At 40.5% G+C, this 111603-nt stretch overlaps 4 protein-coding genes across 7 annotated transcripts; 1 reads left to right on the top strand and 3 right to left on the bottom strand.

Annotated features, from left to right (window-relative positions):
• Positions 1-17670: 17670 nt before the first annotated feature.
• LOC113016134 (heparan-sulfate 6-O-sulfotransferase 3-B-like) lies at positions 17671-40723 on the top strand. The gene is made up of 2 exons (XM_026158709.1): positions 17671-18713; positions 39216-40723. The coding sequence occupies exons 1-2, from the start codon at positions 18172-18174 to the stop codon at positions 39982-39984; spliced, it is 1311 nt and encodes a 436-aa protein (XP_026014494.1). The 5' UTR covers positions 17671-18171; the 3' UTR covers positions 39985-40723.
• Positions 40724-42334: 1611 nt separating this feature from the next.
• On the bottom strand, positions 42335-46957 carry LOC113016135 (2-oxoglutarate receptor 1). 3 transcript variants are annotated; one of them, XM_026158711.1, is made up of 3 exons: positions 46155-46957; positions 44285-45256; positions 42335-44162 (listed from the first exon to the last, which is right to left on the bottom strand). In XM_026158711.1, exons 2-3 carry the CDS (start codon positions 45245-45247, stop codon positions 43929-43931), a joined length of 1197 nt encoding a protein of 398 aa, XP_026014496.1. In that variant the 5' UTR covers positions 45248-45256; positions 46155-46957; the 3' UTR covers positions 42335-43928. The 3 variants fall into 3 exon arrangements, with proteins under 3 accessions (XP_026014496.1, XP_026014495.1, XP_026014497.1); XM_026158710.1 differs by having other exon boundaries at positions 44285-46957; XM_026158712.1 differs by having other exon boundaries at positions 44098-46957.
• A 1354-nt stretch (positions 46958-48311) lies between these two features.
• Positions 48312-58066, bottom strand: LOC113016133 (kelch-like protein 41b). The gene is made up of 6 exons (XM_026158707.1): positions 56662-58066; positions 55601-55758; positions 55119-55226; positions 52061-52246; positions 48816-48962; positions 48312-48713 (listed from the first exon to the last, which is right to left on the bottom strand). The coding sequence occupies exons 1-6, from the start codon at positions 57772-57774 to the stop codon at positions 48602-48604; spliced, it is 1824 nt and encodes a 607-aa protein (XP_026014492.1). The 5' UTR covers positions 57775-58066; the 3' UTR covers positions 48312-48601.
• A 3163-nt stretch (positions 58067-61229) lies between these two features.
• On the bottom strand, positions 61230-103133 carry LOC113016306 (collagen alpha-1(XXVIII) chain-like). 2 transcript variants are annotated; one of them, XM_026159045.1, is made up of 36 exons: positions 102859-103133; positions 102570-102727; positions 100900-101474; positions 98613-98633; positions 98462-98521; positions 95973-96026; positions 95837-95881; positions 95619-95645; positions 95221-95265; positions 95063-95107; positions 94670-94723; positions 91581-91649; positions 91411-91479; positions 86554-86622; positions 83832-83900; positions 82973-83041; positions 75249-75317; positions 74574-74642; positions 74387-74458; positions 73538-73606; positions 73379-73450; positions 73201-73269; positions 72643-72711; positions 70539-70607; positions 69835-69903; positions 68822-68890; positions 67252-67320; positions 67046-67114; positions 66874-66954; positions 66638-66673; positions 66523-66559; positions 65801-66358; positions 64239-64525; positions 63980-64154; positions 62337-62531; positions 61230-62175 (listed from the first exon to the last, which is right to left on the bottom strand). In XM_026159045.1, the coding sequence occupies exons 2-36, from the start codon at positions 102718-102720 to the stop codon at positions 62168-62170; spliced, it is 3633 nt and encodes a 1210-aa protein (XP_026014830.1). In that variant the 5' UTR covers positions 102721-102727; positions 102859-103133; the 3' UTR covers positions 61230-62167. The 2 variants fall into 2 exon arrangements, with proteins under 2 accessions (XP_026014830.1, XP_026014831.1); XM_026159046.1 differs by having other exon boundaries at positions 64245-64525.
• Between the last annotated feature and the right edge of the window lie 8470 nt (positions 103134-111603).

Raw genomic sequence — 111603 nt, 5'->3', positions numbered from 1 at the left:
TTTAAACTTTTTAAAATTATACAAAATTGCAAAATGCTCTGCTGTGTCTGTAATAAAACCTCTGTAACTTTGCTCTGCTTCACGTCAGCAGCATCAGGTAATGTTCATATGTTCATTAATGGTTTTCTTTCGTCTTTGATCTACTGCAGAATATTTTTTATAAAATCCCAGGCCAGAAAAACCTTCATGTTTTTCTGTGTTTTATCCTCAGCTACTTTGACACAAAGGCATCTGCTGTGATGATCACACCTTTGATAAAGTCTCGCAAGTGTTAGATTTCTTTTTACAGATATAAAAATATAGAAATGTACTGATGCATGACCTGAATTATAATATTTCTGACTGTCTGAGGCAAAATTTCCCCGATTCAAATTGAATCAAATTGAATCGAATCGTGCAAGGGTGTAGATTTGGTGTTGGAATTGGTGGGGATTGATTCAACCACTGAACCCTGGCCTGTTTGCTTCTTGATTAAAAGAAAGGAGAAATATACTTGCCTACATATGCTATTCAACATGCTTTTTTAAAATTACAATTCATAGTTTTATATGTGAATTATATAATGTTAAATTACTATTAAACAAATGACTAAGTATTTTAGACTTTAGTTTACTTCACCCATATTCCATATAAAAAGTGAGACATGTCAATTCAGATTCTTTGTCAAATATACACTAATGAATCAATTTACATCAGCAGCCTAACAATTGTCATGATAATAAATACTAGTTAATCTATAGCACCAAATCATCAGTCAGTCACCTGTGACCTCACCTCTTCACCTCTGTCCGAGCTACAACATGGCAGAGCTGCCTCTGTCACCTGATGAATAACAGTGAGACATTCCAAATACATGCAGTCACACATGTGCTTCAAATACAGTCATGAACCACCAGGTCATCATCCAATTTCACCTGTGATCTTGTGTCACCATTACTCTCTGAGCTTTGTGTTGGTTCTTCTGTCACCTGACAAATAGGACATACATGACAATAAGAATAAAATGTGGAGCTGCTTCAGTGTTCCTGTCAATTTGTGCAGATCTTGACTCATCAGTAATGTTTGTAGGGTGAGTGCATTTTTAAAACAATTTGTGCAAACTGCACTACAAGGTGGAATATTTGCACAATCATGACTATTCATTACTATGACCTATGAATACATCAGTGCCATTAGGATGAAATTTCTGTGTCACCAACATTTAACATTAGACATATAATTCTAACAGCCTCTGTAAACTAATATCCTGGCTTGCTCGAGGCTGCCGTTTTCTCTGACAGTTTCAATCAAAATTAGAAATGCTACTCTGAGACTGAGAGAACTAATAGTGCTGCCTGTTGTGCAGTTAGTTTCCAAAACATGTTATTCATGGTTACATACAATTTTAGACTGATGTGGGCCAAAGCCTAGCATAGCCTGTAACGTTATTATGACGGACACATTTTATGAGTGAACTTGACTTTAAGTGACTTACAGGTTTCTTTGAGAAATACTTTCTTATATCCAGGTTCTTCCTTTTTGCTGCCATCCTCCTCTCCTCCTTGCAGGTCCTCGCAGCGCAGGCTTGCCGCTGCTAAAACTAAGCAGAGCTCCCTGAAAGGCACAGCCAATCAGTGTTGCCAACTCCTCAGTAAGGAAAATCGCTATTGGCTGTCCTAAAAGTCGCTAGAAGTCGCTAAATGACATCACCGCCTAATTTGCATAATTGGTAATGCTAATAACTTGATGGATTAAACCTGAAAAACCAACTGTAGAAGAAATATCTGAGCAGATAATTCTAGCGCAGTTTTTGAGAATGGTTAACCCAGAGCTGGAGATTTGGATACGTGAGCATGACACGAAGACGGCAAAGGAAGCAGCTAGCCTCGCAGAGGTTTTCACTTCAGCCAGAAAAGGCAGCAAGAGCACCTACTTCAGCCGGCAGACCCACTACGCCCAACCAAGTAAGTCCATTGGGGGTGAACAGGGTTCTGGTCAAGTTCAGGCTAGAAATCTTTCTAGTTCGAGGCATCTCCCTTCCCATAGACCTCACAATGTGAAGAAATCCTTTAACTCTTTAGTTCAGGATATTAAATGTTATCACTGTCATAACTTTGGCCATACACAACAATTTTGCCCTGCCTTTAAGTCAAAACCATCTCTTTTGCGTGCAGTTCCAAGACCAGCCACAGAGCCGGTAGGAAAGAAAGCTTGTACTGTCCCTGTTTTAATTAATGGGTGTAAAGAGGAAGCTTTGCTTGACTCTGGGTGCTTCCAAACTCTTGTACATTCTAGCATAATTTCAGGAGAAAAGCTAAGTGGGGTTGGGGCTACAATAAGTTGTGTGCATGGAGACGAACACAGCTACCCCACTGCTCGGGTTTAAATGACAGTGGGAGGTTAAACCTACTTGTTAGTGGTAGCTGTGGTTCCCAGTTTGCCATATTCAGTGATACTTGGTAATGACATCCCCACTCTTTTTGATCTAATACATCAGTCAGATTATGACCCTCAAGTGAGTGCTGAGAAAGACATTTAAGGCTTAGGTGATGAATCTGGAAGCTCACTTCCTCTAGATATGACAGTTGAACCATTTAAACCCTGTCATGTAGTCACAAGAGCACAAAGTGCAAAGGAAATGATGCAAGAGCTACCCTTTTTTGAGGAGTCTCTGGAAACAGTCAGGGAAGATTAGGAAGTCTAGGGCTCAGAAAAGAAGAGAAAAGTTCAAAGGCTCAGGGGGGAAAAGGTACAGCATTGTTTCCTAAGCCAAATAGCCAGCTTGAGTTTGATGTTCCCTCAAATTAAGGTGCACTCCAAAGAAGCGACCCTACTCTAAAACCCTGGTTTGAGAAGGTAACAGAGGTAGAGGGGGCTAGTCAAGGTCAGGTAAGCTGTCTTGAAGACGCTGCTTACTTGATTAAAGGAGGCATTTTGTACCAGAGAAAGGGGAAGTGCGAAGCTGGAGCACTCCCACAACAGTTCAGAAACAAAGGGCAGGTCATATGGCTTTTCACAAAATGCTGAATAGGATCAGCAGCAGTTTTGTTTGGCCAGGGATGTATGTCCAGGTTTCTGAGTTTTGCCGTTCCTGTGAAAAATATCAGTTGACCTCAGGCAAAGGAGTAGCGCGAGCCCAGTTGCAACCACTGCCAATTATTGAAACGCCGTTTGAGAGGCTAGGCATGGATATCGTGGGCCACAGGTCATCGCTACTGAGGCCTTCCCACTCAGATCAATTAAAGCCCGTCACATTGCTAATTGTCTTCTGCAGCTTTTCTCTAGGGTAGGCATATCAAGAGAAATTCTGACAGATTGTGGAACGAACTTTCTATCCAAGTTGTTGCAGCAGGTTTATAAGCTGTTAGAGATAAAGGGACTTAAGACCACCCTGTATCACCCCCAAACGGACGGGCTAGTGGAGAGATACAACCAGACTCTCAAAAGTATGCTGCGTAAGTTTGTCTCTGACACAGGCGCTGACTGGGATCAGTGGCTGCCATACCTTCTGTTTGCCTACCGGGAGGTCCTGCAGGTTTCCACTGGCTTCTCGCCTTTTGAACTTTTGTATGGTCGCCAAGTGAGAGGCCCCCTGGACCTGCTTAAGGACTGCTGGGAGGACCCCAAAGCAGAGGGTGAAAACATCGCAGCCTACGTTATAAACATGAGAGAGGGGTTGGAGAAAATGGCATCATTGGTGCAAGACAACATGAACGCTGCACAAAAACATCAGGCCAGGGATAGGGTCTTCCTTCCAGGTCAAAAAGTACTGTTATTGCTTCCCACCAGTGATAACAAGCTGCTGACAAAATGGCAGGGACCATACGAGATCGTCAGACAAGTGAGTAAAGTCACTTGTGAACTGAATATGCCAGAAAAAGTTAAAAAAAAACATCAGATATTTCACGTGAACTTGTTTTTTTTTTTTGTTTTTTTTTTGCCTGTCCCATTTGGTTCTTTAGCCATCAGAATTGTTGTCTGAAGACCAACAAGGATACCCAATGGATTTACTTTGCCAAATGGATCATCGTGGCATTGCCGTATTGGTCCATTTGGTCGATCTTTGTTTTTATTATTTATTATATTTTATTTTCAGATGTTACAGACGGGACAGACATGAGTGAGGGATAGGAAAGGGAGAAAGAAGGAGGAAGGAAAGGAAAAACAGAAGGGGAGAGGGACAGTGAGAAAGGGGGGGAGAAAAAAAAATCTCCTGGATCACCTGTTGAGAGAAGAATAGAAAACAAGCAAAAAAAAACAACAAAGCAACATACTAAACACAACACCATCGCATTAATCTACCTAAGTGTAAACAGCAGTAAATACTAAATATTCAATGTTGTTGTGCAGCACGCAGGACAGATGTGCTTCGAAGTAGCAGCCAAGAAAGGTGTAATTTGGGTCTACAAGCAGTGAACACCCGTGTGCATACCTGTGTGGATCGGCGCGCTTGTATTCCAAAGGTTTCTCCATGTAACGATCTGCTAGGGAGTCACGTGAACTTGTTGAAGGAATTCTACAGCCGACAAGAGCCAGTCTATCAGTTACTGGTGCGTTCAGTTAGGGATGAGGAGGTGACTGAGAAGTTCTTTCCAACTAACATTCTAGTTTGTGCTTCAGTTGACCTTTCTCATTTGTCTCCTACTGAGCAGGCTGATATAGAACCACTCGTGGACCCACAGCTATTTCGAGAAACACCAGGCTTCACATCACTGGTTCAACACAATATACAGGTGAAAGAAGATGCACCCGTTCGTCAAAAGGGCTACAGAATTCCAGAACGGTTGGGGCCAGTGCTGCAGAAATAAATAAAACTGATGTTACACCCTGTGTTTGTTTGACTTTGGGACCTGAAGCAGAGTTTGGCCCCCGAAATGGCTAATGGCATATATACACCTAGGACCTTCTCTTCTCTATGTACTTTTTGAAGTGTAGGAAGTCATGGATAGCTCTGATTATAAAGCTGATACTTTCTTCCATTTCCCAGAGATCCGTCCAGGTGAACAGTGTTCCAGGTTTTCCCATTTTGTCTGCTCGGCCTACTTGGATTGTGAGAATCTCTTTGTGTCTTTCTTATCTTGGCAAGAAAACCTGTCAATTATCAGCTTTCCTCTCTGGATCGACTTGTCAACTAGTCGTTGTGCCAACCAAAGTCCTTAGTTAGTCAAAGTCCTGCCCTTCCTTGCTGAATCTGCCCAACTATATCTCCATGCCAGAGAGAAGATTTTGCTTGCTGCATGGCCTGTGATGGAGTCAATTTCCTTCCTGTGGTCAATGTGGGAGCAGCATATTGCTGCATCTTGAGACTTAGTTATTGGTCATGTTTAACTTAAATTTGGTGCACTTTTCAGTGAGGCTGGAGATAGGCAGTTCTAAAGCACCCTGTTCATGCAAGCTGATACTGCTGAAGCGACACAGGAGTCCATCCCACGCATGTAGGAACTGACTGTCCGCTCCAGTTTCCTGATCTTCTGAATTGGAATCTGATAGATCAATAGAGGTCACAATAAACCCTGGCCTGAGACGTAAAGGTTTTCATTATGCCACCATCCTAAGCTCTTGATCGGCTGCTCTGATACCCACAGACCTTGCATATAGATATATATAAAAAGAACATTTACCCCCATTCTTTAGGGGGAAAAAAATCATTTTAATATCTTGTTCTTTCATTCTCCTAAATCTGACTATTTTAAAATTTACTACAGTGCAGTACTCTCTGTCCTTTGGAGTGTCTGCATTAAAGCCTTCTTTTGAATCAGCAGGTATTGCGTGAATATGAGTAACAAATCTCTTTGAATTAATCTCCCTGTGGAGCGTGAAGGTGTTTGAAATTGTATGTACTTTCCTTTAAAATGTGTCAGGGCCAATAAGTGACTGCCAACAAAAGATACACTGATTCTCTCTCCCCCCCCCCCCCCCAGGTTTCACAAGAACACCACTCTCTATCAGGTTTTAATAGACCTTACCAAACAAGGTCATTTTTAGGAAGTTTAGAAAGTTATTATGTGAAGCTTTCATTATAAGATTACTGAAGATCCTAAACCATTTTTATGTTGCTCTGATATAAAGGTTAATGATAAAGTTAAGGGGACCTGAGCTGCATGTTTGCACTTGTGAGAAGGTGGTAGACATTCTAGTACAGGCTGTAAGCCACATTTAGATCTGTGAAAACCTGCGTTTCATGAATCAAAGTCAAAAATAGGCCAATTTCATACTCTTTTGCTGAAACCACTCAACTGTGGACTGGAACAAAAGTACTTCCAGAATCTGTTTTCTATTTGTAGATACAAAAAAGTGTGATTCCCACATTTCTTTTTTCCTGCTACCAAATGACATCAGACCAGGTCTAGCTCAGACCTTTCGAAATTCTTCAGAATGTTCTCAGTAGGTCTCAGTAGGTACAATGGAACATGCGATGAAGATAGAAACTAAGTAAGATTCATGCTAAATAATTCATACTATAAATACTTTAAAATAAATTACTGTTCCAGTATTGCTCAGCTATAGATGAATGACCAATAGCTGTGCATCCTTACAGGATGCTATAATCTTTATTTAATTTTGTTTTAAAATGCAACATTTTTGCAATATTCACAGCATTCAAACTTCTGGCACTGAAGACGCATTAAACAGTTCCTACATGTTCTTCCCTGATTCTTCATGCAACTACCTCATGACTTCTATAGATCGATCCTGACTACCAGATCATGATTCAGTATCAATAACAAATTACAGGAAGCAGTTGTGTATGCCATATAACTGTAGAAGTAGTATTCAGGAAAGGTCAGCTGACCTTATTTCCATAATAGTTTGAATGTACATCAAAGAGGACGCATATGACATGTGATGAATGTGCAGAAAGTTCTGGAAAATGAAAAAATAAATCTTGAAGTGTTAGTTTACAAACATAAAGAAATTATATATATAAACTAATGCAGTAGATTAAAAAATTGGGACTTAAAGATTCATCAGAATGCAGGAAATTAAATTCAATATTCATGATTCTTTATCATCATTGTTCAGTCACATAATAAAATTCTGCATGGTAATTCTTAGCTTAACAAGACAGCATGTAGGATAGACTAATGCGCAATAATTATAAAACAACAGGGAAATATTATATATGATGGTCAAACAATTAAATAAATAAAATTACATAAAATGCATGAAATTTCCTAGAGTAGCTTTTTTAGACCCCCACATAATGTGCATCTTTTTTCCTTATAAGTGTACCAAAGGCGGACTTTCAAAGGTTAAATTGGCTATTTTAACAATACAACTACCGTGATTTTTTTCAACATACATTTACGCTTCTCTGAAGATGGTTTAGTATGCTGAAATTGGATTTGTGAAGGACTTAAAATAAAATGTTTAAAATGCTTTTGGTCTGCTGTGTTGTTTAGGTCCTAGCCCTACAACTTCAGCAGCCACGGACGCATTGTAAAAGAGACAGAGAGAGAGAAACGACAGTGAACAAATTCTCAATTTCTGAAATCTGTGGAAATATTCTACAACACTAAGCTGGTTAGAAAATATGCTCTTTAAAACCCTTATTCTAAACCCTTTCAGTCAGATTTGATTAGCGATTCTATACGTGCAGTCCTTGTGTCCAGTTTAAATTATGGTTCAAAATAAGTGGCTATCTAAATAAAAGGGAAATATTTTTATTTATAATACTCACTTTTCACACTTTCATACAATGCTTTCCAAGATCTTGTGCACAGACTTGATTAATATGATTAAGATGGCTATGTTTCCTGTTTTACCTTCCAGTTGGCGTTTTGAGGGACAACAATCATTTCTAATATTTCAGAAATCTCCCGTAGATTTTGCTATATCTCCTAGGACCTGGCGTCCACGTATGTGGACATCACATTTTGGGTTATTTAGACCAAAATACTCAATTTTGCTCTACAAGTGCCTGATATCCACTTACGAGGACATTATACTGCTACTGTTCCATCTAAACTTAAAACGAATGTCCTCATATGTGGCTCTCAGTTTTCTTAGAAACAAAAATCAGATAAAAAAAAAATCTCATAATTCTTTGTTTTTACATTCATCGGGTCCCAAGCAGCCCAAATATCAAAGAGAAATTAAAAATGCATGCCGTGGAAGAGTTCGGGTCTTAGGAGGTTAAGGAAACCCCATCTCTGACTTTCTGTCTTTCTGAGCACCCCACCCTTAATTCCCTTTTGTTTCGCTACGTCCCCCTTGACTACAACTGGTAATGAAATATTTATGGAACCTCAATAAGTTCCTCACATTCTGCCTCTATTTCTCTTCATGATATGGGCTGCTGTCTTCTTTGCCACTTCTGTTTTCCCAGACTTTCAAATTCACCTTATTTAAAATTTCAGCAGTGCCTGACCAGTGATCTATGACCTATGTTTGTTTGTTTTTAATGGTGATTTATAATTAAGACTTAGGACCAGACTTACTTAGACTTCAGGAGGTACAGCTTGTAGATGAAAGGTCTGCGGGTCAACGCTCGTCTCCTCCAACGTGTCCTTGGGCAACGTTAGTGCAACTTGTTGTATAAATAGAGCTTTTAGCCTAGAAACACACAATATAGAATTTTACAGTAATGCCTGTTTATTCTATTTTTAAAATGATTTCTCCTTATTAAAATCATATGTGTTTGTGGTGGGGTGTGGTCTGCGGTGCCGTGCAGGGAGGGCCCACGCACCTGCGCGGCATCCGCCCGGCAACCTACATAAGGGGAACTGGGCTGTTGTGTGTTAGTTTTTTGTTGTGTGATGTGCGGTTGACAGCCAAGAGCTGCAGCCAGAATAAATAAAATGGCTCTAACACTGTGGTTCCACCATGTCTCAGTCACACCACAGTGTTATTATGTTAACCTTGTTGCGAAAGTCTACTAGTGTTACCAGTGCAGTTTTAATAAGACTAGTATTTGACTAGTATTTGACTAGTATTCACCTTGAGGCGACTTTTGTTGTGATTTGGCGCAATATAAATAAAATTGAATTGAATTGAATTTTGAATGTGTCCCTTAGCCCATGCTCCCTTTGCACTGTGATCTGAAGTAAGAAATGCAAATTGGGTTTCTGTGCAGGACAACAAAAAAGTTCTTTTTTTTGGCCTGGAAATTCAAAGGGAAAAAAATTGACTCTGTATTTCTCAAGGTATCAAATTGGTACAAATGTTTGGAGCAGAAACCTGGAAAGAACAGAAACAAAGATTTAAAAATGTAAGAAACTGCACATGTAAAAATCAAAGAGTCACAAACACGGTGCTTCTTTGGAATGAAATCGCATGAAACTATCTAAATTAATCAGTGTAGCAAGAAAAGATGACCTTAATATTGGGGTATATTAAAGCTTGACGAGTGAAATTACAGCAATTTTCCCTATGGCATTCATTCAGTGACTTGAATCAACTGCTACGGGAAGTGACATGCAGGCACCGTTTGAGGAGATGATAAGCATCCATCAGTGCTGATAGTAAGGACAGGAAGGCTGATTAGACCGTGGAAGGCGACATCACCATCAACTGTCCCAAATGTCCCAAATTCAATCACATGCTAGAAAATGCAGATTTTATCACAGGCCTCTCCTATATCCTCGTCGTGCTATGGGTAGTAAACCAATCTGGGCTCTTCTCTGTCAGGCTGCCAAGGTGCACAGCATGGGCCAACAGCTACCTTTTCATGCAACACCAAGTAGAGAGAGTGTCCCTTTTGATTAAGCGCCTTGTGGTTGGAGGCTGGCACAGGTTGGCGTGGTGCTGTCGCTGCACCACAGGTCTGCAGGCCTGCTGGTGGAATCCTGCGGTGGAGAGTTGACACATCTTCGGTTGCCTACACCACATGCAGCCAAGGCAAATGGCCAGCTATAAATTTACTGAAACCAAAGATGCTGTTTGGCATCAAGTAGCATGAACAATTAAAATGTTTAATTTTACAAATAAAGATAGTAAACTCTTGGCAGCCAAGGTGCTGTGGTTTAATATGTTCAGTTATCAGATGAAAGTCAAAAAGGGATTGCAGCTCACTTGTAAACCACTTTCTGCATTTCAGATAGGAAAGAGCAAAGAAGCATGAAGGACAACTTACAGAATCTGTTTGTTCAGTGATGTCAATATCTTAATTTGTCCATTAGTTTGGCTTATGTTCAGATGACTGAAAAACTAATAATATGCCTCAGCTGCTGCTCACTGCTTCTTTCAAAGCACGTTACCATCATATTGTTAAATTGCTAGGAGTTGATTTGGAAAAGGTGCCATTTGACAAGGTTGTTTGGTACTTTTAAACTTTTAAAGCTACAATACCTCCCATTATAGCTATAATCAGCTAATTTATAACACCTTACTGTTTATAGGGCATATAGAAAAGTTTTCTTAGTTTCAGTCTCTTCTTGATATCCAAAACATTCTGTTTCAAAAAATTCTAACAAAAGAAACACTATCTAACACAATATGTGTACTAAATAGATGGCATTTTCTTGGCCTACTGTGAGGAGCCTTGGAGCCTTTAACTCACGCATTAAACAGATGTCTAGACTGCTGAATATAGTCAAAATTAGGACTTAATATCCACACTGCAATGAGAACATTGACAGAGATTAGAAAGAGAGATTGGATTTCTTCCATATTAGCTTTTTTTCTTTGGTTCCCAGTGAATGATCAAGCCCCATCATATATTAAAGATCTCACAGTACCACTTTTCTCTCAGAGTGCAGAGAGGGGGCAGAGCCTTTCACTTTCAGGCTCCACTACTGTGAAACCTACCCCTGTTTGAGTTCAGAAATGGACAAACTCTGCCCCTCCCTGAGCCTGGTTATATTACAGGTCTATTCCAGTTAAAAGAGAGTTTGTCCTCTGTTGCTAAGTGCTTGCTCATAGGGGACTGTCTAGGTTCTCTCTCTGGTATTGTATGGTTTTTTCCTTAAAACGTATAATGCTATGCAGTGGCCTCACCAACGCCGACTCTGCATTCACCAATGAGCTGAATCAGTTCTACGCCCGTTTCGAGGTTAGCCAGGCGGCTAATGCTATCTACCGCCTGACTACCGAGGACAGTGACGTCATCAGCGAGAGACCGGTGACCAGCATCGCGGAGCATGACGTCCGAGCGGCATTGAGGAGAGTGAACACAAGGAAAGCGGCGGGGCCAGACGGCATCACCGGCCATCTGCTGCGCTGCTGTGCTGACCAGCTAGCAGGTGTGTTCACTTACATCTTCAACGAGTCCCTGGCGAAGTCTGTGGTCCCCACATGCTTCAAAAGATCCACCATCATCCCTGTGCCCAAGAACAGCAAACCCTCATCCCTGAACGATTACCGACTAGTTGCACTGACCTCGGTAGTAATGAAGGTGTTTGAGAGGCTGCTGAAGAACATCATCTCCTCCTCCATCCCAGACACCACAGATCCGCTGCAGTTCGCCTACAGATCCAACAGATCCACAGAGGATGCCATCGCCCACGTCCTACACACCACTCTCAGCCACGTGGACAAGAAACAAGGTAACTATGTGCGAATGCTGTTTGTTGATTACAGTTCAGCGTTTAACACAATAGTGCCCTGCAGACTGTTCACAAAGCTGAGGGATCTGGGACTTAACAGCCGTCTGTGTGCATGGGTGTTGGACTTCCTCACTGGCAGAACTCAGGTGGTGAGGGTGGGCAGGTGCTTCTCCAACAGCATCACCATCAACACAGGAGCACCTCAGGGATGTGTCCTCTCGCCACTGCTCTACTCCCTCTACACTTCAGACTGTGTGGCCACCCATGGCTCCAACACCATTGTGAAGTTTGCTGACGACACAGTGGTGTTGGGTGCCATCTCCAACAACGATGAGACGGCCTACATGGATGAAGTGAAGAATCTGGCATCGTGGTGCCAGGACAACCACCTCCAGCTGAACGTCGGCAAGACCAAGAAGCTAGTGGTGGACTTCAGAAGGGGTCAGCACAGAGACTACAAGCCCATTATCATCAATGGAGCTCCAGTGGAGAGGGTGCAGTCCTTCAAGTATCTTGGTGTTCACATCTCCTCAGACCTGACATGGGCTGCCCACATTCAGGTCCAGACCAAAAAGGCTAGGCAGCGCCTGTATCACCTACGACAACTGAGGAAGTTCAGGGTCTCTCCAAAGATCCTCAGGATTTTCTATACAGGCGCTGTGGAGAGCATCCTCACACAGAACATGACATCGTGGTTTGGGAACAGCTGCGTGAAGGACCAAAAGGCTCTCCAGAGAGTGATCCGTACAGCAGAACGCTGCTGCAGGATTGCTCTCCCCCCGCTTCAGGACACCTACACCAGGAGATGCCGGACTAGAGCAGCGCAGATACTGAAGGACCCGTCCCATCCTGGCAACAAACTGTTCCAACTTCTGCAATCTGGTAGAAGGTTCCGCATCTTCCGGGCAAGGACAGAGAGACTCAAGAGGAGCTTCTATCCCCAAGCCATCCGTGCCCTAAACACACACACCTGCCCGCTCACATCATCTCACATCATCTATAATTGACTGAGACAGGACTCTTCCAGACACTAAACCAAGGAACAATGTACATTTCAAATTCCTTTAATTTTAAATATGTTTATATTGTCTATCCTGTAAAATAGTCAGATGTCTATTCATATTAATGTACAGAATTCACGTGCTTGCTGCTACTACTGCACATTCACCCAATGTACATACTATGTATATATATATATATATATATATATATATATATATATATATATATATATATATATATATAATGTTCTTCCTCTACAGCCCCCCCAATTTTTGCACATGTCGAGGAGCGTGTCAGGCTACATTTCACTGTGTGTTATACTTGTATAACTATGCATGTGACAAATAAAGAACCTTGAACCTTGAACCTTGAACCACATTGCTAAACTGCTTATAAATGACTTAATGAGCAGAACGAAAAGCCCAAAGTTACTGAACTGCTTGACTGAAAACTTTTAAATTGAGATGAGTTTTGGATGTTTTTTTGTTTTTTGTTTTTTTTTGTCATAAAACCTGTTTAGTGCCAGGGTTTTTTTAAAGGACAAACATTTTCAGTTGGTTTGAAATATGTTGTTACTTTTTTTCTGTGTTCTTAGCATCTGTAACAACTCATGGAAGAAGTGGGATAAGTCAGTCGATCATAGGCTTGTAATCAGCAGCTGCTTAGTGAGCAGCATCCTAACCTATGTTCTTTACAACTAAATTTTATTTTTGGTTGTGATAAGAGATTTTTTATTTTCAAAAAACAACAACAACAACAACAAACATGCAATTAGTTTGAGTAGTATGATGGTGAAAGAATTAGTTATTTCACGTAGTAAGATGTCTTTTCTTTCTTTTAACTTTTCATTTTTACCATGATTCATACTGCTTGGTGAAATGATCATGTCTTGAATTAAAATAGATAAGCCACATTAGAAACTTCTCTCTATATTTTGTATTACCATGACGGGGCGCCACCTTGTATATGAATGGCTGCCTGAAAAGGAGCAACAGCAGGAAAATAAGAAAATAAATGACAAGTATATTCTGATTGCTGAGGCATTTGTGACATGTCAGGAACAAATATAATCTGGAATAAAATAAATTCAGCCTGACATGCTATTGAAAATGGACCGGTTGTATAGGAATGTATTTTTACAGAACAGATCTGGGTATCCGGTACAGGTAACAGGTAGCTAATTAGGTGAAGATGGCATGGCAGCTGCCAGCCTGACAGAACCACCATCAGTATGTTTTTCCAGGTGACATGCTTGATGCTTTCCCCCCTATAACCACAACATGTAGATTAAAAAAAAAGGTGATATGAATAGATTTGTCACATTTTAGTTAAACTGGCCCCAGAAAGCCACATGTACACCACCTCATATTTTTAAACTAAGAAGAATATTAACCATGACTAGTTGTATGTCTTCCACCATATTGCTCAGTCTAGTGGAATTAATCTCCAGTTTTATTAGCTGTATGTTGTCATAGTGAGCTCAGTAGAACAAGTTTGTTTTATCACTGCTTAATCATTATTTTTTTCTCTGTAGTTAATACAGAAAACCTTGTATGAACTAGCAATCATCCCTCATAAGACTGCTGTAAAAGTGCAACCAACAATTATTTATGTTTTCCAAAATCTGGTAATTATTCTCCATTACAGTACTGCATAAATAATTTGAGTCACCCATATTTTATTTATATTATGAAATGGGAAATAGGTGCAACAACTGAAAAATGTTCAAACATAACGTTAACATTTCATATGACCAACTTTATTCTTCAACACTACCTGAACTCTCTTAGGGGTGCTATCTTGTCATTTCTGTAAGTAAAGCTTATTAAGGGTCATTCCAAAGCACTCGGGCTGTTGGCTGGCTTTCATCCCATTCTCTGTCAAGATGATCCCACAGTTCTTGAATAACACTTTGGTCCAGTCTCTGGGGGGGCCAGTCCACGCTGGCTAGTGTTCCATTGTGTGTGTGCTTTTACTGAGCTGGCAGTGTGTATGGAATTATCACTTCATCATCATGATCACTTTCCACATGGTTATTGGATCAAAATCTAATGCTACTTTTTTGTGTTCATGACTCCATCAGTTTTGACACTGGCTGATATGTAGATCCAAACCACGACAGAGCCTTCACAGTGTTGTACAGCTGTCTGCAGACACTGTTGTCCTTCTCTCCTGAACATCAATATGTATAAATTATCATATATATTGATGATGAACCAAAAGTTTCAAATTTGATTCCATAACTTTATAATACCTGTTGCAACTGATTTTCAGTCCAGTTCTTGCATAATGTGACATATTTTTCATCCTATTTCTCTTTGATAAGAACCATTTCTACTAAATAAATGGGAGCAATTTATGTGTTTTTTTAACAGGATGCTTGTGACAAGATAATCGAAGAAAGAATTTAAAACTGTGCCTTTCCTGAGTTGTCTGTTATGGACAGTGGTTCATCCCTTGAGTTTGGGATCTTAAACAAAAAAACAAACAAGAAAACATTCCTCTGAAATGGTCAGCTAGAAGGACTGGAAATGAGACAAAAAGCAACCAGTGTCCAAGAATGAAAAGAAAAACTTGCAGCTTGAACAACAAAGAAAAACTGTTCCTGAACCACAAAAGAGGAGATTATCATAATGTCACGTATTTGACATTTTGTTAATCGTCAGAATTTCCGATTGAATTCTCTGTCAGCTCTTTTCAGTTCAGTTGTGCTAAATTGTTCATAGATGTCTGCATGGGGGATATGATGAATTTGACATGTACGGGGCCAGTGAGAACCAAACAACAGGTGCTTGCCCCAAAGCCCAACAGAATGTTAGTGCACTCCAATTGAGTTTAGCGACATTGATTTTATATTTGCACCCAGTGTAATAGTAAATAGTTTTATGCATTTGTTAACATCCTTTTAATTCTCCTTACTTATTCTCATTTTTTCCCATTGTATAACCCTGAGAACTTGCAGTAAGAGGCAACTATGCCCTCGTGGTACAAGGCTGTTGAGTTTGGAAACATTTTTCATACTCTACACAATGAATCAGCAGCTGAACACACCTCTTTAAAACCCCACAGTGTTTTTTTCCCTTTACATTTTCTCAATCTTTCTTGTGCAGCAGTTTTACATTCCATTTGCTTTCCTTAATAGCATCTCAAGCTGCTCATTTACTACAAATGCCCCAAAAACTCTCAGCTCACCAGAGGTCCCGCTGCAAGAATATTCTCGTATATTATTCTCAGTATTCAAATCAATACTAATTCTAATAAACATAAAATGCTCACACGCATGCGGGCAAACAACAAGGCCACGCTGAAAATGAAAAAGACGAAGACAGATAAACAGAAATCCCAATCCAATCATAATTTCCAGGAAGCTTTAGTTCCATTACTGGGAGCTCCGTACTTTGCTGCAGTCAGCTGAATCAGCACTTCCCAAGGGTTATTTCTCATAAGGCTTGTGTAGTGAGCGTCAGGGACCTCGTAAATATCCCACATGCACAGGCAGAACAACACAAGTCTTGCCTCACTGCACAAAATATTAATGGAGGCCCTTTCTAATCAGGACTTTTTAATCCATTGGTAGAAAATATTTCTTTTTACAAAATGAATCCTGCTGCATCATGTGTGAAAGAGGCCTCGCTATTAAAGAGCAGGCTGACACACAACGTTACCATCACTGAGACGGAAGCAAACCTTAGGTCCAGCAGTTCACTCCTGCGTGACCTTTAGAAAATGAGATATTTCTTGTTCTGACACTTTCCATAACAGATTCCTTTCATGCCCCCTACCTTCTCCTAGGGTGAGGGATGTTGACTCTTCTCAGAGACAAAGACAGGGGAACCGGAGACTTAGCGCCCATACAGATTAAGTCAGTGCCAGAGCAAGAGGGCAGAGGGCACTCAGTGCTGAAAGAGGATTGAATAGAATATATACCAAAGTAAGCCCTGGTTAAATCCTTTGATTGATTTCATCTTGGGGAAAAATAACAAAGGCTTCTGATCAGTGCAGGCTTAACGGAAATCCATTATGGAGGGCTTGACTTAGTTAGAGCATGTAGTGTGCATACAGCGCTGTGCAACTGTAAAACCTTTATTGGAATCATGTGTTCAGCTCAGTTGATATCCAGGGAGACCTGTGTCAGACCGTGTGTTTCCCCTCAGACATGTTGCCAATTATTGACTGCTGGAATCTGTCCATGGTGCTGAAATGACTGACCTGAGGACTTTATTCTTTCCTGTTGCCTGCATGGAGCTCAGTTCATATTTTCAAAGTCACACTGCACACTGCAAAATAAAGGCCCACCTGTAACACGTGTCTTGAGGCTCAACAGAGCAAATCTCAAGCCTTTCATGAACATAATAGAATTATTAAAAATACTAAAAAACAAACCAGGTGGAATAAACATACAGTTACTATTTAATTTTGTCACCGTGTAATCTGGACGGACATTTGTCCCTTATAACAAATGGGAAAAATACAATTATTATCCTGCGTGCATACATCATTTCCGCTTCAAGACTCAATGTAATTCCATTTTTAATTTAATTCTTGTGACTTTCCGCCAGCAGCTGTTTCCAGGGCACTCAAATAGCGCGCTCGTGTGTGTGTGTGTGTGTGTGTGTGTGTGTGTGTGTGTGTGTGTGTGTGTGTGTGTGTGTGTGTGTGTGTGTGTGTGTGTGTGATTAGAGATGCGGTTGCGTCACCGACACGGCAGCCGGGACAGACGACTGGCGCAGATGTTGAAACAAGGCAGCGACAATAAAACAGGAAATTGTACTATTTGTACTTCAAGATAAAAGCATGAACTCCATGTGATTTCACTCATTGGCACTCCCTGTGTGATTTAAGTACATCAGTACCTATAACAGGCAAGGCGAAACTGGGTTATTGAAGAATAGGGATGGATGATCTGGGCTGATCAACAGCTTATAACAGGCCCAAGGTCTAAAATGCGTTAGCTAGTCTGTCTGGACTGAGTAATGAGTAATTTGTAGTTTGAGTGTAGTTTTGATGAACTGTTGCTGGGACAGTGTGAATAACCCTCAAATCAAAATGATACAGTGAAAAGTTTTATTTATTTAGAAAAGCAATATTCAGAGTTCAAACAAGCTGAAAGAAACAAAATTATACAAGAAATCATTAATAAAGAATATGCAAAATATATTGCCTTGATATTTCTTTTATTTTTTTAACTGCATATAGTCAAGCAATGTAGTTTAATTGGACCTTACCTCAATTGTTTCATGTTAGTTTAATATGGTAAAGCAATGTATTTTGAAAGTCTTGAGCGGAAGTTTATCTCTTAATTATCTGTCTCTTGCTCCTGGCTCTACTCTTGGCTAAGATACCGATCAGCAGTTGGCAGGTCCGCGAGCGTGGATGCGTGGTTCCGCTCTGAGTGCTTGGGAGCTGTTACTGCACCAGAGTTATGGCAGCACTTTGACACATTTAAGCTGAAATATGTTTAAACCTCTGAGGAAGCAGCTGGACTCAAAGTGACAGCCTTAAGTTTGAGAAGTGGTGCTGTCCTGGTGCAGGACGAGGCCGGTCAAAGCTTCCCTGCAGGAAGAGTTCTCACCTGCCGTCGGGACTTAGACTCCGGGCGATCACCCTGAGCTCAAAGTGCAGGATGAGACGGGGGGAGGAAGAGGACCCACTCGGACGTCACGCTACCGTTTGTGCCGACGGCGTGATTTAGGAGTTTTCCACCATGGAGGAGAAGTTCAATAGACTCATCTTCATCCCCATTGCGGCGGTGCTTTTCCTCATGATCGGCTATCAGTATGTGTGCCCGGCGGACAGCAACACCTGCTACTTCAGAAGTGACGAGAAGGGGCTCTTCCAGCGCTACTCTGCGGGGCTGGAGCTGGTTTATACGGAGCCGGAGGCGGACGAGGATCTCCCCTCCAAAATCACATCCAGATTCAACTTCACGGAACGGGACCTGGACCGGCGCGTCGACTTCAACATCCGCGGGGACGATGTAATGGTGTTCCTGCACATACAGAAGACCGGCGGGACCACGTTTGGGCGGCACCTGGTCAAAAACATCCAGCTGGAGCAGCCCTGCGACTGCTTGGCCGGCCAGAGGAAATGCACCTGTCACCGGCCCGGGAAAGCGGAATCGTGGCTCTTCTCGCGGTTCTCCACGGGCTGGAGCTGCGGGTTGCATGCAGACTGGACCGAGCTCACGAGCTGCGTGCCTGTAGTGATGAACAAGAGGGACAAGAAGAACACCCCAAATGGCAAAAGGTGAGGGGTGACCTGCTGGACAGGTGTGATCTCGTGTTTGTGAACGTGATTTGATTAACTTATTATTTCATCAGTGGATCCGTTTGCTCAGCTGATATGGTCACGGTTATGGTTATTTCATTCATTCATTCATTCATTCATGTTTTAACTGCTTCTTAAACAGACAAATTCACTCAACCAGCTACCTCTTACTTTTATGTCAACCCACTGTATGTGCTACACATAAGTGAGGCACACTATCACTCTTGAATCACTTATTCATTGTGTTAATAAGCCAAACAATGAAATAGAAATAAAGTCTGCTTATTCCTCTATTCAAGTTAGCCATAGTCTCTCCGACATATGTATGCAACAGGGCACTGATTGAGTGATTGATTCCTAATTTATTCAACCTCAGTTATTCAGATTGATTCACTCATTTATTCACTTTAAGCATTTGGCTCTCTTATCAGCTTAAGAATGAATAAATCAATGAAATAAATGAATTAATTTGAAAATGAAACTTAAAGACATCTCTAACCTCTCGTTCACACTCACTCACTCAATCAGTCAGTAAAAGAATGAGTGCATGCATTAAAAAGCCAATCAGTCAACTGTATTCTAATTCAATCATTCATTAAGTAGGTAAACAAAAGGGCAAACGGATAAGTGACTAATCAGGCTAAACTAATGAGTGAGTGACTCAACAAGCAAGTGTTAATAAGGTGGCTCTCACAGTTTGTTCATGTTTTAAGCAATTCATCGTCAAAACCTGACGATCCTTTATGTATTCACCTTGCATATTTTTCCTACACATTTTTTGGCACTGAACTGAGTGAACGTGTGAGCTACAGTCTTGAAATCTGTGCAACCCTCTCAAATGGAAATACATCATATTTAACCCTCTACCTAAATAATCAAGACAATGGGCTTCCTTGGAAATGGTGTGGCAGGCAGTTAGGTGCACCTCCCCAATAAAACAAATTCTGGCTTTTGAACTGAGTGCAGTGATTGCACGTAGACAATCGTTCTTTAGCTCCGGGGGCATTCATGAGATTTGAAAAGAATTTCAAATTCTGATTAGTCCACTAGACAGTTTTCCACTTTGCCTCAGTTCATCTTGAATTAGTTTTAGCCCGGGGAATTTTGCACGAGTCAGGGGTGAATTACATTGAGAGAAAATGCTTTTCAGATGTGTTCCAGAGCCCATGCAGTGATTTCCATTTCAAATCACTGTATTCTTTTGTGTGTTTTTAAATGTGTTTGTAATTTTATAGTTAATAGGCTAAGATATGCATTGGGACAAATAATTATTAGATTCCTTGTTGAATTTGTAAGTTTGCTCACTTACAAAGAAATACACTCTCTTCGTGTTTATGGAGAGAGGCAGAAATGCAGGAAAAAAAACACATAAAATTGATATCATTGCATATCATTCAATAAAATAAGTGTTTGATTCCAAAGCAAAACATGACTTAGCACTTGGTGAAGAAATCCTTGTTGCCAAGGACAGCGGTAAAATGTGTCTTATAGTTGATCACCAGGTTAGCAGACATTTCAGGAAGGATTTTGGACAACTTCAAAAAGTCTTTTAGTTTTTTGGCTGCTGTTTGGCAGCTTGAAGCTTCAGCTCAGCTGAAGGAGGAAGGTTCTTGTCAAAGATTTTACTTGGCCATGCCCATTGGTCCATCAATCTGTTGAAGTCATTCTGCACCCTTAGCAGAAAAAGAATTCAATTCAAATTGTATTTATACAGGGCCATATTACATCAACAGTTGCTTCAAGGTGCTTTATATTGTAAAGTAGACCCTACAATTATACATACAAAGAAAAGCCCAACAATCATATGACCCCCTATGAGTAAGTACTCTGGCGATAGTGGGAAGGAAAAACTCCCTTTTAACAGGAAGTGATAGTATATGGTATCACAATGAGATAGATGGTAAGGTGATATGTTAAATCACCAATCATCAATATGTTAAATCTAATCCAAACATGGCAGATCAATTTGATGCCAGAGAGCTCCGTTTTCTCTGGTGGGGAGGTTGGAATGGAAGAAATCGATTCTGTGGCAGATGTGCTTAATACACATAAGAAGCAGCCATCAGGAGTATTGATTAACTGATTGACTCTTTTTTTTTTGTTTTTGAACATGTAATGATCTGTAATTGATTGATACTAATGTAATGTGGCCTTGAGGGTCCTTAAAGGCACCTATAAATAAAATGTATTATTATTATTTTTATTTTTTGTAAGTTGCAAACTTAGAAATTCAGAAGGGGATCAAATAATTATTTTCTCCCACTGTATATCTGCTTTGCTTATCTTGAAGTGCCAAATCAACATTGTAGGTCATGACACCAATTCTCCTTATTGGCATGTAATGCAGGGTATAGGGCTGATAAAGCTGCAGTGTCAACATGAGCACCGCATTGCATGTCCACTCCAGCACACTTGCAAACAGCTGAGCAGACAAGTCGCTTCCTCATCCGCAGGTTTGTTTCAATTTGCTGTAATTACAGGAGCAGCACAGCTAAGCTTAAGGTAGTAAATCACTTAAGAAGGGCACGGTCCTCTGAGGTTTTCCGGCTGCGTGTTGAAGCCAATTTGCTCTGCAATTGGTTGAGAGAGCAAATCTCCATATGTTACTGTGAGTGTTAAAGGGGCTAGACGAGGACGAGGAGTGCCTTCAAGAATCCTCCAAATCCATTAACTGCTCTCAGTGGCAGCCATCAGACTTAATTTAAGGCTTTGGAATAGTTTTGAGGTGTCACCTCAGAGCCAAATCAGCGCTATGAGTGAATCAACAACACTTCAGTCAACACTTGTCAACTCAATATAATGGCTAGAGAATAATCAGCACTCATTAGCGTTGACATTCAGCTGGCTGGCGAGGTGACTTCATGTTTAAAGATGGAAACAAATCTGGTTTATGCAGCCCTTTCTATTTAAAATAGTCATTTTATATTGTGTTGTGAGTAAAAGAAAACAGGAAGTGGTAGATGGGAGATCATGCTTCCACTCATGGAGATAATGACTGTAAAATGAACACTTGTGGGTGTCAATTATTCTGTGGCTCATATGCACCAGACAATCGCTGATATAGGACACCAAAGTACCTCGGGGGACGAGCTCACTGGTAATGTGACATTGATCCATGCAGAGAACCACTCATTCTGCCATTCCACAGCAAGGCCAGAGGTCACTGCTGCTCCTGAGTGGCTTTTAGAAATCTGGCATCTTAATAAGGATCGAATCAGCGTCTGCTGTCTAATGGCATTCAGTGTGCTGCTGCAATTTGCTGTGTGTATGTTCTAGAAGAAGGTATCAAATCGGAGCCAAATGCACCATGAGTCACAACTCAGCTTATACCCGTGAATTTGTTGGAAGAGCTGTGAGTCATAACTCACTTAACAGCCACAAATCTGTCACCCGAAGTTTTCATTTCCCGCAGCATAATGCTTGCTTGATTTTCTGTCCGCCACCTTTAGGAAGAAATATTGGGGAACCATTACGCAGCGCAGAGCGCCGTGGAAGGAAAGGAACAATTAAGGGAAGGCTTTCTGTCGTTTTAGATTAAAGCTGCTGAATCGCAGAGTCATCTGTATTGCCACCAGGTTTCATGCAGCTTTATCAGAACTGAAAGACTCTTGTCTTGTCACTTCAGGCGATGCAGACCATTCACGATGGACTGTGACGCACACAGCGAAGGGAGCAGGAGAAATAGAACTGAGTCCGTGTGTGTTTGCGTTTTTATAGAGACGTGTTACGACTCATCTTAATACGATATGTAATGCTACTCTGATCCGTTCTGTAAGATCATCCTGCCTCGCTAGATTTATTTGTATTTCAGCCTTGATCCCTGTGTTCTAAAGAGAGGTTAAATAGTGTTAGAGCTGTTTTCCCAAATATCTATAATCCTCGCTGCTTTATACTATACCAAAGTTAGGGCATAATCATAAGTAGCAAAGCACTCAAAACGTTTTCCCTCGTCTGACTGCAAAAGAAAATCCAACTTAGTCAAAGCATGTTGATATTAAAGTCACAGATAGCGACGAGAGTGCAGACAGTCAGTGATCAAACCTGGGAATAGATGAAGCCTACTTTTATCTCAAGGCTACATTAAGCAGGATGTGATGTAGTTTGCAGACAGAGACAGACAAAAACACAGAACATGGGTAAAAAGTTTATATTTTATCATTTTCTGCTACTTTATATGTTTCAGAGACCTTTATTAGCTTGATTTTTTTCATCAAGGTTAAGCTTGTGCTTTTGTACCTTTTTGGTTTGTGCACCTGCCGTGTATAGTTGGAGGGTCCGTGCATAAGTATCATTTATCTGGAGCTGATCTCATCATATCCCAGATGAGCGGGCATATCCTGCTTCCATTGTTTAAGTCCTGCTATTGCAAATGTAGATTAACCCACATCAGCTTGTTCTTCAATACCGATGCCGCTTGAGTGGTCATAACTCTTTTCTTGAGTTGTTGTCACATTAAGTGAAGACATGTAATTCAAAGTCGTAAAGCATCAGTTTGCTCTGTTATCAAAGTTTGTCAATGAAAGCTTTAAAAGGATGTTAGAAAAAGGCTTAAAAGGAAAAAGGAAGGGCCAATGTAGAAAATCCAGGAACTGCCATTCTTCTAACAGTTGCTTCAGGCTAGTCAGTCCCCACAGACTCGCAAATAAGGTTTTGTATCTAGTTTGTTGCCTCTTTCCTGTGTTGCGCCTTTAAATTTCATTGAATTAAATTTTCCAGCATTTAATGGATTTAATTAAATTTAGACTTAAGCAAAGTCCTTGTAGAAGCAAGTCTTGCAACTTGGCAGCCATATGGAAATAGCTCTGGTTAAGCTTATAAGACTTGATGTTTACATCCCTAAGAATAATCAGTGTTGTAAAGGTGGGAGGGGTAAAAAATTCACCAGGGTCATCAGAAGGGCACTGTCCTTCATGGGTTTCTCCTTAATAAGCCTACGAAACTTCAAGAGAGCATTACATTAATACTTGGCATCCTGGGCGTGCCCTCCTCTGATTTTACCCCTCACGTTGGATATCTATGGCTTAGTTAAGAATTTTTTCCTCTTCTTCCAAAGGTACTGCTGCTTCTTCACTCAGCAGGGTGTAACACTGACTTGATAGTACAGTAAGTTGAAAAGCCCATCTTTGAACCCCCATGTTCTCCAGGAGTCTGGTTGTTGACGTGGCCACACACAAATGTGCTGCATCCCACCTCTATAGGGAACACTTGAGTACACCAGCTGCGTTGTTCTGCCTCTGCTGCTGTGTCTCTATATTTTAGCCTTTTGCATTTATGTGCTGCCCACTGCAGTCTCCTTTAGCTCTGTGTGCAGGGACCGCTACAAGATTCACCACAAGATCTGTGAGTAGTTGTAGCGATCTCTGGTGGAAAAGAGTTTCTGCTCCGGATCTGCTCCTTTGTCTTTCAGCATCCAGTAGGGCAGCTTCCACTCTTGCAGATTGTTTTGATATAACACTTCTTGGTCTTACAAACAGAGTGAACTTTATAGGACTAGGCTTAGGTGAGGGCATTGTGGGTACTTGTCCTTCCTACCAGGATGACCATCAGTTGACCTAGGACCTCATTTTGCCTCCAGGTGTGTCACCCTTGACAACGGCAATTATATTTCTATGGCACATTTCATTATATATAAACTCAATGTGCTTAACACATAAGATAAAAACTAAAGAACCTGTGTAGGTTTACAATGGCCTAAGACTGTGAGAATGGCAAAAATAAAACATGGAGAGAAAACACAGCTGTTAAGTGTAAGTCTGTGCGGGGAAAAAAGGTTTTTAGTCTGTTTTTGAATGTGTGCACAGATGTAATTGATCTCAGGTCAACAGGAAGCTTGTTCCAAAGTACAGGAAGACAGTAACTGAAAACACCTTCATCATGCTTGGATCTGATTCGAGGAAGATTTAAAAGATCTCCACCTGATGACTTGAGAGACACCGTGGTTTTTTAGCCAATTAATGTAGTGAACACTAGGTGGATCTTCTTCAGTTTGCTGGTTTAGGTTCTTGGATATGGAGAAAATAAGATAAGGCATGGATAAGCTAACTTGGATAAGGCAGCTTGGATGATGAAGCTCATTTGACTTCCATCTCTCTCTATGTGAACCGATGGTGTTTCCCATTTTCCCATTTCGTCCATTGGGCATTATTCTGGTTAAAAATGTTTTTCTTAAAAATCACACAGAAAGCAGTTTCCTTATAGACATTATAAATAAGACATCAGTGAAGCTGCTGAGAGGACTCCTCCAGTTGCTACCAAGGTCGATTGTCTTTTTCAGTCCATCAACATTTCATAGACTGAAGGTTTGCATAATCTTTCCACCGCCTGTGAAATATTTCTATGATTTTGTCCCAGTGTAAACACAAGGGAGGCTCCAGCAGGTGAGTTCCTTTAATAATCATTGCTTTTAATCATTTTGATTATAGAATTGCTTTTGACTATGGTGGGAAAACTTTCATATTAATAAAAAATAAAATGGAATGTGGCAACTGTATGAATGTGGCCCCTAAGGTAAAAAACAATGCACTTGATAACTTAACTACAGTTTTTTTTTGTTTGTTTGTTTTTTTTAATCAGGTCATGTCATGCAAAGCGACTGGTTACTAGGCAAGAATGTATATGTCCATTGAAGCTTCCCAGCTTTCTCTAGCTGACTGCATAATGAAACATATTTTGGTCTCAGGGGATTTTGAAATGAGGTGAAGTGTGTCTAAAAATTCTTTGCTGTACCCTGAATGTGGAGAATATTTCAGGGCATGTTCACAATCTACACCTTGGCTGTGTTGAAATCGGTCTCTTTTCATGGTCACACAATTCAGTGATGAAATATCTTCTCTACCTGGATTCTTCTTATTAATGTACTTCGGGAATATTTTGCACATTTGCTGTGTGTTGTTGGTCCTGCTGGTATGTTCTGGATACAGAAGCACCATCTGTCTGCTTTCGAGCAGCACTTCATAGTCACCTTGAAGTCACCTCTCTCCCACACACACTGCCAGTGTGGAAACTAATAACACAAGCAAATACATAAACTACAGCAGGGTATTAGAGAAACTTGACCATACCTGCACTGTAATAGGTGGAAATGTTTCATATCTGTAATTATCATTTTATTCTCTTTATGCTGCTGTCATTGTAGGTTGTTGACATATTGAAAGATTTTTCAGTGAGTGAGTAAAAAAAACAACTAAAATTAGAGACTGATCACTAATCAGCTCCTCATTTTTAGGTGAGTTGGCATAAAACAGGTTCAGTGTTCAGCTATAGGGATGCATCATGCAAACAGTTTTTCTTGCTTGTAATACCAGCAGCAAGCTGGTGACAGTGAATTTGATAACACACAACACAACACAAACACTCCTTTCACAAAAGTAGAATATAATGAGAACTGTGATTGCCATTTCCCGTTTTTTTCCCCCCATCCACCCCTGACTTAATCTAAGCAGCATATCCAGCTATCCTTATGTCTCGTAATTTCCCTCTTAACACGTAAAACTTACATGGCCACTTCAAGTAGTTTTTGATAGGCACACCACTGCCAAAGCCTCCTTCAGGGCTGTGCTCACAGCACGGGGCTATAGCATTCAGATCGCAGCGGGGTATGAAATTGCTGTAAGGCCACATGTCAGCCCTGCTTGAATTGCCAGGCAGTCTTGCTCGTCCTCGACTGCTGGCCTCACACTGAGCAGTCAGAGAGTGTAGCCTTACTACTGACCTCATTATTTCAGATTTAAACAAAGAATGGCCAGAACACAGATGAGCCAGGGTTTTAATTAGGATTCCTTACACATATAATGTGGTCTTAGCTATTAATCTGGCAATGGCACCCTATTACTGATGGCCATAATGGCTTTAAAGGCTTTAAAATATGGAAAGACAAGAAACAGGAAGCTGACATGGTTTAGTAACCAAGAAGGAAAAAAGGTAAGAAAGTTTTGATCAACATACTGAAATACTTTATTATTTATGGAAATAATAGTCTATTGGGAGAAAAACGTCTCTTGACATTAATCTTCCCTCACAGTGGCAATGAGTCAGATGTGTCAGATGAGTCAGATTATGTGGAGATTTCAGAGAGGGGTGTGTATTATTGAGGTTTTCTTTCATTCTGAAGGGGGAGACCTTAAATGTCTGTGGGCATAATGCTGTCTTTTTACTGTCAACCTTGCCTTTGACTGTAATTCAGTGTCTATGCTTTCGCATGAGGTCATTTCAGGCTGCTGACAACAACACAGCTGTTAAAAATCGGTGTGACAAATGCAAAAATAAAAGAAAATGAGAACTCCAGGAACCAGAAATCATAAAAACACTCCAAGTGGGTGTGGGATTCCTTTAAATGACAATTTGTAACTTTTTAAAGACAACAACTTTAATTACACCAGTTCATAGTCAGTAAAATCTACTTCTGCGTTTAATTTCATACATACAGTTTACATCTTCTGGTATGACAGTAGCTTATAGTGGCTAGTTTTTATGAGAAATATTCCTGTGCATGTTATCTGCTTAACTTATTGCATTTACCATTTATTAACTTAGGGTTATTAATCTGAAGCCAAAAAAAGCTAGCACTGGCTGGTGTGACAATGCTAGTTTGTGCTACTGTTATAGTACAATTTAAAACAATGGGGAAGATAACTGTTAGGAATGCAAAGTTGGCAGGCAGCATACCCGACAAGCGACTGAAGAGACAAACAATGAAAGTAAAGGATACTGTTGATTTAGTGTTTTTTAAACATTAGTGGGTAGTCTAGGCAAGCCGACCCTGGAAAGTTCAGGCCTGACAATTCTATGATTTAATTTTAGACAATAAACGTCTATGGCGTTATTTTTGTGCCACTATTCTGTCAGTTCAGCCTTATATATTATGTTTAACCCAAGTGTGCACCCAGGCAGGTCGTGGGTAACAGACATCTCTGAAAAAGTTAGAGCACTTTTGCAAATATGTGATGTCTTGATAAATCGAGCAGATATTTGAAGTTTACACAGCACCATTCTCGCATGAAAATATCTTAAAAGTTTATTTTGTGACCCAGAAAGAGTAATATTTCAAACTCTGTGTTCCTCTGCCACTGCCTCGTTTGAGTTTTGGACGAAATGGATTCTGGGATATTGCATTTCGTCATTTTGAGCTGATTGGAGACCAAAACAGCCAATCAGATTTTTTTGCATCCAAGTCTGTGATTGGCTGGTTTTGTGGCACAAATATAACTGTGTACAGAAAGAGTTGAGCGCGCAAGCAACACATTGCGAGCGAGCACAAATGCAAAAACTGAGCGAGCGGGGCTCCTATTGTGTGTGTGTGTGTATAATAGCAAACACTGAAATACATTTTTTGCACGCAGCAATGAATTTTGTTCACTCAAATTTAGCTTTTCTTCGCTCAAAAATAAATTTCTCCTCAAAATGCAACACTTGCACCTGGAATTTTTTTTTTTTTACGTGTGCTCAAATTCTTTTTATGTGCGCTCAGAATAGTGGCACAAAAATAACGCCATAGACGTCTGATGTATGTTTCTGATATTCGTGTAAAGTTTGATGCCCCTAAGACTATCATGTCTACTATCTTTGTTGTCTTTTTTTTTGTAATTCTGTGCGACTAATTTTAAAAAATTAAGAGATTTTAAGTTAGCCACTTACGAGATAAGTGGCATTATCTCATACGAAACTATAATCTGCCTAAATGTTACACTGTATCCTTGAAAGAACAGAAAGATACCAGTCTGAAATGTAGAGTGTAGATTTTTGCACACCTCTGTATAGGAGACATTTCACAACTTCTAATTTGTCACTTGCTGTGGGTGGAAAAGTAGATGTACAGTACCTTACACCAGAGTTTTATTTTTAGGAAAGGGTAAACGTACAGGCCTTTTGGGAGATCCTATGCAGCAGCCTGATATTGTGATGTAGGCTGACAAGGGATAAAATCTCCACGTGTTTAGCATTGAGGGCTTTTTTTTCCTTTGCAAATTCTTCCTATCCTTATACAGCTCTGACTAGCCTTTGGTGGCGCCAGACGAGGTATATGACACAAAGTGTTTGATGATGAGGTGTAGACGCTTGATGCGCTCAATCCGAGGTATGTGTTAGCGTATGTCTTTTCACACTTTTCACACTCGTGACACAACATATCCTCACCAGATTCTTAGTGACGTCTGTCTGCATTCAAAATAGCCTTCAATACTAGCTTGTTATGCCAGTATCATTGTAAAGGGTGACCTCAATCACATGCTTTATGATTCAGGTCACATTTACAATATATATTTTTTTATTATTTTCTTTTCTTTTTTCTTTTTACCAAACTGTTGACCTATTGATATTTACTCTGATTACTTATTATGCTTTATTATTTATACTTTATGTATGATTTATTTTTATTTATTGTTTTAAGTCTTTAACAGATCACTGATGCATTTGACATCTGATGAAAATCATGTATAACTGCCTTGAAAAACTGCAACCTTACGGCCCCAGTATACATGTAACATTGATTGCTTTGCTTGAGGAAAGTTACTACAGCTATGTAGCATTTACACCAGTGCTTAGGGTGTGGGTAACTGCAGCAGTATTCTCCTGAATGACAGGTGTCACTTCTCAGACAGCACCTTATCTCAGAGAAGTAATTCTTGCTTCTCCATTTTCAACTGGAAAAAAAAAATGACATAAGTGCCAATCTTCCCTCCCTGAGCCTGGTTCTGCCAGAGCTTTCTTCCTGTAAAAAGGGAGTTTTTCCTTCCCACTGTCACCAACTGCTTGTTTAGTAGTCTGGTTGTTGATTGATATCTAACCATAATAAGAGAGACACAGAGTTACACAAACAAGTATCTTTTATCTAGACATTTCTTTTGTGTGTAAATGTCTGGTTTAAATCCTTCTCCTAAAAAGTAAAGAAATAGTGTTAAAGTAGAAGGAAAAAAAGTAAAATTGCCCGAATTCTGAAAAAAATCAAAGCTTTCACTGCACTCTTTAAGGCAGTGAGCAGTGTTCTGTATTTTAGTGAGAAATAAGAGATATTTCAGAGGATCTTGGTAATCTTCATACTCCTTCGGGGGATTAGGGACAGTCGAAGACAGACTTTATTGTGGGGGAGGGGGGGGGGGATGGATGGGGACTGGCTGTGTTTTGGTGTGTGTTTAGATTTTGTTCAAACAAGGGGAAAAAAATCAAAAGCAGGAAGTTTTTGTTAAAAAGGATTAAAATCGGTTAGATCTTTTGGTATAAGACAGACGAGCCAACATGAAACTGCTAAATTGTTTAGGGACTACACTTCAGATTTAGTCCTTTTTACTTCATTTTAGTATCCTTTTCAAGTGCAGTCTTCCTTTTATCCCTACTCTATGTACATGGACCGAGAGGAAAAGCTGACACCTGACAAAGCTGCAAAGATTAAGATGTCAAAGTAAGGTTGAGGCTAAGACACTGTAATGACTAAGTCTGCACATGCCAGGTAAGTGTGCTGATGTCCCTGGTGCTATTCTTGACATGGTTGTGTCTAAAAAAAGGAAAAAAAAGAACCTTATGGAGAATTACATCTGAAAGGCAGACATTTTTATTTTTTTCATAAATGGAGATTTCTGTTGCAAATATAAATTTATATTGAACTGTTGATTACTCAATTCAAATATAAGTGGCCTCCAGCTCTTCAGGTAGTCTATCACCCAGTTTTTAGCAAAACCACACCTTCACACCCGGCTTGCCTGGACACCACGTCTTTCTCCGTCCCCTTGTCTCCACACCACCATCCCTGAGGCTTTTTTTATTGCTGAAAATAGCTTTTGATATCTCTGACCAATGAAGATCACAGTGCAGCCCTTGCCCATCTCTTCTCTCCTCAAGCTCTCCCTCTAAATCTATGTTCTGTATCAGTTATCAAGCAGTGGTACCTGCAGATACTCTCCACAACTGGGTAATGTTTCGGAGGGGAGAGTGCACTTCTGAGAGACCATTTACTACTCAAAGAGAAAGTACTGTGTTGTAGTTTCTGTGTGTGCTGTGCTTGGTGGACGGTGAACTCGCTGTGCTGCAGATGGGGACAGGGATCATTTTGCTTGTAATTGGGACACAAAGATTAAATTAGTACAGAAGAGTGAAAATGGATCCCGCTTGACCTCTTGGTCCAGAGCCTGATGAGATGAGATTTCTGTGGTCTCAGTTCATCTGAGCAGCTTCACTCGATCATCCTGATAACGTGCCCTTTACCTCTGCCCTCTGACATTCCTCTTCTAGTTGTCTAACTTGTTCCTGGATTTGCAGATATCCGCTGTCTGTAGTGGGGTTTTTTTCAAACTCAAACTAACTTTTTCCTTCTGCTCTTCTGTAGCCTTCCATTCACCAAGAGGCAATTTGAGAAAGAATGATAGCTAAATGCAGCGTTAGCTGCTGTAGACATTTATATACAGGCTTATTCTAGCCTCATAAAAAAAATCTAAGGATTTTTTTTCCATGGGTGGGACTGGGGAATTTATTTATACAGTTTAACACTCAGATTATCTTCTTCATTGGGGTTGTTTAGGTTTGTTTTGACAAGATTTTCATTATTTGATGAATTAATGAAAGAAAAATATTTTCCACAACCTCTATTTGATGTTATTCTGACTGAACTACAAATACAAATTTACATTAATATATTTGTATTAATAAATCCTAAACTTGGATAGACGGCTGGGTGATCTTCTATGTAGCTGGATTGTGCTATCATACCAGTCTGTGATAGCTAGTAACTGATACCATACGTCAGGGACAGGGTGGTGGATGGAAATAATGTGCACTGATTCATACAGCTGCTATGTCATCCACATAGAAAAAGTAAATGCACAAAGAGGAGTTTATTTCCAACTTGTAGCATGAAAAGAAAGGAAGTGGATAATGCAATAATGAACTTACTTAAATTACTTACTGACTAGTAACCACAAGTTACTATAAACACTAATAACTAGTTGTTTCTTCTCTATTTACTCATATCATAATATTGTTGGCAAATCAGTCAATTTTAGCATTTAAAAATGACTTCTGGAAAGATGAAACTGAAATGTGGAGACAGCAGGAGCGTGTGACTAAGGATGGCGGTGGCTGAGGCAATTTGTAATTCCATGTTAGATCCCTTGGGGGCAAAGAAACACCTTTAAAATTGATCTGCTCCAACTGCGTAAGTTATCAACCCCCGGGCTTCAGGAGCGAAATTGTCCTGCCCTGTGCTTGTTTTAAGAGTCACTTCTTCTCCCATCTTGGCTGATAGAAATACCTCAGAAAGCGATACTTCATTCACAGCGTGTATTGGAACAGTACAAAGCTGAGCCATAGCAAATACGAGGGTCTCAAATACAACATAATCCATTTTCAGGTTTTAAAAGAGAAAATAAACAAGATTGCTGTGGATCCACAAAGCTTCTCTATTGGCTGGTTTTTCTGTGGCATAAAAAGCTTCCATCAAGGCTTTTATCATGAGTCTGATAGCGTCCTTGATGGTAGTGAGTGAATTAACAAGGCACATATCGATCTTTTGCTGTGAGTTTCCTCTGTAGCTTTTTGATGATGATTTAGAGAGTAAGAGAGAGACAATCAGGAAGAGAGATGGAAAGAGGGCGATCAATAGTGTTTGCAGGTTTGCTGTGTGGGGTAAGGTGACAGGCAGCAACGAGGACATTGACAAGGTGTCAGATTGATCGCCAGCAAAATACGACAAGCCGATTTAATTTTGCCTTCAGGACCAACATGCATGATCTCACACCCACTGTTGTGTGTTGGCAATGACTGAGCTATTATTTGACCGTAGCTTCAGGTAGCTTTGTTCAAACTTTTCTGAGGTTTGAATGAGCATCAGGCTTTGGCTCGATCGATCGAGAACCTGAAAACATTGAAAATGTTCAGGCCTGAAAGATTTGACACATGTGGAATTAACTAGGACTGAAGGCAGACGATATCTGATATAAATGGTTGATAAAGAAGAGATCATGCTGGATAGAACTAACATGCAAAAGCAATGAGCATCACAGGAAAAGGATGGAAAGCTAGAGTTTCTCAGCTCTGTATTGCAGATTATAGAATGTCAATTACTTGGAAAAAATAATCATTGGCAAGAAGACTATGTCAAGTTTAGCTAATGTTAATGTTAAGTAATTGGTGCACCTAATGCTAAATGTTAGGGGGTATCTACAAACATAGAGCCTGTATTCTCAGGCATCAATCAAATAGCCACTAGAACAGTCATTGCATTTATAAAGAAGCTTTATTAAAAACCATAAAAAAGGGTTTATAGTTCAATTCAATACAGTTTTATTTATACAGCGCCAAATCACAACAACAGTTGCCTCAAGGTGCTTTATATTGTAAGGTAGACCCACAATAATACATGCAGAGAAAACCCAACAATCATACGACCCCCTATGAGCAAGCACTTTGGCAATAGTGGGGAGGAGGAAGCAATAGTACAGGGTGGGTGGGCCATTTATATGGATACACCGTAATAACATGGGAATGGTTGGTAATATTAAAGTCCTGTTCGTGGCACATTAGTATATGTGAGGGGGCAAACTCCTCAAGATGGGTGGTGACCATTTAGAAGTCGGCCTTCTTGGATAGAACTTTTGTTTTTTCAATAGGAAGAGGGCCATGTGACACATCAAACTTATTGGTAATGTCACAAGAAAAAACAATGGTGTGCTTGGTTTCAACGTAACTTTATTCTTTCATGAGTTATTTACAAGTTTCTGATCACTTATAAAATGTGTTCAATGTGCTGCCCATTGTGTTGGATTGTCAATGCAACCCTCTTCTCCCACTCATCACACACTGATAGCAACACCGCAGGAGAAATGCCAGCTCAGGCATCCAGTAGCCGTAGTTTCAGGTGCTGCACATCTCGTATTTTCACACCATAGACAATTGCCTTCAGATGACCCCAAAGATAAAAGTCTAAGGGGGTCAGATCGGGAGACCTTGGGGGCCGTTCAACTGGCCCACGACGACCAATCCACTTTCCAGGCAACTGTTCATCTAGGAATGCTTCCTATTGAAAAAACAAAAGTTCTATCCAAGATGGCCGACTTCTAAATGGCCACCATGGTCACCACCCATCTCGAGGAGTTTGCCCCCTCACATATACTAATGTGCCACGAACAGGACTTTTGATGTGAATGGTGAAGTTAACAAACAAACCCACTGCTATTGGTCTGACACTAACCCACATTGGATGGATCCCTCCAAGACTGTTGGAACAACAAAAGTGATGGTTTGGTGTGGTATATGGGGTACAATGATAGTCGGTCCATTCTTCATCAATGGAAACCTCAAGGCCACTGGATATTTGAAATTGCTACATGATGATGTGTTTCCCTCTTTATGCACTGAAGCTGGCACGTTCCCTGAGTTTTTCCAGCAAGATGGTGCACCACCACATTATGGGTGCCAGGTCCGAGCATTCCTAGATGAACAGTTGCCTGGAAAGTGGATTGGTCGTCGTGGGCCAGTTGAACGGCCCCCAAGGTCTCCCAATCTGACCCCCTTAGACTTTTATCTTTGGGGTCATCTGAAGGCAATTGTCTATGGTGTGAAAATACGAGATGTGCAGCACCTGAAACTACGGATACTGGATGCCTGTGCTGGCATTTCTCCTGCGGTGTTGCTATCAGTGTGTGAAGAGTGGGAGAAGAGGGTTGCATTGACAATCCAACACAATGGGCAGCACATTTAACACATTTTATAAGTGATCAGAAACTTGTAAATAACTCATGAAAGAATAAAGTTACGTTGAAACCAAGCACACCATTGTTTTTCTTATGACATTACCAATAAGTTTGATGTGTCACATGACCCTCTTCCTATTGAAAAAACAAAAGTTCTATCCAAGATGGCCGACTTCTAAATGGCCACCATGGTCACCACCCATCTCGAGGAGTTTGCCCCCTCACATATACTAATGTGCCACGAACAGGACTTTAATATCACCAACCATTCCCATGTTATTACGGTGTATCCATATAAATGGCCCACCCTGTATATGGTATCACAATGTTAAAATGACCAAATTAATACTATCCTTAAATGACTGTGAATTGCTAGTCTTGGTAGCCAGGGATCGGCCCACCAGGAGCTCACAAAGCACCCGACCCCTATGGTGCCTCCTGCAGGTGGGGGGCCCATGTCCCTTTTTCGGGCTGTGCCTGGCCGGGCCCCAGTAACCCTATCCCTGGCAGGATGAATTGTTCCCTTGATGGTCTTCTGATAGGGGTCTTCTGAATCGCTCTCTGTCTGGTCCCTCACCCACAACCAATTTACCATGAGAGACCCTACCAGGGGGCAAAAGCCCCCAGACAATATAGCCCCTGGGATTCCTGGGAGACACAAACCCCTCAGGTAGTGATTTGCGGAGGGGCTACTCTGCAGTTCATTTCACATTTTCTTTTATGTGAAAAAAAAAAGATCCCTTCACTCTGCAGGACTCCGAACCTCTGCTATTGTTTTCGCCCTTTTTAGCTAATTATGCTTGTCCTCTTTCCTGTTCGCTCTCTGCCCTGTCACAACTAGTGGACAGAAAACGTTAGCTCATGAATGCAGGGAAACATTTATTCTAACAAATGAGTTAATATTCTCAAGTAGCCAAAACAAATTTACTTTACTTCAGCTTTCAACAAATGCTCTCTAACAAGACCTTCCGTTTTAGAGTGAAATGTTTCTACTGAAAGCACTTTAGCCACTTCAGATTCAAAAGAACACTTCCTATGGTTGAGGTCATGGTTATTTTCTGCTTTCATAAACGCCATAAAATTCTCGATCAAAGTGAGAGTTTATGTTTGCTGCATGAGAAGACTCCAACTACACACCCAGTGAGGAATCATTCTTGACCTTCTTCGCATGACCCGCGCCTCTGTCCCTGACACGAGTAAGCAGAGAGCTTTGACATTTACTGCTCTTTGTCAATAGGTCATGATGAAAGCACAGACACACAAAGGCTGCTTTGCATGGACATTTATTGATCTGACTGTCTTGTGGTTAGCTGTACAGATAGATGATAGGCGCAGGAGGAGGAAAAGGCTGAGCTGTTTTCCAGGAAGTACAACAAAGGCTGTTTTTGTGAGGCGCTCTTGTGTGCCCATCCATCTACTGCTGTCTGTTCAACTCGGTAAAGACGGCAGAGTAATTCACTTAGCTTGCACTGTGCATGGCTATTATCTCTGGATGGTGTGTCTGTCTGCGGGTGTTCTGCTGTGATATCATTACACCACTCACTTAAGTATATATCACAACTGATTGATATTGCTGTCTGGCAATAATTGCTAAATTGCTGACCTTTTAGGGCTGTTTGGCTGTGCAGTCTTTACTCTGTAGCACAAATGCTCTCTCAATTAATCACATTTTATTCAGTTTAGCATTGAAGTTTAAGCTATTACAGCTGTACAGATGCTCTTTTTACATCCGGTATACATTATCCAACAGTCCAGCATTCTGCTAATACCACATCCTGGGACTCATGTGGATGTTACATTGGCAAGAGATTCAGACGTCAGATTATTCCAATCAAAAGAATTCACTACCACCTTTCTGGCGAGATAAACTACAAGATGTCACCATCTTGTAGTTGGAGACCGGTTCTGCCGGAGGTTTCTCCCTGTTAAAAGGGAGTTTTTTCCTTCCAACTGTCACCAAAGTTCTCGCTCATAAGGGGTCATATGACTGTTTGGTTTTTCTCTGTATGTATTACTGTAGGGTCTACCTTACAATATAAAGCACCTTGAGGCAACTGTTGTTGTGATTTGGCACTGTATAAATGAAATTGAATTGAATTGAATCCAGAGGCCCTTTGTCCATACCTCGACGATTCAAAACTGTTTTCACAGCATTCGAGGAACCTAAACGATATTTGGCATCTGGTTTTAATGTTGTGTTGCATCACCCAAAGAAGTATTTAATGCTACAGTCAAACACTTCTGCTTTTCTTCCACTAGCAAAATGAGATGAAATTCATCTCCTTTTTATTAATTTCTTTTATAACATCACTGCAGTCAGCTCTCCTTTCATGATAGGTGTCCTTTTTTGATTTTCATTTTGTCCTTTGTAAAAATGTAATCAAAAGTATTTTTCTTAAAGGACGATGACTAAAAATTAAAACAATATGAAAGAAAAAATTTACAAAAGCTCAGTAAAACAGGAATCAAATGTATAATGTCTTGAAAAACAGGTCAAACAAAGGCAAAATTAAGCAGAAAGCTTAGAGCGAGAGGGCTTGAACAGTATAGAAAGCATAGAAGATATTAAGGGCTGTGTAAAATAACAACACAAATAAAAGAAATTTGAGTTGCTAATGATAGAACAGCCACATGAATGATTACACTTTGCTACCCTTCCTAGATGGCAGCAAAAATCCGAGTTCGTTAGGATAATTTTTACCATTGCAGTATACACTCAGTACTGTTTCATGTCTGCACGGGGCTCTCTCCACGTACTCTAGGTTCCCCCCAGAGTCCAAAGACACAACTCTTTTATTTATTTAAAGAGTTTATTATTAATTTTTTATTATTAAGAGTTTATTAATTCTAATTAATTGGCCTTAGGTTTGAATCATCTCTTCCTCTGTGTTAGCCATCTGTGATTTTTAGATCTCAGAAATTGTCGGCTGTCACACGGGGCAATTTTCAGTGTTTTGTTTTATAAAGAGGCTTCACAATAACTGTGAAGCATTTCATGCCTGACTGATAAAAACTGTAACTCAAATTAAAGCACCATGTGAAATGTGTGTGTTCCAGCACTGCTTTTATTAGCACCAGCATACTAAACCCACCTTCAGCTAATCACGCAGTCGCACACATGCACACTCATGTGCTACACTATAAAAAGAAACACACAAACCATAAGGGATTGTTACACCTGCAGGGTAACAGTTGGTTCAAGAAAGGTACATCAACAAGTCATAAGACCAGTAGATGAGGAAATTTCTTTTTGCGTTATGTGCTGAAACCATTCCTGCAAATAGGTTTAAAAGAGAATTTTCCAGTGCAGCATTGCTGGTAAGTGTCCTTGGAGCTGAAACCTCCCAGAAAGTAAAATTCAGCTTTGCGGAATGAAAGAAAGAAAATGTTCCGCTTTTTATTTTATTTAGGCCTTATGTCAGGCTTCTGCATGACATGGTAAGGTCATGGTGATCTGTGCACACAAGACGAACATTTTCAATTTCTCCTTTATCTATGCTGTTTTCATTTAGAAGAAGGAATAAAAAAACTTTTTGAAAATGGCTGAATTTCTCCTGCCGATGACTCCCTCAGTCACCTTGTTGTTATGCTGGTCATCACTGAAATCAATAGATAAGAGCAGAAAGCTGTGTTTGTTCGCTGAAAGGCTTCCGTGCAGCTAGGTTACAGCAATTTTTGAAACGCTGTTAGAGGCAGATCAGAGACAGGAAAGGTGCTGGAGATGAAAAAACTCATTACTAGAGGCAGGAAGGAGCAAATTGGTGTGACAAAAACAAAAATAATTCCACATTTGCAGGATATTAAATGCTATGCGTGCTTGGTTTGTGTTTCTTTCAATGTCATTATTCTCTAACACCCTCAGACATACTCAGTGATGTTTTTCATTTAAACCCTAATCAGACTTTCAGTGCACTCCATATACTTCCAACGCTGTGTTATCTTTTTTCCGCTCATATTTCTTTTTTTAACTGTGGCAGGATATGAGAAATTTGATGTATAGTTTCATCCTCCTTTGCTGTGTTGAAAATGTGACTCGCTGACACGTTTCTTCGACTTTAGTATCTTTCTCTGAGTACTGCCTGTACTCAATACCACGTGCTGTTGCAACTCAGTTGAAGTTTGAGGTTTTAAAAGAGAATGATAAAGAAAATATATCTATGCAGTGGTTGAAAAAACATCATAAACTGTGAGCGGATCAGCTGAAATATGAATTTTTGCCTTTGTAAGTGAAATTATGTCAGTATGCAAATATTGAGTTACAGGCAGCAGGTGTTTAGTTTAGCATGGCATTAAAACAACAAACAAAAAGCCTGATTTGTGGTATTAGCGGAAGTCATGTTTATGATTTATGAATTTTTTGCTGGTAAACCTTCATTATTATTTTTCAGCTATGCTAATGTAAATATTGGCTTACTTTTACTCTTCTTTTTTTGTGCCAGTTAGGCTACGCCCACACATACACGGTCATTTTTGCCTGTAGTTTGCGTGAAAGACACCAACTCGTTTGCTAACACTCGATGCCGACTGGAAATGGAGACCTTTGAGACCTTCAAAGTAAAACCTGGACCTTTTTAAACATGTTTGCTCAATGTTCACTTAGTGAACTTTATGTTTATACAGAAATGAGTGTGGGTTCAGATTTTTTATCTACCTCTTGGAAAAAAGGAGCCTGGTTCTGAATGCTGTTGGGTACCTCCTCCTGTCATGTCCAATATTGTTGGGTCTTTACCTTGGAATTAATTTTTAAGCTAGTGCGATGTGCATGCCAAGCACCTCGTCTAACGCGTCTCTTAATCTGTCTCTGCAGGAATTTCTACTACATCACTATGCTACGTGACCCTGTGTCACGCTACCTCAGTGAGTGGAAGCACGTGCAGCGTGGGGCTACCTGGAAAACTGCCCTCCACATGTGTGATGGTCGCCCTCCCACTCAGGATGAGCTTCCTGCCTGTTACAGCGGTGAAGACTGGACAGGGGTGCCCCTTCCTGACTTCATGAACTGCCCTTCGAACCTTGCTAACAACCGGCAAGTCCGCATGCTGGCAGACCTGAGCCTGGTGGGATGCTACAACATGTCGTCCATGAGCGAGCTGGAGAGAGGCCGCGTGCTGCTCGCAAGCGCCAAGTCCAACCTACGCAACATGGCCTTCTTTGGCCTGACGGAGTTTCAGCGCAAGACGCAGTATCTGTTTGAACGGACGTTTGGCCTGCGTTTCATCCGGCCCTTCACGCAGATCAACAGCACGCGAGCTGCTAGCGTGGGAATCAGCGAGAAGGTGCGGTGGCGCATCGAAGGGCTCAACGCCCTCGACATGGAGCTTTACGAGTATGCCAAGGAGCTGTTCCTGCGGCGCTACCAGTATAACCGCCAGAGGCAACACCAGGAGGAGCGGCTCAGGAGACGGCAGGAGAGGCAGCAGAGACAGCGGCTGCACAGGACCTATTTGGCTGAACTCTGGAGACTGGGAATAGGAGGAGGAGGAGCAGAGGAGGTGGAAGAGGAGGAGGTGGAGGTGAAGGTGCTAGAGGAGGTAGCCACCACAGAGGACTATGGCAGCCAGGTCGTGCGGTGGTGAGGAGAACACGGGAACTGCAAACACTTCATCGGTGACTGACGGCTGGTTGATTCATTGTGCTTTACTCCCCTCCCTCTGTCTTCCTCCATCTCGCCTCTGCTGTGAATCTGCCAAAACCTCCTGCCCTCCCAGCCTCATAGCGCTTTGTCAGACTGCCGAATGGTGTCTTAATATTTATGATGGATGTATTTCTCATGGCGACATTTTGTATTTACATTTTTTTCTTATGGCTATTTTTGGCACTGCGGTTGCGAAATTGATTGATTGATTTATTAGCAAGTGCTCTGAGTGTTCTCAAAGCAGCAAAAATGTTTCTTAAACCATCGTTAGAAGAACTAAGTGAAAAACAAGTGTCATTAAGGAGGCCCATTTTAGTAAATTTCAAACTGGTGACTGCCTTGTGGTGAAGGATCCTCAGTGTCATGTGTGTGATCTTGCGCTGTGTTGAACAGTGAAATCTTGTAGTTAATCTGTGGTGTTTGGCTTCGTAGGAATATCAAAGCACAAACCTGGCAATAGTCTGCAGTGTGTTTTCTTCTTTCCGACTGATTAAGCTGCAATATAAGAGAAACAGTCGAAGCAATTTCTCGCAGGAAATGTGTTCAATAAAAATATGCAGCAGCCAGTGATGTTAATTTGTACCTGATGGACTCTCTGTTATGCATGTGTACATGCAAGTGTTCTTGCCTTGCTCCTTTTTTTTCACAGCATGTTCTCACCATAAAAATCTGAAATCTTCCCTCAGTGTGCCGACTTCTTCCACCACCATGCACGCACAAATACAGTGACGCACACTGATGAAGCTTTTTCTCAAGGAGAGGAGGAGAGCTGTTGGCATGACAGACAGGCTGTCAGAGCCAATTTCAGAACTCTTACATCACAGAGACAGAACATTGGTATTTCCACCATTAGGCCATTGATTATGGGGCTTTTTGCTTCCAGATTGATCATTTAAAGTTCAATTGACCATGACTCCGGCTTAGCACAAAGTAACAAAAACCCAGCAGCTTGCTGAACACATTTTCCTCCCTAATTTGACAAACATGTTGCTCTGCTGAAGTTCCATTTACACTGCAGTAGCCCACATAGCAAAATTGGTATGGCCCGGATCTGGCCCACACAATTTGCTTACACATGGCCACATACCGCAAAGAATGACGCCCCTTTGGTGGCCCAGATCTGGCTTTGCCAGATGTAGCCCACACATAGGCCAGCACAAGGCCATTTGCAGACACGCTGGTGGTCCTGTGCTGGCCCATGTGTGGATTACCTCTGGCAAAGCCAGATCTGGGATACCAAAGGGCCGTCATTCTTTGTGGTATGTGGGCAATATGTAAATTGTGTGCAGCCACGGGTCAGTTGCAGACACACTGCTGACCCTGTGCTGGCCCAGAACAGTTTCAGCTCTGACCCCAGATGTCAGCCTAATGTGTAACTTAATCAAGCCATGTAATAACAACATGTGCCGGAACATAATAGTGCAAAAGTAACATGACGAAACTCTGTTCAGACAGTGAATGGACTGATTCTTAGATAACGCTTTTCTACTCTCCCATATTACTCAAAGTGCTCTATACAACATGCCACATTCACCCAATCACACACTTTCTCTAAACTGAGTGCTTCCTAACTACATTCATACACATTCACACTCTTGACATGCAGACTGGAGGAGCCAGGGGTCTAACCACTAACCCTCCGATCAGTAGGTGACCTGAGCTACAGCCACCCACTGGCAAAGATGAGTAAACCGTCACTAGGTTTTGGATAAAGTGTACCCTCACAAACCTGTCAAACCTGCATTTGAAATGTTGGCTACCATAGCAGTATAGTATTGCAACATGGCATTTGGGTTTTCTAACTAAAATAGGAACATAAATAGTGCCATCATTGCCAGACCTGGCCCACATCTGGTTGACTTACACCCCGCCATAACATCAGTCAGTCAGAGGTGCCAGCTTGATGCCGGTTGCAGGGAAGACCTGTTTTCTATGAGCCTGGGCCACATAACCCAAACCACAATCAAGACAGATATGGCATGCCATGACATAGACAGCGCCATCTATGCCAGGCCTGGTCCATATCTGGATGACATACGTCTTATCGTTCCAGAAGTCAGCAAACAGTGCCAGGTTGATCCTAGATCTGGGCCAGACCTGTCTACTATGTGGGAGACTGCTCCATGCAGGTGTTTTGTCTATGAGAAGGCAAATGAGGATGAGGAGAAGATCAGTCAGGAGGCAGAAAAGGAAATGCCATAGACAAAAATAGCCTCTTTATTCCCAGCTGTAGCTTCAATTCTACTTGCACAGCTTGTATGAGAGCAAAACAAAACAAAAAACATGTTAGTGATGCAGGATTTTTTCCCCCCTCGTACAAAACCAGAGGACTGATGGCTTCCTTAACATTTACAACAAATAATATCACGAATTTTAGGCTTTCTTTGTAAATGTAATCTCAGATATAAATCAGGAAAGGGAACAACAGCAGAACAATACGCTGTATCCAGGAAGAAGCAGCAATAGACAAATGATATAAAAGCTTCTGTTGAGGATGTCTTTGGGTTGACAGTATGACTTTGTTCCAGGACTTCTGGGTGATTGTTTGTGTGTTCTCACAAATTTTGTGCTTTGGTTTGACTTAGTAATATCGGCCTCTTTGAAGGTCCCAAGTCCTTGGCTCTTGCTCTTAGAGCATCTAGGCTTGAGAAATGAGAAAATTGCACAGCCTGTCTTGCTAGCACATGGGAAAGGTGAACGCATCTGCACGGAGAACTCTGAAAGACTCTGGGATATGTGAGCACTTAGCACAGATCATGACTGGAGGAGGTGTTGTCGGGCTATATAATCATTTTATAGCACTGTTGGGGAAATGCAACAAAGCAGGATGACTAATGCAGTGTTTTTAGGGCCAGCAATTAAAACGTTTCTGACCATTTCCAATGTGACGCAAAGAGAAACCTCAAAGAAAAAAGTGCTAGAGATAGATGGTGGAGGTGAATTAAAACTAGTCAATTTGCTGATTCTAAATTATATTTGATGACTCCTGTTAGAAAAAGTTCACACACTGAATACATTTATTTATTTTGGTTATTGTTTTATTTAAATGTTGCTTATCTTGTCAAAAAGCATTATTGCTCACACTATTCATACTGAGACCTTCAACAGCCACATCAAGCACAGTACATGAAATTTATATTTCCTGTTACTTTCACCAGATTTGGATATAAAGATTGCTGTCTTTTAATGTGCTTTAAATAACAAAGTAGCATGTTGTGAAGCAGGTTTAACAAAATGGTAATCCATCCAACTTTAAATAGGTTTGTTCCTTTATCAAATTTAGTCAAATGAGCCAAAGCCTTTGGTGCTTATAGGGAAAAAATCAGATTCAGCATTCCAGTAGAGGTGTAACTCAATAAAATAAAATATGCTTAATGCAATATGATACGTTTGACAGCATAATATTTTAAGATTATTTAACCAGACAATGATAGGCTAAAATGACTCAGCTAGCTACAACTCCTTTTTGAATTTTAGCGTGTTGTTATAGTAGATGTTTTAAAATGTATAAAATAGCTGTAACAGCAATAATGCCTGTAAAAGTTTCACATATCTATCTATCACGTTGCCCATCAATTTTTGATATACTCTGAAACTTTAAGGTGAGATCTAGCAGTTCTCTATATTCAGGCACCACTGTGGCATCTCGTTGGGGAGAGCAAAGCAGGCAGTGCTTGCCTTATGAAATCTAAAAATAGACACAAATGGAAAACAATGTGAGCAAGTCTCCTAGTATCTCAATGTTCTGTCCTAGAAGCTGCCCTCATTGTATCTTGTGGCTTTATTTTTCAACCTGATTGCTCATAGGGGGTTGTCTTACTAGCTGAAAGAATCTGAATAAAATTAGCATGTCAGAGGCTCAGGCATTCTGTTAGGAAATCTGAATCACAAACAAAAGAGTTTAGAAATACAAACTCTCTTCCAAGGTCCATAGCTACACAGTAAATATTTTTGGGGCTTCAAACAAAGGAATCCATTGTAAGTCAGGTAAATATGCTCAGGGGACTTCCAGTCAGAGAAAGAAAAACTGTAGACAAAGGTCTTAACTATTGAGTCATTAATACATTGAGTCTTTATTATTTTCACTTCTGGGTTGCTGCAAAGTTTCCCAAGACGAACCTACGGTAAAGACGACACAATGAGTGCATATTATTACAGCATGTCTACAGTATGAGTCACAGAGCTACTGAAGAAAGAAAGTTAGGTGTTGTCAGTCATGTAGCAGACTTGTCCCTGCTTGCCTTGCTAATGACGGCCAGGTGGACCAGTGACCTTGTTTTGGTCAGGCAGCGTTCCCAGTGGAAAGCGTTGAGAAAGGCCCTCCTAAATGTATCACCTGAAAGAGTGTAGAGCACCAGGTTGAAAAATGTGTTAAATCCAGCCAGAGGCCGGGAGATGATATACGCTGCATGCACGATGTTCTCTGCCGGACAAGTCACGTTATGATATCTTGATTCTATCCGCAACACACGCAGGACGTGATATGGCATAAAACATACAACAAACACCACCAGGATCAGTACAGTCACACGCCGTGCTCGCATCCGACAGAAACTTGTTGTGCGTGGTCCGTTTGCCAGCTGTTTTACTATCCCAGTGTAACACATAAACACCACCACAAGGGGAAGTAGAAATCCAAACGCAGTAAGTAGCCAGCCGTACAACCGCACAGTAGCGACGGGTTCAGTACTTGCAAAGTCTATGCACTTCTTGTTATCATTCACTGATATCATGCTCAACATGGGTGTTATTTCAGCGGCAGAGATGATCCAAACAGCTGAGCAGGCAATTATACCCCAGCGCTTCTGCTGTACCTGTGCTGCACTCAGTGGTTTAATCACCACTACATAACGAAAAACTGCCAGACATGTTAGAAAGAGGATGCTCCCATAAAGGTTCAAATGAAACCCAACGCGCACGACACGGCACATGAATCCGCAGAGAGACCACTTATCCCATCTGCTGTAGTAGTAGACCAGGAACGGCAGGCTGAGGACGTAGAGAAGATCGGTCACCGCCAGGTTGACCAAGATGATGCTGCTGCTCTTCCAGGGACGCAGCTTTGTCAAGTAAATGCTGATAGATGTTACATTTCCAACCAAGCCCACAATGAAGATGAGACTATAAGCCACAGGCAGGTAGTAGTGTTTCATCAGTTCATCCAAATCGGTACAGTTGGAATTGTTGGAATGGTTGATGGCCATAGTTCAGTCCTATTGAGAATGAGAAATGATTTTAATAACCACACTGAAAACTAAAAAAAACCCCTCAAAATAGAATGTCCCCTGCATTTATGAAAATGTAACTGAAGCAATTTAAAAGGAATTGGGGAGACACAATGTAGCAAAATTAGCAATCCTATAAATTAATTAATTTTTAATTATTCAAAATTATTAATATTACAAGAAGGGCTGGTTAGAGTTTTCAAACAGACTTCAAATATTCACATTTAATGTTAGTGATGTTTTTGGTATAGCTGCTATTTCTGATCACTAAAATTTGGAAATCACACCGTGAGAAACATGGGAATGAACACAACATGAGTAGTGCAGGCCTTAACATAAAAACAAACAGAAATATTAATATATTAAATATAATTGGCACGCATTGAACAAATGCCTTTTCTTTAACAACACCTCTATTCTTGTGTACTGTATTCATGACATATATGTTTTCTGAGCAATACAATAGGCAACACGCAAATCATTTCATTTCCCCCCAGCTGTCAGATCACAGCAGGCAGCAATTACTGCTCATGGAAGGAAGGCGAGAGCAGGACAAGCAAAGAAACAAACAATCAGGGAAACTCGGTGGGAAAGAAGCAAGCAAAATCATTCTTTTTCAACAGTCTGATTTCTGAAAGCCTCTCAGTATATGACAGTGCCTATGGCATCCTGTAATGCTGTCAGTACGATCTGTTCTCATTATGGATGTCAGGGGATGTGTGAGGTGTCACTTACACATCATAAACACTTGGTTTTCATGAGGCAGGAACTTGCACTCATTAAAATGATTACATTTTGCAAAAAACTACAAACTGTAAATTATGATTTCAGTGTTACATCTCAGCATAAAGGTAACATTCGATTATATAAAAGGTTTTTTACTCACTTCTACTGCCAGTATCCTCACCAGTATGCACTTCAGTCCTTTAGCATCTCGTCTCTATTTTCACTTCCATCCCACAGTCACACCCTCTTTTATTCTTTCCTTTCACTGTTACACACCACAAGTGGGAAAGTCCAGAATATTTTTACTTGAAGTCCTGTGTTGTGTGCTTCAGCTTCAGCTATGTGAAGTGCATACTTCCTGGTATCACGCTTAAGCTGACAAAGCTCAAGGGTCAATTTGTCTATGTAGCTTAGGTTTCAGGTGGTGAGGTGAGGGAATGGAATGTCGGGGATCTAGCAACACAGGAAACAGTCCAGTGTTCATTTACAAGAATGAACTCAAGACTTCCTAATGAGGTCTTTATTATTTCTTGAAACGAGCATGTGAATACCTCAGCATGGCACTACCGAGCTAAATTTAGCACACGGTTTCTGATTAAAGGAACAAGAAGGTTTAGAAGCAGGGAATGAACACTTAATTATAATAGTGTGTTACCATTTTACTTTAACTTTCTACAAATTCGACCGTAAGTTTCAATCAAAAGTGTCACACTAAAACTTATATGTTGTGAACTGTGCTTCAGTTGTGCACATCTGTAATCAACAAACTGCTGCTCACAGTAAAATGCAGCATTTTCTAGAAGTCAGATATCAGTAACTAGTAATATAATTAGTTCTGTCCAGCAAATGTAATGTCCAGCAAAAAACGAATATTATATTTTACAGTGGTTCTGAGACTATTTTACTTTTCTAACATGTGTTTTTATTTTTTTGACTACTTGGCTTCTTGTGTTCCTTCTTCCTGATGTTGCTACCACTACTTACCTGAGGATAAAAACAGGAGAAAGGAGCAGCAAAGTGTGAATAAGGACAATTTCCAAAAGCACAACGGCTGAGTTTTCTGCACTTCTATCCTGAGGCAATTAAAGCATTTTGTTCCTAGTCATCTCAAAGAGCTCACAAGTGCTGCTAGAAATAGACAAGATTTAAAACCAAGTGCATTTGACCTATGCAGCTTCTTCTCTGCCTCACGACAGGACCTGGACACGTTCCATCTGTCCATCCATCCATTTTTTTCCACTTATAAAATTCATGGACTCTACTTCACTAGAAAATCCTGAAGGAGAATGTCTGGCCTTCAATTCATACCCAGAAGCTCAATCACACTTGTGTTATGCAGTAGTAAGACAACCTCTGAATGGCTCAAAAAAGGAACTAAATTTAAGCGTTCAGAGTGGCCTAGTCAAATTCAGGGTCAGATCCATTTAAGGTACTTTGGCATGATCTTAAATAGGCTGATAATGCATGAAAACCCTCCAATGTGGTTGAATTAAAACAATTGTGGATAAAGGAATGGGCCAAAATTCCTCTACAGCAACGTGAAAGACTCATTGGCAGTCATTACAAATACTTGGGTGCAGTTTTCGTTGCTAAAGGTAGTACCAAACCAGCAATTACTTTTTCACATATGATTAGGTAGGTCTGGCTACCTGTTTTCTTTTTAATAAATAAAATGTCTATTTAAAAACTGGATTTTGCATTTACTCAGGTTGTGTGTGTGATCTCAAACATGTAAGTCTGAAAAACAAGCAAAAATTAAAAAAAGGAGAGAAATCAGGTAGTGGGAGGGGGGTACTTTTTCATAGCGTTGTAGTTCGGTACTTATAAATAGGTTGCTTGTCTTTGTTAATGATTCACTTCAAGCATTAATGATTGCAGCCGCCTTAACACATCTTCCCACCTCATGTAGTCATCAGCTACAGACCACACTGAAATATTGATTTAAACCTTGTGCAATTTCCTCTTCCTTTTGTGTCAGTCTTTATAATGTAAACATAAAAACATGCACGCTGTTATTTTTCAGTGTGAATATATTTCACTCATTGTCGGGGTAAGCTGCAAAAATACGCCTACAATTCTCACATTATGTTTGACTGCTGCTATCGCTAGAGCATGCAGTGTTGACCGCAGTCATGCTTAATATTTGTCCTGTGTTTAAAGGTTATTACGCTGAGTGTCAAGTCTACACCTGACATTACCTCAAAGCATAACACATCTGCATCTACAAATATATGTCTTTTTTCCCTTGGCTGCCCTGGACATGCTGATGTTCTCTGTAATGTCCCTCACGCACGCACTTAAAAGCAGTAAAAGAAGCTGACGTTTACAAATGTTTATTTTACAAAAGGGAAGCTAGAAAAGTGAATAGAAATCACTCTAAATTGTGATTCCTATTCACTGTCGGGATGGCGCAGTCCAGAAGCAAGTGTTTTATTGTAGAGATAAAAATCATCTTAGTTCAGAAAAAAATGAATGTCAAAGATCAACTCGACGCACAGAAATCTGAGTAGAGAGGATTAGGAGGCCAGGGGGTAGCTCGCCTAAGGAGGAGAGGGTGACAGAAGGTGTTGATGGTGGGGATGTGTAAGAAAAAGAAACTGCTTCTGTCTACAGTTTAGGCATCTTTGCAGCATTGAGGCGCATAGAAACACAGGAGGATCCAGCAGCATAGCGCATCTCCCTCAGCATGCCGCTCCACTGCTTCTTGTCTTCCTCATACCTAACAAGAGCGAGAATTGGGTCATTTTTCCCAAACGAGCAAAGTAGCAATATAAAAAATAAAAGCCTGTAAATCTGGGTCCCTCAACTTAATAAGACTTACTGCCAGACATCAGTGACCTCTGTGGGAGTCACCTCCTTGTTCTCCATCTGAACCATAGCAAAGCCACCCACAGCGTAAAGCGAGCCACCATTGCTTACTAGGTTGACAGAGCTTCTCTCCTGAGGAAACTCTGTGAAGGGCTCCCACCTGAGGAGACACAACATTAGGAGAAGGTAGGAAATAAGTCTAAGCTATCCCTGTTGTTGTAGTTTGTACCGCAGTCATTTTTTCCAGTTTCAGTATTTCTCTTTTCTTTTGGCAGATAACTGAACTGTAGTTTATCAAAGCCAAATGAGTGCAACATTTTTTTTTAAACGAAAAAATTCTGTTGGTTATAAACAAGTAAATTAACCAGTCCTGTAACTTAAATGTATTTATATTTTGCACTTAATTGCAGAAATTTTAATGTCAGAGTTTAAACTAGCTAGCTTAAATACTGTTAATCTGAGCCAATAGGCTCCAGTTAGTTATAGCAACTACATCGCTAAAGCAAATCTAAATCAACCTGATAGAGGTTCCTGCTGCAAATAAATAAACCACACTAAGATAAATCTATGTTTTATTAGTATTGAGGCTCCTTTTAATCCTATCCAGATGCTGCACTAGCTAGGGCAGATAAATCGCACTGAGAAGCCAGCTAGCTAAAATTATTAGAGAAAGGTTTGACTCAATGAGCATGAAGAACCAGTGAGCGCTGTGATTGTTCTAACCATCTTGGGGGATGTGGGATGATTTTAAATGTGACATGTAATAAAACATCCTGTTCTACCACATCCCAAAGGTGCTCTACTGGCAAAGCTGGACTGGTCATCTGGCATTTTGGGCCAATGGATTGAAAGGCCGCTGCCGTGCAAGCACTGATGGGGGCCCATTGGTTCATTTTTATTACTGACACTGTATTGCCCAATTAAATCTCTTAAATGCGATCAGCCCCTCCCCTCCCCTCTCCTCCCTTCTCTATTCACTGGTGCAGCTTGTGGAAGAAGTTTAGTGTAGAAGAAGTGAGTAAAAGGTGGAGCTGAAAAGCTAAGAGAAAATAATAAAAAGAAACTTAAAAATAGATGCAGCAAAATGGGTCAAATTAACAACATATTTGTTGTTGGCGCTGCTGCACCGTGAACAGCAACTAGTAACCAGACCTCACAGTTACAGGAGGCTGCTGCTGAACCAGCTGTGTAGAAGTGAGTAAGAGATGGAGGAAGATGAAACTCACATGATAAGAAGATAGATGGAGGGACATACACTCAACAAAAATATAAATGCAACACCTTTGTTACTGCTCCCATTCCCCATGGGATGGACGTAGAGACCTAAAATTCATTCCAGATACACAATATAACCATCCCTCCCAAACAGTGGTCACAAATCAGTCCAAATGTGTGGTAGTGGGCACATCTGCTATATTGAGATAATCCATCCCACCTCACAGGTGTGCCACATCAGGATGCTGATCTGACATCATGAGTAGTGCACAGGTGTACCTCAGACTGCCCACAACAAAAGGCCACCCTGGAATGTGCAGTTTTGTCTCACAGCAAAATGCCACAGATGCCACAAGCAATGAGGGAGCGTGCAATTGGCATGCTGACAGCAGGAATGTCAACCAGATCTGTCGCCCGTGCATTGAATGTTCATTTCTCAACCATAAGCCGTCTCCACAGGCGTTTCCGAGAATATGGCAGCACATCCAACCGGCCTCACAATCGCAGACCTCGTGTAACCACACCAGCCCAGGACCTCCACATCCAGCAGGTTCACCTCCAAGATCGTCTGAGACCAGCCACCCAGACAGCTGCTGGAACAATTGGTTTGCACAACCAAACAATTTCTGCACAAACTGTCAGAAACCGTCTCAGGGACGCTCAACTGGATGCCCGTCGTCCTCATCGGGGTCTTGACCTGACTCCAGCTCGTCGCCGTAACAGACTTGTGTGGGCAAATGCTCACATTCGATGGCGTCTGGCACGTTGGAGAGGTGTGCGCTTCACGGATGAATCATGGTTCACATTGTTCAGGGCAGACGGCAGCTGAGAATGTCCCAGTTCTTGCATGGCCAGCATACTCACCGGACATGTCACCCATTGAGCATGTTCGGGATGTGCTTGACCGGCGTATACGACAGCGTGTACCAGTTCCCACGAATATCCAACAACCTCGCACAGCCATTGAAGTGGAGTGGACCAACATTCCACAGGCCACAATTGACAATCTGATAGACTCCATGCGACGATGTGTTGAACTGCATGAGGCAAATGGTGGTCACACCAGATACTGACCGGTTCTGGGTCCCCAGACCTCCAATAGCGCAAAAAACTGCACATTCCAGGGTGGCCTTTTGTTGTGGGCAGTCTGAGGTACACCTGTGCACTACTCATAATGTCAGATCAGCATCCTGATGTGGCACACCTGTGAGGTGGGATGGATTATCTCAATATAGCAGATGTGCCCACTACCACACATTTGGACTGATTTGTGACCACTGTTTGGGAGGGATGGTTATATTGTGTATCTGGAATGAATTTTAGGTCTCTACGTCCATCCCATGGGGAATGGGAGCAGTAACAAAAGTGTTGCGTTTATATTTTTGTTGAGTGTAATTAGGAAAGGAGCAAATGGCTACTTTCATCATGAGCCACTGCTTATATCTAAAATGTAGCAACTAAGAAATAACCCAAAAACAACTGTACCTGATGAGAACCTGTTTCAATATCTATAATCAAACAAAAACATAAAAAATGCATAATATGTGTATGCCTGACAGATATACATATTCTTAAAAAAAATAATAAGAAGAAGAAAATGATGGTTGGCCGCCTGGACCAAAAATGCCAGGGCTGATTTTTTTGTCCCAGTCCAGCCCTGTCCACTGGAGTAAGACCTTGGGACTGGTGACTTGAGCAGTCTGTCTATCTCTGACCTCTAACATGAACAAGAGGGCTGCTGCTTACTGGATACTTTTTCAGAACATTCCCGGGAAACCCTAGAGATGATAGTGTGGGAAAACTTCAGTCGTTTCTAAAACCCTTAGACCATGACTTGCTCCCTTAAATGACCCTTCTTACCCATTCCGATGCTCAGTTTGAGCTTGAGCAGACTTCCTTGACCAGGCCTACATGATGCACTGAGTTGCTGCCATGCGATTGGCTCATTAGATATATGCATTAACAAACTGCTGAATAGGTGTACCTAATAAAGTGACCAGTGAGTGTTCTCATTTAACAGGAAAGTTGCAAACATATTCATACTTGTTCGTTGCAAAGTCATAGGCTTCACACGAGGCAGTGAGGCCTTCCTCGTTGACTCCACCAACCACTATGATCTTGCCATTGTGGACAACTGCTCCAAACATGGCTCTGGGTGTCTTCATGGCGGCCTGCTCCCTCCACTCTGACTGTTTGTGGTTATACACAAACATCTTGTTAAGGGCTTTGCTGTGAAGATGAAGGAAAGATGTGGGACTTTCAGCATCAAAAGCTGTCAAACTTTTTTGTTCATTTTTGGTGTTGATTTGGTGATGTCACCTACACAAATAGATGCAATTAATGGGTGCTTTAAGCATCTATAATTAAAGCTCTAAAATTAAAATGATGATAATTTAAATCAATTGCTTTTAAATAAGGAAAGATACATGTTTGTTTACCGACAAAGAAATTTAATCTTAAAGCCAATGTTTAAATGATTGATTATAAAAATGTATCCTCATGTCTTCATTATTATTATTATTTTTACTAATTGGACTAATGGACTCACAGTGTGTTTCAACATGAAGCCTTCATTAAAAAAAATCATGATTTCTCTATTTGAAAGGGCACAGCCTCTAAACACCAATCAACAGGAACACATTTGAAGAAAGAAAAGCTTCATGTGGATAAAGAGCAGAACAGGAGTGAGTAAATGGACTAAAAACAGTTCTACAAGAAAAGAAAAGAGAAATGACACAAAAAGCAAGTTAGTAAACGTAATCTATATAACAAACAAAGGTGTCCTGAGAAGGAGCGCTTAAAGACATAGGGACAAAATTAGTAAAGGTTCACAAACCTTTACTAATTGCAGTCAATGTTAGGTTGACATTCATTGTTACTTAATCCAAAGACTGAAAGTCTGAACAGTGATTCCATTTTCCTCATAATTAAACATTTGCTGTGTCCGTTTTGGAAACAGTTAAATGTTGTTAAATGGGCAAACGGAGCAGCTAGACCAAAAAGTATTCTTATGTGGTTACAAAACTAACCGATCTTCTTTTAAAGATCTGAATTTAAAGTTTAAAGTTGTAACTTAAAACTGTAACTTTAGTTACGACAAGCTGTTGGGTGTAGAGAAAAGTGCTGGAGTGAATGGGCTACTGTAGTATGCTGTAGAAAAGTGCCATTTACCCTTACCTCTTGCTCTTATTTTCCTCTTGGTTGAGACCTTCTGGTGATAGTCCCAGCTATATTAAGCCAGGTCGAGCACACCTGTTTACATTTGATAATTAGCAGCCTGTTTTACTGACAGCTGAACTCAAGAGCTGACTGCATGTCTTATTACAGTTTTAAAGCCTAAGGTTCATTTTGTTGTAAAAAGTGTGTCCCTTCCCAACTCTGGCTTCTATCGCAGGCATAGAGAGAGAGGAAAAATAGCATATGCTGGCTGTAACAAGAGATGCACAGGGCTGGTATTTTCCATGATTGCAGCATATATTAGATTACACACTCACATTTATTCAGCTATCTCTGTGGGGACACCCATCTCACATTCTTCACCCAACATTTCAATGGCTCCCCTCTGGGCGACGCCTCCACTGCATTTCCTGCAGGACTGAGAGGAGGAGAGCCACCTTTGTCCCCAAAGCCACTCTGCTTTTTAACTCCAGCCGGTAAGACCATTTCCCACACCGATAAACATAAACTACACTCTTCTTATACTACCGACACTTTATTAATTTTTAGTCACTTACAGTTATTTATTCACCTTTCAGTCACTTTAATTTCAAAACCGTATATATTGTATATTCTGTGTATTTATTATTTCACTCTTATTGCCCGTTCTTATTGTCCTTATCTTCAACGTTATGCTCCTCTGTTGTTTGTTAATTGCTCCTTGGGGATAAATAAAGTCTCCTGATTCTGATTCTCACAATAAACACCCTTGTCTTAAATATCACGACAGAATACAAAACCCATACTAATCTTTACCCTAAGACTATAGGATAATCAGTGAGTGTGGTGGAGGTGTGATCCCTGGCCCAGCTACAGGGGAGGGGTGGTGCCAGGGAGGTTGGAGGGACAGGTGGATGTCATTGATGTCAAGGATTTCCCTTTTTCAGTGATGTTGGAGACCAGAGGGGGAGGGGTGTGCAGCTGACTGGAAGTTGGCTGCCATGTGTGCCGAGCGGAAAAGTATTACTGTGTGCTTGATAAAAAGCTCAAACCGAATGGTGTGTTGGGTCGGAATTCTTTGCAGTGAGCATTCAGATTAAAGTTTCCACTCTAAAGTATAAGAACAAGAAACATACAAACATACAGAAGGTCCTTTTGTCACGATCCTGGGTCTTATGACCCAGTGTTTTGAGTTTTAGTTCATTTTGATGTTTTAGTTTATGTAAGCCCTTCAGGTTCCTAAGTTCATTTGTTATCATGCTTAAGTGTTTCTAGTTCTTATTATTTCCCCCTCGTGTTTCCAACTATGGTAAATCTCCCCTGCTCTTCATGTGTTTCATGTCTGTGTCTTACATTGTGAAGTTTGGGTTGTCATGTCTACGTCTCATTATGTTTCCTGTTTTATTGTGAAGAGGTCTGGTGTTTCTGTGTTCATCGTGTTCAGTTTTACTCTTCCCCTGTGGCGTTGTTATGTTCATGTTGATCTACTGTGCCTTTCTGTTCCATGTTTCAGATCCCTATGTTCTGTCTCCCCCAGTCTGTTAAGTTCACATGTCTTGAGTTCCGTCAGTGTGTTTCCTGTTTTACTTTCACAGTCTGTTCTATGTTAATGTTTCTAGTTTTGCTTCCCTTGCCTCGTCCTGCTTAATTAATCTCAGCTGTGCTCTCCTCCTGTGGCTCATTCCCCCTCGTTAATCCCTCAGTGTATTTAAGCCCCATGTTTCTCTTTGTCAGTGTTGCGTCCTCCCTCATAGCGGTGTGATTTTTTCCCTGTGGCTCCTTGTGCTTTAGTTTTCCCAGTTTAGTTTATTTTGTATTGTTTTTCGTGTCCCACTCCACGCCAGCAATAAAGCTGTGTTTTTTGAGTTTACCTTTTGACTCTGTGAGTTTGCGTTTGGGTCCTACTCTTGCCTGCACACAGCCGTATTGTGACACGTTTACTCACTTGTCATCCGTCTTTCCTCCAATGCTATAGACCAGCCCTTTGTGGGAGACAACTGCATGGCCGTGGATCTTCAGGGGAAGCTTTTTGGTCTCGCTCCACCTCATCTTCCTGAAGAATGTGACAATTGTAAGCAACTGAACTCATTAAGTGTTATTCTCTTCCCTTGAATTCATTGCTTCTAATTTCTTTGGGATTTAAAAAAAAAAGTTATATATATGAGTAATGTCAATAACTTAAATGGCCCACAAATGAATGCAAGAATGAAAAAAATAATAATAATAAAAATAAAAACAGCCAGAGCCGATCAACAACTTCAGATTTACCATAATTAATTAATTAAATTCAATACCAGAAAATCCTTAGTTAAAACAAAGAAATGCAATTAAATCTACTTGGTTAATTATCACCTAAAAATGATCAAATGTGAGATGTTTAATGAGAAATGGGGGAAGTAGGGATCAAAACAAAGAAATACCACTGACTCAGTATCATAGCACATCACACTATCCAATGATTCATTGGACTGGAGGTCTTTTCCAGCCACAGCAAACAGCAGGTTCTCGCTCTCTCCGATGTTAAAGAGACATCTTGGAGAAGGCATTGGGGGCAGCGCGATCCAGTCTGAGCTGAACGGATCCAACTGTGGAGGAGGAAAAAAAAACAAAACTATAACTCACAAGAGTGGAGAAAGCATACTTTTAGCACCCATTAGCTCTTTGTCTTTTTCACCTCATGAATCTGCTTGTTATGCTCCATGATATCCGCATATTGATTATGCTGTAAGATAAAGTAAGTTCAAGGCCTCTATCACATTCTTAATTGTGTATATTGCTTAGACCTGATGGATAATGTAATTCATCTTTTATTGGAAAGAGAATTCAGATAGAACTATGTTGCAGCCTTTTTGTTATCACATGCTAAAAAAATAACTTTCACTTATATTTTCCTTCTAGTTTATTTATAGTTTGAATAAGGAATTAAAATAACCTAAACCATCTTGTGGGATTTTAACTAATACTACTGCTTCTTTTATCCACTACACTTGAAAACTAGTGCTAGACCAGCTATCATTTAACTTTTAAAAGTTTCACAACCACCATAACATCTAAAGCTAACTATGTAACACAATATAACCCAGTGATACTGAATCAGATTTATACTGTATTTCTGTACTGTTGATATAAACATTTAATATAAAAAAACGGACTTTTTCCCTGCCTTTAAGCTTCTTGCTTCTTGCAAAAAATGAGACTGTTTGCTGTTTTCAAAGTGTCTTAGTTTCAGGATGAGGAACACATTTTACTTCAAATAAGGAATATCCTCAGTTTCTGGTTCATGTGACATTTTTTCAAGTTTCTCTACCACTTAGTAATTAGCTAGCTTTGGTGCAATACCGTCTTTTTGAGTGATTTCACCCAGCAGCAGCCAGCGACCTCCTGCAACGACTCATGACCAGTCAGGAAATATACATTTTTCCTTACCAAATAGGAGATCGCCTACTACAGAGAAAAGATAATGTCAAATGAAAAGAGAACCTCCTCACCAAATATGCATAACATTGCAGAGGAACATCCTTGTTTTCCTCGTCGACAAAGAGTCCTCCAATGATGTATAGCTGGTTCTTCTTTGTCACCAGGCTAACGTGGTTACGTGGCACCTGCTCGGACATGGCTGCCAGGAAGCACTCGTTCTCACTGACGTCATATCCCACTGCTGCCGTGTCATTGATCATCAGGATGAAGTCACGAGCATACATGCCTTGTCTGCGATTATCATTCAGGAATCCAGGGAATGGACTGTCCTCCTCTTCACCTCCTTCCTTGCTGGCCCCCTCCTCTCCCTCATTCTTCTTGGGTTTCTCTGGCAGTTTGCCCTTGAAAGCATCCCTGATGACCTGAATCATCTTCTGAAGCTCTGGGTCAGCTTTGATAATCTCTTCAGTCTCCACTCTCTCTTTGAAATATTTCTCAGGCAGGAGGCGGAATCGGATACAGTTGAAAGCATCCTTCAGGACCTTGAGGCGTTTCTCCCTGTCATGGCGGACCCAGGCCATGACGGCTTCGAAAACCAGTTCCTCTCTCTCAACATTCAACGAGTCTCCACCAATAATGGCAAACAGTTCATGGGCTGCGAGTTTTAGGAATTCCTCTTCCTTATAAAGGAGTTCAAAGCGGTCAGCAATGTAGTTGCGTGCTGCGATGGCCAGCCTGGGACAGCTGAGCACCAGGCCCATCCTAAAGATGGCCAAGCAGTTACCCAAGGACAGCTTCTTCTGAAGGTAGTTGACACACACTGTGAAGACAGAAGGGATCTGGAACCTGTTTGCCACAGCAATTATATCCTGAACGTTGTCATCGGTGAGATCAATTTCAGCTGAGTAGAGGTACTGAATAATCATGTCCAGGATGGAAGGGTTAACATCCTCAAGGACCACCTCTTTGGTGTTCTCCACCTCCTTCCCATCTTCAGTAAAGAAAATTTCCCTGAAGTAAGGGCTGCAGGCAGCCATGATCAGCCGATGGCAGGGAAAGCTACGATCGCCTACCTTCAGGTGACAGTCCACAAACTTGTTCTCATTCAAAAGCTCTTTCAGGCCGTCCTGGAGCAGGGTGCTCTGAAACAGGCGCAGCTCCTCCTTGATGGCGTTGGGGTCCATGGTGTCAGGAGGTAAACAGTAGGAGAACAAAGGAGTTGGTGGAGAGAGGAAAGAGACAGTGGCCACAGGTCCTCTTGGCAGTCAGTGCTGGCTGGAAAAGGCAGAGCAAAGAAAAGGTTCCCTGTGTGAAGACCCTGCAATTTAATCCTGTCCCACTCTAAATATAGTTCCCTCTGGCCCCCTGAATGGTTCAGCTTCTATGGAATTTAACTGGGCCAAATCACAGTGCACCACAGGCCAGGGTTGAGCAGCTGCTGCCATAGACTGAAAGAAGCAACTGGCTGGGGATATGCCACCATGATTCAGCTCCCAGAGTGTCACAGGGTAGGTAACAGTGGAGACAATGTGGTCACATCCTACAAATAGCTTTCCTTAAGCTGGAGTCTTAAGAGACATTTACAGCAATCGCTGTCATATTCAAAATAAGTGCACCCTCTTAAAGTTGGACATATTGTTCACTGGCTCATTGAGTTTTTTTGCATTTACATTTTCAGATAATTATAGCCACTGATGTGCTTTTGTACTGAAACATACTCCAATTTCCATTGCTTCACATTATATTATTGATATCAGATTTTGCAGATAATATAAAGTCAGTTTTAAATTGTGGCACATCTGAACCTAGGACCAAAAGATTCCCCCAACGTTATGATACCATCCTTCTTAAGTTCTTGTTTTATCATAGTAAAAAAGTAGCCTAAATAAGTAAACCTATGATAATAAAAGAAAAGTGCTATCAGTGCTTTTTTTAGGCTTATGAAATGAGATAGTATGATACTCACACAAGAACTTTCAGGTGAACTTCGTTCCAAATGAAAACCACCTGTGTTTAACTGTGAGTAGGTTTTTCTGTTTGATGTATTTTAACATTATAGTATTGCATGAAGTCTTGGTAGCTGGGGATTGGACCGCCAGGGCCTCCACTCCTGGCCACCGCTCACAATGCACCCGACCCCTACAGTGCCTCCTGCGGTGGGCCTGCAGGAAGATGGGCCCATGTCCAGGGGTGCACATAAGTGGTCTGCAGGTGCGCATGCACTTTCAAAATAAAAGACGCACACCAGATAAGAAGTTGCAGCGCATGTTTGCATACATTAAATTTTCTGGAGGAGGACAAACATTTGTTTAGAACACTTAAAGATGTCGAAGAAGCAAGCTCCTTTAAGCAATTACTTTGGTGTTCCTCCACCTCCAAACAAATGTCAGAAGCGCTTCTTTTGCGGTTCAGACTCCTTCTGACATTGCAACTTCTTATCTGGTGCGCGTTTTTTATTTTGACAGCGCATGCGCACCTGCGGACCACTTATGCGCACCCCTGCCCATGTCCCTTTTTCGGGCTATGCCTGGCAAGCAGCACAAATGGGCTTCCTCTGAAGAGTGGCTGGGAAGTTCAGCCATCTGGGAGGGGCTCAGAGTAGAGTCACTACTCCTCCACATCAAAAGGAGCCAGTTGAGGTGGTTTGGGCATCTGACGAGGATGCCTCCTGGACACCTCCTGGGTGAGGTGTTATGTCCCACCGGGAAGAAGCCCTGGGGCAGAACCAGGACATGCTGGAGAGATTATATACCTCTTGGTGTTCCCCCAGACAACCTGGAGGAGGTAGCTGGGGAGAGGGAGGTCTGGGCTTCTCTACTTAGGCTGCAGCCCCCGCGACCTGGCCCTGGATAAGCAGAAGAAGATGGATGGATGGAGATAGCATCAACAATTCACTTTAACTGACAATATTAACATTTATATTTATGCTAATATCTGAGCTCGAAGTCAAACAGAAAAATATTGACGAGAAATGAAAAGAAATGAAATTCAAAATCAATTCATGGAAATCAAATGCTAATTGATTACAGCAGACTGATAGTCCACCACAAATGGGTCATTTGTAACGTGCATTTGTGCACTTTACAGAGAACACAAAAAATTCAGGATAATAATAAGCTAATGTGGCAAGTTCTTGTAAATTACTCACATGAGCAGGAGTCTATTGATATGAGTGAATTTTGCATAATGACAGCAAAAATTGTCTCTAGAAGAACTTCTTTCCACCAATCAGCATTATTCAGCACTTTCCTTGTTGGCTGTTGGTATGTGTCAGCATGTGTGTGTGGCACTCCGCTATTGAACCTTTTAAAACACTCTTCCATTCACCAAGATGATTTTAAAATGAAAACATTTATTTGATCTCCTTGGTCTTGAATGGATGGATGGTCACACCGCAGAAGTTACTACAAGATGTTAAAATGCCAATTAAAAAAGGTAATTACTGGTGCGTCTGAATCAATATGAGTCTTATTCCTGTTGCCTGATAAAGTGAGGAGTGTGTAGAGTTAGGTAACATTTCTCCCGTGGGCAGCGCTAAAGATAGATCACACTATGCCACTTGTCGAGGAGTGTCTAATGTAATTTAAGGAGAAGGATAGAGCTGACTCTGCCACTTCCCTAAAGCCACAGGAGGTTAATTATGCACACTTACACCATATTGAAATCACATTTAAGTAGCCATTTGTCCAGGGTATTAAGGGACTGTATAAAAATTACTGTTGGGAAAAGTGGATCAAAATTAAATTATATTTTACTCTGACTGGCCCCTTATTCTCGTTGGGTGCTTACTTGTTTTATAAAAGATGGAGTTGTTTCGGTCGGTCACCCACCAGGGCCTTTGTAACCTGGCACACAAAGCATGCCCAGGTTGAAGACATGTACAGGCATTTCAATATATAACCGATTACAGAGAGGAGAATGTTGCAACAGAAAGATGTAAAACCCTTAGCGATCACTTAGAAGAAGTTTAAACAGGAAGCTATTTATATTCTGTACCAGCGCCAATGCAGAGGTTTTTTTTCCCCTATGATCGCGTATCGTCAGAAGAACATTGCCCAGATTCTGGTGTTTTTCAACACAAATATAAATGGTTACAGGGCTGCGGTAATAATAAAGCCAGCAGTGATCACAAACAAAGTTTTACCCTTTTCAAATGGGGCATCCCAACTGTGGAGATGATTTGACTGTGAAACCAATGGACACCACCCACTCTTGGTACATTACCTGATTTACTCTCCTTTCTTACCAATGCTGACCAACATTTACAAAAATAATTTCATGTTGTATTTAATGTGACTTAACATAATTGATGGAGCTCATGAAGTCATCATGAAAATAGTCACGGAGCATTCCATCTTTTATATTCAGTCTATGAAAGCCTATGTTAATGTTCATATTTGAACCATTAACCATCAAGAACCATGAACTGCTACGCTAAAAGCAATTTGGTTTTATTATGAGCCTTGATGAACCGTTGAATCGACGCACTGATAACATGAAACATGTTCCAAACTTTAAACATCCTCAGTCAAAATGTTTCTCCTAATAATATTAATAAATACTACAAATGCCGATGTTAGGACACTTTTTATATGATCAATTTTGGGATTTTTAGGAAGGCTTAAATAAAATATAGACATTGGAAAAGAATAAAAGTCAGCTTTATTTTAGAAAAAATACCCCCATACTCCAAATCATGTTTATACAATAACGTTGGTGCATTTTACACATATTACTTTAGAAATGATTAATTAAAAAATGTTTGATATTAAATGATGACCATGTAGCACTTAGTACAGTATGTATGAATGCAGTCAGTATAGCCTTGCAACAAAGATGGGGTGCTCAACAGTAGGTTTTCTGCTCATACAGCAGACGTCAGTTATGACATTAATACTTGTTACCCAGTAGAGGGCAGTGTGTGTGAGTATACATGCATGTATTTCCATTATTGTTACAGCTTGTGAAGTGAAACAGTGTAAACATTTTTCATTCAGTAAATCTAAGAAAAAACACATTCAAATGCTCAAAAAGATTCCATAAAGTTAGGAATCATATATATGAAAAGGAAAAAAAAACTATATTTGATCGATACAAGGGATGAGAAGCTTCATCTCTACTGTGTGTTTTTAGTTTTTTGTGAATATGTACTAATAGACCTCAGAGTGATTGAGTAAGGAAATTAAATCTATATGACAAGTCATGAAGCACTGGAGTTATTAGTTATAGTCCATCTTTTCAACACGTTTGCAGCACTCAGGCTTTGTATGAAAAAAATGATCTGTGGGTATGTCAAGTCCTCTGGAACTCCTAACACGCTACGAGCCAGCCCTCATCTGTATTCCTGAGAGAAGACGGATGATCTCCTGCCCTATCTATCCATGCTACGTTCCTTTTTTTCACTGTAATTACAAGAGATCCTGGAGGAGGAGGCAAAAATGTGGAGATGATACAGAACATCAGTGTACATGTATATGCCTGAGAATTATGCTAAAACTTCACATAACCCTGTGAAAAATGGCTGGTCATAGCTGCCCCTCCTCGAAATGTAGGCAGATGTGTGACGGATGCCCTCACTCAGCCACCTGGAAAAAAAATATATGAGAAAGTCAATACTCCCAAACATTTGGATCGAAGCGGAGTGTCAAAGCCTCAATATTTCAGTCATGAAATAGGCAAATAAAGCAGCAAGGTGTGAAAGACATAAAAGACAAAAATATGGCTGACATAAATCATGAGAGCATACCAGTTGATCTGACTTCCACACATGTCCTCTTGCACTCGTCCTCTGTGTCAAATCGATTTTTGTTGCCATTGCAGCCTCCGTACCAGAACTGGGCGCACGCGTTTGCTTGTTTGTCATAGTACCAGCGGATGCTGTAGTCCCTGCACGTACCTTGGTCCAGAACCAAGCCACAGCGGGGGTCCAAGGGGACAGTCTCTGCAGGAGAAGATGTCATATGAATGAGAGAACTCGTTTCCACCTAATCTAACCTCAGAGTGGCCCTTTCTGCTCCGTTTCTTCACCATGCTGTCAGAAAAAAGCAGATTGCACAAAATCAGCCACACTGCATCAAAAATAATTGGCTTCCCTGTTCTTCACCTTGCTGCACACACAGCAGAAAGGCCACATCAACGAAAGCTGCTCCCTTTCTGCTGCCTGTACTCAAAGCACACTGGACTAGAACTCCAAAGGAGCTTCATCTACTCCATCAGGTGTCATCACACCACATTTGCAGCCATCTCAAAACTGAGATTGCTGACTATTCGTTTAATGCCCCAGTGTCACTATCCCTTATCAGCACTATACTATACTGCTATCAGCACTATACGGACAAAAATATAACAGGGTGCAAAACACAGAAAACATTTAAACATGAACGGATTATTATGTACCACCCCCACACTGAAGGCAGAGGTTTGGATTTCAGTAATTATCTGATATCATAAGTAATTTTCTGTGCCATTATTCATTTCGGTTGTTGACATTAACATCTGTTTGCAGGTTCTTACAAAAAATATTCATGTCACAAAAAAATACTGTGGCCATGAGGTGGCGTATCATTTTAGGTCCATTTTAAGTATTTTAAGTAACTCTGAAAGCTGCCATTAGTCCAAAGTTATTAAAAGATAAAGAATTTTCCTATCATGTGATAAATAAAGTATTATCCTCCTCTCGTGTCCTTAATTAAGGATAATGTACATTTAGAAAAAAAATAGTTTAGTTATAGCGTGACATATCATTTTAACATGTCAACTAGCTAGCTAACTTATTGCTAACCTTTAGCTCTATTTAACCTTGTAAATATACTGCATTGATTGTAACACCTTGGGCCACAGTCACACTGAGAGTCGCACTTTATTGGACCTTTCCAGAAGAGTTGAAACAGCTGCAAAGGTTTGGCCAATGTCTTTTATCCTGTCTTCCTTCTCTCACCCCGGTCGGTCGTGGCATCTGGCCGCCCCTCCCTGAGCCTGTTTCTGCTGGAGGCTTCTTCCTGTTAAAAGGGAGTTTTTCCTTCCCACTGTTGCCAAACCACTTGCTCATAGGGGATCATATGATTGTTGGGTTTTTCTCTGCATGTATTATTGTAGGGTCTACCTTGAGGCGACTGTTGTTGTGATTTGGCCTTGTATAAATAAAACTGAATTGAATGTCATATTAAACCCTATTGTTTATGAATGGGACATCAATCGAGTTCATATGTATGTGAGGGCAGATACACATAGTATGTGTATTGTCTTTTAAATATTGAGGTCCTAACTGAATTTTTGCTCATGGTATGTCTTTGCAGTGAGGGAATTTATTTATTTTGGATCTCTGTAATAAAAATAATTTTGCTCATAAGAAAGATAGAAAAGTAGAGCAGAGTATTGGACTTCATATACCTTTGGGAAGAACTGGCCTTGGTACAGGTACATACTGTACAGAAACACCGGAGGATGTTGTACTTATGCTTGTGGATGAAGATGATGATGACGATGAAGAGTGTTCCCTGGATGGAGAGAGATGTTTGTCTGAGGTGCTGTGGGTAAATGTGTCCCCACGCTGCACCCCTCCTTCCTATTGAGGAAAAAAACAGAAACCAGTTGTTAGAATAATAAATGTGTGTAATGTACATATAAAGATGTATTCTTGTTTTCATACATGTACTTTGTTGGATCCTTTAATCTCATGCTGGGTGGTCTCTATCATTCCTCCATGGCTGTGTGTGCTGATACCAGTGTTGATACCAGTCTGACGTCCATTCTCTACTTCCGGTTGGGTCACAGGCCTGTACCCATAGCCACCAGTAGCATACTTTCCATTGATTAAATTTTTGTTCCCATTATAACCATTGTTTCCATAGCCGTTGTAGCCATTAGTTATTCTGTTATATATTAGGGCTCCATTCTCATCTTCACAGAACTGGCTGACCAGCTTGGATTCGAGGGCTGTGACACAAAGACACAGAAGTTAGGAACTAGGAAAAAGGATTTAACTAATTACTGTTTTGTCACTATTCGCTCGCCAGACATAGCCTAAAAGATTTTTTTAGGAATTCTTTTCTGTTAAATTTCTAACTATCAGATGGCTTTGCATTAATTTTGTGCACAAACAAACATACAGGTCATATGCAGAGGTGGAATACTAATATACTTCATTTAGTGCCAGTAACAGATAAAACTTGAGAAATAAACATTCCTATCGCCCATGCCTTTATAAAGCTTTGCCTTCTGCTAATTAGCAGATTCCGGGTCGTGAACACACTACATTCATTATAATAATGCCTACTTTTGCTCCAGTAACGTGCAAAGCTACAGTGAAACCAAACTGGCTAAGTGTGCAAAAGTACAGTAGCTGGCTGGTTTAGGTTAAGCTCTTCAGAAGTGTTATTGAAGATGCATAATCCATTATTTCTTCAAATTGTCACTCACATCAACATAGAATGCTAAATTATGGATTGCCACAGACAGTAGGGCTAACCACAAACTAACCAACTAACAGTGGAAGATCAGAACGCTAATGAGATTTGAAACCACTATGAGGTTATTCTGCCTAGATTAAATAATAATGAGTATATGTGACTTGCATATCTGTAGTTAGACTTGGTGCATTGTTAAAAAAAAAAAAGTAAATGTAACTATAGGGTACATAAACGTGCGCTAAATAGGTGTCTAAAATAGCTTGTATAAGATATAAGTTAAGATATGATTTTTTAATAATATAACACAAAAATTGTAGATTTCAAGTCACACAAGCACTTCACATATAAATGGATCCGTATAAAAATGGAAAAATCTATTTTTTAAAAATTGGTTCACTACAGGCGGGAATCACCAGGCAACTCACAATACGACATCCCTAAGGTAATCCTGGGGACATTTTGTGCCATTACGGGGGTTTTTTCATGCTATTTTGGCTGTGCTGAATGAATACAACTAATTTGCCAGAGGATATTATTTTATTTTAATTTTAGAATTCTTGTCTCAGTTCCTTAGGGATATTATCACAATACTTCAGTCAATTCTTCACATTTTGTGAAGGATGCTGCTGAAGAATGCTTTATTACAGTTAGCTGTAATAAATCACCGAAAATCACATTTATGTTGCTTTTTACAAAGACATCATTCCTGTTCTATAGGAATATAATCAGAATACAATCAGCAAGCAACTCAACTCATTAACAAAGACTCATATTAAGGGTAAGTAAAGAAAATGCCTCTTACCTGGCAGGGTGTTGAAGTCATCAATGAGGAACATGTGCTCCGTGTCTGGATCAGATGCGATTAGATTCAGTTCTTTCAGGAATTCGGCCTGCGTTGGGTCTGAGGTGTTAACGATCCCCAGGGCAAACATCTCAATATTGGCAGCGTGTGCTTCTCGCACAGCTATATCCAGCTTCACTGGTTCTCGCTTGTCGGTTTGCCCATCAGTAATCACGATGGCCACTTTGCTTACTCCCAAACGTGAACTATGGAAGACCTCCTGCGTCGCCTTGCGGATAGCGGTACCAGTGTAGGTGCCCTCTCCCATATATGGGATGTTTCTGATTGCATTCTTGACATCCTGTTTGGTGACATAGCGGGCCAAGTTGAATACAGTTCTCACCTCAAGGCTGTACAGGACCAGGCCAATCCTGGTGGCGTTTCGGCCCACTGTTACCCGGTCCACTAATGCATTCACAAAGTCCTTGATGATTTCAAAGTTCTCAGGCCCCACACTCTCTGAGCTGTCAATGACAAACACCAGCTCCATAGGCCTCTCCTTACACTTGATCCCACATCCTAGAATCACATCACATCAACATATGAGATCATGGCGGAAATGTCACATTGATGAGTTCCAGTCTGTGGAACTGGATCCAGCACTTTACAGATCAGATGACACAGTGGCTTTCATTGAGAAATTAAATCTACTACAATATTTATGCTATCAAAAGATATTTTACCACAGATCTCTTTGATCAATCGAATGACGTCTTCTCTCTGCAATGAATACACAATATAAGCATATGGATAATCACAAAAAGTAAAACGATACAGATATGAACACATGACACTCACAGTGAGGCCAGCTTCACCTTTGGCACCGAGTCGGCCCTAGGATCAAAAATATTAAAAAACGTTTATTCACAAAGTGTCACTGTTTCTGCAAATCTTCCAGTTTCATGGGGCAGACAAATGTCAGTAGCGATAACAAGCAGAATAGGAGCAGGTTCAGGGGTTGGAGCCCTCTCCCCAGCCATCACAAAACAGAACACAACAAAGTGAGACATGAAGGAATCATTAGCGTCACTCACAGGTTGCCCTGGGGTTCCAGGGTCTCCTACATCTCCTTTGATCCCCTTCAGCCCCCTCTCCCCTGTCAAACCTCGATCACCCTGTTGCACACCACATTGCAAAACATCAGCACTCAAAGAATTATAAATGCTCACAACCCCACATTCAGTCCCGGGTAACACAGTAACTGACTTTAGCTCCAGGAAAGCCTTCTCCAGGTATTCCTCTTGGTCCTACCACACCCTGGGCCCCCTGTTCACCCTGAATCAAACACACAAGGCAGTTGTGTTACAGCTTGTGATAGATACTTACAGGTTTAGGTAGTACACAGAGCCCTGGATGTCTTGATATTTTATAGATATGTGAATGTCTATCAAGGACAATAAATTACAGCCTACCTTTGGCCCTTGAACTCCTTGCCCTTGAGGACCTGTTGGCCCAGGTGGACCAGGTCTCCCAGGGTTACCCTGCAAGTCAAAACATGTTGCTTATATAACTACAGCTCAAGGTCAGTTACAAAATAGCTACAATGTGACAAAAAAGCAGATTTGTAATTTATGAAAGAAATATTTGTTGCAGCCATACAAATGGCACAGTTACTGGGGTCAAGGCAGCAGACCTGCTGACTTGCTGTTCACATAAGTATACAGGCTCCACCTGTGGCGAGGTGTAGGCAGGGAGACACCTGTCAGGTGGAATGTTATTAAAAAAGCCAGGAACAATACTCTATTACTTAAGCCTTTTGCTGTAGTCATGACTGAATGTCAACTAGTCATGACTACAGCAAATTCAAGTCACGTGCAGCTACCAGTTATCATCAAACTCCAAAGTGAATTCAGTAATGTGTTTTCTCTTGTCTGTGTTCAGTATTAAAGCTTAAAGTTGGCAAAATATCCTCAATTTTTCTTGAATGGCTTAAAAAAAAGAAAATAAGTAAAATAAGATTACTGATTTTGATTAGAAAACATACACAACTCAATCTTGCACATGCATGTGTGACATGTGTACACTCCTCTACTTTGAATGCTTTGTTGTCTGTATGCTGCTATGACAACTCGATTTCTGGGCTGCAGTGCATCTGTGAAAACAGCTTAATCCAAGAAATTATCTGATGTCATGACCCACAAAAGATTTTGACTGTAATACATTTCCTGTTTGGGTTGACTTCATAATGTGAGAAAAGGCAATAGCAGCTATATATATCACATGTGCAATTAATAACTCAACCCAACAAAAAATTTACTTTATCTATAAGAGTTTGAAACACACTTTGTATTCTTGTAATAAAGAGCAGCAACTTCAAGGTTACCAGTGTTGTTGTGAATGTTTCACATCACCATTTTCTCAGCACGGACAAGAGCTGATAAGTGTCAGTGTGCTCTGCTTTCCCATTTTTTCCTATTATTTGCGTCTTCAATTAAAACCTGCCTACTGCTGCATGACTTTGACAGAGCTCGGACCTGCACAGACAGTGGCCTGAAGCCTGTGGGGAATCTGGATATGATATGTGAGGACATGCGGGGTGCCGGGTGTTCTTTTAGTAAGGCCTGTTAGGCCAAGTGTTTCTCATCAGACACATATGTCTGTGGAGATTCACACCCTGCACCCATGTGTCACAGTGCTGTTGGAAAAATCACGATAAATGCCACCAAAAAATGAACAAGCAGCCCAGTTGTGGGCATGTTTGCACAGAAGACGATGCACTGTGTTTTTTTTTTCAACCTGTTATTCTTCAGAGAATGTAACTCAGTCACAACCATCTGGCAGTACTTAGGAGAAATTTGAAAAAGGCTCCTCTCAAGTAAACATCTTAGAATGTTGTCCTCGGCTCATGTTCCCATAAACCAAATAAAAAACCAAATAAAAATGAATAATATTATAATATTTCTGATTACAAAACAGGTAAAAGGGAGTTGCTTAAAACAGCAGAGGTTAAAGATTTGAAAAATGTAAAGGTTTTAAATTTACCAGAGGTCCTGGGAGGCCTTCACCTGGAAGTCCTGGTAAACCAGGCAACCCTCGAAATCCAATATCGCCCTGCAAAGATGAATGCACAGCAAAGATAGATGAACACTGACAGCACAGCAATTTACAATCTGTCAAACAAACTCGTGCACTGACTAAAATCGTGTTTCCCTTAATTAGCTTCCCTAAACAAAAGACCAAATCTTTCCATGGTGAGATAATCTCACTTATCTTCAGTGCAGATTCAAACACAACTTGGAAATTCATCTTACCAGGACTTGACAATGGCTTTGGCTCTAAATTCTGACCTCACAGAAAGAACCATCTATGTCATATAAGGTTTACATCCTACAAGATTTTTGAAACATGGGACATTTTTGATTGAATTTTGCATTCAAACCAATAATGAATTCCATAATGTTTATAAGCAGTGACTAACTATCATCACAATACTGTATGACAGATCCAGGAGCTTTGCAGACCGCATGTCTACATGTTATAATTGTATACTGAACCTGCGGGAAGCATCATAAACAGCAACAACTGTTAATGTGGGCTTCTGTTATTCATGTTTGTGCTGTTGCTGGTCCTTTAGCATAGTTCCTATGTTTTTTCCTTCCCAGTGTTGCCAAGTGTGTGCTGATAGGGTATTGTCTTAATGTTGGGGTTTTTCTGCAGTACTGTTTCGTCATTACCTTACAATTTTATTAAGCACATCAACTGTTGTTGTAATTTGGTGCTATATAAATAAAATTGATTTGAAAATGGAAGTGAATTGATTTCATATAGCTTTAGTGTGTAGACATATTTTTAAAATGACTATGTAGACCTGCAAATTACCAACACATCACTATACTGGGACCTTTGTACAAACCACAAAGTCTGCTGGAAAGTGTGGAAACCTACTGTAACCTTACTATAATTCTCAACTTTTTTTAAACAAAGACCCAACTTTACACTGACATTTGAAAGAAATGCACGCTGGAAAGTTCTATCTTATGGATCCACATTCTCACCTTCGGTCCAGGAACGCCCACTCCCTCCGGCCCAGGTTCTCCTGGAAGTCCAGGCAGCCCAGGAGGACCCTGAAAAAGCAAAAAGCTAACTTAAGTATGGATTTCCAGAAAGAAGAGTAAGTTAATATTGTACTCTGAAACAAGCAGAGTATAATACTTGAAATTGAATAAGAAATTGTCTGGCTTTTATAAAATAATGCAATAAAACAGGATTTAATGTGTAAAAATTGGAACAGTTAGCACCACAGGGGGATTTTGTTACCTTTGGACAGCACCAGGTTAGCGGCTTCTCATTGTTCCCGGACTTTATGCTAAGGTAAGCTAAGCATCTGGTTTACAGACCAAACATTTGGTTTCAATCTTCATATCCAACCCTCAATGAGAAAGTAAAATATAGTAAGTGATTTTTTTTCTTATTTTTTTAAGGCACCACCTTTATTCTTACTGCCCTTAATGAAAGTCATGTTAATTTCATCTCCCTCTGGTTTAAGTTAAAGGAAACATACTCAGGATATGTGTAAGGGCCACCTACTGTAAAGTTGGGTTATAAATGTCTCACTGATTGATAGAGGGTTGGAACTGAGCGGCAGTACAAGAGAGGCAAATGCTAGATGGATGGAGGACTAGATATAGTATGCAGATGAAAGGTATGGGTGTACAGATTTATGAGGAGACATATGTCATTGTCTAAATCAGCTCCTCACCATGGGGCCAGGATAGCCGTCTCCTTTGGGACCAAATGGGCCTGGAGGGCCTCGATCTCCTCGGTCACCCTACAGGAGGCAGATACATAGGAATCAATAATTCATTCATACAAAGGATACAAAGAGATTTACAGACTTGCAAAACAAACTAAAGTGGAATATGCACATAAATGGACACATATGCTCCTTTGCTTGGTCCCTTATATTAACCCTCTCAAGGCAGGCGTTGCAGATTTGCAACAAGTAAAAGCTAACAACCTGATTACCCCACATACATATTTTATGAGGTTTTTTTTACTTAGAAGTAGAGATGGCACGATACCACTTTTTTATGTCCGATACCGATACCGATATCATAAATTTGGATATCTGCCGATACCGATATGAATCCGATATAGTGTTTTTTAATCAACAAAACTGTTTTTTAAAATATCTTGCTGCATTTTGCAAGTCTGCAAGTTCATACTCAAGTTTAAAACAACAACTACACTAAAGCTATTCTGTTATACCTGTATACAAAAAAAATATTTCATAGTTCAGCAAAACTGATCAATCTAATAAACTTAAACCTACACCATCCTCCCTATTCTGGTATTTTAAAGAGTACTTAGCGTAAATATTAAGCAACCTAACTAATAGGGTTCCAACTCCCAGCAACAACAAAAATAAATAAATAAAAAATAGGGAACCACCCCTCACACTCCACCTCATGATGCTTAATCGACGTAATCAACCTTAATTTGATGCAGTGTGAAAAAAAATGCACAGAAATCAATTATTTTTCAAGAAATATTAAATAGATTCAACATCTTTCTTCAACAAAATTGCAGACTGCACAGATGGTACCTTCCCAAAGTAAAAAGTACTATAGCTTACTAGGGTATATATATTAGACGTAATAGTTACTATATACAGTAATTGACTTCTATTCATTTTACATCAAATTAAAACTTTGGGTGTCAGATAATTATTTATTAAAAGCTCGACATTTTAAATGAGAATAAGAAAGAAAAGTATGTCTTTGTGCCCCCTTTTCCCTGTTCATGCCCTATCGGCCCCCCTGGCTAAACTTTGCTAGATCCGCCCCTGCACAGTTACCAGCGTCAGCTACGTAGAAAAAGATCCTGGTGTAGAAAGTAATAATAAATAAATTCTAACAACAGCTGATCAAGCTTAAACGTGCTGCTGTTGTTCAGCCGCTGGTTTCCTCTTTCTGGTGCAAAGTGGGCCAAAAACAAACAAGAGACACGGACTCGCGACAGAAAAGCCGATCAGCTGATCATTTAAGCAGTTTCACGATTGAAGTAGCAGCCGGAGAGCGAGAGGCAGTCGCTTGTTAAGCTTAACGTGGGAATGCTTTACAAACATTCAGAGATGGACTTACACACTTGCTTTACTTCTCTCGGGGATAACTTTGTCGGAGATGAAATGCCAGGTTGCTAGCGAAGCTCCACATGCTATCCAGACCACCGACAGGTCCGGCATGCCACAGCTGCTCTATCACGTGATGCATACTGCTCCGACTGCTAACGTTCTGAGGTGAGTTACGGCGTGTTGCAAGTTTTGTGAGGTGCTTTCGTGATATTTAATGGATCGGATTACATTTTTTATTTTTCTCCGATATCCGATCCAGTAATTTAGGTCAGTATCGGACCGATACCGATACGTAATATCGGATCGGTCCATCTCTACTTAGAAGTACCACTGCAGGTATTCTTTTGTGCATTAGCAACAAAAACTTAATTTGAGCCTGAGAGGGTTAAGTATTGAGCAAAACATAAAAACAGGTTGTAGCATTTTATTAGCTGAGATTTTCAGCAAATGTTAGCGTATGGAAAGCATGACAGGATGTACAGCTGTGCTTCCCATCCTAATTTTTGACATATTCTCTGTTCTTTCTAGATGGACTGTAAATGGCCTTGATGATGAAAGCACAAACACGTGTTTCCTGATCTGCCCCTCATTACTTGTTTGATTATTGATTCTTTTCCAGATTTGGACGCACTCAGCACATGTTTAAATGTGTTTGTTCGAAAATCTGACTCATGCTTGTTTCTACAGGCAGGCACCCAATAGAAATGCAATACATATTTATATGTTTTACCTTAGGACCAGGAAGTCCATAGCCAGTCTCCCCAACTGGACCAGGAGGGCCATTTGGACCAGGATCACCCTACAACACATTTTTAGTAACAAAGCTGCCCCTTAGTACAGAAGGTTGTACATAGATGTGCAACATCGATGTTGTACATCTAATATAAAAAGGTTAACTTTAATAGACACTGTATATACAATATAAAATGTAGAACATTGTGCAACTGTGCTGTTGCTACTTAGAAGCAAATTAAAGACTTCTACCACTGATAATATTGTTTAATAATGGGTTAATGCTACGAACAAAACATACTAATTCAATTCAATTCAGTTTTATTTATATAGTGCCAAATCACAGCAGAGATTCTACAATAATGTAGTATGTATGTAGTACAATAACAATAATGCCAATAACAAGTTTACGTGCATCAGGAGAATCAATGTTTCTTTCTACAAAGAGTCTTGGAACAACCTAAAATAATAACCACATATTTTGTGAAAATGTGAAGAAAACATGACGAATCTCCGCAGTCTTACACTGATGGCTCAGTAAAACTGAATCTTATACCTTGGGTCCAGTGATGAAGCGTCCTGGAGGACCAGGCAAACCCAGCCTGCCTTGCGCTCCTGGTTCTCCCTGACAAAGTTTATTGTATGAAAACTGGTTAAGACCAAAAACGTACAGAGGATATTTTCTCATTATCTCTTTCCAGGTAAATGTTAATGATGGCCTAATGATTGCTCACCTTTGGTCCTGAGGGTCCAGCAATGCCTGGCGGCCCAGTCAAGCCTCTGATTCCTCTTTGGCCTTGGTCACCCTTGAAGGTCACATCAGGAATATACTCACTGGTCTGACTTACTTACTGACTTGCAGGAAAATGAAATATGGAATATTACTTTTTTACCTTTTCACCTTGGATACCAATTCCAGGAGCGCCATCTGGCCCTCTTAGGCCAATAGCTCCGGGCTCGCCCTAAAGACACACATGCATCCAAGTATTTGGCCCCATCCTGTTTTTGTTTTTTTTAATGTTTTGCCTATTTGTCATACTTACATGTTTTACATCATCAAACAAAATGTAATAATAGATATTGCTAACCTGGTTGTAACACCCTTGTTAGTAAGAACTGCAATTCAGCAACTGGCAGTTGCTGAATTGCAGTTCTTCAGAGTCTTTCATATCAATGCAGAAGAATCTTGGCTCACTCTTTGCACAAACTTTTTAATTGGAGACTTTTCAAAAACCCAAAACCTTCATTTGGTTGTTTTTGAGTGATTCAGAGTAAGCCAAGTGGGCTTGAGCTTCAGGATATGAACTGATGGCTGGACATTCTCTTCAGGATTTTCTCACAGATAGCAGAATTCATGGTTTCATCAATTAAGGCAAGTTGTCCAGCTCCTAAAAGAGCAAATCCCCAGACAATCATACCACCATTGTTCATAATGGAGCTCAATGTGGTTTGATTGAGTCCTAAAGCCTTAGAAATGGATATATAATCCTTCCCAAACTGATAGATGTCAACTATCTTTAGAAAATTTCTATATATCATGGGATGCTGCATTGGTTCTTGAGACCTTTTAGCCTACTACACTTGATCAGACAGGTTTTACTTAAGGGATTTTTTGATACAACAGAAAATTGAATTACCATGTACAGCGAGATAGATTTGGATAGCTTTTTCCCTTAATAAATAAAATGATCATTTAAAAACTGCATTTTGCGTTTGCTCAGGTTAAAACATCTTCAAACTACCTTCTGTCCAGGGGCTCCATCCTCCCCTGGAAGCCCAGGCAAACCTGGCATTCCTGATGATCCTGGTTCACCCTGAGGACAGATTGGTGGCTCTGTATGAGTTTATGGAGGGAATGTTTAATACTTTAAATAATGTATACTGATAACTGCTGCTGATGTGGGTTTTTACCAAATGGTTTCAACTCACCTTAGCTCCAGGGTCTCCAGCCCCTCTCTCCCCTGGAGCACCAATTTCACCTGGAAACCCTTGGTCTCCCTGTGTTAGGCAATAACATCTTCACATCTTGTCGTAATTACTAAAACACTTACACCAGTATTGTTAATATTTGCTAAGCGGACTATTACCAGAGAGCCACGTATTTTTTAAGAAAATATACTTGCTGGCATTATTTTGTACAGGCCTGGTCACACCAGCGTTTATGCTGAGACACCAGGAAGACTTGCAATGAAAGTTTACATAACAGCTTAAAATACAGGACGGACTGAGTACCTGGTCAGTTTAGCATTCAATTTACTTTGATTTAACATCCTCACCCAGTTGTACACTTGATAATCTATGTGGATATACAGTATCGCTCCAATTGTAGGTTAACCTTTAATTTCTGTCTTCAGTGCTGAGAGCAGAACACGTACAATAGAGATAAATGTGACTAAAAGCATCAGCCTTGCTTGCTTGGCTATCAAATCATTAATCAGCTTGCCAGATCCTGCAGTTTAAGTCATCATTGCTAAGCATTATACCACTTAACTATGTGACGTTTCAGGGTCATATGATCCAGTTCCAACTATAAACTCTGTGGCCTCCACATAGAAATCCTGACCCCTTGTTATTACCACTAAGATTTTGAGCATATGTACAAACCTTGGGCCCAGGCATGCCTTCTCCTGGTGGACCTCTGCTTCCCGGTGGCCCCCTTGGACCCTCTATGCCCTGCAGGTATGAATAAATGCAGTAATTAAAAGAAGCCTGAATGGAATCTGTAAACAGGGAGTGTTTTTGCTGAAGGCAGAGTAATTAGAATTTTTTCTTGGACATCAGAAGGAGGCAAACTTTTCTTCTAACACAAAATTTAAATGATTTCATTGGTTCAGTGCAATATATGTTTCTGGTTTAAACACATATTAAAATTAAAAACAGTTTAGCATGAAAAGTTTTTCTTCTTCCAGTAGGCTGGTTTATTATTTTCTATAATCAGGTGATTAATGGAGACTTTTTCAGTCCTATTATGAAGCCTTTTCTTTAAATAAATTCAGCTGTACACAAAGCCCAGTGTGAGAGCACACCTGTCTCCCTCTCTTCCACAAGTGAGTGAATGGTGAACTAGAACCAGACCTGTTCTGATAGCAATTAGCTGATGTTTTGATGACAGTGAAAAACTCTTTGGCTAAGCTGTCAGCAGCCAACAGTTTCCACTAGCTGTGGTTATTGTGTCAGAGCATGAATTTGTATGCACTTCTGCATCATGTTGGTTAAATTATGATTGTTGATCAAAAGCTTGTATTAATAAAGCAACACCATGTAATCATATTTTCTGTCATTTGTTATCAAAGAATAGGGAAAAAGTAGCTCAAAGCAGATGCTTCTTTATTTATTTATTAGTAAACAAATACAGGGAGTGCAGAATTATTAGGCAAATGAGTATTTTGTCCACATCATCCTCTTCATGCGTGTTGTCTTACTCCAAGCTGTATAGGCTCGAAAGCCTACTCCCAATTAAGCATATTAGGTGATGTGCATCTCTGTAATGAGAAGGGGTGTGGTCTAATGACATCAACACCCTATATCAGGTGTGCATAATTATTAGGCAACGTCCTTTCCTTTGGCAAAATGGGTCAAAAGAAGGACTTGACAGGCTCAGAAAAGTCAAAAATAGTGAGATATCTTGCAGAGGGATGCAGCAGTCTCAAAATTGCAAAGCTTCTGAAGCGTGATCATCGAACAATCAAGCGTTTCATTCAAAATAGTCAACAGGGTCGCAAGAAGCGTGTGAAAAAACCAAAGCGCAAAATAACTGCCCATGAACTGAGAAAAGTCAAGCGTGCAGCTGCCAAGATGCCACTTGCCACCAGTTTGGCCATATTTCAGAGCTGCAACATCACTGGAGTGCCCAAAAGCACAAGGTGTGCAATACTCAGAGACATGGCCAAGGTAAGAAAGGCTGAAAGACGACCACCACTGAACAAGACACACAAGCTGAAACGTCAAGACTGGGCCAAGAAATATCTCAAGACTGGTTTTTCTAAGGTTTTATGGACTGATGAAATGAGAGTGAGTCTTGATGGACCAGATGGATGGGCCCGTGGCTGGATTGGTAAAGGGCAGAGAACTCCAGTCCGACTCAGACACCAGCAAGGTGGAGGTGGAGTACTGGTTTGGGCTGGTATCATCAAAGACGAGCTTGTGGGGCCTTTTCGGGTTGAGGATGGAGTCAAGCTCAACTCCCAGTCCTACTGCCAGTTTCTGGAAGACACCTTCTTCAAGCAGTGGTACAGGAAGAAGTCTGCATCCTTCAAGAAAAACATGATTTTCATGCAGGACAATGCTCCATCACACGCGTCCAAGTACTCCACAGCGTGGCTGGCAAGAAAGGGTATAAAAGAAGTAAAACTAATGACATGGCCTCCTTGTTCACCTGATCTGAACCCCATTGAGAACCTGTGGTCCATCATCAAATGTGAGATTTACAAGGAGGGAAAACAGTACACCTCTCTGAACAGTGTCTGGGAGGCTGTGGTTGCTGCTGCACGCAATGTTGATGGTGAACAGATCAAAACACTGACAGAATCCATGGATGGCAGGCTTTTGGGTGTCCTTGCAAAGAAAGGTGGCTATATTGGTCGCTGATTTGTTTTTGTTTTGTTTTTGAATGTCAGAAATGTATATTTGTGAATGTGGAGATGTTATATTGGTTTCACTGGTAAAAATAAATAATTGAAATGGGTATATATTTGTTTTTTGTTAAGTTGCCTAATAATTATGCACAGTAATAGTCACCTGCACACACAGATATCCCCCTAAAATAGCTAAAACTAAAAACAAACTAAAAACTACTTCCACAAACATTCAGCTTTGATATTAATGAGTTTTTTGGGTTCATTGAGAACATGGTTGTTGTTCAATAATAAAATTATTCCTCAAAAATACAACTTGCCTAATAATTCTGCACTCCCTGTACTGATGCTAGCAGCTTGAAGGTGTTCTATTTTGGCACGGGCATGATTTAAGCTAAATGCTAATGTCAGATTGACCTGTTCTCAATGAACGTGCTACAATGAAGATCTTGGCAGAATTATTGTTTACTGTGGTCAGTATTGGGGAGTTACAGAATACACGAACAGGCGTTACGTATTTAAAATACAAAATATGAGTAACTGTATTCTGTTACAGTTACCGCTTAAATAGATGATAATTAGAATACAGTTACTTTGGTGGAATAAATGGATTACACAGCAGTTTTTTCCTGTTTCATATGTTAGGTTATCCCCTCTCTAATTTTGGTAATTCTGCGCATTGCCGGTGTTCTGACAAAACACCCTACCTATCAAGCTCTCCTACTTGTTCTTACTGACAGTTTATTACAGTTGATACTTGTTTTCCTTAAGCTGTTGTCAATTTGTTAACTTTTCAAGCTAACATGCGTTCATTTGTGCAAAAATACTCCAATTTGGAGTCTCAATTGAAGTCATATTTCAAGTCTTGATTTAGTACTTCTAAACTTCTGTAAACTGGCATACAGTGTAAACCTTGTCAATTAATTTTAGTCCTCCTGCAGTTAGTGGACACCACGCTCCGTTGTTATGTCGAAGAAAGTAATATTGCACTACATACACTCAAAAAACAGATTCAGGTCCTCCTTTCAAAGAACACATGCAAATTATGTTAGTTCTTCACAAATGCAATTAAAAAATACCAAATTAATTTGATTTTCTTTGTATAAACCTAAAATTATTCAAAACCAGCAGAGGCTGATTCTGAACACAAAATGAATGAGTTTGTTGGGGCACTGGGGGTAGGAGGAGTACATTTTTGCACTTAAGTATTTGTAAACTCAAAGAAATAAATTCAAGCCCCTCTTTAAGCTTAAACATTATTTTTAATCTCATTCAACGCAAATGTAGCACTCCAGCGTTACTGCAATTATTATTCGTGTGGTGAACCTAAATTATTTTCTCTCAAAGCAGTCTTTGTCACAAGAACACAAAGTTATTGAGTTACACAACGGTCCGCCTTCTTTGAAAATTTTGCGCTCTTTCAGGATCACCTAAATGAATGCAGCTGCTCTTCGCCTCTCTGTACTTTTTGGATAAAACTACACCTTCAGGTAAGGTAACATATTATTTTTTCATATATCCAATTGTGTATTTCTTTATCAGCTAAATCTATGGCAATGCTATTTATCATAGAAGCTTGTAACAGTTGTTTTTTGAACTTTTGGTGGTGCTACCATTCTCTTCTCTGCTTGAATACTATTTTTTTTTTGACAATATAGCCAGGTCTTTTCAAAAGTGCCTTGTTTTAGAGGAGAAATTGTGTAGCTGCCAACTTTTAAGTCGGAGCGTGTGCTAGCTTATTAGCAGCTAGCCATTGTGCTCAATGAAAGACGATGTCCTATAGCTAACTTCTTTCTTACTGTTTTCTTTTTATAATCTAAAAATATGGTATTCTGTGTTTATTATTATATGCCATTTTCTAGTAGAAAGTATCGTTTTGAGATGTCTTTAAAAGCACTACATAGTTTACTGAGGGTGCTACCAAAAGCGAACCATGTGGCCGGAAGAGTAACTGCAGGCAGCACAATGCGCACTCCCATGACGTTCAAACCTATTTCTTATTATAAAAGATTTCGGCTACGTCCACACTTACACAGGTATTTTTGAAAATGGAGATTTTCCATTTTCGTTTTAAAAAATAATCCCGTCCACAGGTAAACGCAAAAATGAAGGAAAACGCTGCTAGGAACATGCCAAAGCAACAGGTGGCGATATATTCCTAAACTCAGCTAAAAACAGTTTAGGTCTTGACAAACTTCACTGATGGTTCAAATGTTTAGCAACTTTCAGTGTGTTGATTCAGCAGTCTGTATTTAAACTTCTAGTTTACTATATTTATGTATGTTTTATTACCAGGTGAATGCAGAGTTCCTGCAGATCACTACAAAACCCCTGCAGGCGAAGTTCTTGGCTCAGCTGGACAATTTAACAGACAAGCTGATGCAAATTTTTCAGGGGAGCAAAGGAGCAAAGGGCCAAAAGATCAAGGATATCATGGCGATCAGTAGTTTGGTCGGTACTAATGATAAACCCATCAATTAAATGCAATCAATCAATTCCATTTTTTTCACCCTTTTTTTTCCACCCTTGCATTAGTATGATGACATCGACATAAAGAGGGAGCATACTCTTAAAAGCCTGGTGATCTACTTTAATGAAGATCCAGACCTACTGTTCAAGGAGTATCTGGTACGCTTATCACACTTTCTTTTCTAGATTCAATTTGAGTTAGGTTCATCGCACACAAAATCCTCATATATTCAAAAGAGACAATATATTTGTGAAATAGTATTATTCTTAATAGTCATTGTTGAAACTTGCACTGGAGAGCACTTTTTAAGGGGACGGTTTCAGCAAAAATTCAATTGTTCATTCTTTTGGTGCTGCCATGTAGGTATCTACTGCCTCTATAAACACAGTAAATGTGGACAAAACATTCATCCATTTTCTGTCAGTGTTTCAATTCAGTTTATTTATATAGCGGTATATCACAACAACAGTCATCTCAAGGCACTTCAGAAAGTAAACACTCCAATGGAGTTCAGTTTATTATGCCAATTAGTAAAAAGTCTTCATTATAAGGAACACAGCAGATTGCATCAAGACACTAACTAGTGTCACTGCCATTACAGCAATCTCCTGGTTTCAGGAATAATGTGCATAAAACAAGCTGTTTCAAAAGGTTCCCAATTGTGATGGAATAAGGGAAATTGACCCAGCCCACACACACACACACACACACACACACACACACACAGACACACTGATAGACACTGGAGGAGCTGCTGCTCTATATCAAGCCCCTCCCAAAGGTAGGTACATAATACCTGAACCCAAACTATTGATAGGAAACAGATTGACGGGTTTTATTTATGTTTGGAGTGTTTATAGAGGCGGTAGAGACCTATGTTTCAGCACAAAATGATACAAAAGCTGAGTTTTGCATAATATGTCCCCTTCCAAGTGACAGAGCCCTTAAACCTGAAACAACCTGTTTTTCAGACCTCCTCCACTGAGGATGAACGGTTGAGGTCCACTGCAGCAACTGTCATGGGTATTTACACCATTAGAAGAGAAGGGATTCAGGAGCCAGAGGATGTTGGAGTTGTCACTGAAGGTACTACAGTTATGAACAACCTCGGTAGTGTCATCATGGCATTCATCGTCCTCTTTGGACTGATTTATGCACTTGATCTGAGCTATCCAAATGACCACAAGTATACGTTTGAGTTCTGTCAGAAGATTTTGATGAATCTGGATGGACAAAGGCTCAGTACAAAGATGCAGCAAATGAAAATGAAGATGTTTGCTTAGGCAAACAAGACCCAGCACAAAAGTTGATTTTGGCCTTTTTATATCTTTTGTTCAAACTGTGACCTTTTTTTCTTTCTTTTTTTTGGCCAAATGGAAGTTGTCTATTTTTGTCTGCTGTTCTGTTGTGAGTGATGTGACCTTTAATCTGTACTACTATAGATGGATGAAAGGACTGGGGATTTAGCTCAGAAAAAGTTTCATGGTTGTAACCACCATTTTCTTTTTGATTGCTTTTGGGATTTGCAAAGGTAATAGAAAAATGTTGACAAGTTTTGTGTCTTCCAGTGTTTTAAAGTTGGTCTTCCCGTTCTTATAAGCTTGTAAATGTTTACATGTAATTGGTTTTGGAGAAGTATAGTTGAAAGATTTTTTTTTATTAAAATACCTCCCCCTTGGTAACAGAAAAATGTTCTTCATGAAAACACACACACACACATATATATGTATATATATATATATATATGTATATATATGTGTATATATATATATATATGTATATGTGTATATATATGTATATGTGTATATATATGTATATATGTATATATATGTATATATATATATATATATATATATATATATATATATATATATATATATATGTGTGTATATATATATGTATTTGTATATATATATATATGTATATGTGTGTGTGTATTTATGTATTGTTCAAGGTTCAAGGTTCTTTATTTGTCACATGCATAGTTATACAAGTATAACATACAGTGAAATGTAGCCTATATAAATATATACAATGATTCTGAAGTGAAATCTGATTTTACAGATTCCAGTTTGTTTTCAGTATTGCCTAGTAGTACAGAGGTTTGTGCTATTCAGATTCGACATTCATTACAAATGTACATCAGCACTTTTTTGTGAGCACTTTGATTTTTGTTAAGGTTGATTTGACCATGTGACATGTATGTTTATTTACAAAATATTCTGTTTCTGCTTTTAATTCAAGTGAATAAACCTGAGTTGTAAAAACAAATTCATTTTGTCATTATTTTAATAATTAAATTAGTTTTCTGGTAATGAAAATTATGATTTAGTTGAACTCAAAATAATGATTTCAATGCAATGAAAATCTAGCTCAAGTGAATGACATTGTATTGAGTTGGACCAACCAAAACCTTTCACATCATATTAATGTACTTTTTTTCATTTTAGCAGTATTTACGAAATTGTGTTCTACTGACTCAATTTAATTGAATTGTCATGATGTATGTAGATTAGGTTGGACCAAAATAGATGTATTACGTGGAAAACCTGCCATCAGTCCAATTGAGTTCATCCAATGACTCATTTTTTTGAGTGTACTTGTTAATTGAGTGATAACGTTGTTTAATTTCTAAGAACCTTGACATTGGTCATTTTATTTACTGTATAAATCCAAGCAGGAAGCACGTTTTGATAAGTGTGATTTGGCCATCAAAGCGTCCTACCTATAGATATGTACGATGGAGGCATAAACCACGTAAGGCAGTATATTCTGATAAGGTAGCACAGATTGATTGACATGACTATAAATTTACGCTACGGTAAGATGTTTTGACAAAGTAGGACATTTTGTCAGAACACCGGAAACCCAGACAAACACGCAATAAGAGGCTGTAAGCGTCCTGTTAATGTTGGTAGCATCAGTTACACATTGGACCCGGAGCCAGCACAACAGAGCCAGTAGTGCACAGGCAGGAATGTTTGCACGCTCCTTAGCACTAAAAAAGGGCTTCGCTTGGATTGAGAATCATTGATAAACTACAAACTTCTGTCATATTGCATATGGTATCTTACTTAAACAATACATTTTCCTCATTATGTTATTGATAATTGTCAGTTCATCACTATTGCCTTACATTAACAAGTCAAAACATGGATGGTGACAGTAACAATTAAAAAAAACTATTAAAAAAAATCAATATAAGCCCACTGTGATTATAAAAACATGAAAAAATCAATGTATTAGAGCCACTGTGGGAATCATATTATGAGTCCAACACTTGCCTTCTCACCCTGTATGCCTAGTCCTGGGAGACCGACAAGCCCTGGAAGACCCGGTGGCCCAAAATCCCCCTACAAGTTCAGATAACAACATGTAAATGTTAATAGGTTGACAGTGCCTCACACTGAAATGTGATTTATTATATGTGGAAAACACCCATCTGTATACAATTCTATAGCGCTGCATTTTAATGAATTAATAATATAGGCCACACTTGATGACATCTGCTCCTTTTGCCTCACTTCCTTTTATCTGTCACATGCTATAATCACATCACAAATATATGATGGTAATGCAGAGAACCCTGCAGGCGGTGTTTGTCATTACTGCATGAAAACTTTGTGATTACCTCCAATAAACTTCACTACAAAGCCCACGGTAAAACTGTCAGCAACATCGGTGTCGAGAACACCCGTGTAAATCACAACGAAAAAGTTTTTTTGGGGGGGAAATGATTTTTCATGTAGCAGAAAGAATTACATAGCTAAAAATCAACTCAGCCTTTCTTTGTCTGTAAGTCTGTGAGCTAAAATGCTGCCAGATGGCTGTGAAGCTCTACAAACACATCCTGAAAGACAAACCTTTACCTTTATGTCTATGTCTGACTGTACCTGACTGCAGGCTAACTTTTCCACATTCATCAGCACAAGCAGTGAAACTGCGCTCCTCCTACACTATCCATGCTTTGACCTTGATTCATCATCTGTGGACTGTGACCTCCTACATAACACTGCACTGAATGCATTCATCCGTGGCTCTGCCAACTTATGGCCTTCTTCACAACAGGACTCCGGCTTTCTCTTCATGGCTGTGTGAAGGCTTTTCAGCAGGCGCCTTAGTTAAGGCCTCTTTAAACTCCACCTTGTCTCCTTTGATTCCAGCACCCGGCTGTCCTCTGGGTCCCCGTGGCCCTTCCAAGCCTCGCTCTCCCTGCCAAGATGGACAAAAAAGTTACTGCAAATTGACTCTTGAAATATCAGTAAGATGTATGAAAATAATGCCAAAATAGGAGCAGAAAAATAAGTATAAAAGTTAGAATAATAAGATATTAGTCAAAATACAGATGTTATTTTCCAAAAGAACTCACACAGTGTAAAACATTACACGACTTTGAAGCCAAACAGGAGTTTTAGTTTAACCAATGTATCATCTTTCAGCTGCTTCCTCATTCCCCGAGGTTTCACCACAGCAGATGGATCCACATACTTGATTTGGCACAGTTTCTGTACCAGATGCCCTTCCTGACACAACATACAGGCCTGGGCCCTGCACTAAGAATACACTGGTTTATAACCCCTCCCACTCACCCACCCAAGGCTGGATTTATGTCTCCTCAGTGTCAGACTGGGGATGTCTTATATGTAAAGCAAATGTGTTAACCACTACAGCATGCTTTTCATTCACAATGAATTATTTCATCTTTTTAATCTGACTTTAAAGAGAATGATGGCTTTGTAACTGAAAAGCTGCCATTGGAGTAATGTGCATTACGAGCTGTTTCTCAGTTAGTTTCATGGCTTCTTGTGATGGTTTAGCAAAAACAAAATGCTTATTGTTATTATAAATGTTCAGTTTGATTTATGTCAGTTACTGATAGAAGAGTGTAACTTGCTCACCAGAAGTGGCCTGAAAGATCCAAACTTGCACACAGTTTCTGTTTCTTCTACGGAAAGCCATACTAGCCATACTATATAGTATATAGGAATATTGTGGTATTTCATGTATATCAAAACGTGCCTAGAGGAGATATAAGTATTACACAAAGAGAAAAAGCAGAAGGAGAAATTCACTGAGGGATTAGAAAGATAATACAGGATGACAGTCAGTAAAATGAAAAAAAAAATGCTGCATAATGTCCTGCACTTTATAGACTGCAGAAAAATCCGATTTCCCTTAAGGAAATATTTCTGCGTCTTCCAAGGACATCCAAGGACAACAGAAACAATGTCGCATAGAGGAGTACACTGATTAACATGCCGCTCTTGCATGTTAGCCTCAAGAAGTAAAGATTTACTGTCGTAACTCTATGATCCCTCACAAGCTGAGGTGCTAATGATGTGGAAAAAGCTGCAGAGCTCCTGTGAATCTGGAGCCTGTCGAGGCTTGTCATGTGAAGAATGCTGCTTTGGAACAAGAACGCCATTAAAAAAAGTGGGGAAAAAGCACCCTTGAGGCCAATCTTCAGCAGTGGGGGATCCACCTTCTCCTGTGTGTGTGTGTGTGTGTGTGTGTGTGTGTGTGTGTGTGTGTGTGTGTGTGTCGGGGGGGGGGGGGGGGGGGGGGGGGGCATGACTGATACCATCACCAAGGCAAGTCGCCAAGTGATAAATCAAATAGTAGTCTGAAGCAGTCTAAAGTTGAAAATTTCACCTGAATTCCACTTCCTGTGATACAAAACTGCTCTGTTAGTCTTATAACAAAGTCACAGAGTTTTTACAGTAACTATGTTTAATTTAGCTGTGTGCATTTATCAAAACAACAGAGCTGCATGACAAATGCACAGATCTGACACCTGTAATTTGAAAGAAACCACAAACATTTTACAAAGGAACGCTTCCAAAAGTAATAATACATTTTTGCAATTACACTGATGTTGAGCTATGTTGTTTTTAATTGCTTGGGGAATCAATACAACTTTTGTGAGAGATAATTAAAATGATCTTAGGGCTGAGTCTGATAAATATTTTAATATTTTTCAACATTAAAAAGAATGAAATAACTCTGCTGGATGTTTCAAATTGTCTTAAATTTTCCACTTTCATTTCAAAAATGTCTCTGTCTGCATGAAAACACAAAAAAACATGTCACTCAAAATCATGCCAAAAGAACAGGTGGAGGCATAAATCTAAACATACAGAAATGTTGGCCAATCAGAAGCCCATAAACAAAAACACGCTGTGCAATCTGAAAAAGGACGGGAAAACTAAGAATAACAATAGGAAACATTAAAGCATCACAAAAACATGCTGTGTATGTCTTCTGCACAGTATAAGGACACACTCAAATACTGAATGAAAAATTTTTTTGGCCCAAAAATGTCAAAGATATCTCTCATGTGGAAATTGCTTTGGAAAACGAAAACAACATGAGAGAACGTATATATCCACATGTGCTTAAAAGACACTGAGTGTGCATATATGAATGTGTGTGCCTGATGGCCTTGAGAAAACACAGACATACGAAAAGACTCTTTATTTCCTCTCTCAGTGAGTCACTGACATGATGCCCTGGCTTTTTTCTTGAACCATCTCTGAAACTTTTTATGCTTTATGTGGAGATGTTCTCATGTCCTGTGCTGGATACGATCAACGGACTAGATCACAGCACGAGGTAATGAGAGCCATACCACACTGTTAATTTATGGAACTTTTGTGTTGAGTTATCATGTCTTGTAATCCTACACATCATCAATTTCCTGTCATTACATTCTGGAATCTGGAGCCCAGATGGATCTTTGTGTAGGTCAGTTTGTAGATATGAAAGGTATGAATGCCTTAAACAGGGTTAAAGGGGTTAAAAGAGTTTCCCTGGCTGTTTTTTACACGAAAAAGGTCAGACTTAAAAAGCATGAACGCTAACTCACCTTTGGTCCAGGCAGACCTTCTCCTATCAGCCCTCTCTCTCCTTGGACTCCCTGTGGTCCTTGAGGTCCCTGAGTAAAACAAAGGAAACTGAAAAGATGTCTCACATGAAAACTAGGTTGTCTCTGAAGATAAAATGTAATGTCCCTGCTTGGATGTCAACATTTCGTTCTGTTGCTTCTTTACTTGTCTCTTGTCTAAGGCGTGGTGACAAACTGGATCTAACCCCCGCCAAATGTTTCCATCTGGCCAAGGTATTAGCAATAGATCCTTAAACAGTGAGGGGGGTTCACAGAGGGGAAGGTTTGCCTTCAGGGACTTTTGCCAGAAAGCTTTTTTAAAAGTCAGGTGTAGTAGTTTATAGAGCAGCAAGGCTCACATATATATTAGGTTTTATTGGATGTCTGACAGACAAGAGACAGGAGACTGAGGTTGGTGTTCCATGTGTCTCCAAACATCAAAATTCTGATTTTTATTGTTATTCTTTCATATTTAAATTTTTTAAATTACTTTTAAGTTGCACTTTGATTTTAGATTTAGCCATCATTTACCTGCGGCAGAAGTTTAAAACTTGAATTAGATATTATGTGTAGCTAGCCCTCCTGAGTATTTGTTACATTTAATAAAAACTGTTGATGGCAAAAAAAAAAAAAGAAGCCCATATATATATATAAAAAAAAACACCCAGCACGCCCATGCGGGCGGTTTTATCCTTCAAGCTCGGGTCCTCTACCAGAGGCCTGGGAGCTTGAGGGTCCTGCGCAGTATCTTAGCTGTTCCCAGGACTGCGCTCTTCTGGACAGAGATCTCCGATGTTGTTCCCGGGATCTGCTGGAGCCACTCGCCTAGCTTGGGAGTCACCGCACCTAGTGCTCCGATTACCACGGGGACCACCATTACCTTCACCCTCCACATCCTCTCGAGCTCTTCTCTGAGCCCTTGGTATTTCTCCAGCTTCTCGTGTTCCTTCTTCCTGATATTGCTGTCATTCGGAACTGCTACATCGATCACTACGGCCGTCTTCTTCTGTTTGTCTACCACCACTATGTCCGGTTGGTTAGCCACCACCATTTTGTCCGTCTGTATCTGGAAGTCCCACAGGATCTTAGCTCGGTCATTCTCCACCACCCTTGGGGGCATCTCCCATTTTGACCTCGGGACTTCTAGGTTATACTCGGCACAGATGTTCCTGTACACTACGCCGGCCACTTGGTTATGGCGTTCCATGTATGCCTTGCCTGCTAGCATCTTGCACCCTGCTGTTATGTGCTGGATTGTCTCTGGGGCATCTTTACACAGCCTGCACCTGGGGTCTTGCCTGGTGTGATAGACCCCAGCCTCTATGGATCTTGTGCTCAGAGCTTGTTCTTGTGCTGCCATGATTAGTGCCTCTGTGCTGTCTTTCAGTCCAGCTTTGTCCAGCCACTGGTAGGATTTCTGGATATCAGCCACCTCCTCTATCTGCCGGTGGTACATACCGTGCAGGGGCCTGTCCTTCCATGATGGTTCCTCGTCTCCCTCCTCTTTCTTGGGTTTCTGCTGCCTGAGGTATTCACTGAGCACTCGGTCAGTTGGGGCCATCTTCCCAATGTATTCTTGGATGTTCGTTGTCTCATCCTGGACTGTGGTGCTGACACTCACCAGTCCCCGGCCCCCTTCCTTCCGCTTAGCGTACAGCCTCAGGGTGCTGGACTTGGGGTGAAACCCTCCATGCATGGTAAGGAGCTTTCTTGTCTTTATGTCAGTGGCTTCTATCTCCTCCTTTGGCCAGCCTATTACCCCAGCAGGGTACCTGATCACGGGCAGGGCGTACGTGTTGATGGCCCGGATCTTGTTCTTACCATTCAGCTGACTCCTCAGGACTTGCCTGACTCTCTGCAGGTACTTGGTGGTTGCAGCTTTTCTAGCGGCCTCTTCATGGTTCCCATTCGCCTGCGGGATCCCCAGGTACTTGTAACTGTCCTCTATGTCTGCAATGTTGCCTTCTGGTAGTTCAATCCCCTCAGTTCTGACTACCTTCCCTCTCTTTGATACCATCCGACTACACTTCTCCAGTCCGAACGACATTCCAATGTCATTGCTGTATAGCCTGGTAGTGTGGATCAGTGAATCGATGTCTCGTTCACTCTTGGCATACAGCTTGATGTCATCCATGTACAGGAGGTGGCTGACAACTGCTCCGTTCCGTAGTCGGTATCCGTAGCCAGTCTTGTTAATGATCTCACTGAGGGGGTTCAGGCCTATGCAGAACAGCAGTGGGGACAGAGCATCTCCCTGGTAGATCCCGCACTTGATGGTGACTTGTGCTATGGGCTTGGAGTTGGCCTCTAGTGTTGTACGCCACATCCCCATTGAGTTCCTGATGAAGGTTCTTAGGGTCCCATTGATCTTGTACAATTCTAGGCATTCCAGTATCTAGCTGTGGGGCATTGAGTCATAGGCCTTCTTGTAATCAATCCAGGCAGTGCACAGGTTGGTCAGTCTGGTCTTGCAGTCTCGGCTGATTGTTCTGTCTACCAGTAGCTGGTGTTTTGCGCCTCTGGTATTCTTGCCAATTCCTTTCTGTGTCCCGCTCATGTATTGACCCATGTGCCTGTTCATCTTAACCGATATGATGCCTGACAGGAGCTTCCATGTAGTACTGAGGCAGGTTATTGGTCGGTAGTTGGAGGGGACCGGTCCCTTCTTGGGGTCCTTGGGGATCAGGACCGTCCGGCCTTCAGTTAGCCATTCCGGGTGTCTCTCGTTAACTAGCAGCTGGTTCATTTGTGCTGCCAGACGCTCGTGGAGTGCAGTCAGCTTCTTCAGCCAGTAGGCGTGAACCATGTCAGGCCCTGGTGCTGTCCAACTCTTCATACTGGAGACCCTTTCTTGGATATCTGCCACTGTGATGGTTACTGGACCCTGTTCAGGGAGGTCGCTGTGGTCTGCCCTCAGATCCTCTAGCCACTGAGCATTGCTGTTATGGGTTGCATCCTTCTCCCATATGCTCTTCCAGTATTGCTCCGTCTCCAGCCTTGGTGGTGCTGTTCTCTTATTGTTCCCTTGCCACTGAGAGTACACCTTTGCTGGTTCTGTGGAGCACAGCTGGTTTATTCTCCTGCCTTCTATCTCTCTGGTGTACCTCCTCAAGCGGCTGGCCAAGGCTGTGAGTCTTTGCTTGGCAGTTTCCAAGGCCTCAGGTATGGATAGCTTGCTGTATTTCTTAGGCACCTTATTTGTCGCACGTTTCTGCAACTCCGTTAGTTGGCTAACCTCCCTCCGTGCTACTTTGATCTTGCCCTCTAGCCTCCTTCTCCATGGAGGGTACTGCCCCTTGTGGCTGTTCAATTTGTAGCCAAGCATCTCACTGATCACTGCTGCCGTATTGTAGATCAGCTTGTTAGTGTCGGTAATCGTGGTTGTAGGTATTGCCCGTAGTGCTGCATTAACATCATCTAGCAGACCTTCTGAGGGTACTTCACGTAATCTTGGTAACCTGCTACGGGGGATCCAGGTTTCAAGCTTGGCCATGATCCTATTTTTCAGGTCAGTTCCTCTCGCACTCAACGATCCTTCTCCTATCGCACTTGGGGCTATGTACCCAATCTCGGGTGGGGGTGATGATATCTCCCCCCTGACCTGGCGTCCTGACTCCTCCTTGCCATAGCATTTGTGTTGTACCTCGTCAATCTCTAGCTGTGAGAGCAGTCCCTTCTTTCGAATGTTGGAACACTGAGCTACTAGTTGTTTCGCCGTCATTGTGGATGTTGGGTATCGAAGAATCCATAGGTCCCTCATCCTATTCATGTAGCCCCTTCCGCCGGGGTTACTTGCGTAGTAGCATTCCAACAACGCCCTGTTTTCGTCCCTTGCCCACCGATGCCTTCTTGTTCCAGTAGCCCACTTTTCGTCAGGGTGCCCTGGTTCCTCAACACCTGACGCGGACCTTGTTGATCGGTTGATCCGTCCGAGCCGGCATGCCTTCATATTTATCTGTCTCGCTCATGTCTGCGGTAGGCTTGCTTAGCCTTAAATTAACATGACAGATTGATATTACCAGATCAAGTATTCCTCATATCAGCGCCTGACCACATGCCCGCATTCTGTATGGCTGAAGGCATTTGTCCACAAACACAGTAAGTAACAAAATCTATAAGAAAATGGTCAACATATTGCACAAAAGATACATTATTCCCTCAGCAATTATTGTTCTAAAGTTGCAATGCTTATGCAGGGTGCAAAACATTGCAAGGGAAAAAGAGAGGCATATCCCAGCTGTCAAGCACTTTGCTTTGAGTTTTAGTCACACTGATCTCAATGGTACAATTAATGTAAGTTAGATTGTCTCTCCAGGTAAAATATGTCTCTGCATGGCTGTCCATATTTTCTTCTGTCGCTTCTTTACATGTCAAACGATTCTATCATTCACATTTATACAGAAATAGATCACTTTTTAAACTATTTAATACACTGCTGAAGCTGTATGTGTCTAAGAGGTATTTTTCTTCCTAAACATGCTCATAATGGTCTTTATTTAATGTCCACTGGACAAATCTTCACACCTTTCAAGGTTTACTCTTGTTTCTGCCTCCTTTGCCTTGTCCAAAAACAGCACTTTTCCACTTTAGCAAGCTAGTTGCCATAGTTACTCAGGTTGTTTCACCATTCACTATTTCAGCTGCTTGGAAGAAGGTACCAAGAGCGAAAAATGCTATCTTCTCGCATTTTATTTATTTATTTATGTATGTATCCAGAAGTTTAAGTACCCCCTAGACATCATTACTCCATACCCATTACATTGTACATTTGGCATTTTGACATTACATTGCCATCATCTACAATGCTAATGTGAAGTGTGAGTTGCTAGTTTATCTCACCGGTGGTCCAGGCTCACCAATTCCTAGAGGACCTGGAGGCCCTGGTTGCCCCTGGAAACCAATATCACCCTGCAAGAAAGTGAGAGGAGTGCTCATACAGGGTGAGAGTCAAGTGGATTATTATGCCTTTGTAACTTAATTTTCCAAAAGAATAGGGTAGCAGACTTTACCTTGGGTCCCGGAAGGCCAATCCCTTGTTCCCCTTGGATTCCAGGTGGCCCAGGAAGTCCCCTTTCCCCCTATAAAAACAAGCAGGGACAGACTTGTGGATACAAAGGCGCATAAACAGTTGCACGTACAGTTGTAAACAACAGCAAAAAAAATCCGAAATGACTGACTTTCTTTCCCACACCCACATAAACATACATGTTCTGCTTCCTCTCCTTCTCAGCTGTTTTTAAAGGGGATTTAGGACTACGGGGTTCCTTCATTCCTTTAGCTTTATTGTTAAAGAATGCAATTATTCACGCAGAGGTCATAAATCACAGCTTTGCTGTGCAACAGGAGGGCGAGCAAAAGGCGTGAAGAGGCTGTAGAAATGTTAACAGGCGCATACCAGTAGATTTTTTTTCTTCTGTTGCCCTTTCAAGCAAGTTGGGACAATGTTTAATGCCAGACATTAGTCTGCCATTGAGGTGATATAGGATGACAGCCAGATTATCAACATGAACATTCTTCCAAAATAATTAAGGAGGGAACACTTGGTGGGGGAGTGTGTGCTTATGGCAGAATTGGCAGGTATAACACGGGACTGGGGGCTTAAAAAGTGGAAACAGACAAATAAGCTGACAAGGTAATAACAGATGAGCTACTTCAGAGGGCTTTCCAATGTTCCAGCAGGGACGGATCATAACTCACAATAAAAGCGTTCAAATGTATAGTCATTGAATCAGTGTTATCAGTTAGTAGAGCTACTTGACATTTGTGATGTTATTTATGCCGGCGCTGGATGAAGTTAATCAAATTGCATTTTAAATGTCAATGTTGTGCGTGTGATATTTTGCATCTGACGATCAAACACTTTATTTATGTCACATTCTTCCATAGGCAGCAAAGCGTTTCATGTTTCACCACTACTACTCCACAGGTACCAGAATTATTGGAGGCTCCTTTGATACGGCTATGTAAGACTTAACCCAAAGCAGACTTCAAAGGACTTTATGTGTCCAGCTTAAAAAAAAAGTGTATCCTTTAGATATACATCTGGTTTTTAAGATTTTGGGTCACCTTTGATGAATGATTTTGGGCTGGACAAGGGGAAAGGCCAGTCTCTGGTTCAGAGAGAATTCCATCACATATAAAGGAATGTCTGATTTATGTCTCCTTTAGTTCACTTTTGTACTCTCGGAACAAGTTCTAAAGACATGTAGTGCAGCCTTGTTGAAAATCAAATGAACTTCTAGCCCTTCCACAGGGGCCACAGTGGAAGGTGGAGTGAAAAGGCTGCCACAATCAGATGCATCTATCTTAAATGTAAAAAATGCTTTATTCTCTACACAACAATCAAACAAAAGTAGGGACTGGCTTGATTGCTCAAAAATAAAGTTCCTCTAAAGCCACTTAAGGTGGCTCTGAAAGTGAGTGAGTCCTGATAGACTCACCAGTTAAAATGTCCAACGTTACAACATTAAAAACCTCATTTAGAATCCATCCATCCGTTCGCTTCTGCTTATCCTTCTCAGGGTCCCTGGAGCCTTTCCCAGCTGTCGTAGGGCAAGAGGCAGGGTACACCCTGGACAGGTTGCCAGTCTGTCGCAGAGAGCCATTCAGAACTACAAGTAATTTAGATTTTTCAATTAACCTATCCCCACAAACTACATGTCTTTGGACTGTGGGAGGAAGCCAGTGTACTCACGCAAACACAGGAAGAACATGCAAACTCCACACAGAAAGACTGATAGTGGATTGAACTCAGGACCTTTTTGCTGTGAGGCAACAGTGCTAACCACCGTGCCACCGTGCTGCCCCTTATTTTGAGTATGGCACAAAAACTATTTTGGCTTCAACTGTACTACTGCTTTAATTAAGTATTTGGATACAGGCTTAAAATGATATTGTAGGTGTATCTATGGTTGCTTTAATTGACAGGTACACCTGCATGGGTATAGGTTTACCTACACAGGTGACTTAAGCTTCAACTCAACCAGTGATGCTGGTGCTTTTTGGAGAATTTTTACTCTCATCAGTGTTTTCATTGGGACATCTAACGGTTTTATTTCATTTCTTTTTCTTAAGTAATTTCCCCATTTTTTAACATAACTTTTAATTTCCCTGTGCCATGTTTTTCAAACATTTGTTTTCTGCTCTTACTTATAAACTGTTTTTCTTTTAGTCAATTTTCTGTCTTCACATTAATTATTACCTTCTGGCTAAACCTGTCAGTTACTGGTTAACTTATTGGACACCTGGAAGAGTAAGAAAATCAACACATTTTTTGTGTGTAACAAGAAAATTTTTTTTTTTTAAAGAAAAGCAATAAATAAAACACATTAACCGTTTATTTCACATGAATTGTGTGACTTTAAATCCAGCCACCTTAAAATGACTTAAATCTACTGTATCCATTTGGAGATGTATTAATCAAAGTGGGGTTGCATCAACACTAACCAGATACTTACTCTGAATAGCCAATCACCTGAAAAACAAGTTAATACATTGAATGTAGGCTGGACTATCAGAATATCCTAACAATTCATTGAAAAGCCCTCAGTTGAACCTAAATGCTGCAGTAAGAGTACTTACAGGGACAAGAAAGCGAGAGCCTATTTCTCCCATATTGGTTTCCCTTCATTGGCTCCCCGTTAAGTCTAGCATCTCTTCTGTGGGCCAAACTCCCACGAGACAGCCTGTTTACCTTTAGAATAAGGCTTAAAATTTTCCTTTGTAATCAAGCTTAGTTAGGGCTGGATAAGGTGAGGTAAATGGTAAATGGACTGATTCTTACATAGCGCTTTTCTACTCTTTCTGAGAACTCAAAGCATTTTATACAACTTACCCACCCATTCAAACTTCTTCATTCAAGTACTCTCATCTACGCTTTTGATAAAGCTTATAGTCAGGGCTGGATCAGATCACACTGAATCCTCCTTTAGTTACGGTGCAATAGTCCTAGACTGCTGGAGGCTTTCTCTGATGCAGTGATCTCTACCCATTATGTGAACCGAGGCTACACTACACTACATACAATCAGTATTTTAGATGGAAGCTTCAAACATGTCAACCACTGCAATTGGCTTCATTGAGACAGAGGAGTACTTACTTTTTTGCCCATCACACCTTCAGGTCCAGTATCACCAGGTGGGCCGGATAAGCCCTAAAAGTTAAATGAGTGTGTGAGTGACACACTTATATATAAGTAAGTAGTAGACAGAAGTAGTACATTAAGTTAATGTAAATTAATTATGGATAACATAGACCGACATCTTTGAAATAAAAATACTGTCCTGATGTCCTACTGACCTGAACAACAACATGCTAAGGCTGTATGGATAGGCTACACCTGTTGATGTGTACCTGCCACTAACAGTCACTATTTAAAAAATATCATACAATTTAATGATACAAATTTGTCCTCTTTTTTATCATTCTTAAGTGCATTGTGGGATGTTTTGACAGGTGATTTGATACCAAGAGAAATAAAATTTAAATTTACTTGAAGTCCACGATTTCCTCTTGGTCCAACTGGTCCTTCAGGACCCTGTAATAAATGACATTTGTTAAGCTTCATATTCACAAGCAGTGCTTTAGCAACTTTGTAATATTTGAACACACATATAAGATTTGTTTCACAACATTCAAATTGCAACATACTCTGTCTCCCTTAATTCCAGGTGTGCCACACTCCCCCCTCTCTCCCTGTGATAGAATAAAAAGTGTTAGGTGAGTTCTTTAGTATAGCATCATTATGCATAATTTAGGACTTGTATCCCATGGTTTTTCTGTGACACATTTATGACACAGAGTGTAATGCCCAAGGATAACTTTATCATTGTACAATGGGAAATATGTAAACACAAGATTGGCATCAAAGATAGTTGAACAAAGTTGTAAAACTGAAACAAAACTGAACTGCATCACATTTCCAGTATTACTGTATTATATCATGTACAGAGGATATAATTCTGTAGTTTCCCACAAGCATGGGGAAGTTTGCGTAACCATGAAGACAGAGAGATAGACATAAAGAGAGACTAGAATCTATACATTACCTTCTCCCCTTTGTATCCTGGTTTTCCCTGTGTGTACAAAACATCACGTCAGGAGGATAAAGACAAAGAGAAAAGCGCTGGAATACAGTTAACAAAAAAATACTTCATTCTTCTCATTCTAAAATCATTAGATTTATGGAAGAGCGATGTTAAGGCTTTCACACTGAATTTGTCAGTCTTGACTTAGCCTTGACCTTACCAACTTGATTTAAGCTCACCTCTGCTCCAATTCGACCTGGAAGTCCACCGAGCCCAATCTCACCCTGTGAAAAAGGGAATTTTAGTTTAAAAAGGAAAGGCAGGCCACGTTGTTTGCATGTGCTTTAACTGTGTGAAATAAATACAAGTCTGCACCTTTTGTCCTTTTGGGCCAGGGCTTCCATCCTCTCCAGGACGACCCTTCTTGCCCTGTAGAGAAAAACATTGTAGCAAGGTTAAAGATACATAATCATCGACAGAGTAACATTTCTGTTTGTTAATACTTTGTATAAAATAAATATATTAAATCTTATTTAATTAACTTTATTCCCAGTACAGATAGTGAATAACTGTATTTTACTGTAACTACCTAGCAATACACCTTTAAGTCTGGCCCATGCCATCTCTTGCAGGAGACCCTTCAGCATGTTGAACAGCTGTCAGTGGAAGCGAAGGCCAATAAAATAGCCTTCCTTCTTCCTATTGCTGTGCTGCAATGCACAGTATAACAGCTCTTTTTGTTTAACAGAAACATGTTTCCAGTTCATCACAGCCGCTGAGTCTGGGAGCAGATGAGACAAAAGAGATGTGGTCTGCATGCGAGTGTAAGTCCGTAGACGAAAAACCGTCTGGTTGTTTTTGCTGTTTTTGTGTTGTGAACTATGCATGCTCTTACATTGTAAGTATACGCCTTCTTGTGTGTGTCTGTCTTCATACAGTGTTTCCGTCAGTGTGTGCAGATAGACACAGCTTTGGTTTTGGAGCATTAGGTTTGAGAGGGTAATTACGCTGTTCTCATCCTGTGAAAATACATCAAAGAAAAACTGCAGTGTCTAATTGAAGCTGACCTTCTCGCCACAATAAAAGATATCCTCTTGTCACGACATGGCTTTGGCAGGCAAAGGAGGTCTTTCATTGTAACATTGTATCTGCTGAGATGTGTCCTCACACAATCCAAAGTTCACGGGTTGCTTTAACAGACGTGATTCAGCAGATTTCTCATGTACATTTAGATCATTTCTGAAAAAAATCGCTAGAGGAATGTACTCTAACTGCTTCAGGGTTGTTTAAAACCATAAGATTTACTAAACTCCCTCCAAAAATGTGCAAGTAGTCTTTTGGCATAGACACTGAGTTGTTATCTGTGCTGTGCTTGTTATCAAGCAAGCCAGTTTTGGCGTCAATGTCTTTTCAGCACAGTAGAAAAGTATGGATTATGACTGTAAAATAAATGATAACAATTGAAAATTGATAAATGAATTATTAAATATAATTTCATAACTTTATACTACAGAAATTTTTACATAGTGGCGTTTTTTAAATGTCATTCTAATTTATTATTTTTTGATCTGGAAAAGCAGAAAATACAATTTTCTAATGACTAAAGCTAAAAATGTAACTGAAGAAAGGCTGTTTAGCAGTGTACTCAAACTGTTTAACTTCTTCTAAATTGTATTTCTCTGAAGAAGATATTTAGAATTCAAATGCTGCAGTTATTTGCTTCTGTTAAACAGAGCTCTATAGTGAGTGACAACCCCAACCCTGGTATGTTTGGAGGCTTTCGGTGGGTGAGGCTCAAAACTTAGAACACTGTACCAACTGTCTAGTAGCCTCTAGCCTCTGGGGCTTTTCTGTTGCCAGCGATACTGGTACATTACAAAAAGTAAATAATGAAGAGGACCAACTCCAAATTCTTTAACTTCATCTAAAATCATCAGGTAAACAGTTGAAACGTGGACATATTTGGGTGTTCCAACATGATAATGATCCCAAACCCACATCAAAACTGGTTTTTGAATAGATAACACAAGCAAGATAAAGCAAACTATTAACTTTTTGGAGTGGGCATCTCAAAGCTCTGACCTCAGCCATATTGAAACTATGATTAAAAACAGGGTCTCTATCAGGAAACCAACCAATTTAAATGACCTATGAAAACAAGTTTGGTCAAATATCCATCAGAATGATACAGGAAGCATCTGGTGCAGAGTTGACTTACTAAAGGACATCCAGCCAAATATATACGTATATATATATATGAGCCAGTATATGTAATTTTGATAGCTCAGTCAATTTTTTAACTGTACTGGCAACAACTTTAAAATTAAACATGCTAACTGAAGTCTGTAAAGTCTGAAAAGTAGCTCTTGGGCTTTTTTTTTTTTTAGTAATTTCTTTGAGCACTGCAATATTTGACATTTGGGTGAAGTTTGGGAATTTGTGAATATTTTCTGCTCTCAATAATCTTGCTCACTGTACAATGATGGACTACAAGTTATTTGAAAATGGCCATATAACTCTTTCTAGATTGATGCAGAACAGTGATTGATTTTTTTAAGGTTACTGATGATGAGTCTCCTGCTTTGTGTTAACAAATATCTGAATGCTACAGACTAGTGAACATTCAAGATCCTTGTTTTTATAGAGGTCACACCTCTCACACCTGGTTTTGAGCAACTCTGTAAAATTAAATTAAATATTTATCTTTTATTTATATGTAAAATGCAGTTATTTTCCTTGTGTTGTTACATAAGAAAAAAGGCAATGTTACCCAATTTTATTTATCTAGTTACATATTAAATACTTTATTTAGTAATTATTGATTATTGGACACTTTTCTGCTCCATAGATGTTGGCATACTCACAGCAGGTCCACTGGGTCCCCTCTCACCCTTCTCACATGCACATTTGCTCTGCAGGGGGCACTTCAAAAAACAAGAGAAGAAGAGTGAGATGGACCATACAGGGGCATATATAACAAAATATGTCTGGAAAAACATGAGGCTCAAGACTTACCCCTTCATCAGCCACAGCCGTCTGTGATGGAAGAAGCAGAACAATATCAAGATGTTGTAACCTTCTTTTTTTTTTTACATTTATACAATTCAACAGAGTAGCTCAAAATTGAAGGTAAGACAATATTCTCAGTATTCTGGCTTCAAAACACACATCTAAAGACACGTCTGTTATTAGAGGACCTGAGTGTTGCTGTTCAATGGGAACTAAAGATAAAAGACAAGTTCTCAGCTGGGACAGGACTACATGATTATGACATACAGATGCTGACTGTACAAGGCAATGAGATGAAAGTCGTGAGTGTAGATGCTGCTGGGCTGTTGCATGCCATGAGAATTCAGTCTGTCAGATCCAGTGTTCTGGGAACCTCGGTGCAGGTTTTCCATAAAGATTTTCCTTTGTCATGTGTACCACCTGTGTCAACAGTAAAGCTTAAGTTTGAAGCCTGAGTGGCATTTGAGGGGCTTGTTGAATGATGAAGCATGCTTGCATGGGTTTGCTGTGTTGCTGTATTTACTGCACCCAATTTTCCCACAAAGAGTTATAATGTGAAGCACATGTTGCTGCCAGTAGCCTGGAAGCATGTCTGGAGAATGTTTCAGAGCAACACATGCTGCAATTGTCTTGGCAGAAATACTTATAAAAGTTAACTTACCTAACTTAAGTCAACATAAAATGTTTCTTAGTTTCATCACGTTTCTCTACAGAGTTTTATTGCTAATGACAGCAGATCTATTACCATGGCAGCCGGTAGCAGGTGTACATAGGGGATGCAATAAGGCAAGAAATCAAAGCAGTGGGTGGTAACAATGGCAGCAGCAGTGGAAGTGCTTATTCAGTGCCTTGAGATACTAAAGACTTTTGATTTGGAAAGCATCTGTCTGCATAATGGCTTTTTGAAGATTTTATCTGTCATAATTCTTTTCCCCTCTGGAAACAGGCAAATATCAAACATACATGCAATTTCACAAGCAGTGTAAGAGCCGTAGGTATATGGTTTCTAGCCAGTTCAGAATGATAACTTGTAAGTCTGAACATGCATGAGCGTAGGCTTTTCTTCCAAGGTGCTTAAATGAAAATGTATTTAGAAAACTATAATTGGGCAATTTATATTTTTGTGCCATGAAAAATTAATTGCACCCTGCATGATTTCTTAGCGTTAGTGCGTATTTGTCAAACCCCCAAAAAGCAAAAAATGAAATTTTGCATCAGGTTAAACACATTTTAGCATGAGAAAAAGCAACATGAATAAATACAAAATGTGGTTCTTTAATGATTATTTAAGGGGGGGGGGGGGGGGGGGGGGATCCAAAGCTTAGTTCATTTTCACTAGGCATGCCCAGGCTTGATTAATGCCATACTCGATAAATCCTGAAATCACTTAAAAAGAACCTGTTTGACAAACCTGTTTGCTAAATGATCTCAGAAACTAACACATCATGACTCTTTCTTTAAAAAAAACAACAACAAAAAAAAACTGTTGAAAAACAATGTCAAGAACAGAGTCTGGAAAAACTTTGGACTCTACTGACCCACATGAAGAGCCATTATTCACAAATGGAGAAAACTAGAAACAGTGGTCCAAAAGTGCCTCAATAACTAATACAACAGGTCACAAAAGAACCCAGAACAACATCTAAATGTCTGTAAAGGTTCTCAGTCATCAAGGTCATCGAAGTCTAAGGAGGGTCATGGACCCCCTATTGATCCTCTACCTTATCACACCCGTTTTCACACCTTGGCTCGTGTGATTAGGTAGAGGATCAGTAGGGGGTGCATGACACTCCCATAGGGCTTAAAATCTGGGACTCTCTACGAACTCAAGAAGCTTCTCGGATGAGAGGTGAAACGTCTTCAAGAAACTTAAACAAGTGCAGACGCTTTTCTTTCCAAGCTCCTTAAACAACAACATCTAAAGAAATGCAATCTTCACTTTCCTCAGTTAAGGTCAGGGTTCAACAGGAAGAATAAGCCTGGACAAAAATGGCATCCGTGGGAAAAGTCCAAGCCAGAAAAACACATAAAGGCTTGTCTCATAGGAAGGCTTGGGCAGCATTACAGCTTAATAACTTAAATCATCATTTTGTGTTTACTCTGGTTATCTTTTTTAATATTAAAATTTGTTTGATTATCTGAAACATGTAAGTGTGACAAATGCCAAAGACTAAAAAATCAAGAAAGGGGGCAAATTTTTTTTTTTTTATTGCAGTGTACCATAAAAAGCTAATAAGCCAGTCTGTAGCATACAATCCAAAACAAGCAAAAACTAAATGTTGTTTTTACTCACAATTTCTTTAATAACTTTTTCCGCAACGTTTCTGTCCTGCAGGTTGTGAAGGTAGCGGGAAGCTGGAGAGTTAGCAATTAGCTGCAGCTGTGCTTTATTAGCCAGCTCGTTGGCTTCAGGCGTGATTCCTATGGCAAAGAAACGGACACCCTGGTTCTTGGCATCAGCCACAGCTGAAAATATGTCTGGGTTCCTTGGGTGAGAGATGCCATCAAAGAGCAGAATGGCCACCTTTACGCTGCTGGTATCTGACTCTTCTGAGTAGATGCGGGTCAAGTTAGTGATGGCATAGGTGGTGTAGGTGCCGTGGCCAATATACACAATTGGAGAAATTCGGGCCTTAAAGTCTTCTGTGCCTCGCCACTGTTTGAAAGTCTGCTCTATGATGACGTGACTGCTGTACTGAAGGAGGGCTGCACGGGAACTCAACCCCCGTCCAGTCTGCAGCCGCAGGCCCTGCAGCCGGTCCATCAAGTCTAAGGCAAAGCGCTTTTCCTGGGCATGGTTGTCCTTGGCGCTCTCTGAGCTATCGATAAGAAAAGCTATCTCCAAACTGCAGTCCTCATCAACAAGCGCTGCAAAGAGAGGAGTTAGGCTTTATGAAACATGCAATAGCAAAAATATCAGCTGCCTTAAACTGAAATCTCTCAGCTTTTAAATATTAATGAAGCTATTAGTGAAGAGGCAGGAGAAAACAAGACAAGAGAGCAGAGACGACACGTAGCAAAGGGCCTCAGGTCAGAATCGAATCGCATTATATTATATTATGTTTAACATATTACATTATGTTATATATATATATATATATATATATATATATATATATATATATATATATATATATATATATATATATATATATATATATATATATATATATATATATATATAACCAATGAGTGATATCAACTAATGCTTAACATTTAAAATGCAGAGCGTAAAGGACCAAGTAAGTATTTAGCAAACAAAGCACATGTTGCATTTCACTGTTACAGGACAGCTGTTAAGCTTCACAGCAAACCTCTGGATACAATGAATTTTCCTGTATTTGTTGGCTGGAAATTTTCATTTTAATGATACCAGCCAAATGCAAAGACCCCACTGATCACAGTCAAACAAATTTCATTACTAGGGGTGACATTTTTATCAGACTGTCCTCTAGAGGGGGGAAAGGTGATTTATTAGGTTTATTGACTGTTATAGGCTGATCGCTTTTCCAGAACAGTGTGATGACTTTGTGAATGTGACATGTCATTTTAAAAAGAAAATAAAAGTAACTCAACTTGCTGCACCAACCTTGGTGGAAGGAGGTCACAGATCTAATACAGGCTGAGGATAAATCACATTAATCTTCACGGGAATATGTCACAGAGAGAATGTGCCTGGGGAAACAGGACTCTGAGCGAATAAAACGTTTGGGTAACAGAGCACTGAATGGTCACGAGGGAGATGGATGATTCTGAGAAGCCTCAGAGATACGATCAATCCAGGTGGATTGCATCCTGCAGCGATGTCCTTGTTGAATATCATGTTCTACTTTTTACACCTGTAGCTGTACTGTTTCCTTACCTGAACAAATTCCACACCACTTCCTCCAAATTAGAGTATTAGTGGAAAAGAAAAAAAGTAGACTCTGGTTTTCTTAGAAATTCTTGAAACAAAAAACTTACATTTGCCATTTGGAGGTATGAAGTTTGAAGAATATACTTTGTTCTTCTTCTTAGGGGTTACCGCTGGTTCTTCATCGCCTTCTTCATAGTCCTGTGCCAACAGACCCTGAAGTCCCCACAGCAGCAGGAGCCAGTGCATGGAGGGGACCATGACTTCTCTAACAGGGGTAAAGGAAAAACGATTAAAAAAGAGATGCATTTGAATACTGCGCACAAAACCCTGTACACACTCACAGAACAAGCTTTAACAAGCATAAATGTTTAAGACTCAGCCATCAAGCATGCATACCTTGCAGTGTTGCTGACTCCTTAAGAACTTGTGCCCTGTACTCCGTAGCTCTCCTGGCAGTGAAATTCAGGAAAAAGTTTAAAATAGGACAAATAAGAATTTCTTCAGTCAGAGTAAGTTTGATTCCATGTCCTGTGCGTCATGTTTATTGGCCTGTTGCAGAAGTTGTTGCAGAGTCTCCAGATGCAGCAGGCAGCATATAGTCACACCAGAAGCTGAAGCAGCAGTGAAAAACCCCAAACCTTTATTCTGGCTCTCATGGGACTCCCATAAATTCAAGCCATCCCCAAGCTTGCATTAAATGAAGAGAAGTCCGGCCCTTTTTCTGATGATCGCTCCCTTTGGGTGAGAGTGTGGGTGGGGTAGAGAGGCAGTTACAGACATTCTAGAAAGACATGATCGAGCAACCAGTAACCTTTCCCTCTAAGCTCATTTTTTTGTAATTGCTGGTTGGGTTCCAAGTGAGTATTTATCCGTGTTTTCAGTGTGTTTTGTGGCAGTAGGGCAATTTAGGACATAAAGATAACGATATTATAATATGTCTGGTGAGAAAATGGGCAATCTATCTAGTTTTTCAATATACAAGATGCCTCACTCATCCAAGCACTTTTTATACACCTAAGTGCTTTTTTGTGTTATCCTTGCCCAAGGATACTTGGTCATCCAGATTCGAGTACCCAGAGCTTAAACCACCACCCTTCTGATTGGTAGTTGACCTGCTCTACCTCCTGAGCTGTAGCCTCTCCACTGGTGTTACTCTATTATCTAACTGTCAATATGACTGGACCATTGAAGTCCAGGTTAGCTATTTCAGGTAACTATTTTGCCTCTTGGAGCCACTGTGAACTCATTGCAGTTTATAGATGTATGACAGAAGCTCATCTAAAAATGTCCCATTGACCCCCTGCTGTACATGTTATTAGCCTTCCATCTAAGCCAGTAGTATTTATTTTAATATTATTTTAATATTTATTCATATTTGTGTTTACCTGATAATTGTAAGTCCAGCCTTTTAGCTCAGATTTTGGACCCCACCATTAACAGAGGTAAACATTTAGCTCATTGTTTTTTCTGTCTGAATATACCGCTAATGTATATTGGATTTTTAGAATCTATTTGTGGCTAAAAGGAATAGTAAGAGTAAAAGAAAATAAAGCTTGAAGTCTCCATCAAGCCAAGGGAACAATCACTCCATGGTCATTTTCTGTAGGTTAACCAGTGCAAGCAGCCCCGTTGCGAGATCTCGCAAAACAAACGCGGGATCTCGCAAAACAAACTCGAGATCTCGCAAAACTTTTGCAAGATCTTGCAAAACAAACTCGGGAGTTGAAAAGTTGAATTCCAACGATGGCGGCAGCTACTTAGTTGTAATATTATTCTTTCTGGGTCACAAAATACACTTTTAAGATATTTTCAGGCGTGAATGTAGTTGTGTAAACGTCAGATACCTGTTCGGTTTACAAGACATCACATATTTGCAAAAGTGCTCCGACGTTTTCGGAGATAACGGGAAGTCGAGACCTACTACAGCCAGGAGGAACACCGCCTTCCCGGCACATCGTGCCTCGACCTCCCGGTCGGCTTCGAGCTGGTGGCCTGCGAGATCCCGAGTTTGTTTTGCGAGATCTTGCAAAAGTTTTGCGAGATCCCAAGTTTGTTTTGCGAGATCTCGCAAAACTTTTGCGAGATCTCGCAAAAGTCCGTCTTAATTTTTTTTTCTCCCATGTCCCCTGCGGGGCTCCGTACTCTTAAAGTAACACACCGTGCAAAAGAAGTTACCAGAATCCACCTATGAAAACACCCAGAGCACTTATCTGTTTTTCCTTTGACTTGATTTCCTGACATTTACAATACTCCGAACTAAGTAAACTAATAAGAATATTTACAGACCAATGTAGTGTCTACAGGTAAATACTAGTGTAATATATTTCTGAGAGTACATCTGGATGGAATTTTCAATATTCATTTATTTATATTGTTCAGAACCAGTAGGTCTAATTTGGACCCACATGAATCCTTTTCAGTTCCAAAGAAAAGTTTCATAGCTCCTGAAATATATTATAATATCTGTGCAGTACTGGATCAGAGGAGTTTTGTATTCCCAGGGTTTAACCATATAACTTGAACCAGACTCCCATAACTCAGAAACTGGAATAACACTTGGACTAAATGAAGAAATGGATAGGCTCAATACAGCAGGAACTCAGCGTAATTGGCAGTCCAAATATAATCAAACAGTATATGAGCGACTTTGGCCTTTGCGATGCATGGCGCTCCCTTCACCCCAACAGTAAGGAATGTACTTTTTTTCTCACATGTTTATCAAAGATGAAGACTTTATTAAATATTTTTAAAAAGAATGGACTCTATATTTAGACTATAAAGACACTCCCGGAACTTCAGCATCTGTTCTATGGGAAGCAGATGGGAAGCAGGGAAAGCTGTGATGAGAGGTAAAATAATTTCTTTCTCATCACATAAAAAGAAAGAAGAAAACAAAAATATTCAGGAATTAGAAAAAAACATCAAATCCCTAGAAGAAGCCTACGTGTCTCACCAAGATCAAGAAACAATGAACAAAATAGGCAAAACAAAACTAGAATTAAATGAGATAATTGATAAAAAAATATATATATAAATTCTTAGTACAAAGACTACGCTTACTAAATTATGAACATGGTAATAAATCCGGTCAATTTCTAGCAAACCAGTTAAAAATAAAGAAAGAAAAAACAAGATTCTGCTGTTCAAGATTCATCTGGGAACACAGATGAATCTTGTTCAAAACAAAAAAACAACATTTTCAGGGATTTCTATAAAACGTTGTATTGACCACAAATAAACCCATCTAAAAAAGAAATTGATCAGTTTTTGGACAACAACTCTTCCAAAATTATTAGACACTCAAGCAATGGCACTGGATTCACCACTGACACCAGGTGAACTCCAGGAAGCCCTGATAAGTGTGCCCAATAATAAGGCTTCGGGTCCAGATGGCTTTCCTGCAGAATTCTACAAAGAATTCTGGACGATTCTAGCACCAGTTTTTTACTGAACGTTGTTGGAAATCAAAGAAAAGGGCAGACTTCCATGAAATATGAATTCTGCAAACATTAATCTCCTGCTAAAACCAGGCAAAGACCCTGTATATCCCTCAAGCTATCGTCCAATATCCCTTATAAATGTAGACCTTAAAATAATCTGCAAAGCTCTCTCAAATAGACTAGAGAAAATAACCCCCCTCTTAATTCTTACGGGTCTCCTCAGCTCTTATATCCCTGGGAGAGCGCTTAGATCAGCAGGCCAAATGCTCCTGGTGCGACCTAGTTCTCGGCCCAAGACCAGAGGTGACCGCGCATTCGCCGCTGTCGCACCCTACCTCTTGAATAACCTCCCCCTAGCTATTCGGGCGTCTGATTCAATTTAATCTTTTAAATCTCAATTAAAAACTTATTTGATTAGCCTTGCTTTTGTAACAGCCGCCGTTTTCTTTGTGAGTATTTATTATTTATGCGGGCAAAAGCCTGTTCTAACGTTTGAGTCTAAGGTTTATTTTTTAGCACCTGGCGGCTCTTTTTTACGGAGCCCTGCAGGAGACATGGAAGGAAAAAAAATTAAGACGGACCTTTTCAAGATCTCGCAAAAAAACTTGGGATCTCGCAAAACTTTTGCGAGATCTGAACTGGGCCCCGGTCCAGATGGGCCTGGGCCCCCTTTCGCTGGCGGGTTGCAGAGTATGGGGGCGGTCTGCATCTCCCCACCCCAGGGAAAAGGGTAACACTACCTGGGTCTGGGTGCAGTTTCCCCCTCCAGAGGCAAGGGTACCTAGACCCGGGGCTTAGAGTACGCTTGGGGAGTGTGATTGTGTGTATAGTGTCTCTTTATGTCTGTGTCCACTTTGGGTGAGTGTTGAGTAATTGCATATGAGAGCATGAGGGTGGGAATGGATGTTTGTATCTGTGTGTGCCTGTTTGTCTGTGTCCACCGAGGTATCAGACGCCACCTCTCTGGGGACATCTCAGGCCCTCCAAGGTATGGAGGCCTATCTCCCCCACCACTTCCCCTACCAGTGGCAGACGCCCTCAGACATTGGTGCGTTGGTGGGTCTTTGTGTCCGGGGATGGGCGCCCAGGTACACACCGACTCACTCCTTGGTGGCTGCTTGTCGGGGCCTGGAGCCTGGGGCTCGCTCGGGCCACTTCGGGGGTGGGGTGCCCTCAGCCTCTCGGCCTGGGGCTCGGTCACTCAGGCACGGCTGGCTGCCGGCGGAGCTCACGTGCACGTCACTGAAACCCCCCCTGGCTTCTGCTCCGCGGCTGCTGAGTGAGCCCTCATCTGGGTCTCTCCTCAGCTCTTTCTGGGACAGTGGCGCGGCTGCCCCTCTGTTGGTCTTCCTTGGTCTCTTGTGTTCTGAGGACCTCTGGATGTCTGGAGTTTTGATCTCCTCCATACCTGCTTCATGCCCTGGAGGATGGGGCTATGCCCCCACCCACACCTTCTAGCAGATCATTACATGAAGGAACCTTTTAAATACAAGCGCGCTCATGCTCACAGGTGTACACATGGGTGCTCACACACACAAACTACACCCTTTTTGGCTCCTACCTCAAAGCACACTGTGCATCTTGCTATTTAAAAATGTTAAAAAATTAGTAAATAATTGCATTCTGGTGTTGTTTATCAATCAATCAATCAAATTGATTGATTTATATTCTACTCAGCATCAAAATGTTTTCTGTAAACCATAAAAAAATTTTCTGTACACGAAAGTTTTGCTGGTTTGGTCTTCGCACCACCTGAGTAGAAGAAAAAGAAAGAAAGAAAAAAAAACACTTGGTGTTGTTATTGCCTCCTTTGTTACTGAATTTAGGTAAAGGTAAGCGGTCACAAAAAAATGCTCTCTTTCAAAGATAAAGCTGCTTAAATCCCTTTCTTTCAAGTTTCAAGTGCTGATTAAGCAAAGCAAGAAACTCTTGAAGTTACTTTTGTCGTTTCTGCTTCTGCTTTGGATATTTCACATGAATCAAGGGAACGTCTGTTGCACAGACTCTTTTTTTGTTCCATAACACGCACCATATGGTAAAACTAGGATGCAGCATAGCGCTGAATTTCAATATGACACGTCTAATAAAAATGAAGGGCCAAAAAATTTAGAAAATCTTCTGTAAAACTAAACAAACAGCTGCAAATCCACAAAACTCTCATGACACTTTTTTGAGCTCTGTTTTCTCACTTTTTTGTATTATTAAAAACGGGTTGCATTTTCCATCTATGAACTTTTATTTGTTGACGGTTTTCTAAACGCAACACCCACCATGACTCTAAATTTCACAACAATTAACTGACATTCATTGAGAGCATGATAATAAATTAATAAAGATGATCCTATCTGAAAGTGTACTGTGATGCTCTGAGCACATGCAGACACCACTAAAGGGCATCAATAAAGAGCAGGGCATGGTATTTTTATGCAGTGACACAGAATTGAATTTTAATGAGCAAATAGCTTCATTGGAAGAAGACGTGTATGGCAGATCGTTCTTTTATGACACTATGGAAGAAACCACTTAGCTCTTTGAAATTCCATAACCCCTCCAGACATCTTTCCGGTGACTTTAGTTTAATCACTGCTTTTACAAGATAATGCATGATCTTTAAACAGATAGTTACAGCACCACAGACGCATGACATGCGAAGCTCTTGATTGTCGCATCAATGCATATCACATATTTTTAAGATTGTTTGGAGCAACAAAACACGCATATGTGTCCCAACAAGCCCTCGCATCAGTGTGGTGTAAAGGAGAGCTGAGGGCTTTACCACAGTGGAGTCAATAGCTCAGGCTTTTGGTTGCCATGTAAAAGGTTTTCACAGAACTCTTTGCAGTTCTACATCGACCTAAATATGCCTTTACAGGAACTGAGAGATAAAGCAGCAGCCAGGTCCTGGTAATCAAATGAAACTGATTAACTGATCATCAGTAAGTGTGAGCACTTCCATAAAAGCAGAATTCTGGATGCTAACATAATCGCACAGTCTTTCCAGGACTGAATGTTCCAGCAAATTCACCACAAGGTCAGACCATGCAATGTTTGCAGAAACTGCAAAAATCCAAAACCTAGATCTCAGACTCTGCAGGCCTCAGCTAGCATGTTAAATGTTAAAGTTCAAGACATTTGAAAACGACTGACAAAATAAGCCGGTTCCGCTTTCTTAATTCTTCGATAAGTCAGGGCCAAGCCAGCTCCGATCAGCCAGAACCCTGTTACCATGATTCCGAATAGGTAGATATCTTCAGCACTCAGGCTCACCCAAGCCCAAACTTCTCGTTGAGAAAGGGGTGTCAATTGCATATGCAAGCACGACTTCCACTGTGAGCATTCTAACTGCTCCCATCATCTCATGATCAAAAATAGGAAATACAGTTTGCCCATAGATAGTGCCCATAGAAGGTCAAAGGTTACTTTTTGTCGATTCAAACAGAGAGTAGATTCTACAGATAACTCCGTAATGATTAACATTAGCACATTAAGCTTATGTGCTTGAATGGTAACCACATCGACCTCTGCTGCATTTGACTGTTTGAATAAACATGTTGATTCTTGTATCACACTCTTGTGAACTCATATAGCAGATCACTGTGGCTACAGTAACAGAAACTCAAAGTCTGTCTAACACTAAGTAAAGGCTGCTAACTGACGTCAGTATTATTCCACCAACAACATTGGAGCTTTTTCAGCAGAATTGTTAAAATAGTTTTTTTCAACGAGCTTCTACCTGTAACAATCCAGCAACACAAACCACAAAGCCTAGCAACTAATCTCAGTCATCAGTCATCAGACATTACTTTGGGGCATGCAAAGGATGCTTAACTCATGTGCTGTTTTTGCAGGCAAATTCAGACTAGTAGAGCTCTATCTGAGCCTGCTGGTTGTCAGATAGTCATCTACAGGCATGGGGAGGGATGCCAATTTTTCACTTAAAGCAATAACCCAAATTATAGGTGTTTAAAAAAATTGTTTAAAAAACTAATAGAATACCACGAGTGCATCAGCAAACACTAAACTTGATTATTTCATGCTGACTGGACTCACCTGCAGTTTTGCCAAAAGTCAAAATCAGACATCACATCTGATTACAAAGCATACTTAAGATTAGAATGGTTCTATACAGAGCATAAGATTAGCACACAGACATTCCTGCTTGTTAAAGTGTTAACTATGTGCTGCTGAAAAGGCAAAGTTTAATAAAACAAAGACAACAGACTTTTCTATACATATTCATACACTAAAAACCCCAAACAACAGTGCTTACACTAGGAAAGAGCATGAGTCACATATTCTATATCTTTTGGTACGGCAGCTCCCTCTACTGTAAATCTAGTGGAATTACAATTCACAATTTCCCAGTTTCATCCTGCAGACTAACTCAAAATATGTCACGGTTCTGGGTCAGTTTCGACCCAGTATTTTGAGTTTTGATTGATTAGTTTATTTTTGAATGTTTATTGTGGTTTTGGGCGCTATGAGTATCATTATTATTATTAGAATTCTATGTTTCTGTTTATTCATGTTTAAGGATTTGTTCTCGGTTGTATCTCACGTTTAGTTTAGTTCAGGTTCCATGTGTCATTCTGTCTGTCTGTCTCAGTGTCAGGTCTGCGTCTTGGTGTAGTGTTCTCGTTTCCTGTTTTATTGTGAAGGTCTGCGTCTCATGTGAGTGTGTTCAGTTTTACCTTTGTCTCGTCTTGTTGATTATTCCCAGCTGTGTCCACCACCTGTGTGTAATTCCCCTGTGTTTCTCTGTGTGTATTTAAGTCGTGTCCTCTGTCATTGTAGTTGCTGGTCTGTCTGTGTATTCCACCCTGCTTCATCTGTGTGTTTCCCTGCTGTCAACCGCCAAGTGTTTCTGCTCGCTTTCATTCATGTTCAGGTTCTGTAGTCAGTTTGTTCCCAGTCTAGTTTAGTCCTTGTTCGGTTCACCTTTTGTCCATTTTTATTTTGTGTTTAATAAACCACCATCACACCTTTACAAGTGCCTGCTCATCTCACTCGCCGTGACAAAATATTTCCCATATTTCTCTCTCTCTCTCTCTCTCTCGTGCAGATGCCTTGAGCCATCTGTTATGTCTTTATATTTTGTTAGCAAAATGGGAATTAAATGTAGCAATTCATTGAAACATGGGCGAACAAACAGTCTGAATTGTATAAGGCACAAACAGAGATTGTACAATTCGAACACAGATGAAACGCTACCTTTGTTTCATCCTCTGACAAGTTTGGCATGGTGGATCACAATTTAATCAAACTGAATCAAATTAAACACAATTCAATTATATTTATACAGTACCAAATTACAGAGAGACAGAAATAAATATGTGTATAAACAGATAATGAGTGGAAAAAGGTGCATCATGGGAAGCCCCTAGCATCCTAGGCCTATTATAGAAGGATTCAAGGTCATCCGATCCAGCCCTCACTATAAGCTTTGCTAAAAAGGAAAGTTTTAAGCCTAATCTTAAAAGGGTGAGAGGGTGTTTTTCTCCCAAATCCAAGTTGGGAGCTAGTTCCACAGAAGAGGGCTTCTGCTTCCCAATCTACTTTATACTCTAACAACAAGTAATCCTGCTTTCTGAGGGAGGGTTAAACACTATAATGGGCTGATACAGTAATATGAGGTCTTTAAGATCCGAAGGGCGCTGATTATTTAAGATCCTGTATTCGTAGAGAAGAAATTTAAATGAGA

The sequence above is a fragment of the Astatotilapia calliptera genome, chromosome 23 (assembly GCF_900246225.1).
Source record: "Astatotilapia calliptera chromosome 23, fAstCal1.2, whole genome shotgun sequence".
NCBI lineage: Eukaryota > Metazoa > Chordata > Actinopteri > Cichliformes > Cichlidae > Astatotilapia > Astatotilapia calliptera.
The sequence above is the reverse complement of the archived record's forward strand: the minus strand, read 5'-3'. Positions and strand labels throughout refer to the sequence as shown.

What these genes read in the sequence shown, in the direction of transcription:
- LOC113016134 (XM_026158709.1), top strand. Translation starts at nt 18,172, where the DNA reads ATGGAGGAGAAGTTCAATAGACTCATCTTCATCCCCATTGCGGCGGTG. An exon ending in AACACCCCAAATGGCAAAAG is followed by an intron (nt 18,714 to 39,215) that starts GTGAGGGGTGAC and finishes CTGTCTCTGCAG; the next exon opens with GAATTTCTACTACATCACTA.
- LOC113016135 (XM_026158710.1), bottom strand. Translation starts at nt 45,247, where the DNA reads ATGGCCATCAACCATTCCAACAATTCCAACTGTACCGATTTGGATGAA. An exon ending in ACCTGGCCGTCATTAGCAAG is followed by an intron (nt 44,163 to 44,284) that starts GCAAGCAGGGAC and finishes TCTTTACCGTAG; the next exon opens with GTTCGTCTTGGGAAACTTTG.
- LOC113016133 (XM_026158707.1), bottom strand. Translation starts at nt 57,774, where the DNA reads ATGGACCCCAACGCCATCAAGGAGGAGCTGCGCCTGTTTCAGAGCACC. An exon ending in GTGATGTGCTATGATACTGA is followed by an intron (nt 55,227 to 55,600) that starts GTCAGTGGTATT and finishes CACATTCTTCAG; the next exon opens with GAAGATGAGGTGGAGCGAGA. An exon ending in GAGGTCACTGATGTCTGGCA is followed by an intron (nt 48,714 to 48,815) that starts GTAAGTCTTATT and finishes CGCTCTTGTTAG; the next exon opens with GTATGAGGAAGACAAGAAGC.
- LOC113016306 (XM_026159045.1), bottom strand. Translation starts at nt 102,720, where the DNA reads ATGGTCCCCTCCATGCACTGGCTCCTGCTGCTGTGGGGACTTCAGGGT. An exon ending in CTGGAATCAAAGGAGACAAG is followed by an intron (nt 83,042 to 83,831) that starts GTGGAGTTTAAA and finishes CTGAACTTGTAG; the next exon opens with GGGGATTTTGGGCCACCGGG. An exon ending in GCTTCATCACTGGACCCAAG is followed by an intron (nt 72,712 to 73,200) that starts GTATAAGATTCA and finishes AATGTGTTGTAG; the next exon opens with GGTGATCCTGGTCCAAATGG.